We start from the raw sequence: 141747 nt of genomic DNA, 5'->3' as shown, positions 1-141747 counted from the left end.
GACCAAAAATGTCGTTAATCATTTATTCTAAAACCACACCAAATCCTAATATTGATGTATCGTTACGATCATACACACGCTTCTTAACGCTACACAAAACCCCCTCATTACGGGTAAGCATTAGAACTTCTCCCCCAAATTTTACCAGTTAACATTTGAATAATTAATACGCGTTATCATTCAATCGTATTAAGAGTGAACGCTCGTACCATCCACTCCAGGGTATTTTCATCCTTTAAAAAGAACCTCGAACGTTAACGATCCTCCTAACGAGAGCTGATCGCTTATCAGCAACCCAAAACCAGCGCAAAAGCGTGTCACTAGGCAAATCAGCTTCAAGTGTGCGTGTTGCGGCTGCTGCTTCCCATCTACCACACAGCATCCAGGAGGAGGAGGAGGAGAACATTATGTATCAACCGATTTGCCATAAAACCAATAACAATCTAATTTTGGGAAAAACCTCCCTTGCTCTAAAACGCGTATTTTATTCTACAATGAGCACGGATCAAGCAGCAACCCCGCGCGCTACAAGCCACTTTTCGCTGCAGGATTGTGTCCGCGTGCCAGCCTCGAGTTCCCGGGGGCACCCTTCTCAACCGAGATAATGCACCACGGTTTGCTCAAACCGAAGCACGCGAAAGGAGGGAGTGCAATGATCCGCGAAGCATATTGTGACAATCACTTCCACATGCAATTATTCATCTTCAGCAAAGCAGGCTGCGACTACGGGTCGGTCGGCCCACGGCAAGGCACACCCTCAATTTTGGCCTCGCATTATGACACGACAGAGATTCGCTTTTGCCGCCCCAAACCGTTCTACAACCCCCAACATAAAAACGGTGGAGATCTCCATGGTAACAACACCGTTGCCAATGAAGGAAGCAATGCGAAATGCGCTTTAACGGTGGTTTTTAAACAGCTTAGTGAGTTAGAGAGACAGGCTCTATGAGGGAGATAGCAAAACGAATAATACACTTCTTTAAAGAACTAACTCTCTAAAACCATCCTTCTGCAGATATGAATTTGATTGTAGTTTTTTTTTGTGGGCGATGTGCACACTTTTGGCGATTGTAAAGGGGACACAACGTGGCATTGTGCCTGCTGCCACGAAACAAATCACATAATGAACAAGTGAAGAGACGGCGAACCCGGATGCCGGAAGTTACGGAAATATGGGCACCGGAACCGCGTGCGATGCGAATGGTTCTCGATGATCCTGTTGTTTTTTTTTTTCTTACGTTTGATTCCCTTCTACTACGTACACGATGGAAACATTTCCAATGGCTCGCTACACTATTGCATTGCGCACAGGAAAATGAAAGGAAAGAAAGGCCAGCAATAGAGAGAAAGGACGAGTGGACTACCGTGCAAAACAAAAACGGGAAGTACTTTATTTATGGCCAATGTTTTGCGAGGAAGTTTTTCCAAACCAAAAGTTCATTATTTGTCCACACGAAGAAGGAGGTATGGGGGAAAAGCAGGAGTTTTCCGTTAAAGGGTTTTTTTCCTGAAGCTTCTGAGTGCGGAGTTTTGATGGGGTTTCCTCCCTGTCGGCCCTGCAAACAATGGACAACTCAAACTGCACACAGCCGGTGAGTGAGAATGTCAACCGGCGTACCACGGGTGCCTGCTGTCGATGACATTTTTACTGCTAATGGAATTGCGTTGTGTGCGTATTGCGAGGAAGAGGAAGAGGGATGGGAGTAGTTCGATATTTTCGGTACGTAGTTGAGGAGATAATAAATCGAATAATGGACTCCATCGGGCAGCCGCAAACAGTGCTAACGACCAACGATGTGTGGGTTCGAATTTGGATTTCGATCCAGAAGTGTTTCGGTAAAGGGTATCAAACATACATTAAATTAGTGTCAAGCGGTCAAAAAGTCATTGTTAGACACCATAACATCTAACAAGACATCCAATTAGGCTTTCTACAACCATTAAAAGGATGCAACCGGAAAAGGGTGTATGGGAATAGATTAATTCATACTTGATGAAACATTTGGAAGAAATGTTCTATTCGTAATATCTTTAAAAATGGGACGCTGTTAACATCAATTATTAGTTTATAAAACAACTAAAATAAAGAAGTTAAAATAAAGTATGTTGTATTCATTTAAACAAACCAATTAACATCGAACTATTGCATTTGGCTGCAATTGAACATTGGATTACTATTTCGAATCGGTATTTGTATTATCTTGTCTATTTTAGTATTTATCTCACAGTGTGATGCAAAAAGATTGAGCAAACGCATTACAGGTTAATAAATAAATTCAAGCAACAATCCATAGAATAATTGACGATATTTGCTCAATTTGGTACATATTTAAAGTTCAATTTATCGTGAGATCGTTCAAAAAGAATAAGGAAACCGTCAAGGTTATTAAAACAAGTTTCAACTATTCTTCTAACATTTAATGAGACAGTCATTTTTTATAATCCAGCTAAGTATTTTAAAGATCAATACGATTCATCTGAATAACTTGTAATATAAGTTACACCTCAAACATAACACCAACACCATGCACATTGTAAGAGGAAACATGAGAAAAATATTTAAAAAATCAATAAAACAAGTAATCAGTAACACATTTTAGATTTTTTGTGAATTGGAGAATATTTTCCGAAATGTTTTAAATTAGTTTCATTTCGTTTCAAGATTTTTTAACATATTTTTCAAATATTCCCCAATTTATTAGCTTTTCTAAAATAATTTGTTTAAAAATTTATGGGAAACAACTTAACATCAGAAACATAAAAGAGAAACTACAGAAACTAAAGAAAAAATAAATTATAATGTAGGACACAGTCCATAAAACCAATATAAAAAAAACAATAAGAGAACATCTAATTGATCGTGTACCAAATTTTATAATATCCAGAAACATTCAAATATACTTGGAAAACAACAACAAAAACGATCGAATCCCTCTGATTCCAAATACACAAACAAAAACTGTGATGAGTCCTTCGAAACACTAAACAAAACAATACCAAATGCTTTTTTATTGCATTATTTTTCGCCTCAACTGTTCCAATACTGTATCTTTCCTTCAATATCAAGCTGTGATGAATTCAACAACATCATTTTTATATTTTTATTTCAAATAATTTTTATTTCGATTTTTCATTGAGACTTGAGTTTTTTTCTATTTTTTGTATTTTCTTCTTTAGTTTTTTTACACTCTTTTCCCTCCGATCATTTCCTCAATAAACGCCCAAATACTGACAGAGACATTAGATAACAAATAATAGCCTTACCACGACCATCGACGCTTGCACGTCCAACGACATCGACAATGAAACTGTAAATGCTTCGGGGCGCATTGTAAAAACCCTATTTCTTCACTTCTTACACCGCTTCTTCCACTTAGATAGAGCTAATTAGAATTAGACAATCGTCACTTCAAGACAAACCTCCAGAACAAAGAAGGTGACACAATTAGGCATCGAAACCTGTAAGACTTCCACCCACCACGTTGTGGGGCGAGTCAGTGGACTTTTTTCTTTTTTTTGTTTTGGGTACTTTCTTATAAGCTATCTTTTTTAAGACTTTCATACACCGTGTAAGTTATGATTTGGGATGTTTTTTTTAATTCTTTTATTTCCTATACGTTTTGTTCCGTTCGTTGAGGTTGGCGCTCATCGCTTCCAGTAATATATGTACAAAAACAGAAACAAAAACACAGGGAATGTTAGATCAGCCAGTCTCGTTTGCAATTCTGGGGAATAGGGTTTTTAACACTAAAAAAACCTAACCCAAAATAAACAAAAAAAAACAAAACTAATAAATCGAGAGGTATAATGTTCCTACGGTTTGTTGGTTCCCGCTTACGAAACGCTCCAAACAAAAAGCGCTCCAAAACGAACCCTTATTTCTCCTATTTTCCGCTCCACTTTTTGCGTGTGTATGTCTGTTGTTTTGCGTCTTATTAATTAAAAGTGTTAAAATTCTCCTATTACCAAAAAATGGGAAATGCGACTCCTCTAGAGTCTCTGAGCGAGCAGGCCAGCAGAATAAATTAAAACAAATATCTCCCTCCGGATTTTGCCGGAGGAGGCGAAACCAACCCGAAGAGTGTGTGAGGCTGCATCTGCTTTTTACTCTAACTATTTACACATACAAATACACTGATCGACATACACACACACACACACTAGCCTAACTGGGTAAAGAAGGGGGGAATACGGGAGGAACGGGATTTTACGTAAAATTAAAACGTACGCCACATGTTCACAGAACAGTGGCTCCTCTAGATTCTCTAACGCTTCTTCTGCTTCCTATTCTTCCTAGTAGATGACCTGCACCGGTCGCCTCATCGCGTTCTCCAGATCGGGCAGCGTGGACTGGGATGCGCTCGGGCTCGAACCGGGCGACGCGGACGACGTGGACGAGGTGTTGTACAGGCTGTTGGAGTGCGCGGCATAGAGCGGTGCGGCCGCCGCCGATGCCGAGATGCCGGCGTAAATGTTCGAGTAGAACGAGCTGAGCGAGGTAGGTGGAAGCTGCTGTCCGGCCGACTGTTTGCCACTGTCACCGCCCAACCCGCCGACGGGCGAATGGCCCGCCTGGTGGACGCTTTGCTGCTGCGACTGGTGCAGCTTCTGCAGGGTGAGGGGATCGAAGCTGCCAAAGTACGGCACCGGGTAGTGCTGCTCGAGCTGCTGCAGCGGATGGGCCGGGGCAAAATAGGGCGGCAGCTGCGGGAACGGGTAGGAGGATCCGAGCGAACCGGCCTTGCCGCTCTGCTGCATGGCGCCCAGCGCTCCCAGCCCGTTCGCCGCACTGGCCAGCGGGTTCTTGGGCTTGCGGCGTGGCCGATACTTGTAGTCGGGATGCTCCTTCATGTGCGTTGCCCGCAGTCGCTTCGCCTCATCGATGAATGGGCGCTTCTGGGCCTCGGTTAGCAGCTTCCACTCCGAGCCGAGCCGCTTCGAGATCTCCGAGTTGTGCATCTTCGGGTTGTCCTTTGCGATCTGGCGGCGCTGCAGTCGGGACCACACCATGAACGCGTTCATCGGCCGCTTGATGTGTCCTTCCTGGCCGGGGGAGGTCTGTCCATTGACACCACCACCGCCGCCACCACCCATACCTCCACCACCCGCGGCTCCATTCTGTCCGAGTGAGGCGTGATGGTGATGGGCCGCCCCATGCATCGCCCCGTGACCCTGCAGGCTGGCCAGCGAGGATGCCGGGAAGGTGAGACCACGCTTCAGCCCAAGATGGTCGGTCGGTGAGTTGGGGCTGTGGTGTGGCTGGGGGGCAAAGTCCGCCGCCGGCGGTATGTCCATCCCGTTGCTGAGCGCAAACCCGTAGTGCGGATGTCCCAAGCTGGCCATCGTGTGATGATTAATCATGATAATGGTGAGTATTTGTGTTCTCTAGCACTTTCAACACTCGCATGCACTAGTCACAAGTACACAGAATTGGCAAAATAAAACAGCACACAACTGTTTGCTCAACAGGGCAGGTCTCTTTATGAACCGTTTTTGTAAGCAGTAGCACTTTATTGGGTTTTTTGTGTAGATACGTTTTAGTGGTTTTCAAACACTTGTTTTACAATTGTTTCATTGATCTTTTTGCAAATCACTAAATCTCACACACAAACACTGGCTGTCGTCCCAACAGCACCAAATTGATTGACCAAAGCAGCAGCACAAACAATCGCACGAATAATGCACGAATAGCATCCGGAATTGTTTTATTCACACTAACAATTGGCGTGTTGTCCGCGATTGTGGGAAATTGTTCGCTTCAATTCTTCGTTCTTTATACGCGTTTGTTGCACCACCTAATAAAGATCGATTCTTTGCTTTTATTTTACTATTTATCTTGTTCGAACTCAGGCGGATCTCGCGAGACGACGACAAAGACGACGGGGAAAGTGTCCGTTCGGCTCCAGAGCTGGGAACGTATTGAAATGTTTTGCCGCACCACGGCTACGGGTCGGGAGAGATGATCGCTCGGCAAACGACGGCATACGACACGGGTTGTTTTGTTTCCTACAAAGCGTGCGCTCTTTCTGTCTCCCTTGTGTTATTGCCCTTGCGAGTTTTGCGTTTTGTTCTCTCTGTTCACCATTCTTTCCATGCTTAATTCATCGCTTTGTGTGCTTTCTTGCTCGCTTTTAATGGACTCTTTCATACGCGCTCTCTCTTTCTAGTTTAAAACGTCGCCTGCCTTTTCACCTAAAGCGCAAACTCCCATTCTTTCTGCGAAAATGAGATGGCAATCATGTACGCAGCTCAATAGCGAGAGAGAAAGAGAGCGCGCGCGATTTCAGCGTGAGAGCGTTCTCACAAAACTCACGCTCGCTGCTCACTCGCGCCACAATAAAAGGGGGCGTGGTTACGTGAGCTTCCCTGTGGTTGTCTCATCTCGCTCGCACCACCTTTTTGCACCGTTTTGTGCACCACCAACAGTACACACAACAGGAATAAAAGGGGAGCCATTCTTCTCACTATTACGCCTTTATTCTCATTCTCTTCAAATTCCGCCCTTTATTGTACAAATGGTTTGTTGGGGTTGGGAAGGGGCACAGCAACAAAGCTTTTGCTGTTATCCCCCACCCGGCCCTCCCTGTATGTTTACTCTTCTTTTCTTCTGTGTTCTTTCTCGTCTACACCGGAAAACAGCTGCTTTGCCTTTTCTTTCCTTCTCTCTTATGTTGTTAATTGCGGAGCTTTATTTCGATACCATTTCCAGCAATGGCTACGGGTTTTTCTTTTTTTTAGTCTTTGCCGGGAAAATGCAACATATTTTTATGTGCTTTTGACGATGAAATAGGGGGGCTGTAGGTTGTGAGTGGAATTTCTTCGCCAACCGCTGCCAAAAAAGATGTTTTACTTTGCTTTTCTTTTACTCCTTCACATCCGTTTTGTTCGCACTTTTGTTTTGTTTGTACTTCCCCTCCCGGGAAAAGACGGGAGTTCGATCGCCCATCGGCCCACCTCGCGCTTGGCAAGGGTTCACACGGGGCAGCACCAGCAGCTATCTCTTTCCCGCTTTGCCTCGACTGCAAAAGCTTTAATGGCCTCGGCATGCCTCCGCTCCACGCTTCCCCGAATACAATGCCGCACCGGTCGTGGCCTGAACACAAAGGACTGAACACAATAAAAGCTTTTCTTCGCAGTTTGGATGCTTGCTTTTTCCCGCTTTTATTTTCTTTTTCTTTCTTCTTTTCTTGAAGAAAAAGGAAAAAGCTTTTCCCCGAGGTTGCATTGTATGTAGTTTGCTTGTTTCGTACGCTCGTTTTTGTATCCTTTCTTTCCTTCCACTGCAATCTCCCATTTCATTCTTCCGCTTTCCGGTCAGGTCCGGTCGCTCTGTTCGTTCATTCTTTCCTTTCTTTTCGTTACTTTCTTTGCGTTAGTTTGTTATGTTTTTGTCTCTCCCTATATCTTTCTCGTTCTCTCTCTTTAAGCTCTTTCTTATTGGTTTCTGTGGGTTGTTTTTGGCATCGCTGCACTGTATTATTTATTTCTTTAGTCGTATTTTTTTTTAGTTGCTGTGTGCGCTTGTGCTTACTTCCACTCAAAAAACATGATTGCCAATAGGGTGGTGTTTGGGGTTGTGCTAAAGCTCCAAATTAAACTGTTGAAAACGTTACCGAACCGGGGGAGCATACAAAAGTTGAGTAGAGAGAGTATATATTGCTGTTACTAGCATTGATCTAGCTTAATGATTAGTTTTATGAGATACTGGTATCAATATGACCAATTTATTGCCCTTTTATGGTTGTTGCTTTCATCTCGTTCTACTGTAACTTAGGACCCACAGTGTCTGGCAGACTGTTGAACACGTTTTTGCTCAACTTGGAATCCAGCGAATGGGTCAAATGGAAGACAATGTGTTATAATAATTCCAAATAATCCCAATCTTACAAATATTCTCCAATAATTGATCGTAATTTAAAACCTATCACTTTTACGAGCTAATATAAGAGACATCATTGTAAGGACATGCTAAGAATAATCGAGAAAGTGTGCTCACTCTTTCAGATAGCATGAAAACCTGTTTTAAACCCATTGGAAGTTAAAAATTGCAACGTTAAACGATAAAACTATAAAAGTGTTCTCTAATTTTAACCATCAAACTCAACGATGAACTACACCAACTACTAAAGTAAAACAGGGCATGAAGCTCCACGACTTTAACCAAGTTCAAGAAGTAACTGGGGATCAAATCTTCAAAATGCGTGAAATGTACCATCAAACAATCTGTAAAGGTCATCAAATCATAGGTATCTCCCAACTATACCCTGTTACCTTTAACCTCAAAGCTAATGGAGCTTTTCTGTGCCATTTTCTTCGCGCTTCTGTTTTAATGCGAGCTTTTAAGTTGTTTCTTCCTTTTTTTCAAACTTGACATTTAATACGCTATCATCCATGTTATTATCCTTATCATTCTGTTTGCTGAAACATTTTGGGTGAGAATGCAGCAGCTCTTTTACGAAACAAAGTCAAACATCCAATTGACACCTCCAAGGGAACAACAACAAGGACCGTCAGACAGTCAGGGTTTAACGATTGCGGAGTTAATTAAAGCTTGTGTGTATAGTTTTGGGTTCGTTTGATGGGGGAGGGCAGCAAAATTGGAGAAAAAAATGCCGGCGAACTTTATGCACGCTCAGTGCTAGAGTGTAAAGTCACACAAAAAAGCCACTCTCTTTCATACAAACAGAGTTCATTGGATGTATTTTTTACCTTTTTTTTCTTACTAATCTCATCCTACAGGGGTTACCTGTTGTGCCGATTTTATGACCTACGAGTGTGCATGAAATCGATCCTGTTACATTATACTGCCTCCTCGTACTCTCTCTCTTTTCCTTCGTCGTGGACCTCATATGGATGACAATTCATGCACACAAACACACAGCACCATGTTTTTTCGATTAGCCAGGGAACCGTTTTTTATGGCCCAGCCATAATAATGTGAATTGTGGACATTTTTTTTCTTCTGTTCAGTTTGTTTGGCACATGTTTTGCTTTCGCTTTTTTCCTCTCTGTGTTTGCCATTTTATCGCAAGCAAATGAAGAAGCAAAAAACCCACATCACATTCTATTTGGGGAGGTATGTTTCCTTTTTTTTTTTGTTTAATTGTATACTTTTTATAGCAGCTTTTTTGCTGTGTTTGGTTGCCTGAGAGGCCGCACAGTTGTGCTATGCGAAATATAAACACAAAACACGGTGGAAAAACAAACAACGGTGGAAATTGGGAATTCTGTTCTGCTCTGTTCCGATTGTTATACGATCGAGCATCGAGGCGACTATTGGGCCCTAAAGAAAGACAAACACACCGAGCAGACCGAACGCTGATTTACGATTGTTTGCTGAGGCGGCTACCAGAAAACCTTTCTTAAAAACCTTTTGATCGAGAAAACCTATACCGATGAAAGTGCATCCGGGTGAGGGAGCGGTCTATTAACCAATAAAGTGTGTGTGTGTATGTGTGTGTGTGTGTGTGCTCTTTCTGCACTTTACTGTGTGCATTTGCATTCAGAGAACACCTTTTCTAACACCTCCCAATTAACGGCCCTGAGCACAACTCTTTTCCCTTCTGTTTGAGCTGCAGCAGCACAATAAAAGCTACCACAGTGGAAGAGGGAAAGTATGGAAGAAAGAAAGAAGAAAAGGTTACACACCAGCAATCCCGTCATTGCTGCCCAATTAACTGGCACAACACAAAAATGCAACCAAATACTTTTGTGTAGTACACGACGGCAATCTGCCTACCGTCCTGTGCACGGAAACAATGCACGGTTTCGGCTTCTTGAGCAGTTTTGGGGTGCAAATTGCTAGGATTGCTGTTTAGAGAAGAAAAGCATCTTTACAGCGCAAGAGAGAACGGTACATGGTTGGTAGGATAATTGCACATTTGTCCCGAGTGCAGTTTGCTAGATTTAGTACTACGTTTATGTAGATATTTGATGCCACTGTACAGGAATTTAGACCTTTCTTTTATGATTTCAATTTTATGTTTACTGTTCAACAAGCATCGCCCACAAAGCAAAGGGATCTAACCAGGGATCTAAAACCAGGTGAATTATAAACTTTCGGGACAGCTTTTGCAGCTCAGTGGAGAAAAAGTAACTGGAAGTTTTGGTGTTGGTTTGCACACACAATGTGGATGCAATAAATGGAAAATATAACAAACATCCTGAGGCGGGATTTGCTTATGCATTTTAAAGTCAAGTCACATATCTTTAAAAAAAAAAACAAAACTTTAAATGAATACAGAAGCATCAGCACATTATAACAGTGTCTTTTATTAATCTAAGCATAAGCAATGTAAGTTGGAAGTCATTGAAGAGTTGTGAAAAAATAACTCACTTGATGATTATTATTACTAGTTTTGTATTAGTACATTAATACATTCGTACATCCAGTAAACCTTTGACATTTGACAAAGTTTCACAATTAGTAAATTACTACTACTAATGAAAATTAGACAATATCCTCTCTCTTCCATATATTCAAACTACATTAAAAAGGCACATACAGAATAGCTTCTAATTTCTTTCTCAATGACATTTGCATAAATAAAAAAATGGACAAAAAATGTCGATTTTCATGGATTTATTGATTAACCCGTACTAACGAAACATTATTTGCACTTTCAATAATAGTATCTCATAAGTCAGTAGTCGCAATTTCACATGTCTATCAGTGAAACTGTTACTGTGATGGCCACAAAAGTAAAGCAACTTCGTTCAGCAGCGTGCGCGTTCAAAGAACGTCACCTCTTAGCGTCTAACACGGACTTTGTGGGCGTCGTATAAGCTTGTTCTGGCGTCTACAACAACTACCGGATGGCACTACCGGATAACAATCAGAGCATCGAAAGAAAGGCCTGTTCCGAATGACCAATAACCCTGAGTGACTTGAGGCTCCAAAGGAAGGTGAAAATGAAGATCGAGGGACATTGCTGCGTTCGCTTGGCCGGGAGGTAGTACCTACCCAGTGCAATAGTAGTACCTGAGAAACAATACCAAACATATCAGGAAGCAGAAACCGCATCCACTGGCTTTGCAGCGGCAAGCAATGTCGCCAAAATTCAATGCGACTATTTTTGGTTAATTTCATCTGAATTTCGATATTACACCCAAGTACGCAAGCCATTCCAATATCCCCCAGCTGCATCCCATCAAATTTTTATGGATCATTACGATGCAAAAACTCTACTCCAACAATTTTGTTGCGAAACCTGAGGAGGACACGAATGTCTTTATCCTTCATGCCGATAATTTCGGATAACTCACGAAGGGCAGCTCGCAAGGCAGTAGATTTAATATTGCAAGTTAGCTTAAATAATTGCCTTTAAAAGGACTTTCATCTTCCAAATAAATGATCTTTCATAGTTGTTTCTCTATAGCCTTTCGAAAAAAATCCATTTTTCTATTACAAAGATTAGACAGTATTTAAAAAAAAAATAACATAACACATTACTAGAACAAATCAAGGCAAAAAGGGTTTCCCAACAATTCAATAAACCCACACAATTACAAAACCAAACGTCTTTTGGTATAGTACATTGAGACAAACTTTAAACATAAAAAAAATCTGAAAAATCTGAAAAAGGTATCAAATCCAGTCCTGTATAGATATTCACGCTAATTTTCTTCAAAATATATTATATAAACTGAACTCCAAAAGCATTCTTATGCTACACACCGCCTTTAGTATCTTCCCTTAAACTGTAAGTTTAATCAATTCCGGACTATTAAAGCGCATTTTAAAATCAAATTGATCACAACTCCTCCATAAGCCTCTTGTTGGTAGAGGAAAACTAATAACTCCTGAACAGAGGCAGCACTTCTACCGAAAATGAAACCCCCCTCCTCCCAAGAGGACAACAACGAACTCGATACTCGAACGATTGTATATTGATTAAAGAGAGCGAACACACTCCACCTGACAGTCTCTCAGTTTAACGTGTCTTTTTCGACCAACATTGTAGTAGTGCCAATGAACTAACAAAATGCACCCCAAAACAAGTAGTGTAAAAAGAGTTGAACGAAACGAAGGAAGGAAGGAAGAAAACGAAACCTCTCAATAAATTACTGGATTACGCGCGTGATTTATCTCTCCACCTGGGCACACCACACGACAGTGGGGACAGTTTTTTTTCTTCTCTCTCTCGTATCGATGGGTGGTTAATTTATTTGCCATAAATTATGCCCATGATTTGTGGTGGCAATATTTAGTGAATTTATGAGCTCGGCCCGTGTGTGTGTGCCCAGTGGCGCTTTGCGTGGGTGATGGTTATGGCCGAGCTAACGGTGTTCTACTACAATCGAATCGAAAGCATACAATTATTTGAAAAAATGCACGGTTTGGAAATAAAAAACCCCGTTTGGTCGTAACTATACAAGAGCAGATATTGGCCCGGGTAATTGTTTATCTAGGACGATCCTCAAATTATAAGCGTGTTGGAAGACTTTCGCGCAACTGCTTCACGCACTACCCTATCAATCGTTGAGCCGTTAGTATTGATTGAGCTTTCGAAGCATCCGCAAAACCCGCACGCATCACATGGCACACTAGATGTACAAGCAAGCACTCCTCGAGCGAATGGCATACTTCCGTTCCGTTCCGTTCGATATTTTCACGCCTCTTTACACTTTAATAGAGCCCATTTCGGCCTACTTGGATCGAATTAGGCACCGCAGGGAAAAAGGAAAAGCGTAAAGAAAGGCGAAGAAAGCCCATCCAACTGCGGGAGGAATGGAATATGATTTTTTGCAGATGAAGCTGCTTTTTTAGGCTCTATTTTTTACCGAAATATACCAACCAGAAAAAAGGAATCTGTTTGCCAAACCCTCACCTTTAATTGACTCCTGTGTTTGAAGAGCTGCTTTTAGGAAAAAGAAGCAAAAAAAGCAAAGCCGCCAAAGAATGGACGACCTTTCTTCAGGGGGTTTTCCTTCCCCACACAGCACAACAGCACTCTGCTGCAGATGGACGGACGACGATATCTCGATTAAAATCTAATCTTTGCCGATACACACCAACCGGCGAACGGAAGTGAGGGCTTTAAGGTAGCCCGGGAGGGAACAGTGTTGAGGCAAACCACCTCTTGAGCCTAATGCCACTTCACACACGCACACGCGACGGCATGGATGATGGTTCCTCACAGCTAGTTAGCGAATCTGACGAACAATCAACAACGACGTGCCGTATGGCAAATGGAAAAAGCAACCAAAAAAAAAACGGGCAAATTAAGCTTCAAATCAGGGTATGTGAGCGCGTTATTGATCAATTTGCGGATACGCACGGTGGCTGGATGAGATGGGATTTTGATTTGCTTGATATCGAATTTGGCGTGCACTGGCGTGCACCGTGCGGTACACATCCGGTCGGAACTTTTGAATTGAAGGAGCATATGCTGGGCTGGAAGGAGGAAGGTAAGGTAAGGTTAATAGATATTAATTGGTTGTTTGTGTCGGTGTGGGTTTTGTCAGAAGTTACTTGATGGTTTGCTTCTTATTTAGCAAGCAGTCGATTGATCTTCATCAAACTATGATCTCTTCTTCTAGGGTACATTTGCAAAAGTATAAAAGCAAAACCAGCTGGTAGGTTTTAATATTTTTTTTCTTTTTATTTCATTTTTTCATGTACTTTTTTAATCTAGTTTTTTGTCTATGTTCTTTTTTAATCTATTCTGTATCTATTTTTTCATCTATTTTTCATTTAGTTTTATCATGTAATTTTATTCATCTTTTTCGGTTTTTCATGTATTGAAGGAGTTTATTCGTAGCAGATTAAAACAAACTTCAAATATCCTAAATTAGCCAGGAATTTATCAAATAACATATCACTTTGACATTAAATTGTTTGGTTTTAATAGTTAACATTATTTACTAATAATTTATTTAACTGATACATTATTGATCAGAAATACTTAAGCCTTAAGCCTTACTAATTGTTAAGTAGTTCTTCAATAAATATTTGACAGATGTTAGATAGAACAGTATGATGCTGTTGCTAGAACCTTTAGAATAACTAACACTTTCTTTAAAGATAATAAAACATTTAAAAAATAAATCCAATTCTTATTCATGTAACTAGAATATAGATAACGAAAATGTAAATGTTCAAGTTAATATTTAATCATGAATTCTAATCATGAATGACTATTCTCATATCAATAAAACATACGAAGATTCATTAAGAATGAAAAAGTCATTTCCTATCCTATCGTAGTTTTATCTTATTTTTTTCATATTTTAAATTTTTGTCCAAATTAAATGTCACTAGTTTAACTTTACATTATTTTTACCTGTTTTTTGTTACTTGTTCTAAGACAGTTTCGTGCCAAATAACTCTGAAAAAACTATATTGTACTGTTATTCCCCTTCCTTCCACAGTTACTTCCTAACCAGCAAACGTCTCAACTGGTATGTCAAGTTATTTTTTATTTGAAAAGGCCTTACACTCTCAAACGTTTAATATGACATCTCCTAAGCCTTTCGGATGGTCAAACTTCATAACCGCAAAAGCAATTATAAAACACGCTCGTACTAACACACCGCCGCGGGAGGACGACGGCACGATCCACGATCACAATTAATAAGACGTAGCTTTGTTCGCGGCAAAAGCTTATCCTCCTACTTCAGGGAAAAAATACGATACTTGATAGCCCCCATTCGTCCCTCTCTAAATGATTGTGTCAAAAAGCCAATCATATTTAGCCCCTCCGTATCCGCTCCAAACGAGTGTCCATGGTCCTCCATCCATAAACCATGATTCTGATTGATGTCCACAATTAGCAATGCGGGCCGGCCGTGCTGGTTGTCCAGCAAAGAAAGGCAAAATAATCCCTGTTCTGTTCGCTTCTAAAGCTCACAACACACACACCACGCGTGTGAGTACCTGGTTAGCAATAGCAGACACACACTGAACGACCAGAGACACCGCCGGCTAATCCGATTTAACGTCGTCACCTTTTGGGAAAATGGATCCCAAAAGGAAGGCGAAAATAGGAAGAAAACCCCCAATACTTAACCCATTCCAAAAAGGACGCCCAAAATCAGGTGCCAAACATCTCGTCTCGATCACACCACAAACACGCGGCGGGGGTACGGTATGGGTTTCGGCAAAAGCATCATTTAACCCACTGCGGTCAGCTTAAACTGACCACCACCACCACTGCCGCCGTCGCCGCCCGGATCGGACTCATTGAAGCTGATAAGGGAGGCGAAAGGATTTGCGGCGGGGAGCGTTGAATGAATTGCAAATGCAAATGCGGCCAAACAGCCAGGCCAGCAAGAGGATTATGACACTTCCCTTTTCTGCCTCAGGATGCCCCCGCTCTCTAATGCTCGATGCAGATTGGCTCGTGCTCGTTAGCAATTCCTCCTTCATGTGAGGGCGTGAGGGATTAAGGAAAAGGAGATCAATTGCTTACTGTAACAAGAATGTGGACAAGGTGCTGCTGGACCATGGGAGCACGGAATGGGAGAAACCCTATTACGAACCGTAACCATACAGTGCAGCGTTGGTCATTCAAAGGGATATTGAGTAGATTGTCTTGCTGTCTTGGTTCACATTCTGACACCGTGCGTTTAGGCGAAATGCTTTGATATGGACTGTTGTGTGTCCATAGTGTGCTCAACAGAAGCACTGCCAGCGGTCATTGATAGGAGCGGATCAATGCCAACGGAAGGGAGGAACCGATAAGGAAAAAAAAACCCAAGAAGAGTTATAAGTTTTTGAATTCCATGCATTCGATCATCCAATCGTGAGACTTTTTCTATTAACAACAAGTAGACGCCTTATTAGACAATATGAAAAGGTAATATCGGTACCTTTTAGAACAAATCCAAAACATTTCATAAAGCTGGATAGATACAATATGGAATATAGAGTAGAACCTAACCGAGAAGTTCCAATGGTTTATTTGGTATATGTGCAGGCTTCTGTACATGCCAAAAGCGTGATTCGATTCACAATGCATGTGGCATTTCCGCCTGAAGACTGTGACTTACGGAACCAAAGGGAAAGGTTCCAAGTAAGAGCTTGTGCAAGTGTATTAAGAGGTATATAGCAAAGAGTTCGGATCGTCTCCTCGTAGCAAGGATTGACTACCCGGCTGTGTGGTAATGAATTAAGTCTCGAAAGCCTCTAGAGGCCGGCATGTCCGCGTAGGACGTTACGCCAAATAGAAGAAGCAAAAAGAGTGAAACAAAAATAATTTAAAGGGATTTTTTTTTTAATCTTGCGCCTCAATGTTCTACAATTAGGCTTCATCCGACGCAGCCAACCATTCGTACTAGTTCCTATTTAAAAAAAAAAAACAGGTTCTGGTCGTGACGTGGTTACCTATTCTGAACGATGGATATACTTATCAAATCTTTAAAATTGCTCGTCCTGACAGATTATATCCCAAGAAAATGAGCCGCAATCATTGTTTAAGCACTTGTTACATTGATTCGTCAAGAATCGTAAAAATGCTTCGCGATCTTTGGATACATGGCGAAGGCCCCCTAGGTAAATCTTATACAGGATCTAAGCCAGTTTAGCTCAACTTTTACCAGTTATGATCATGTGATATCAGTGCTTTAACAACATGCCTGTCATGGGTTCAAGCCCCGAATGGACCGTGTCCCCATACGTAGGACTTGACTATCCTGCAATGGTAACAATAAGTCACTGAAAGCCAAGCTCACTTTACTAGTGGGTACAGACAGGCCTTGACCGACAGCGGTCGTTGTGCCAAAGAAGAAGAAGAAGAAAAAGAAGATATCAGAGCTAGAATCCTCTTAGTTGGCCGATATTGTGGAGGATTTTTTTTTAAATTCATGCAGAAGGTATCCTTTCCACAGATTTTACGCATTCACGGGGCTGTCAGAACCATACAGCTAGCTGAGGCATCTTTTCTTGAAGGCCATGGACAGCTCATGAAGCTCATTTATTCAATGAATGCCTTATACTAATTATTGTAATAAACATAATTCAACAAACAAACTTTCTTAAAGATCGTTTTAAAATCAGTACATCCCAATTAGATCCACGCCATGCTTTCGTTGCCAATCAAAGCTTGAGGCAAAGTTCGAACATCTACAACTGGTTGTCGATCGCTTTTTCTGTGAGCTTTCCATCTGAATAAATCGTACAAAATAAATTCCATCACATCCAGTTTCTACAGGACCAAGTGCCATCGTATCTTCGCACTAAAGGTTGCACGATCGCGTCAGTTTATAGTTCTCACGATCGTTATCATACAATAAGCTTGACCGCGAACCCCAATGCATGTAAACGAAATCCTCCAATACCACCTCTATTTTCTAGGATTGAAAAATCCACCAAAGTTTCTTAAAAAAACCTCGCATAATCTGGGAAATTCCACCAATTTAGCTAGTAGAAGCCACAGAACATTGCCTCTTACTTTCCGTACCATAGCGCATATCTGTTTGACTTTTCTATTATGTCACCTCTCGAACAATGATCACACACACACAGCCTGTTGGACAGTGGTCAGGTCAGTGGTCAACCTCCTCCTTCTGGGGGAAAACATCCATTCGCCGCATCATTCCGCCGCTCTACGCGGAAGAGGGGCGTTACAGTCAAATTAGAAAGTTAACTTCACACAAAGGTGATGCGCATTGTTTCGTACCGATCGGGGCATCGCCCACAAAAAGGAGTCCCTGGAGGACGTGGACCTGGAGTCTCCCCGCACGTTTCCAACCGAGGCCGAGCATCAGGCTCCAGGCACCAAAAACAAACAAATTCTCGTTCACCGTGTCTCACCGATTCCGATGAGGTAGCAAAGGTTAAGCAAGACCAGTGCGATCGGTTTTTTCGCGGCGTAAAAGGACGTGTACCAGAGGTACACCGGTATATTACCCGTGTTATATGCTGCTACCCAATTCAACCATTCCGACTACCCTGCGTTTGTGGCCTTAATTTATATCCTTATTTGTGTGAGTGTGTACCTTTTGCCGTTTGCCGGTGCCATAATCAGTGGCCTCAGGGCGAGTGTAGTGTTGTGTAGAAGAAGATACTGAAATTACTTTATTACATGCAAAGCCAGCGTACATTCACCGTATTACTCATCCAATGTGGCCTGCTAGCTGTCGTGTCTCCGATGTCCCTTCAGCAGGTCCTTTCGAAGCAACACTAATAAAAGTCAACAACTGCTGCCCCCTTTTTCATCAGAACTAGCGACTGATCACGGTCGATGAAAACAAACACAGAGAAAGAGATAGAAGCTTTATGATAAGCAGCGGCAGCAAAGACTCGCTTCGCCCTGGAAGTGTCCTCGGTCCTGACGGTCCCCTAGGGAGAGAATGAGCCTGATCCCGTGCGAGAGCCTCCAGAAAGGAAGTGCGCAGAACCTTCCGCCCGTCCTCGTGGCCGACGGCCCGCCCGAAAGCTGCGGGGAGTCCGGGAAGCGCGCGTTCCCATTGGACCCCCTCCTAGCCGGGGACGTGGACCCATCCGCAATTTTGCCCACAGCACCAGCACCAGCATATGCAAATTGCAGCTAAAAGGGCTTTTATGCATTTATTTGTGCTTTTTGAGGCTATAAAATATTGTTTTGTTTTATTGGGTTGAAAGACAAATTGCGACCCAAGCGAAATTAGGCTCGGGTCGGTGTGTCTGTGTACACAACAACAATGACCTACACGAAACACACAACACAAAACACGAACCGAGAGCACACAATGCAGCGATGTGGTGAAAAAGCTCCCTCTCTTTTGCTACTACCGCACCATCTTTATATGGTTATGACACAATCACCCAAACAGGGCTCGAACATCGCTCATAAACGCTTTCATATTCGATGGTTCAATTTACGTTGCTCGATGGCTTTGCTTTTTCTGTTTGGCGACAGTTTTAAAAGGTGTGTGTGTGCCGTTTTTGGGATGCGTGTTGGTTAATTGCACCTACTGGCCTAAGCAAATCGGGATGATTTGTCCGACCGATTCGTCTCGGGGGTCCGAGGCCTGGTCGAGAGTCGTGGTGTCGGGGTGTGGTGCTTTCATTAGCAAAAACGAAGTCAACTGTAATTGCTGCCGCTCTCGAAAGGTATCTGTTTGTTTGTTTGTTTGTTTGTTTTTCTCACTTTTGCTGCAATAAAGCTGCGCACTCTGTGTGCAGTCTGTGGCGCAGAGTTTCTAAAGTGTTCTAAAATGACTGACGTACGAATTTAACAAGGAAACTAAATTTGATTGGAAAGAAAACATAGAGTTTATCACTAACTCGTTTAATAGGTAAACAACAATTAAAATATATAAAAAAGGATAGAAATGTTCGATAAATAAGCAAAGAATGAAGAAACAAGTATTCAATTGCTAGAATTTCAAATTCATTAAATCGATATTTATGTTAGTTATATACAGCGGTTGCCACCTAAAGTCGAACATATTTTATTTTAATCTATTTTATGACGTTGCGGCCTCCGAAAACGTTCCTTGCACCACTTATCGAAACACTGTCTTTACCCATCGTAGAGGATATTTAATTATGTTCTTGCAAACAATCAGGCAGATATGTTGAACAATCCAGGAAAATCATACATGAATGTAAGAAAGAGTGTGCAACATATGAGCTCCACTGAAAGTCGGACAGTATTTACTCCTTAACAAAATGACACGGTAGTTTACCAATATGGACTGATATGATGCAAATACTGAATTATGATGGGGCAGTCCCGTGGTACAGTCGTCAGCTCGATCAACATGCTCGTCGGGGGTTCAAGCCTCATATAGACCGTCGCGCCTTAGCCAGGATTGACTATCCGGCTGCGTGGTACTGAACAAGTCTCGAGCCTGTATAAGATGGCATTTCTGCGTAGGACGTTACGCTAAAAAAGAAGATTGAATGATTATGTTTATCAGTCATCAATAGATCAATCGATCGCAATCGGTACTGAGTGTGTGTATTAAATAAGTATAGGTAACATCTTAACATCGAAATTTAATAAAATGCCTATGCTAGGATTTCGAACAGTTTTTTTTTAAGAAACTGGCCTGATCTTTGGCGCCAGCATTGCCAACGGGTATCCTCCGCGATATGTGAAGTAGTGTTGGGAAACACAAATCCTGAGAAGGGATACGAATCTTCGGAAGGGAATCAATGGACACTACTTTGCTGTTGCGATAAATGCATGTAAAATTACTTATAGACCAACGGCTTTTGCTTTTTTTCATGTGATTTACATCGATTCAACATTCTTATAAAGCCCAATTTGTTATATTCTTTTACGGTTTACTTCAACACAAATACTATCATGATGATTGTTCCAAATACTATCATTGGTTGAAATACTATCATGATGATCATGAAATAATTGTTTTGATAGGAACGATTAGCGCGTTTAGCGTGTCTCATTGGGATTCTCCAAACGGGATCCGATCCGATCGAATCATTCTAGGGATTGAATCTCCAAATCTTCCGAATCCCAAAGCTGCCAACTCTAATAGGAAGGCGATATTTCGACACGTGGTTTATCTGGACTGTGTGTTAAATCGCAAAATTAGCACATTGCTGATGTAATGGTATAGAAAAGAGTGGTGTCTGACTTGAGGGTGCCGCCACTATATTACTTATCACAGCAAAAAATTATCACAGTATCACCATACAACATCAAACGTACTTGTATTGTATTGTATTGTTTATTGTGGAAGTAATTGGCCGAGCGAGGTGGTCTTATTACTTAATACTACCCTATAACTTAAATCTAACAATACAAAGCTCATAAGTAACCGAACAAATACATTACATAAAGCACAGTACAGTATACAGCTAGGTTAAAAATGAGTCGCGTCATGCCAGTCAAAATTATCGTAATTAGCGTTAAATTTCAGAGCCATCGCAGTTATGGGATCATTTTCACTATAAGCACAGTTGTGTTTTAAGAAGTCGATAGTTACGAAATGTTCTAGAGGGTACATTTATGTTAATTCTAGCTAGTAGTTCGGGTGCGTCAGTCTCACCTATAATTAGCTTAGACATAAATTTCTGCTGAGCTACATCTCGTATCTTTTCAAGCGTCTCTAACCCAAACAGTAAACACCTAGTTTCATAAGACGGACGAGGAGCTACATTGCGACACGAGGTAAAACGCTGGACAAAACGTATAAACTTTCTCTGTACTAAATTTTTTTTTTGTAATACAATTTTTTGGACCATAAGCTGGATGAAGGAGACCATACTACCGAACTATACTCAAGCAGTGGACGAACAAGAGACTTGTACAACATTAAGAGACAGTGTGGGTCGGAAAATTCTCTCGATTGTCTGCGATGTATCTATGTTTTCTTATTTTCTACAGCATTTTGAGCAGGAAAACTATGAATTATAATATTTTTACTGCATTTGTTGTTATGTTTCAGGAAGCTTAAGACAATCGGGAATGTTAATTTCTTTTCATCTTTACAATCATTCTTGATTGAAATGCTTAACATAACCAGACAGTTTCTCTCTGATTCGATCGAAGCGGGAACGATTGAAGCGATTGTCATTAATTACATAAAATAATGGTTTCCTTTGATATGTTTAGAACATTTTCAAATATTGTTCGCATTACTGAACGATTTCAAGCAATCGTTTTTAGAGTTCAAAGTCAATCAAAGTAAGGAAACTGGCTGATGTTATGATTCTTTTTTTAATCGGTCATATCAATTTGATGTTTATTCTCGTGTTCTTAGTTTTGTCTTTTCTGTAGTTATTAAGCTATTAATCGTGCTTTACGATTGGATTGCTCTAGATTGGAAGTAAATTAGTTTTTTTGTTTTCGTTTATTTTTGAAAGGATTTTCGAACTCAATTTTTTTTCATCTTTTATGGAAAATCGCTGACTAGTTAATAAAATGAGAACGTTAAATAAAAAATCTACCCCTGTTTTGTGATCGTTTTCCGTTATTGATTTGATAATCTTTTTTAATTTATGATAATTACCTATTGATAATATGAACCCAACTCAATTGCCTGATTGATCCTTTCCATGCGGTAAAACTGCACCGCATTGCACAACTTCATACATGCCAAACCATTTTTGAAACATTTCTCTGCTGCATCCAAAACCACCATTAGAAGAGGCAGAAAAAAAACCTCAACATTGAATCAGTCCACACCCATCTTCAGCATGGAATGTTTCATCCCTCAAGCAAGACAAGTTTGCATCACACTTTTCATAATAACAGTACCACCAACCAAAGCACAAAACACCCAACAATCAAATAAAGAAATCCCAATTCCCACCACCGCCTAACAACTGAGACAACGGCCAAACGATTGTGCGCAAACGGTTTTACAAGGGGGGAGTGGGTATAAGGTAGCATAAAAATCAACATATTATTAACCTTTCATAATATTCCCTTTTTTTCTTTCTACCGGGCACACAATATACAATATCTCTCCCGGAGCATCCCTCCCTCCCAAACCGGTCAAACCAATTTCACGTCACCTTTCAACAACAGCCCCAGCAGTGGCCAGCTATTTGGTCCGTTTTGGTGGCTTCGGACGTTTTGGATTCAGCCGTGGATCTTCATTCTCACCCCAACAATTGCACAAATCATACGGTAGCGCATAATTGTAGCTTCTATTATGCGCGCCACTCAAACAGACGCAACAAACAGAACCTGAGGAGTTGCGGGAAGGGAGGAATGGAGGAAACGAATGAAAAACGCCACAAAATTCAGGAAGGTGCTTATTAATCGTTCTCAAACTCGCTTAACAAAACGGAGGCGCTGCTACCGGATTGATTGACTCTGTGTCTGTGTGTGTATGTGTCTCGATCGATCGTGCGCACACACTGTGTGCGCAATCGTTCTTCGGTTGGAAAAGAGGAGAGAACAGAGGGCGTTAACGCCACCATGATTAGTAAACCCCTTTTTTTGGGGTGTGAAAACAGATGCCCCCTTTGGTGTGACGGTTTTCTCTCTGCCCCCTGGGTGTGTGTGTGTGCGTTAGAAAATTTCCCCTCCAAATCTCAGCTCAGCTTCTAACGTCCCGGGGGGTTGGTGGTCCTGTGTGCGTGCGGTGAGGATAATTACATGTTTCGGCATCGCGCTGGCGTATTCTACAGCGTGCGAGGGCAGGACCTTCGCTTGACGTGCAGCCCGCTTCCCTGTCTATATGGTTCTTGAATGGAGTTTGGGAGTGAGTTTTCACATTTGAATGACTTTTCTACTCTGTTTAAGACCGATGATCTATGAGGCTTTCCTTCATAACGTTCTAGATATTTGTGTATTTGTTGAAAAAGCGCATAGTAAAAAACGTAAATCTTGGGATCATTTTTGTCACATTCAACATTTAAAAGCCGATGGCCATTACACACTTAGTTGAAATTCTATTTTCCGCCCCAAAATGTGTCTTTTGATTGGGTAAATCATTTAAATCCTACATGAGTGAGACATGAATCGTTCATAAAGGAATATGGCCCTTAAGATCATTATGTAGATTAATTCTTCATTCTGTTCTAATAATATTCTTTCGGACATTTCGCTTCTGATGTTGCAGTATACAAATCCCTTTGACATCTTAACACCACCTGTTTTCCGTGTGATCTACGGAGAACCTGTTCGACTACTACCTTCTTCTAGCTACATCGACCCCAGTAGTCGATTGGATAAGAGCGTCAGCTTCTGCAAGACCGAACAGATTCGATTCCCATCCAGACCAAAACCTTTCAAATATTAATTGTGCAAGGAGATTTGGTTTCCTCCTGGTTACTTGTTGATACATTTCTTAGCGCTCTAGATCAAAAATAAGAAAACCGTCTAGGTTTTGTACTCCCCAACCTGGTGATACAACCATGTCCACACATGAGCGACTAATGATTTTCGACGAATGAGTTCACCGGTGGTACGGCTGATTAGAAAAGTCTCCGAGTACTACCTATTGCATTTAGAACTGTTATCGTAGTTCGTTATGTATCTTCAAGGGAAAAAATAATACTTTGATACTTAAAATCATTTATTATTAAATTTTCCCAGGTAATACGACTGTTATTTCAATTACGTTTGAATCAATTCGATGGTGTATTATCTTGAAATCTTTAGTGTATAATTTATAAATTCCTAAAAAGCCCTTGTAAATCTGTAGCAACGTTATGTATAAAAAAACGCTAAAATTCTTTCCAAAAAGATTTTGCCAAACATTTAATAAACTTTACACCAAATTGTTGCTCTTAAAATTTAACATCACCGTTCAGTTGCTACGGCTCGTGGTTGTGATCCATACATCATTATCATAAGGAAGATCACTTTAGGGGAAAGACAATAAGAACTATAAGTGGAACCACTCATAACGAGTTTTTTTTTGCATTACGAGCAAATCTTAACGCTCAACAAATACCTCTCATAAAGAGAAAAGTTTCGCATAACGCATTTTTGGTGCCGATGTAAAATTAAAATCATGATTGGTAAACATTGAGCATTTCTTTGATTTTTATTATCGCTCAAACAAAATACTATTGCAAGGAGGAAAAGTATCGCATAACTGTTCGGGGCACAAATGTGCGGCACATTTTGCTGGATCTGCTTGATCGTGGAGGTGAGAGATTTCTCTGCAAATTCGTGCCAATTATAGGAATGTCATGTGACTACTTATGTATGCAAGTGTGTTGTAGATTTGATGCCCATAAAATTTTCGAAATCTGTAATTACTTTATTTGCCCGAAAGAATGCTTACCATAACCAATATCTGTAATCAAACTGGCTTGTTAAAAATAAGTCTAGTTGGAAATGTTTCTAAAATGTTTTCTAAAATGAAAGTCTAACACAATCGTCCATTTTTTCAAGAAAATGAACCAAAAACAAAGAAATAGTGAACTAAAAATATATTCCCAATTAGTAATATAATAAAGACATTATTATTTTTTTCAGGTGCAGGTGTGCCCTTTTTACGGAAACCAATTATTTCATTTTCCATACAAACCATACGGAAAAAAGCCTCCCGCATAACGAATGAGTCACTGGCGCAAGTTAAACATGTTAGGAGGAGTTCTGTATCTGTATAAAAGAATAGAAACAGCTTCTACTGGTTTTCCATTAACTTTTCTTCCTGACAATGATAATTAGCTCTATCAATACTTACATCTTCACCGATTAAGAAACGAAGTTACTTTTGCTTGGTTTTTGGGAGGATTTGTTCCACACTGCCGAAGCGTATGTAACATGACACATTCAGCGTTTTTCAGCATGACTTGCACAACCCCACTAACTTCTTTGGGCCCCCACTTCCATCGTCTGAGCGTGATTGTGAAAAAAGAGACACATAATAACACTTGTGATGAGATGAGCCGTACATATTAGTTGCGCGGGGCAGCAGATATGTAACGAGAAGCTGAACGCATTTGTATAATTTTCACATCACACTTTGGGCTGGAAACGGATGCGAAAATTTGACGAGAAAATTGTTCACTTCCGCCGTTCGAACATACGTTTTCTTGTGTTTTTTTTTCCTCGTTTTTGGTACTAAATATTGCATCTGTTTTGCTTCGTTTTTGGTATGCTTTCAGTAATATTTATTTAGTTTTGTTTACTGTTTCTTTCCCTTTTTAACGTTCATTGAGCATTGATTTTTGAGAATTACTAACTTGTAGTTTCTATTTTGCTTGTTCAACTTCTTTATCAGAGTGTTTTACTGTTTTTTCTTGTTTTACCCTTCTTTTTTGCATTATGATTCCTTTTAGTTCTCATGATTGTACATTTATCTTTATTGTTCATTTATTCCTTTCATCCATTGCATTTTGAGCAGATTAATATATAACTTCATTTACTCTAAGTCAAACAATTTGTGCCTTGCAAATTTGGCCACCATGCATCCATGGAACAAAACTCACTTACAACAATTGCAATGAAAATTAACAGCAGCAAACGTCTCACACCAAAAAAAGTAAAACCCAAATCCTATTTTATTTCAATTGTGTATCGCTTTCGCAGTTGTGTAAAGCAAGAACACTTAGAATGGAACGAAAAACGCACCATTCAACGGAACATTAATCGATCCCATTTTACTTCCTCGTACAGAGAAGGCTGAAGTGCTCCACAAAGTCACCACGAAATCGGTGAACACTTGAGCCTCGAACCTTAAAAAAACATTCACCTTCAGAAATCCCACACCATCTACCAGGCTCCTGCGAACTTCTCTGTGTTTGTGTGTGTGTGTGTGTGCGTGTGTATCATATGCAAATAGCTGGCAAGGTAAAGATCAATTAGTTTCAAGAGCTTCTTAAGAAAAAGTCCCAGCGAGTCGACGGCGACGAACGATTAATCGGCCGAAGGAGCACACTGTAAACGAAGGAAAAACGGTTTTTTTTGTCCGTCTCCTGAAGGACCCACCACAATTTGGTCTCAGAAAAAGCGAAAAAAAAACACTGTCATAGAATTGTAGGATTAAGAGAAGCTTCAAATTCGAAATTCCTCCAGACGGGTTTCGTGAGAAGAAGGTGAGAAAATTAGTGTGTTGTACTGGGGAGAAGAAAAAAAAGAGGAAATCAATCCCGGAAAAGGGTGGCAGGATACGGTGAAAGAATCAACAAATTAACTACCTCACAATGGACGCGGCTAACACCGCGGAAAGGGACGACCGAAGGCCACATTTCAATGCAACACTTGACAAACTTCCTGGTCGCGCACACGGAATCTCGCCGGGCCCGTCTTCATCAATTGCACACGATCCAAGCAAACAAGAGCAAGGAAGTCCCACGGGTTGTGTGTGGCCACAGAAACAGTGGGCCTTCAAAACCCCGTGAAAATCCCTCCCTATCCCCCTAAAAAGGCCTGAAAACGCAACCAGAAACGCAAACAATATTGGGAAAAAACTGGGAAATCCATTCCACTTGCGGGCGAAATGAGGCGGTTTTTTGTTGGTTTGTTCCACGCTTCCGCAAGATCGCTATCCGAGGTTGGGGTGTGGTCGTCGCAAACCCTCCTCTGCCCGTTTTGGTTGAAGGACTCGGGGTGCTCCTCGGTAGTGGTGGTGTTGCGCGAACCGTGAACCCCTTGTCCTCAACGGCGACGTTCGCCACTCGAGAGCCACGGGATCAAGTGCTGTTCAAGCGCTCAATCGATTGCACTATTTTGCATCCGCGGTTTCCTAGTTTCCCTTTTTCCCTTTTTTACCTATTTCGTTCATTGTTGTACGGAAAGGACTGCTGGAGACTCGTTTTATCGGGTGCATAACGAAGCATAACTTCCGGGTTGTCGCATTTGGTATGATTTGGAAGGAAGGGAGGATGTGGATGGGGAGGGAATGGTTTAATCGTTCTAACAATTCCAACTAACTAAGTACTTCAGGAGAACAGCCGCGCTTAGAGTTGCGAGAGAGTAACTGTTATTGTTTGTGTCCTGGTCAATATGCAATCGGAACTTTACACGTTCAATGCAATTTTATGAAATTACAATACAAAGCGAACATGCAAGCGAACTAGTTTTAAACGCTACATAGAAACAAGAAAACACATTTTTAGACCTTAAAAACGTGTATAATGCTTTCCAATTGATGGTAAGGTAAGTTCAATAAAGAATAAAATAAGAAAGAACTACGTATATCAGATTTTAAAAGAAGATAACCATCATAGAATATAAAATAAAACACAGAAACACTAGCGAAACAAAGGAGAAATTCAAACACAAATCAAAAACTGTATAGAAATCAGAAAAAAACAAAAGAAGAAAACGTAAATCACTGTTGAGAAAAAAAAACAGCTCAGACAATATAAGAAACACAAAAACTATAAGAAAACGTTTACGAAATCCATGAACAAAACAACGAAAGTTATCGATAGATTAACGAAAAATAGTATAGAATCGGAAAAGAAGAAAAAACAAAAAATGAGAAATAATACGCATATCACAGCAAAAAACAAATAAAATAAAACATACACAAAACACGGTAAAAAACATAAGAGAAATCCAAAAACAAACTACCGTAACTAATCGATAGATATATGAAACACATTAAAGTAATCAAAAAAGCTGTTTCTAAATTGGAGTTACATAAAAAGTAATATTTTTTTTTATTCAGGAGTAACGGTCCAAAAAGGCCGTATTGCTTAAATAAAAAGTAATATTTCTTCATATGATAAAACAACACATTATAATGCAAAAACTAATATCAAGAAATAGATTTATCCTAACACAGTATAAAATGGAACATTATTTGAGTAATATATTTAAAAACTTTATTTTAAACTAAGAATCCTTTTCTTATGAAATCATTATCATCAAAATAGCTATGTCTATATGCGTTGGAATTATTTCAATGATTTAGTTGGCTACAGAAATGTGTATTCTTTCTTTCTCTATTATTGCACCATTAAAACTGTGTTCGTGTTCAATACTTTTCTTTCTCATTTTTGTGTCTTTTAATACGTATAAACTACCTATAAAAGCCCTCAAAAGTTTGCATTTACCGATCCGTTTTCATTTCCACTCTTATGAGACCAGCGCTGCAGATGAAGCGGGTGGCTGGTGTACCGGTTCAATAATTCCGTAAACAAATGCGTGTTGTAATGTATACTTCAGTGAACAATCACACTTCTCGGTGGTGCGGTTGGTGTGTTTTTTTATTGTCAACGAGTACACGAGTGTTAAAATCGATTCGATACATTATAAATTTCCAGCAACAAAAAACGGAGGAACATACGTTTAGAGGAGTCCTTTTTGTTTCATTTATTCATTTATTTGAACTAAACGGTTTGCAAATGGATAGAAATTATTGGAAAACAATGGATGTTTAACGTACTACAGACGCTTTTTTAACATTTAACAAAAAGGGAAATTACATTTCGTAACAATTTTCATTGAATAATTATGTATACTAATGATGTATGACGTATGATGTATAATAATGATGTAATTTGTAAAAAAGATATAAGAAATCAAATTCGGTTAATGTTCAATGCATGAAAATAACTCAAAAACTAAACGAACAATTCAACATGATAATTGTCAGAAAATTAGAACGCCCTTTCCGATGCTTCCGTGCTGGAATTTGCTCTTCAGCAACACTTTAAGAAACATGTGAAAAAATATATTTCCCAGAGATCACCACCATGTGACCCAGGATCGACGGGTGGCCAGTACCCACCCATTGCTGCAAGCAGGATTCCGTGTTAAAGCCTTTCCCCGGTGATCGTGGTCCACCATTTCGGGATCAAATTCCGTACGGTACTACGGGTCTTGCAAACGGGGTAAAAAGGGCTTAATTTGGGGTCGGTGTGAAAAGGATTGAGGGCAATGTCGTGGCGTGCGTGGCACTGCCCGCCTGCCTGCCTGCCTGCGGTGCACTATTGTGAGGTTTAATTGACCACTTTTATCCTTTTAATATCCTTTATCGGTATGGGGGATTGCCAAAACGCACGCTGCTGTGACATCCGGCAACTGTGTATCGACACAGCACACACAGCCCGGACATTCGGCTATGGCCGGACCTGTAACTCTTGCTGAGCTATAACCTTGAAAGGGAAAATTGGAAACAGAGAACATATTGATTAGGTTGAGTAGGTAGGGAAAGGAAGTAAGAAATGAATAATGAAGTAAAAGAAATATTGCAATACAGTTTTGAAGTATAACATATTCAATGATTTGAGAGTTATTTTCTTTAAGAATTAAAGATTCCTTTTGATAAGGACAATTACAATTATATTACGATAATCCGATTATTAGAAGAAAAAATTATGAAAAATTATGAAATAAAACTAAATGGAATCGAAAAGATATAATTAAATAAAATAACTTATCATAAATATTCTTAAATATTGCCAAACAAAATCGAACCTCCAAATGATAAAAATACAAATGGAAAATATCACATAACATTAGCGATAAAATAAATAAAAAATGTAACGTTATTACGATGTAACGTTAAAAATTCAAATTTCGCTCATAACGCCGTGCGCCGTCACAAATCGTTTCGTCGTCTACGGACGTCACCCCTCGGAAAGTCGGGCGAAAACGAGCTGTCAAAACAAAGCCGAACCGTCAAAGCAAACCGAGCGGCGCCGCGAACACTGTGGTTTGTTTACTGCACCGTTTGTGCAGGAAAATTGTTGAAAAACGCTACTTTTGCTGTGAAAAAAACGGCATTTCATTTGTGAAATAGTTAAAGCACAAAACATTCCACATCGCCACTACCATGGACCGGCACGATCAGACGTTGATGGACAAATCGATGCGGTCGGTGTTTGGTAAGAGCGTTAAACAGGCAACACAACACAGCATCTTCTATCGCTAACAACCGGCGTTTTTTCTCACTCGTTTTAGTCGGAAACATTCCGTACGAAGCAACGGAAGAGAAGCTGAAGGATATTTTCTGTGAAGTTGGACCCGTTCTATCGCTAAAGTAAGTGACCACACTCGATTGTTTGTTTACATCGTGTGCTCTAATTCACAACGCTCTCTCTCTCCTTCTTCCCATTCACAGATTAGTATTCGACCGAGAGAGTGGCAAACCGAAAGGTTACGGATTCTGCGAATACAAAGACCAGGAGACGGCCCTCAGCGCCATGCGCAACCTGAACGGGTACGAGTTCGGTGGACGTGCCCTGCGCGTCGACAACGCCTGTACGGAAAAGTCCCGCATGGAGATGGCCGCCCTGCTGCAGGGCCCACAGGTAGAGAACCCGTACGGTGCCGAGTGCGATCCGGAAGAAACGCCCGACCTCATTGCGAAAACCGTCACCGGCCTGCAGCCGGACCAGATGTACGAGCTGATGCGCCAAGCGAAAGCGTGCATACAGAACGATCCGCTCGAGGCGCGCAACATGCTGCTCGAGAATCCGCAGCTCACGTACGCCCTGCTCCAGTCGGCGGTTGTGATGCGGATTGTCGATTCGCACACCGCCCTGTCCTTCCTGCACGGGCGTAACACGATGCCGCCGGTGCTGACGGACGATCCACTGAGTGCGGTGCCGACGGTGCGGGAGCAGATACATCCTGCGTTCGACGGTCCGGACGGTGGCGGACACGAACCGAGACAGTTTCATCACGACAGTGACGAGCGGCATCTACTGCGCGACCGTATGGCACAAGCGGCGGCGGCTCCGCCCGTCCCAATGGACATGGATCTGCGTATGATGGATCCGTTTATGGCGGGCCATCAGCCCGGCAATATCCTACCGGAACCGGTTGCATTCCCACCGGCGGGTGTCGAGATACGGCCCCGTCCCGTTGATCCACGTCTGCACAAGGATCCAAGGTTGGAGGCTGCGGTCGCACCGTCCGGTCCGATGGGTGGCAGCAAAGCACAAATGGCGACCGCCTCAAGTGCACTGGCAGACCATGCGGCCAAGGCAGCGGCGGCCGAACCGAAATCCAAAGCGGGAGCATCGAACGATGCCTCGGACCAGGAGAAGGCGGCACTGATCATGCAGGTGCTGCAGCTTTCCGACGAGCAGATTGCACTACTGCCGCAGGATCAGCGTGCCAGCATTCTGGTGCTAAAGGAACAGATTTCACGCAATGCACCGAAATGAGCGAGAGGGGAAATGTAATATTAAAATAAAACTGTTTAAGTGTATGAAGAAGCTTCGAACGAATCCTTTCTTTGGCGTTTTTTTTTTTTTGAGAAATACTGCCTCACGAATAAGACAGGACAGAAAAGCAACAAACAACGGTCTTATTTATACATCAAGTGCCCCTCTTCACCTTTAACAAAACCCTCCAAAAACCGTTTAAATGCATAGTTAAATTCAAAATCACAAGCTCCACACCCTCCATTCCCTCCCAAGTTCTATTCATCCTTACAATTGCAAACGGCAATTACTGGGAAACGGGCAGCCAAGAGAGGTTCATTAAAAAATAACAACCGCCTGACAATAATAGACGACATTCGACTTGCTTTATGCACCCGTCAGTAGCACAACAATCGCCAAAACCGATTGATTTTCCACCAAATAAAGCCTGAATCCTGCCATTCAAATCAGATACATGTGTGTGCGCGCGCGACAAGGGTTCGCGGTCCACTTTCCTGGGGAGTGTGAACAGAATTTCAACCGAGAGGAAAAAAAAGAACAGGGAATTCACACCAACCGTAGGTACCTGTGACTGCTGTCGCCTACAAACCCACACAGGCCCCCCGCTCACAATAGTTTCCTTTACATCCGGGTTCGGATCGGATTCCCTCAGCGATTTGCCCTTATTACAATGGTGCAGTTGACACATTTACTTGAATAGGATTCGGTGGAACAGAACAAAAAAGTCCTTCCAAGAGTCCTTCCAGGGATTCAAAAATCGAATAATGTTTCTCATTCTCTCTTGTATGTCCCTTTAAAAACACGGATAAAGGAAACAAGCCCACGCGTGTATAATTGTGGACAAGAAACGCCCACAATGTCACCGGAACCTCTCTCCCCGTGCAAACAATAGCGCGCCCAACACACTCACACAAAAGGTGACGATTATTGAAATCATATCCTTAGCCTGTCTCCCTCCTTTTTGTTGTCCCCGTACGGACAAAAACACTGATTGCGGTTCACGACACGACCAAGAAGGAGCGGGATAATTGTGGGCCGACCGACCGGATCTATTTGGTGTCAAATGCAATGGGCGCGCCAGCCCATTTCCAAACTCGCGTTGAAAAATGGGGAAGAAAGGAACAGCAGCGTATGGGTAAAACGGTTCTGTGTTCGCATAATTTTGAGCGTTTCTTTGTATTACAACCTAGTGGTGGATCAAGATGACAAAAATCTTGAGTCGACTCCGATTCGACTCCAGCCATTTCGGAACCGACTTCGGAAGGTAGGTCCTGCCAGCATTATCCGAAGTCGTTCGAAATCGTCCAGAGTAGTGGCGGGAACTCGGAATCGGACCTACCAGATCAACCGGAGCCGATTCCGATTCCGAGGTCAATTCTGGAGCCGATTCCCGAGTTGGCTCCGGAGTCGTCTCAGAAGCCGATTCCGGGGTCGGCTCCGAAATCTATTTCGTAATCAGATTCGGCTCCGGAATCGGAATCGACCTGGGAATCGCTATTTGCTCCGGTAATGTAATCAGGATTGACTCCAGAAATGGAATTAGCCTTGCAATGAGAATCAATTCTTGAATTGAAATAAAAGGTTTCGGAAGCGAAATCAGTCCATGAATCTCCCTTAATATGGATCGTTTACGAGTAAATTTTGATTCTTTGCGGCTATCAATACGTAGCATCATTGGACCTAAACGCCTATTCTTATGGTGATGCCGAAACTGACTCCGTTTCAAATCTGATTCTGATTTCGGAGCCAATTTCGATTCCGAAAGCAATTCCGATTCCGGAACCAATTCCGGAGCCAATTTCGATTTCGAAGCCGATTCTGAGTTCGAAGCGAATTTCGATTCCGGAACCAATTCCGGAGCTTTATTTTCCAGAAAACTTTGGAGCTAGCCGGAACTGATTTCGACAAAAACTTCATTTTTCCCATCACTAGGCTGGAGCCGTCGTAACTAATCACTAGTCGTCCGGAATTATCCAGAGTCGTCCAGAATCGGAGTGGTCCAGAATCGGAGTCGTTATCGTTCGGAGTCGTCAGGAGTCGTTCAGAATCAGTTGAAGTCGGAGTCGTCCGTAGTCGGCTGGAGTCGACCTTCGCAACAAAGGTCTGTATACGAAGTGCAAAAAGACAAAAAAAATCAACGAAATTAAATGTCTGACAACAAGTACATTGCACCGGATGGCACCAGTTGACTCCGACCGACTCCGATTCCGCCGGTTACGGTTGACTTTGATCGACCCTGGACGACTCCTGCCGACTCCGTACGACTCCAGACGATTGCGGATGACTACAGACAGCCGCCGACTACTACTGACGACTCGTAACGCCAACAATCCAGATGACTCCGACTCCAAACATAACTAATGATTTCCATTTTGCCGAAGTTGTAATCGGACTAACAATAGTCGGAGTTAGACCAGAGTCATGGATGCGCTCCAGAGAGCACATCACTACTAACAATCCCGCATTTAATACACCAATTCTAAATCGCTCATTCTGCGCCGATCAACATTTTCGAGCGCGCGTGGCAATTGCTGCTCCTGCAGGACGAAACAGTAGGTTCATGACCTGTATGTTGGTGTGTTGGGAAATTCCCATATCGCGCATCTAACTTTGCCTTATTCAAAAGCGGGTTCAATTCTACTTCCTAATTCCCTCCCTTTCCCTGCCTTCGGGAATCATATTTGTTTGCTAAATGCTACTGTGAATGTTTTCGCTTTTCATCCCTTCTTTTGTTGCTAGTCGTACGCGCGCTCTGTGACTGTGTGACCATTGCTTCCCACGTTTCAAACACAGCATACCTTTTGTCACCTTTTGACAAAGGGAATTACACGCACACACAACACACTATCCTCGAAGCATTCACACTTTTCGGACCTTCTTTGCTGTTGTTATGGCCCAACCTGCCTAACGGCTAAGGGCACTCACCGAAGACAGGCAATGGTCTTCGGGTGATGTGTGAGTGTAGCAGGTCGGGCCAGAGAGAGAGCCGAGCGGCGAAGTGCATTATTATACGGTAGGCTATCGCACGGGCAACAAGAGGAGATAGATAAAAGGCATATTCCATATACTCAGAAAGACGAAAGTGTACTATATTCGATAGAAGGGTGGCGATATCACAACAGTGGCGACGAGTTTAGTTAAATTGTTTTATTTATTGAACTGTTTTTATCGAACCGAACGCAGAGTTAATTTATTTTGTTTCGTTTTAACGTATTATTTATTCAAAGTGTGTCGGCCGTATACGCGTCAAGTCGTTATTTTATTTTTTTTTATTAATCGTTTGTGAATCGCGCCAAAAGAAATCGGTACAATTTCGCGTAAGCGTAGAAGGATGCTAAACCCGGACGAGATGATGGAGGAGGAAGAGCATCGCCGCTTATCCCAAAATTGGGGTGGAAATGCAGTTTTTGGTAATGGGCAGCAGCAGCCATCGCAGAGCAACGTAGCGTTACCAGCTCAACCACCATTGCAAAATGTAGTCGGGGCGCCATCGCAGCAAGGTGCATCGACCTCGGGGCAAGACGCCGGGATGCTATCGCAAATGCTGAAATTATTGCAACAGCAAATGAACCAGCAACAGCAGCTTATGGCGCAAATGTTGAAATACCAACAGCAATCCGTCCCGCAGCCTTCGCAACCTAGTTTGATACCGACTAATCCTGAGCTTATAATTGATGCGTTGGCGAGCAACATAAGCGAATTTAGATACGAGGCTGAATCTGGAGCAACGTTTAAGGCCTGGTACGAGCGTTACGAGGACTTATTTTTGAGGGACGCTTCCCGACTCGACGATGGGGCGAAAGTACGGCTCCTTGGGCGTAAGTTGGGCACGGCAGAACACGCTCGTTTCACCAGTTTTATACTACCTCGCGCGCCTCGTGAACTAACATTTGACGAAACGGTTGCAAAGCTAACGGCCCTTTTTGGTAGAACGGAATCCTTACTCAGCAAACGTTACAAGTGCATGCAGATAACCAAAGCACCCCGGGAAGATCTGCTCACGTTTTCTTGCCGCGTAAACCGTGCCTGTGTCGACTTTGAGTTTGCCGGAATGAACGAGGAGCAATTCAAGTGCCTTATCCTTGTTTGCGGACTCAAAGAAGAAGTCGATAGTGACATGCGCAACCGGTTATTAGCCCGTATCGAGGAGAAACATGATGTGACGTTGGAGCAGTTATCAGCAGAATGCCAGCGTATCACCAATATAAAAGTGGATAGTGCATTAATTGCCAACGAATCAGGAGAACGGGTCCTTGCAGTTAACAGCGGTGGCTATAGACAAAAACAATTTCAATTTAATCGTCAGCAGTACCAGTCCTACGGTCAACCAACACAGGCGCATGCACGGGCAAATGATAACACCATGTCAGTACAAAAGCCGTTGAATGCGTGTTGGTTGTGCAGTGGCCCGCATTGGAAGCGTGAGTGTCCATATAGGTCCCACGAATGTGCGGATTGTGGAAGGCTTGGGCATCGCGAAGGGCACTGTGAAGTCGTCAATCGATTCCAGCGGCGTGGATACAATAAAAAAGGTACTAATGTGGCAACGCGCGTCGTGAACATAAATGTATGCGATGTAGAAGCAAGGCGAAAGTATGTACATATCTTGATCAACGGAAGACCAACTAAGCTGCAGCTAGACACGGCATCAGATATTACGGTAATCAGCGAGGGATTGTGGAAGGATATCGGACAGCCATCTCTGATAAGGGCTACGGTAAAAGCTAAGGCGGCCTCGCAGGAGTATCTTGAACTAATGGGTGAGTTTGAAGCGTTATTAACCATTGCTTCTAGGACCCAAAAGGCAGTAGTTCGAGTCGCATATGCTAACCTGTTGTTACTAGGAGCAGACGTCGTGGAGTCCTTTTCACTCGGATCTATCCCGATGGACCATTATTGTAGTAGCATCGATGCGGAAAGTGCAACTCAGATGACATGGGAGGAACGTTTTCCAACAGTTTTCCGAGGGATGGGTCTTTGCACCAAATCAAGCATAAAGTTGAAAGTGAAGGAAGGCAGTCGACCCATATTTCGTCCCAAGCGGCCGGTGGCATACGCAATGCTGAAGACTGTTGATGAGGAGCTAGATCGATTAGAAACCTTGAACGTGATCACGCCAGTTGATTATTCTGAGTGGGCTGCCCCCATAGTGGTAGTGCGTAAAGCGAACGGGAAAATTAGGATCTGCGGTGACTATTCTACTGGACTGAACGATCTTCTACAATCACATGAGTATCCACTCCCTTTGCCTGAGGATATCTTCGCTAAATTGTCTAAATGCCGCATATTCAGCAAAATTGACCTTTCTGATGCTTTTCTACAGGTCCAAATCGATAAAGAGTATCGCCCGCTGTTGACGATCAACACCCACCGGGGATTATACCACTACAACCGTTTGCCTCCGGGAATAAAAATTGCCCCAGCAGCATTTCAACAGTTGATCGACACGATGCTGGCAGGACTGTCAGGAGTTTGTGGTTATATGGACGACCTTATAATCGGTGGCTTGACAGATGAAGACCACGATAAGACTTTGGGTCAAGTACTGAAGCGTATAGAAGAATTCGGATTTACACTACGGGCTGATAAATGCGTTTTTAGAATGTGTCAGATAAAATACTTAGGGCATGTAATTGATGGTAGAGGAATACGCCCTGATCCGGAAAAGATAAGCTCCATACAAAACTTACCGCCACCCACTGACATCGCAGGAGTTCGTTCTTTTCTTGGAGCTATAAATTACTATGGGAAGTTCATACCGATGATGCGGGATCTAAGATTTCCACTCGACAGCCTTTTAAAAGATGAGAAGCAATTCAAATGGACAAAGGAGTGTGAAGCGGCATTTATGAAATTTAAGGAAGTACTATCATCAGAACTTTTACTAACACATTACGATCCATCCGCAGAAATAATAGTGGCAGCAGACGCCTCATCCGTTGGAATCGGAGCCACTCTTAGTCACAAGTTCTCCGACGGTAGCATCAAAGTTGTGCAACACGCTTCAAGGGCGCTGACAAAGGCGGAATCCAACTATAGCCAAATAGACCGCGAAGGTCTGGCCCTTGTTTATGCGGTTACAAAATTTCACAAGATGTTGTACGGCCGTCATTTTCGACTCCAAACTGATCATCGTCCTTTACTCCGGATTTTTGGATCGAAGAAGGGCATTCCGATATACACGGCTAGCAGACTACAGCGATTTGCCCTCACCATGCAGTTATATGATTTCACAATAGAATATGTACAATCCGGAATGTTTGGAAATGCAGATATCCTTTCGCGACTCATAAGGAACCACGCAAAGCCCGAAGCCGAATATGTGATTGCCAGCCTAAACCTAGAGGAGGATTTAAGGTCAGTAGCTATCAACGCGATTTCTAATTCCTCTCCTCTTTGTTTTAGAGATGTGGAGAGAAGTACGCAAGCGGACCCATTGCTGCGGAAGGTCTATCTATATATTCAGGAAGGCTGGCCACGGGATGCTACTTTTGGTTCAGAGTTGGCACGTTTTCACGTCAGGAGTGAAGCGCTATCGACCGTCGAAGGGTGCATCCTCTTTGGCGAAAGATTAGTGATACCGGAAGATCTGCGTGCGCATTGTCTAGAACAGCTCCATCGAGGCCACCCAGGCGTTGAACGTATGAAATCTCTCGCACGAAGCTACGTGTACTGGCCAAGATTAGACGACGAAATAGTGCAGTACGTGGCTGCTTGTGAGGCATGTGCTGCAGCAGCAAAGTCACCGCCTCAAGCAAAACCGACGCCGTGGCCGAAACCTTCTGGTCCATGGCAAAGGTTACACGTGGACTATGCGGGGCCAATTTTAGGCGACTACTTTCTTGTGGTTGTGGATGCCTTCTCAAAGTGGCCAGAGATTGTGAAAACCTCCACAACAACTTCACGGGCCACGGTAGCGATATTACGTGGATTATTCGCACGCTTTGGCATGCCCCTGAGTATTGTCAGTGACAACGGGCCACAATTTACGAGTCAGGAATTCAAAAACTTTTGCGAGTGCCATGGGATCCGACAAGTAACAACGGCGCCATTTCACCCGCAATCCAACGGACAGGCGGAGCGTTTCGTCGACACATTGAAGCGGGCTCTAAAGAAAATACAAACGGGAGGCACATCTATGGATGAAGCGTTGGACACATTCTTGCAGGCGTATCGCACCACGCCAAACCCAGCGCTTGAGGGGAATACAACACCGGCGGAAATCATCGTTAAGTACCCCGTAAGGACTCACTTGGAGCTATTACGTCGGCCTCCTGTTGTCGAAGAGGAAACAGAAATCACCGCTGCAGGGCTCCAGCCAGGAGATGTTGTTGCAACCAAGAAGTACTACCAAAATACATGGAAATGGATCTCCGCTGAGGTGCTACGAAGGCTGGGAACGGTGATGTATGAGTTAACCAGCCGAGACGGTCGAATTATGCGGAGACATATAGATCAGATCAGGAAACGATCAGTTAAAGAACCTCATCAGTTGGTGCAGGATAGTGAGACGCCCACACAACTGCCCATCGACATTCTGTTGGGTGAATGGAGTTTAACGGTACCGAACGAGCCTTTGCCGCTAAGCAGTACAACGGAGGAATTGCGCACGGTCCCTTCACCCCAGCCATTCTCCCCGGCACAGGTTGCACCTTCGGAAAGCAATCATCGTAAGATACGCTCACCTCGCCGTTCGTCTAGGAATAGAAAGCTTCCGCGAAGGTTCGATGCGTTCATACTTTAAAGGGGGAGATGTTATGGCCCAACCTGCCTAACGGCTAAGGGCACTCACCGAAGACAGGCAATGGTCTTCGGGTGATGTGTGAGTGTAGCAGGTCGGGCCAGAGAGAGAGCCGAGCGGCGAAGTGCATTATTATACGGTAGGCTATCGCACGGGCAACAAGAGGAGATAGATAAAAGGCATATTCCATATACTCAGAAAGACGAAAGTGTACTATATTCGATAGAAGGGTGGCGATATCACAACAGCTGTGTTCCCGTTTTCCTGCAGGTATGTTTTGGTTTTTCGCTTTTATTAGCGTTGCATACTGTCCCCAGAGGTTTTACCTACCTTTAACCCACCGCGATATGTGATGATGAATGGTGTTGTATAGATGGATCGGTTTTAAGTATAAGAAAAGGCCACTCTTCCTTCCTCTCTCTCTCTCTCTTTTTAGGTACGTTCCTTGTTCCGGCTTCGTTTCTCATCGCTCGCAGCGGTAAACTCGCGGTAGAAATTGTCCCCCACGCTCGGCGGATCGTTGATGTGAAGGTAAGGCCCAGCGTAAGCTGTACAAAACGGAAGAATTGCAGAAAATTACAAACACTCACCCAACGGTATGCTCTCCACACACTCACCTGTCATCGGGTTCCACGGTACGGTCAAGCGGTCCGACTTTGGTACCCCTTCCGCCGCAAACGACGTCCACAGGTCGACCATCAGCTTCGCCATCGCCGTATCGCGTTCGTTCAGCGCGTCCGGCTTGCCCGGTGGGTACGGGAAAAGGTACAGCTTGTCGTCGGAATGGTGCACGCCACCGCCGAACGGATAGTGGGACGTATCGTTCCCATAGCCGAACCGCGAATGCTCGCCGACGTAATCGAACGTGTACAGGTACGTCGCGTTTGGATTGACGCGTGCATTCGCCTGCGCTTCGCGGAGCAGCGGCGCTTTGATCAGTATGGTGCCGGCCAGCTAAACAAAGGAAAAGGAGAGAAATCATAATTAAATACATTACCAAGTAGAGAGAGGAAACCTTTGTTTTTGCTTACATCAATCAATCCATCGGCCATCTCACCGAAGCTGCCACTTTCCAGCTCTTTCGACGTGAACAACGATCGCATCTGATACCCAACGAACGCACCGGTGGGATCATCTCCTGCACCCAGGAACTTGCTCACAGCATCCATCAAGCCGTACTTCATAAAAGTAGGATCATCCAGCTTGCCCGTCCTCTTGAAATGATCGTACACGGTCGTCAGCAGAAAGGTGCCCTCGTGCTTGGTGACGCCCGCCATCATCGGGATGTTGGGCCGCACCTTGCCCTGCTTCATACACTCCAGCGGCGTTTGCGGTAGGTATCGCTCCCAATCGCCGGTCACGAGCCGATTGCCACCGACACGATCTAATCCGCTCTCCAGCGTCGTCTTTACCTTGTACTCGTTGAACACTTGCAGCAGCTTCCAAACGTCTACGTTCTGATAAAACGTGTCGATTTCTTCCTCCGGTGCATCAAATTCCTCGCCAGCTTCAAACGCTAGATCTCGCACACTTTGCAGCGGTTCCCTGTCCCACACCCACGGCGCACTCGAGCCGGCCGACTGCAGTATCACCTTGTGGAACAACCCGTCCGGCACCTGCGGGCTGTACAGCAGGGCGGAAATGGCGGCCGCACCGGCCGACTGCCCGAACAGCGTCACATTGGCCGGATCGCCCCCGAACCGCCCGATATGCTCCTGTACCCATTCGAGCGCCAGCTTCATATCCATCAGCCCCATATTGCCGGGAATGCTGCCGGTGTCGGTCTGCAGAAAACCGAGCGGCCCCAGCCGATACTGGATGGTCACTAGGACGACGTCCCGTTCCATCAGATACTCGCCCGTTTGGTTTTTGGCACAGCCTTCGTAAAAACCGCCCCCGTGGATGAACACCATCACCGGGCGCTTGGCCGCGAGCTTGGGTTGATAAGAAAATTGTGATTAATTTATACCCTTTGGCCCGTTTAGCAAGAATACACTTACATCGGAGCTGTAGATTGACAGCGTCAAACAGTCTTCCGGATCACCGGCAAACGCTTTGCCGGTAAATAGGGACAGCAGCTTCAGCTGCGGACAGGGCATACCGTGCCGGGTGGCATCCTTTATCCCCTGCCAGGGGGCTACTTTTATTGGAGGCTGTTAGGAGGAAGAGAAATGGATGTTATGTTATGGCTATGGTTTTCTCTATTTACACTAGAATTTACACTTTCACTCACCCGGAACCGATTCTTGCCGGACGTAGTTTGGGCGTAGTGAACACCCAGGAATTGATAAAACTTGCGACCCGTCCATGCGCTCGTGCCGGTGCTGCCCCGCAATGCACCCAGCTCAGCCAGATTTACGATCGGCGAACTGGCCTCCACACCTTGGTCGGTCATGACGGTGAGCAGGAGAACTGTGGGGAAAAATAAACACCAACGATAAGTGGACATTGTTGATAGAGCGATCGATTCCGTACCGATGCTGAAACCAAACTAAAATAAAACTTTAAAACCGTTAGGAATGGAGCTTCCCGGCTGCAGATTCTAGAGGATTTCTTTCTTCGCTTTCGACGTCTTTTTATGACGTTTTATCCACTTTGGACTAACAGCTGACAGTGAACCGGTTTTGTTATTGTAGCGATGCTTATCATCAACAGCGGAGGAGGAGGTTGGCATGAGGTGTGATGGGCTCCACCAAAGGGAGAATGGAGCACAGTGGAGCAAACCAGGACAAACGCGTTGATTGCAGAGAGCAGAATTGATTGTAAAATCCTGTAGGTTGAAGGTTCCAATTTCTTACTGGAATTAATATTTATTAGAAGGGCTATTCATATTGGAAACGTTCTTTGAGAATCATTATTTTGAAATAAATGAAAAATAAGTCAACGAAAAACAATTTGTATTTACTATTTAATTACATTCCTTGGAAATTGGAGAAAATAATGAGTTAAAGTTAATGCGATGCCTTGTGTTTTTTATTCGGTTTCAAATAGTCGTTTGGTTCGCTATACCGTACAATTGCATACCTTCAGGCGCTAATGCATATTGCCGTTGGGCTCTCTTGATAGAAGTACCATAGATCCTTAACATTTATAAAGTTGTTTAGAATGTTTTTTTTTTTTTAATCAGCCATATATAGTTTCCAAAACGACCTGGCCGTCATTTCTCCAAAATAATAAAAAAGCAAACATACACAACCCCGGCCAACAAAAACGGTACAAACCGTTGACCCAGCAGCGTGTCCATCATACCGTACGCGGAGGCACCGACCGGGGTGTCAAGTAACATGACTAAAGTAAATAAATTGAAAATAAACCAAACATTTTAGATTAATTTTGTGCAACATCGGGCCGTCCGTACTTCCGACCTGTACTGTACACACACGCACACTTGGCTCAACTATCAAGCGCACAGCAATAAATAAGATACAGCCCCCGACACAAGATAAGATCGCACATTTTCCTCCCATGCCTCGAAGGTGTTTTGGTGCGGCTACAATAAAGCTTATTTTTACATGACGGTATACATTTATAGATAAGGGTTTTGCAAACTAAAGTTGCCATAGGGAAAGCTACAACAACATTACAAATAACCATTAAATTGTGTTTAATAATCGATCACAACTAGAAGCGCTTAAACATTAAAATCGTCTATAGCCGTTACCAAACTTTAAAAAAATATGACACATATTCAAAATGACCGAAAAGCCTGAAAGCTGAATTTGTTGTAAAAAATACTTTTGTGAAATAATGCTTTATAAATAATGAAATGGCTTCTGGTTTATTATAAAAAAGAAAACAAAAGTACAATAAAAAAGATTAAGTATAATAAAGAAAATGAAATCTTCATCTCAAAATACCAACACGAGTTTCGGTATTAAGCATAATGGATAAGAAGAATAATACAGAACGTTATATAACTGTACAAATCCACAACAGTGAAACACAGCATCAGCATCGAGCAAACAAAAAAGAAAAAGATGACCCAAAAACTGTTTGCCATAATTGTAAAAGAGTAGGACCCAATTCAAATGGGGAAAAAACAAAAACAAAACAAACAAAAGGCATGCAACAACAACAATAACAGCGAACGAACAACGTGAACAAACAACAAAAACACACATATAAAACGAATAAATCTTCATCGAAACAGGTTTTCGCCAAAAAAAAAACTTGAAGCGTGTAGTAAAAAAAAAGGCGTTTCGTCGACTCAACACGCGCTCAACATTTTCATTCGAGCAGATTAACGCGCCGGTATCGTTATTAGAGCCTCTGTATGTGTGGTGGATAGTTATATTTGATACATGTTGTGCCCAAAACATGAATGTTTGTTCTACTAGTGCGACGATGTAACACAACTATCTTGGGAATTCAAGGTTAAATTACGTGCAATGACAAATTGAATTCGATCAAAATGGCAATCTGCAATCGTTTACCATCAAATTGATTGATCTGCTCTTATCTTCCAGCTATCGTGACTCGAAGTATACGCGTATCTCATTCGCCGTATAACAGTTACCCCTTCCTTTCGACACACACAGCCACATTTGCACATCGAGAGTGAGGAAGGGCTTGAGGTTCAAACCGCTTTATCCAACACGCTCTTATCATCGCTCTATCGCCCAAAACAGTCACCCTTTAATTGCACTGAGCAACGGTCATCGGCAACAAAGGGAGGGGAGGTTGTTCAACGCCAAGTACGTGAGCTCAACACGGTCGTTTGGGAAGGCCGCCATCGCCGCCACCGCCAGTCATTAGCAAGATGTTGTTCGTGTCGGTTTGCCGTTCGGGCCTGCTCGTCGTGCTGCTGTGCTTTGCCGCAGCTACCTGTGCGATCACGGTGCGCATTCAGGGCCTCGGTGAGGTAGTGGGGTCGGAAACGGTTACCGCCCGTACCCAGCAGCGCGTCCATCAGTTCTTCAATATACCGTATGCGGAGGCACCGACTGGGGCGCGACGCTTCCGTGCGCCGGTCCCGATCGCACCGTGGACTGCCGCGAAGGATGTGTCACTGCCGGGCCGTCCTTGTCCCCAGCCAGGCATTACCGATCAGTTGCCACCGGGCGACATAACACCCGCCATCGAGGACTGCCTCTCGCTATCGGTCTACACGAAAAATGTAAGTCATCCGAAGGAGCGATAAAGCATCTCTCTTCAGTCACGCAATGCTAATGTGCGGTCTTTTCGGCCACAGGTTACGGCGAACCATCCCGTCATGGTGTACATCCACGGTGGCTCGTTCTATCTCGGCAAGGCGGCCGACCATCCGCCCAACTATCTGCTCGAACGGGACGTCACGCTGGTTGCCGTGCAGTATCGACTCGGTGCTCTCGGCTTCCTCTCCACACTGTCCTCCACCATTCCGGGCAATGCGGGCATGCTCGATGTAGTGCTCGCCCTAAAATGGGTACAAGACCACATCGGTGACTTTGGTGGAGATGCGCGGCGTGTTACCGTGTTCGGACAGTCAGCTGGAGCGGCCGCTGTTAGTGCACTGCTGTATAGCCCAGTCGTACCGTCGTCCTACTTCGGGCAGGTCATCTTGCAGTCCGGTGGTTCGACCAGTTCCTGGGCGATCGACCCGAACCCGGTGGAGAATGCGAAAGAGATTGCCAAATTCGCTGGATGTGACGTAGTGCGCCCGCTCGAGGATGTGGAACAGTGTCTGCTGGGGTTGCCGGTACTGAGTTTGCTCAGGGCGCTTGACTTGCATTCGGTAAGATGTTGGGGTCTATTCATTCATGTGAATCTCCTGCGTGGAGTGTTTCGAATCTCGTATCAAATCGCCACGGGTTGATGAATCTCAAAAGTTACACAAGTCTTTAAAAATTAAAAATTAAAGTGCAAAGAGCTATGAATCTTTCAATATTTTCTGAAGATTTGGTTCTACGAATTTATACCCAGTGCTCACCAATCGATTCAAACCACTTTTATACTGAAATGCAATGGAACCATTCGTGGACCTTTAACGATACGTGAATCTGAAGAAATTAATGAATATTTGAAGTTTCATGATATTTTAGAGAAACATTCATTAGAGATGATTCTTTAAGTTTAATATATTCTAAAACTCTAAAGGCAAAAAGAGGGAACGTCATTGGATATTAATTTTGGAATCTAAGAGTAAATATCCAAAAATGTCCTTTATATTTTCATAAATTACTCGAGAATCAATAATATTTAGAGATTCGAGGACCCATCGAGATTAGTGAATCTTTGGAGAATGATTAAGTTTCATGAATCTGAATCAGAGTCGCTACAAAATTGATTTAATAATTCCAACATTCTCAAACGCCATTGCAGCAAGATCGTATGATGAACCAGGGTGTCAACAATATCGGTGGCTGCGGTATGGTGGTTGGCGGTCCGTCCGGTTTTCTCCCCGCTGATCCGATCCACGTGATGCGCTCGGGACAGGTGCGCAAGGACGTGCGCGTGATGGCGGGCGCTACCAAGCACGACGGTACGTTCATGGTGACCGGGCTGTACGATATACTGGCAGCAATGGAACTGATCAACAGCAAGCAGTCGAACCAGTACGATCTGATCGATACGGCGAACCGTATGTTCGGAATCGACGAGCATTCCGGCGCATTGGCAGGGTACGAGATCGAGTCCCTGTTCACCGAGCAGCAGCTCGCGAGTGGCAACTTCACTCAGCTTATGGCGGGTGTGATCGATGTGAGTATCCTTTCAGGGTGACTTCTGATAGCGCACACACAATGTTATCATCTTCGCCCTCTTGTCATCGTTACAGATTGCGGGCACTATCGTCATCAAGGCACCCGTTTTGCGAGATGTGCAAAATAATGCACGATACAGCGAGAAGGAAACGTATCTTTATTCGTTCGACTATCAGGGTGAACATACGCGCTTCGGGTATGGGGCCAACACTTCGCACTATCCGTTCCTGGGTGGGGCACATCATTCGGATGATAATATTTACCTTTTCCCTTACCCTGAGCACGTCACCCGGCTCAATACAGCCGATACGCTGATGTCAGAAATTATGGTAGATCTTTGGACGTCGTTCGCTATCGATGGCGTCCCGAAGTCTTCCAGGGGTGTGCCGGCGTGGCCTAAATTTAATGGTGAGTGGCACATATCATATTTATCGTTTGTTTGTATTTAACAGGTGAAGTTTTTTTTTGTATATCCGTAGGTCCTACTGGTCCGTATCTGCACATCAACAACCCGTTCAGCATTGGAACCAACTATTACGATGAATATGCGGTCAGTGCTCAAGACCGATCGGCAGCTAACCTTATAAAAACAACAACAGCTAGCGTGATAACCATGCTTTCACTGGTTCTAGTCATACTTTCATTTTGTCGAGTGTAAATTACAGTATGAAAGAGTTGAAATTCCACAAATGTTGTATGTCCTGCACTTTGCTACATATAAAAATGTCATTGAATTGGCAGTTGCATTTATAATTTTATTAATTGTCACACAGAATTGTCACAAAGGGTAAAAGTGAAACAAATAATAAAAGTTATGCAGTTATGATCATTGCAGGACCACATGAATAGATTGTGAGTATTATGAATATAATAAAATACATTTCGAACACATTGGATTAGCTTCCACAGTTTTCTGTACTTCGGATAATACAGCTAAATTTTTACGATACCCCTTTCTGTTTTGGAAAAATCTTTTTTTGTGTTAAACTATTTAGAAATTTAAAAAAATATTTGGGCATGAATTGGAGATGTTGCAAAGTGGCGAGGGTATTGATGAGCCACTACAGACAACTCAAACAGGGCGTAACAATCCGCATAGGGTAACAACCACGAAAGAACGTTCCTTCAGAAGGGTCCACTTCGTCAATTGAGCTTATAATAAATCACTCAAAAAACAACCACAAGATACACGATAGATTGTAATAGTTATATAAATACCTAAATTATAAACGATAATCTTTCATACCAATATAGTTTTTTTTATTAAGGTCTGTAATGGAGATGACAATGATTTGTAGTAGCGTATAAAAATAACCCAATACTCTGTTATGAATAAGAAATTACAGGGCTTCGAATCATATAAGGGAATAGTTCAACCACTTAGGGGAATGTTGCAAATCGGTAGGGAAATGTTGCAAGCAAGCTGTGGATGTTTGCAATCACTTAGGGGAGTTGTGCAATCGATTAGGGGAATGTTGCAAGCGTACTGTGGAGCTGTCATCAGACTGTGGGTGCCGCTCTAAATACCTTAAAATATTTTCGTATATTTTCGTGTAAAGACTTTACCCCGTGGCAAAGATATTTTTTATGTGCTATCAATTGTTTATAACAGATGTCATCACACAACCTTAAAAAAGGGTAACTGAAAGTCAAGAACCAACGAGCCACTGGAGAAAGCATACAAATCTGCGAAGAACGGATTTCCTGTTAAACAGCAGCCATGCATTATGCTGTTACTCGCACGACGCTGATGATGCACCTCACGAATAGATACAGGACCATCAGTGCCAGTGTGGGAACCCAGTCACTCGGGCGGAATGAAGGTAGAGGCCCGAAACCAAAATGCAAAATGCCAATGTACAGGCGGTGTATGATTGAGTAACCTTAAAATTGCTAAAGGGGACAAAAATTATCAGTTCTGTTCAAAAATTGAGATCACCCACTAAATCCACCGTTAAATTCGACACGACCGCAACTTCACGAGAGATGAATAACAAAAGACGAGTGCAAGGTAGAACGAATAGGCACACCATACCCGAAATGTGAAAGAACCGATATCGATGAACGTAAGTATTGCACCAGAGCGAATGAGAAGTATAGTACATAGTATATTGCGTACCATATGTGAGAAACGGAAAATGTTGTCCTTACACATTGGTGTGATGTTGATGGCCTGTGGTAAGTTGGGAACAATATACAAAACATCCCATTAATTGAAAATGCACTTCGTACGATGGTAAACAGTAATAGCAAAAGTTTGTGATAATTTCCCGGTTTTTTTTTTGAGAATTTCCCGGTTTTTCCGAAAAATAAAATTCCCGGCTTTCCCGGTTGAGTGGCCACCCTGTGTATATTTAGGGCAAGAAATCATTCGAATTTTCAAAGTTGCCCAACTGTTTGGTTATTTATTTTCATGATTACAAGGTTTCCAATGACTCTAATATAAGTCATTTTATGTACTACTTGACCATTTGTTATCTAAAGCTGCAAACAACTAGCAATCCGTATGCTTTGCAAACCACCTTGTGCTACGTAATCGTCAAACATATACAGTTGATGTCACAAAATAGAAGACGGGATTGCGCTAACAAGTCAATAACACATTGTTAAAATGACGAGATGTATATAACAAGACATTGTCCCATTACAAAAATCCGTAAGACATAAAAAATGGGAAATTCCCAACCACCGTCTACGTTTTGTATTTAAATCCATAAAGATTACATTCACCAACACGGTTGCTTCCGCTCGCGGTCCATGCTGTCCTGTTTAACGCGTGATCAAAGATTAATTTGCTATATCAATGCGAGCGCGAATGTCTGTGTTCTGATAACGGCTTTCTTCGCGAAAATTACCATCCTTCTGATATGCTTGCGTCTTCCTGCAGACTCTTATCTGTCGTCCCCTTGACCGCCGCGAGTCCCCCATCGATCAGCCCCATTTACCGACATTTTCCAAACAATGCTAAATCTCGAAGGAACACTTCCATTCTCCGGATACATAACTCTTATCAACACACCCCTTATGATTGTCTCTGTGTGTTGGTGCATCGAGTATGTTATCTCGTTCCTAGACGAATGCAATTTATTATACAACCCCACCACATAACCCTTATCGCCCCAATACGATATCTAATCCCGTCATCAGGCCACACCGCTGATAGTGAGCTCCCACCTATTCCATGCAGCTCAAAGGTAACTTCTATCGACCCCCAAATTCGTATAAAAGGATGCACTTTCGGCTAGATACTTCAGAAAGTGATTGGCCTGTGCATAGTACAAACTCCTCACTGAACAGCTCGACAATACGTACAGTTTCAAGCATGGGGCGTCTTCAGTATTCCTTCGCTGCTCTACTATCCGTGCTCACGATCGCCTCGATTATTGGCACTTCCCTGTCCCAAGATTATCAGGGACCGGTGGTAGACATCCAAGGACTTGGATCAGTCTTGGGAACCATGGGAGAGACGGCCTGGACTGGACGACCCATCTACCAGTTCTTCAACATCAAGTACGCCGAGGCTCCGGTAGGAGAACAACGCTTCCGTGCTCCTCTCAGTGTACTTCCCTGGTCTGGTGTCATGAATGTCACCGCTCCTGGTCGTGGTTGTCCTCAGCGACGCACTATTTCTCAAGATGACCCCGATGCCGAGGATTGTCTCACGCTTTCCGTCTACTCCAACGATGTAAGTAATTGCTCCTCTACTGTTTGTGGACTCAACTAACCGAAATTCCTCCTTCAGCTTACGGCCAATCGTCCCGTCATGCTCTACGTCCACGGAGGTGCCTTCGTGGTTGGATCCGCGGAGCGATTCGGACCTGAGTATTTGCTCGAGAAGGACATCGTCCTCGTCGTCATACAGTATCGCTTGGGTACGCTCGGATTTCTCTCTACTGGTACCGAGGCTATCCCTGGTAACGCTGCCATGTACGACGTGCTCGAGTCGCTTGAATGGGTATCCCGACACATTCGTAGCTTCGGTGGAAACCCAGAGGACGTTACGATCTTTGGAGAGTCTGCCGGAGGACATGCAGTTTCCGCTATGCTCCATAGCCCCCGTGTTCGCGAGGGACTCTTCAAACGTGCCATCATCCAGTCCGGTACCTTGTTCATGCCCTGGGTCATCTGTCAGGATCCTACCGAGGGCGCATACGAGATCGCTCGTATTATCGGTTGTCCCATGACGACTCCTGCCGAGATCGATAACTGCCTTAAGAGTGCATCGGTCAGTGATTTGGTGTTGGCTCAAGACGAACACAAGGTGAGTATTTTTACTTTTAGTAGTTCTACACTTATTACATATCTATTTCGACACTTTACTTTCCTTCACAGAAAAATGAGTTCAGCTCTCCAGGATATCCCAAAGTTGCTGGAGCTTGTATCACCGTCGGTGGAGCTCTTGGAGATGAAAGCTTCATGCCCGTTCACCCCAGAGAGTCTACCTACTTCCGGGATGTTGAGATCATCTTCGGAATGAACTCCCAGGAGGGTCTCATCTTCTTCAACGAATACTTCCAATATGCTTTAGACTCCCAACCCATCGAGTTCGACTCTCACTGGGACTTCCTGGAGTTTCTCAAGACCGTTAACATCAAGTTTGGATCTGGTGCCTTCGTCGATGCCGTTGTTGGCTATGAGCTGCTATCCAAAGCCACCTGGGAGGAAATGGATCGTGCTAACTTCTCGGAGATAGTTCCTCTGTTCATTGATGTGAGTGATCAGGATCGCTAGATGATCTTGCATTGCTTTTATAACCTTCAATTTCTTTCTTCAGGTTGCTGGAAACTTGGCTCTAAAGTACGGATCCGTCGAGGAAGCTAATCGATTCGCTAGAGCGCTTCCCGGACAAGTCTACCTCTACAACTTTGACTACGTTGGTCCACCGTCTCCAATGACTCCCGGTTTCCCCTACGATTTCCCTAACTCAGTGGGTCATGGCGATGAGCTCAAGTTCCTGTTCCCCATGTCGAACGTACTGAACGAAGAACACACCCAAATGGCTAAGATCATGGTGGATCTTTGGACGTCCTTTGCGATCACTGGCGTACCTCAGGCCGACAACGTCATTCCATGGCCAGCTGTATCGAGTAAGTAATACTCATGTCCCAATGGGCATTCCTTATTTCTCTAACCAATTCTCTTTCAACAATCTTTCATACCTGTTTAGGGCCATTTGGACCATACTTCCGACTCGTGAACCCTCCGGAGCAGAAAGAGTACTTCGTCAATGAGCTTACCAACAGTGTTGAAAAGGCCAGAGGACCCCGAAAGCTTTCCGTTTCGCCGGCAACCTGCCTGGATCTCTTCTTAAATCGGAGCCCCAAGAACTAAGCAATGAGACCCGCAAGCATACTCCTCCACTAAACCTATCCTAATAATTTCGACCTTAATCAGAGGCTCGTCAGTACAATAAACTAATAATCAAGCATCATACTCCTTCCTTTGTTGCACGTGTTCTTTGACTGACTCAGATAACGGTACGCTACGTTACGATACGGCGGACCCCCCAAAGACGAGATACGCTCGGTGAGCTTTGAGCTTTCATTCATGACCACCGACTCCTTATCGGTCCATTGAGCCGGTCGCTTGTGCATGCACAGCTCGAGTGCATTTCATTCATTATCTACAGGTTCGAGGGTTGTTGATAACTAACCGGTTTATGTTTCCTGTTGCCAGATTGATTCTCTTCCGTACAATAAATCTCACGCCATTCTCTATCCGCTGACGATCGCGATAAGCCATAATTCGACTTATCGACTGACCGAAATATTCTTTCGATACAAAATGAAAAAGAGCACATTTTCACGAGATAACAAATTGACACGAGGGTTCCACTGTACCGTATTGTACTGTCCTTAGCTGCCGTCGCGTACACTTACGACTCAGATCGAGAAGTTTACAGAGAGGGATGGTATGTGCATAAAAAAGGATATTACAACACAGGATATCGGATATAATGTGGTGTCCAAGATCAGACAAACTACATCTACATTAGTTAACTAATGATCGCGCACTAATCCTAATAAAAGTATCCTAATATTAGTGTAATATACATTTATAGAAACTTCATAACATATCGCTTGTCGAAACAAACGAAATCAAAATATAATGCATTTTTCCACAAAGTTACATTACAATAAATGTTATGGAATACTGTTGTACATGATCCATAATCACGAACGCTGATGTAAGCAAGGATTAAGCATAAAATACGATTGGTGTGATCATTGAAATAACTCTACACATTTTGTGATTCCCAGGACAACGAGAGACAGACATATATAAACGTGTTTAAAATTATTCTAAAACTCATTTTTATCCCGAATACAGCGATATTTGCTTCCTATGCACCAGATACTGCATCTGCAACATCCTTCCACATCCATCTATTAGTCCTTTGGCATAGTCCTTGGCGCTGTAAGATGCCAAATTATCAAGCAAGATGCTTGTTGCAAGCAATATTTTCATTAGAAGATATGCGTGAAGCATCCCAATTTTCATGCATTTATAGCGAATATTCCATGACGGGCATGTTGTTACGTCGTACGAGTCGTACGAGTAAAGTACCACGAGACCGGCTTCAAGACTCTGCTTCATAGGATCATTTCTATTGGCAAGTTTTCAACTCACTTTGTTCTGAAAGTCGAGCTATTCACTCTAACATACAAAGTGGGAAATTCCCAACCACCGTCTGCCTTTTGTATTTAAATCCATAAAGATTACATCCAAACGGATACTTCCGCTCGCGGTCCATGTTGCCCCAATAAACACGTGATCAAAGATTACTTTGCTACATCAATGCGAGCGCAAATGTCTGTGTTCTGATAACGGCTTTCTTCGCGAAAATTACCATCCCTCTGATATGCTTGCGTCTTCTTGCAGACTCTTATCTGTAGTTCCCTTGACCGCCGCGAGTCCCCCATCGATCAGCCCCATTTACCGACATTTTCCAAACAATGCTAAATCTCGAAGGAACACTTCCATTCTCCGGATACATAACTCTTATCAACACACCCCTTATGATTGTCTCTGTGTGTTGGTGCATCGAGTATGTTATCTCGTTCCTAGACGAATGCAATTTATTATACAACCCCACCACATAACCCTTATCGCCCCAATACGATATCTAATCCCGTCATCAGGCCACACCGCTGATAGTGAGCTCCCACCTATTCCATGCAGCTCAAAGGTAACTTCTATCGACCCCCAAATTCGTATAAAAGGATGCACTTTCGGCTAGATACTTCAGAAAGTGATTGGCCTGTGCATAGTACAAACTCCTCACTGAACAGCTCGACAATACGTACAGTTTCAAGCATGGGGCGTCTTCAGTATTCCTTCGCTGCTCTACTATCCGTGCTCACGATCGCCTCGATTATTGGCACTTCCCTGTCCCAAGATTATCAGGGACCGGTGGTAGACATCCAAGGACTTGGATCAGTCTTGGGAACCATGGGAGAGACGGCCTGGACTGGACGACCCATCTACCAGTTCTTCAACATCAAGTACGCCGAGGCTCCGGTAGGAGAACAACGCTTCCGTGCTCCTCTCAGTGTACTTCCCTGGTCTGGTGTCATGAATGTCACCGCTCCTGGTCGTGGTTGTCCTCAGCGACGCACTATTTCTCAAGATGACCCCGATGCCGAGGATTGTCTCACGCTTTCCGTCTACTCCAACGATGTAAGTAATTGCTCCTCTACTGTTTGTGGACTCAACTAACCGAAATTCCTCCTTCAGCTTACGGCCAATCGTCCCGTCATGCTCTACGTCCACGGAGGTGCCTTCGTGGTTGGATCCGCGGAGCGATTCGGACCTGAGTATTTGCTCGAGAAGGACATCGTCCTCGTCGTCATACAGTATCGCTTGGGTACGCTCGGATTTCTCTCTACTGGTACCGAGGCTATCCCTGGTAACGCTGCCATGTACGACGTGCTCGAGTCGCTTGAATGGGTATCCCGACACATTCGTAGCTTCGGTGGAAACCCAGAGGACGTTACGATCTTTGGAGAGTCTGCCGGAGGACATGCAGTTTCCGCTATGCTCCATAGCCCCCGTGTTCGCGAGGGACTCTTCAAACGTGCCATCATCCAGTCCGGTACCTTGTTCATGCCCTGGGTCATCTGTCAGGATCCTACCGAGGGCGCATACGAGATCGCTCGTATTATCGGTTGTCCCATGACGACTCCTGCCGAGATCGATAACTGCCTTAAGAGTGCATCGGTCAGTGATTTGGTGTTGGCTCAAGACGAACACAAGGTGAGTATTTTTACTTTTAGTAGTTCTACACTTATTACATATCTATTTCGACACTTTACTTTCCTTCACAGAAAAATGAGTTCAGCTCTCCAGGATATCCCAAAGTTGCTGGAGCTTGTATCACCGTCGGTGGAGCTCTTGGAGATGAAAGCTTCATGCCCGTTCACCCCAGAGAGTCTACCTACTTCCGGGATGTTGAGATCATCTTCGGAATGAACTCCCAGGAGGGTCTCATCTTCTTCAACGAATACTTCCAATATGCTTTAGACTCCCAACCCATCGAGTTCGACTCTCACTGGGACTTCCTGGAGTTTCTCAAGACCGTTAACATCAAGTTTGGATCTGGTGCCTTCGTCGATACCGTTGTTGGCTATGAGCTGCTATCCAAAGCCACCTGGGAGGAAATGGATCGTGCTAACTTCTCGGAGATAGTTCCTCTGTTCATTGATGTGAGTGATCAGGATCGCTAGATGATCTTCCATTGCTGTTATAACCTTCAATTTCTTCCTACAGGTTGCTGGAAACTTGGCCCTCAAGTACGGATCCGTCGAGGAGGCTAACCGATTCGCTAGAGCGCTTCCCGGACAAGTCTACCTCTACAACTTTGACTACGTTGGTCCACCATCTCCAATGACTCCCGGTTTCCCGTACGATTTTCCCAACTCAGTCGGTCATGGCGATGAGCTCAAGTTCCTGTTCCCCATGTCGAACGTACTGAACGAAGAACACACCCAAATGGCTAAGATCATGGTGGATCTTTGGACGTCCTTTGCCATTACTGGCGTACCTCAGGCCGACAACGTCATTCCATGGCCAGCTGTATCGAGTAAGTAATACTCATGTCCAAACGGTCATTCCTTATTTCTTTAACCAATTCTCTTTCAACAATCTTTCATATCTCTTTAGGGCCATTTGGACCATACTTCCGACTCGTGAACCCTCCGGAGCAGAAAGAGTACTTCGTCAATGAGCTTACCAACAGTGTTGAAAAGGCCAGAGGACCCCGAAAGCTTTCCGTTTCGCCGGCAACCTGCCTGGATCTCTTCTTAAATCGGAGCCCCAAGAACTAAGCAATGAGACCCGCAAGCATACTCCTCCACTAAACCTATCCTAATAATTTCGACCTTAATCAGAGGCTCGTTAGTACAATAAATTAATAATCAAGCATCATACTCCTTCCTTTGTTGCACGTGTTCTTTGACTGACTGAGATAACGGTACGCTACGTTACGCTACGACGGACCCCCAAAGACGAGATACGCGCGGTGAGCTTTGAGCTTTCATTCATGACCACCGACTCCTTATCAGTTCATTGAGCCGGTCGCTTGTGCATGCACAACTCGAATGCATTTCAATCATTATCTACAGGTTCGAGGGTTGTTGATAACTAACCGGTTTATGTGTCCTGTTACCAGATTGATTCTCTTCCACACAATAAATTCCACCCCCTTTCCTATCCACGAATGATTGCGATAAGCCATTCAGAAATTCACTTATTGACTGACCGAAGTACTCTCCCCCCCCCCTTCGTCAATGGTGCTCCTGTAGGTCAAGTCCCATCAAGTAATTATCGGTCAAACACAAGCTACGAGCTGACGGTTGTGACCGAGATATATAAAAATTAGGGATATTACATAAGATTTTTAATTGAAGGAAAAGTCCCAACAACATGTTTATATTACAATACAACAAATACTGAAACTATGCTGAATTATTTTCTAGCGCATGTTTGTGATTTAAAGCCATTTTATACTCAAAACAGTTGTTTATCTTTGATTCTTTTAAAATTTATTGCATTCCAGACACAAGGTAACCGTAAAGAGAGGTTAAAAATAGCTGAATATATACGAGATGTGTCCAGATAGCAAAAGAGACCAGAGGAATTGCCCTTCTCACATCTGGCCAATGCTGACCCCGTATGTCAAATTGGCTAAGTCTTGACAAGCAATCATTCAAATAACGATAACAGGGATTCCCAAGGTATTTTGGTTGATTTCAATTTTTTTAAAGTTATTTCCCATAGCTTTTTGGATCGTTCCCACGATTTATTGGGCGTTATCCGTATGTTCCAATCCAATTGTATTGATGTCCAATCGGACGAATCGGTAACGGTAATTAAATCGAGAGGCTAACCCAAACAATTACGGAAACCAACATATAAATCATGGGAAACCATGTATTATTTGACATGGATTTCAAAAATGCATGGGATGATTTCAGTGAACTATTCTACTAGCTCAAGAAACAGTAAGTCAAGTATTAGTATTCCAAACTGGTCTGTACTCCTGATCTCCTGTTAAGAACGTCATGGAATACGATAATTGAGGAAGCCCGTCGTCACAACCGACGACGATACGACTGCTGATGTTAGCGCAAGGATGCTTCAAATGTTCCAGCCCTGTTATTGTGATAGTTGCTTAAGCATGAAGCTAAAGATATCATCCAGTCTCACTCGGAGTCTTGAATCTCTTGAAGAGTCTTGATAAATGAATCCCTCCAAGCAGGACGCCCGAGAATGGGTTGAAATTATTTTTGTTGGAAAATAGTCTGCTATTTCGAAAATATGTTGTATTCATATCATGCGTCCAATTTTATATACAATAGCGTGAAATGGTCATCTCGAACTTCATGTTCTCTAGGTCTCTTGCCTATGATCTTAACATAGTGTGCCCTTGCCAACTCTCATCAGCCACACTTCCAAAGTTCAATCGATAACCAATGCTCTTTGATAGAACGATTGCGTGGGAAAACCCCTCCATTGATGCCTTACGATACGAGACCGGAACAACGGCACCAAGATTGCTCGTGTTTTATTATGGGACGAAGATAAGCATTCTCCAAAACCTTACTTCCGCTCGACGAACATGTCGCCAGACACGCATGATCAAAGACCTGTTCTGATAACGAGCGGCATTGCATTTTTTTTTTTCATTTTTCGTTATGTTTGCTGCCCACCGGTCTTATCGATTGAATCCCTGACACAACAAGAGGGTTTAAACAAGCCCCCATCAATCAAAGTGCATAACGAGCACACTCACACACCGCTGTTTGATAGGACATACTAATCCAAAAGCCTCAATAAAATACCCGATATGCATCGTGCATTATCTTATTCAATCCCCTTCAAAATGATTTTACAACACCATAATCATTACCAACGAATTATACCACCCTATTCCCTATAAATCGGGCGATTAACGATATCTCGCTTAACTTTATGATGCAGATCTGGTAGCTTCTATCGGCTCCACATTCGTATAAAAGAATGCACTTTCGGCTAGCTGCTTCAGTAAGTGTTTGGGCCTGCTCAGACCAAATTAAAAATTACAATTCTGTCCCTCGTTGCAAACATGGCTAGTGTTCAATTGTCAACGACAGCTGTATTAATCGTGCTCGCGATCGCCTCGATCGCAGGTACATCGGTTGCTCAAGATGATCAAACTCCTGTAGTAAGAATAGGAAGGTTAGGAGCAGTCATGGGAACCATGGGAGAGACGGCATGGACTGGACGACCCATCTATAAGTTCTTCAACGTCAAGTACGCCGAGGCTCCGGTGGGACGAAACCGTTTCCGACCCCCGCGGAGCGTACGCCCATGGACTGGTGTTATGAATGCTACAGTTCCTGGGCGTGCCTGCCCTCAGCGGCGCACTCTCTCTCAGGATGACCCTGATGCCGAGGATTGTCTCACGCTTTCGATCTATTCTAACAACGTAAGTATTCTCGCTTGTAACGTCTGTGGACATACCTAACCCAACCTTCTATTCTAGCTTACGGGTAATCGTCCCGTCATGCTCTACGTCCACGGAGGTGCCTTCGTGGTCGGATCCGCGGAGCGATTCGGACCTGAGTATTTGCTCGAGAAGGACATCGTCCTCGTCGTCATACAGTATCGCTTGGGTACACTCGGATTCCTGTCAACTGGAACCAAATCTATTCCCGGAAATGCCGCCATGTACGACGTAATGGAGTCGCTTGAGTGGGTATCCCGACACATTCGTAGCTTCGGTGGAAACCCACTAGAAGTAACGATCTTCGGTGAGTCTGCCGGAGGACATGCAGTTTCCGCTATGCTCCATAGCCCCCGGGTTCGTGAGGGACTCTTCAAACGCGCCATCATCCAGTCCGGTACCTTGTTCATGCCCTGGGTCATCTGTCAGGATCCTACCGAGGGTGCATACGAGATCGCTAACATCATCGGTTGTAACATGACGACTCCTGCCGAGATCGACAGATGTCTCAAGAACGCATCGGTCCGCGATTTGGTTTTGGCGCAAGACGAACACAAGGTAATTAATATGCGTTAACATATTTTGGTTCCTATCGCCCTTTGATTCATATAATCTACACTCGCTTATCCTTAACAGAAAAATGAGTTCAGCTCACCAGGATATCCCAAGGTTGCTGGAGCTTGCATCACCGTCGGTGGAGCTTACGGAAACCAGAGCTTCATGCCCGTTCACCCCAGAGAGTCTACCTACTTCCGGGATGTTGAGATCATCTTCGGAATGAACTCCCAGGAGGGTCTTATCTTCTTCAACGAGTACTTCCGCTACGCCCTGGATTCTCAACCCATCGAGTTCGACTCTCACTGGGACTTCCTGGAGTTTCTCAAGACCGTTAACATCAAGTTTGGATCTGGTGCGTTCGTCGATGCCGTTGTTGGCTATGAGCTCCTGTCCAAAGCCACCTGGGAGGAAATGGATCGTGCTAACTTCTCAGAGATAGTTCCTCTGTTCATTGATGTGAGTGATCAGGATCGCTGGACGATCTTCTATTGCTATTCTAAGCTTCAATTTCTCCCTCCAGGTTGCTGGAAACTTGGCCCTCAAATACGGTTCCGTCGAGGAGGCTAACCGATTCGCTAGAGCGCTTCCAGGGCAAGTCTACCTCTACAACTTTGACTATGTTGGGCCGCCGTCTCCTGTTACCCCCGGATTTCCGTACGATTTCCCCAACACAGTCGGTCATGGCGATGAGCTCAAGTTCTTGTTCCCCATGTCAAACGTACTGAACGAAGAGCACACCCAAATGGCTAAGATCATGGTGGGTCTGTGGACGTCCTTTGCGATCACTGGCAAGCCTCAGGCTGATAACGTCATGCCATGGCCAACTGTATCGAGTAAGTATTACAGATGTAATTTAAACATCATTCCTGATTTCTTTAACCATCACTGTTGTCCACCTTTTCAGGACCATTTGGACCGTATTTCCGACTCGTCAACCCGCCAGAACAGAAAGAATATTTTGTCAATGAGTTAACGAACAGTGTGGAGAAAGCCAGAGGACCGCGAAAGCCATCCTCTTCCTCGCAGACTTCTGCGTTGCTAGCGCACTGTAATGATCTTCTCTTAAAACGGAGTAATGTTTACTGACCATAAACACTGACCTGACTTTGCTAATCCTCTTGTAACACAGACGTGATAGCAAAATATACTTATTCGCAAGCATCCTACATGATTGAAGTTACACTTACCAATGATATATCACTAAGGCTCTTTTTTAATTCAAATAAAATTTAAGCGCACTTAATGTCATACAATGCACTGTTGTGTTATTACCACAACAGCCATATCCATCACTTACACACTGAACACGATAACGATAAGAGAGAAGCGCGAGAAGAGAGAACCTTGCTTTCTCAAATCATAGAGCAGAATCACAATGTGAGATACCTTTCTGTTTAACACAATTTGAAGTGTATGTTTTTGGTTTTCTTGTGCATAAGTAGTTCATTTTATAGGGGTTTGTTTTTTCATGAAAACACAAATGAACATAAAAATGAAGAATGATACACCAAGCTAAGGAGCACAAATGACAGAGGGTCGACATAACTCAATTGCCGGAATGAATTTTCATCTTTCCCTAAGCAATCCTGCGAGGACTATAGTGGTGAACTGCACGATGTGCTTACTACAGCTGAAGCAATCCACAACAATGACTAATGTGGAACGCAGGTAATCGTACTGTCGCGAACGACGACAGGCGAACCATAATTATGCTGAAAGATTAGACACGAAAGGGAAAAACAAGCATGGTTGAACAGCGGTGAGTTCAATCAATAAATAATAAATCCGGACAATTGATGCCCTATCATGGAACCAACCGGTTGGATAAAAACGAATGAAGTACACATCAACGATTTAGTTATTAGCGAACCACTTAACAGCTAGGACATTTTCCTACCAAAACAGACAAGACCTTTCGTAAAAAGAACATTAACTCATCTACCGTAAGTGCTGATGATTATTACAACAGGAATTAAAGTCATTTTTTCAGTAAGCTTACACCCTATGTGTAGTGAATTTATTAATCAAAGCAGTAACAACGATGGATAAAATCTGAATCTCATATCCGTAACGAAACGATTAGCGCTTTCTCGATACAACTTCTTCGAGTAAACGATCTGCCGTAATCACAATCACAGACAATTTCAATAGATAAACACGCGTGTGCAACTGATTAATCTACACGCTGCTTGAGTTGTGCTGCACGTAGTGCAACACACTTTCCGTACCAACCCATCAACGTTATCATTCACCTCGTATCAAAAGTCATTCGATATCGCTTTCCATCAAATGAGAATAAACAAAACCTAGATAACTGTTCACCCTTGCTACTATTTGTAACTTTTTTTTTTTTACAAATTTCCAAATAAAAACAGCAGTTTGAGTCACGATCGCGCTCAGTAACCTTACAAGAAGAGCAGCCCGATGGACTTAATGCAGTGCAGAATATGTTAGTAACAAGTGTTTGAAGATGGGATTACCAAAGAAAGTGACGAAACGCAGCGTGTGTAATAGATGTTTTCTATTAGTGGTGACGATTGCCTCGATCATCGGCACATCATTTGCACAAGATGATCCAGTGGTAAACATCCAGGGTCTAGGTTCTGTCATGGGAACCATGGGAAAGACGGCCTGGACTGGACGACCCATCTACCAGTTCTTCAACATCAAGTACGCCGAGGCTCCGGTAGGAGAACAACGCTTCCGTGCTCCTCTCAGTGTTCGTCCATGGACGGGTGTCATGAATGTCACTGCTCCTGGTCGTGGTTGTCCTCAGCGACGCACTATTTCTCAGGATGACCCTGATGCCGAGGATTGCCTCACGCTTTCCGTATACTCCAACGATGTAAGTAATTGGTCCTGTACTGTTTGTGGACTCATCTAACCGAAATTACTCCTTCAGCTTACGGCCAATCGTCCCGTCATGCTCTACGTCCACGGAGGTGCATTCGTGGTTGGATCCGCGGAGCGATTCGGACCTGAGTATTTGCTCGAGAAGGACATCGTCCTCGTCGTCATACAGTATCGCTTGGGTACGCTCGGATTTCTCTCTACTGGTACCGAAGCTATCCCTGGTAACGCTGCAATGTACGATGTGCTCGAGTCGCTTGAATGGGTATCCCGACACATTCGTAGCTTCGGTGGAAACCCACTAGAAGTAACTATCTTCGGTGAGTCTGCCGGAGGACATGCAGTATCCGCTATGCTCCATAGCCCCCGTGTTCGCGAGGGACTCTTCAAACGCGCCATCATCCAGTCCGGTACCTTGTTCATGCCCTGGGTCATCTGTCAGGATCCTACCGAGGGCGCATACGAGATCGCTCGTATTATCGGTTGTCCCATGACGACTCCTGCCGACATCGATAGCTGCCTTAAGGCCGCTTCAGTGCGGGATCTGGTTCAGGCTCAAGACCAACATAAGGTGAGCACTGCATTGACTTTCTATTCTCTTTCTATTACTCTATTGTTACGTTTTATGTATACATATTCCTCACAGAAAAATGAGTTCAGCTCACCAGGATATCCCAAAGTTGCTGGAGCTTGCATCACCGTAGGAGGAGCTCTTGGGGCCCAAAGCTTCATGCCCGTTCACCCCAGAGAGTCTACTTACTTCCGGAATATTGAGGTCATCTTCGGAATGAACTCCCAAGAGGGTCTTATCTTCTTCAACGAATACTTCCAATATGCTTTAGACTCTCAACCTATTCAATTCAACTCTCACTGGGACTTCCTGGAGTTTCTCAAGACCGTTAACATCAAGTTTGGATCTGGTGCCTTCGTCGATGCCGTTGTTGGCTATGAGCTCCTGTCCAAGGCCACCTGGGAGGAGATGGATCGTGCTAACTTCTCGAAGATAGTTCCTCTATTTATTGATGTGAGTGATCAGGATCGCTAGATGATCTTCCATTGCTTTTATAACCTTCAATTTCTTCCTCCAGGTTGCTGGAAACTTGGCCCTTAAGTACGGATCCGTTGAGGAGGCTAACCGATTCGCTAGAGCGCTTCCCGGGCAAGTCTACCTCTACAACTTTGACTACGTTGGTCCACCATCTCCAATGACTCCCGGTTTCCCGTACGATTTTCCCAACTCAGTCGGTCATGGCGATGAGCTCAAGTTCTTGTTCCCCATGTCGAACGTACTAAACGAAGAACACACCCAAATGGCTAAGATCATGGTGGATCTTTGGACGTCCTTTGCGATCACTGGGAAACCTCAAGCCGGCAATGTCATTCCATGGCCACCTGTATCGAGTACGTACTAAATATGTCTAAAAATTTATTCAATTTTTTTAACATGTTTAAACACTTTTAAGGACCATTCGGACCGTACTTACGACTCGTGAACCCTCCGGAGCAGAAAGAGTACTTCGTCCATGAGCTTACAAACAGCGTTGTGAAGGCTAGACAGTCAAATGACAGCGTGCAAATGCAGTTATCTTTTCTAGCATGCCTGCTATCACTACTTACTGCATTGATATTGTAAGATACGATCCATCAATTCAACAAATAAACCTTATACCTATAAGTAGCGGTGTTCCAACTTAGATATAGGGTACGGTAAAACAAAACCATACCTATTAGTAATTCAATTTACGTCATTGAACGTGTGACTATTCGTAAAACCAGACACCATGCCCCTCCCCACCGGTATCCAATTCCACCGGTACCCACCAAAAGAATCATAATAAAACATACATAAAAAGCATGTTCTTTTAGATTGATTGGCAGTTTACTGGTCGCTACCGTTATCGTTCTCGGCACGCGTTTTTTTAAACCTTTACCAGAGCACATTCCCGTCAGGCCGAGATGGATACGCGAGCGAATCAATGTCGCAAGCAGCCGGGTTGAAACACTTTGGCAACACACAACGATTCGAGCTCCCTATCGTTGTTGTTACTGCTATCTATCATTCTGCCGATATGATTCGTCATATACAAGCAACCGTGTTGAAGATTTAGGTGCGAGAAGTCACCGCTGCGTTGAGCTTACAAAAGGGACCACCCTGTCGGGGCCGTCGATTAGTCGTCGATTGCCTGTTGAAAGGTTCGCACACTGTCCTTCTTGGAGGTGTTTGTTGGTGCTGGTGGTGGTTGGAGGCTCACACAAAAAAGAAGAATAACAATCAAAATTTAACAGTGACAATGCATGTGCAGTGGATTTCGGTCAGCTTGGTGGTGTTATCAGTGTGCTTGGTGCCTCTGTTGTACAGTGCCGGTGTTAGCGGTCAACAGAACTCGCCGATCGTAGTGATTGATGGGCTCGGTACGGTACAAGGAACACGGGGCCGTACCGCCTGGACGGATCGGGAAATTTTCAAATTCTACAACATCCGCTACGCGGAAGCTCCGATCGGCCAGCAACGGTTTCGCAATCCAATTCCCGTGAAACCGTGGAGCGGCGTGTACAATGCAGCGCTCCCGGGGAAACCATGCCCCCAGATTGGCATGAACATGAGCACCAGTGATTTAGCGGCCGAAGATTGTCTCACACTGTCGGTGTATACGCAAAATGTAAGGGCCAGTAATGGGAGCACATGGGGTGAAAATGTGAACTAACCTAGGTTTATACATTGAGTGAGCATTATTTACGCGAAAACGCGATAACTGGGACACAATATCAATTTTTGATAATCCCCATTAATAATCTATTGATAAAATGGAACGTGTAAGTGATTATTGAGCTAGCCAGAGTGCCTAAATTCAACACAAACGCGTCCTCTACAAGTCTCCAGAGCTCTTTCCATGGGCAATGTCGAATCTCATGAATAGTTTATGAAACATGTCTCGAGAAAAAAAAAACAGCACATTACTAATGCCATTACCCATTCCTCATCCAACCCAGGTAACTGCCAACCGTCCCGTGATGGTGTTCATACACGGTGGCGCGTTCGTCGTCGGGTCCGCCTCACTCTACGAACCGGACTATCTGCTCGAAAAGGACATTGTGCTGGTGTCAATCCAGTATCGGCTCGGTCCGCTCGGCTTTCTCTCCACCGGTACCGCCAACATCCCGGGCAACATGGCCATGCTCGATATGATCACCGCACTGGATTGGGTTTCGAACAATATTCGCTTCTTCGGCGGCGACCGTACCTCGGTGACGGTGTTCGGTGAGTCGGCCGGCGGAGCAGCCGTATCGGCCCTGCTGTACAGTCCAACGGTGCGGGAAGATCTATTCCACCGTGCCATCATACAGTCCGGGTCCATCTTTTCGCCATGGGCGACTTGTAAATCACCAAAGGAAGGGGCGCTCGACATCGCAAGGCGCGTCAACTGTGATCGACCGGTGGAAACGATGGAAGACTGTTTGCGGAATGTGCCGGCGCTAAGGCTGATGGAGGCGTACGAGGAGCACAAGGTAATACAATGGTTTTATCAAAGAATTTGGAAAGGAAGAACCATCCTCATCTTCATCACGCTCCACAGAACACACAGTTCAACATAACCGGCTATCCGGACGTTTCCGGCGCGTGCATCGTCATCGGCGAAGCTTCACCATTCATGCCTAAGCACCCGAAAACGCTACCGCGCAGTGCATTCCGCAATGTGGAGCTGTTGGCCGGTACTACCGCACAGGAAGGGCTCATGTTTTGGGAAGGCGTGTACCGGTACGGACTGTCCTACCGGCCGGAAACCATTCAATCCTCATGGGAGCTGCTGCAGCTCATCGACACCATCAACGAGCGGTTCGGCGCGAGCTCGAACGATGGTTCGCACACGTGGCATCAACTTTTCAGCACCTTCCTCACGACCGAGATCGATCGGGCCAACTACACTGAGCTGCTTCCCGGCCTCGTGGATGTAAGTGTACAAAGAGTAGAACTTTCGCAGAAATATATCTAAACTCTAAACTAAACACACTCCTCCAAACACAGATCTGCGGAAATCTTGCCATCAAAGCGCCGGTCTTGCAGGACGTGACACGATTCGCTCACGCTAACCCGGGCAAGGTGTATCTGTACAGTTTCGATTACAGCGGCGTACCGTCCATGTACAACTTCTCCTCCACGGACGATGAGTTCAAGTATCCCTACCACAACAATTCGTTCCACGCGGAAGATCTGTTCTATCTGTTCCCGCTCGGGCAGCGTCTCAACCCCCGCGATACTGAGATCGCAAAGGCGATGGTCGATCTGTGGACGTCGTTTGCAGTCAGTGGACGCCCTGCGGCAGCAGCATTAAAACAGAGCTGGAATCCCGTGTCGCGTGAGTAACGCTAATTGCGTGGTTATTTTTATTAGTTTTCTTGATTTATCTTGATACATCTTTTTCATTTATTCAGATTTTAACGGTCCGTATCTAAAAATTAACGAAGCGTACGAGGAACGGCAAAACTATTTCAACGAATTCACCGCCTCCACTGATAAGGCCAGGCAGCAGCGGTCGGCGGCTACTCTTTTGGGGCTTTCGCGGGCAACCATTGCCGTGGTAGCATTGCTTTACAGTGTAATTAGACACTTGATGTAATAAATTAAAAAAAACACTCACATTTCCCCTACAGTACAGACCTTGTGAGAACAATTTCAGAGAGAACTGGCTTAGTTAAGTAAAGTAGGAGCACAAGAATAATGGAGGTTATATTATCCACAATGTTAAATATGTTACGCGATCTGGACATGTCTACTTTCATCTCTCCAAACTTTCAAACCACAACATGGTTCCGTACCTATGAGATCCACTATATGTAGTCTTATATGTTTCATTTCTTCACCCATTTTGAATCATCATATCTGGTTGATTCCATTAACGGAGCATTTTTAATCTGCGTGAAGAACTTAATACATGGCCCAATTCTCAACTCGGCAATCATGTTTCCCTTATTTCTTCGATTCGATTTCTTCGCTCAGGCCTATATAACCGTCTCTATTGGTCTCCCCCATTGTATAGCAGTGTCCTAAGTCCTGTATTATTTACTCTATTTATAAACGATGTCTCTAACCCAAGTATATGTCAAGGACCTAGGAGTTTGAGTTGATGTAGGTCTTACATTCACCATCCATATCGCCTCCCTGTATGTCTATATAGCGTGCAAGCTCGTAAAACGCTTGGAGTGTGGAAACGAGTTTTGCTTGAGATGTCTCCAATCCTCTTCGACTCAAGACACTAATCTACTCCTTGATCCGGTCGCTGTTGGAATATTGCTCGATAGGAATCTGGTCGTCGTCAACCATTACGAAGAACAATATCGATGGTTTAGGTTGTTGTCCATCAAAGCCAGCCGATCCATTACCCAATCTTCCTTCTACGCTGCACTCCTTTTCCACTGTGTCGATGCACATTTGTTGCTCTCGTCGATCCCCTTGTATGTACCATATAGTACCCTTCGTATTAGTGCCCAATTATTCGTTCTCAAACGTCACACTGCAATAGGAGGCAAAGTTCGTTTCCTATGTGCGTATGTTCAACTACACATCCTACCCTAATTGAATTCAAACTATCCTTATCATCCTTTCTCCCCCGTCTACTGTCCCTACACTCCTTGGACAAAAATTATAGGTAGTTATGAGGTTAGGTTTGAATTACTTGGTTGAGCAGTAGATTTTGAACCAAATATGCATGTAGAAAAATTGAGTTTTTTTGCAACAATTTCAACGTTTCTTTGTGTTTATCAATACTGTTGTGTATGCGATGAGATTTTTGTCAAACGCAAGAATTCTTAGAACACTTTTATTTTACCTGCGCACCGTTGCTATTCACGTGGGTAGAGATCAGTTGTGCGTAATGTTTGTTAATGTACTAGCAAAAGATCAATGGCACGTCCCCAGGGTCTACGGAAAAGTCCCTTCATATGAAAACCTGCTTTCGTATGATTGCCTAGCCCCATTCGAAGGATCCTTGCAAACACCCCCAAGAGGAGGAGCCATAATGGATTTAGCACGTCCAAGTAATGGATCCAAATAATGGATTAAACCTTGAAACAGCCCTAGACATTCCTGCACTAGACCGTGTGTGTCCGATTAGTATCTAACAGTTGATGCCGGAAAGGTTTTCCAATTACTAATTCTGCAATAGACATTCCTCCATACTCATCGCACACTACATTACACTTTTTAAGGTTATCCGGTACCTCTCATACACACTTAATACGCAATACAAGAATAATCCTAGGGATATTTGGTAAAAATGTACATTGATGTCCAAAACCAAATGGAATATCTACAACTTACCTTAGCTATTTGCTTCGGAGGGAAACACGCACTAGGTTCACCTATTCTCATTCATAGATTCCGTGGAAAAAGTAGCCACATTGTTCAATGTGTATGCATCCGGTCACATCCACAAGGACGCCGATCAATCCCAGGGAAAACGAAAACAATAAATAAACATTTGAACGATAATTCATTTTGAAAAACAGTTGCTGCATAGTTTACCTACCTCTATTTCTTCACTTCTTTAGTGAAAACCCTAATTTTTCACAAGCTATTCTACTTTCAGCACCACCAAACAGTAAAGACCGCACATAACTCGCCTTCTCCTTTTCGCTGCAAACGAACAAACGTCAAACGTCGCCGTCGGTATGACGTTTGACAGTTTGCGCAGGGCGAAACAAAAAACGTAAACAAACACACCACATCAACATCACCGTCGTCGCTTTTCGGCGACTTTTCCGCACTTTTCCGCGGGCGCATATGTGTGTGTGTAAGTGCGTGTAGTGATAAAAGTACCATTTCCAATATGCAATTTCAATCAATCAAACCAAAAGATCCATCGCTAGTGTCGTACTTCATCCTATCGTTTCTTCGCATCGTGCTGGTGTTTGTGCCGCAGCTCGGCTACATCCATCCGGATGAGTTTTTCCAATCGGTCGAGGTGGTTGCAGGTAGTAAACACTGTCGTCGGTGTAGCTTTTCAAGGACGGTGCATTATCAAACCACCCCCCATTTTCTTTATCTTTCCCAGGCGACGAATATGGGCTGGAGGTGACACGTACGTGGGAGTTCAACACAACCTTCCCGATCCGCTCGATGGCAATCACGTACTTTGGCCTGAAGGTCCCATTCTCCCTACTGCGCTTTGCCTCCATGTACAGCAACTACTATCTCGGCATCAATCTGCGCGGCAGCTACGTCACACTGGTCTTTCCCCGCCTACTAATGGTGGCGCTGTCGTTCGTGAACGACTGGAGCCTGTACCGGATCTGCCGATCGTACGGATTGCAGTACCAGTTCCGGCTGCTGACACTCGCCAGCTCCTACGTTATGCTCGTGTACGCTACGCACACCTTCTCAAACTCGATCGAGATGGCGCTCTGCTCGCTGCTGCTGTACACCGTGAGCGACTGTATGATCCACTCCAACACGGTCATCTATCAGCGCGAGTTTCTGGAGGAAAAGTACCGCAAGGCGCAGCGGACGGTGGAGAAGGTGCGGTTCTACAAGCTGAAAATGTCCCTCCCGTCCCACTCGCTCAACCGGTGCGTGCTGATGGCGACGCTGTGCGTGGCCGGCGTGTTCAATCGACCCACCTTTCTGCTGTTCGGGATGCCGCTCGTCTTTCACTGGCTGTTGCGCGGCATGGGCACGAAAACGGTCTCGTTTGCGGACTTTAATCTGCGCATTATGATCTTCGTGCTGTCGGCCATCCCTTCGTTGGTGCTGTTCATTGTGATTGACTCCATCTACTATGGGTATTTGACGATGGCGGAGATCGAACGGCAGGAGATTGGCATCAACAACTTTGTCGTGACGCCGGTCAACTTCATCCGGTACAATATTATAGCGGAAAATACGGCCCAGCACGGGGTGCATCCGCTGTACACGCACGTGCTGGTGAACGTGCCACTACTGTACAACGTGCTCGGGGTGTTGGCCATCTTTTCGCTGCTCTTCATGATCTACCGGTAAGGTCCGAGCGTCCTTCATAATGACTAATTTTAAACTAATTTTAAACTGCTGTGCCTTCTTTGCAGCTTTGCCACCAACGACTACACCAGCCTCCCGCGAGCCCAATCCTTCGTCGGGCTAATGCTGTCGGCCATATTTTTCCCCATCATTTCCCTGTCGCTCATCAACCACCAGGAGGCACGGTTTCTCATCCCCATCACCGTCCCGTTGGTGCTGCTGCACGCCCCAAAGCTGCAGGTGGGCCTATCCTCCAGCTACCCGTTCAAGGTGCCCTCGCGCTTCAAAGACTTCCTCTACCACAATCTACTCTGCCCGGCCGTTAGCCCCAAGTATTTGCTCAAAATCTGGTACACGGCCAACGTCATCTTGACCCTGTTCTATGGCTTCCTGCACCAGGGCGGTGTGTACCAGCTGGCCGAATACTTTAGCCGCCAGGTCGACGTGCGCTCCTCCAACGTGCACATCCATCTCGTCACCAGCCACATCTACAGCGTGCCGCAGTGCTTTGTCGGGCTGCCCAGCACGGAAACGCTGCTTGTCAACCCGGACAATGGACAGAAGTATCGGCGCACGAAACAGTTCTTCCTGTACGAGTACGGTTCGCTCGAGCTGGAGCAGCTGTACCGCAAGCTGAAGCTGCTAGTCGACGTGTGCGAGATGCGGTCGATCAGTGCCAACCAGCGGTACCGGCTGTATCTGGCCATCCCGTCCAGCCTGTCGGAGCGGCTGAACGATATCTTTCAGAACCGCAGCACGGCGGCCCTGATCAAGCACAGCCAGGTGCGCGTGTTCTATCCGCACCTGTCGATCGAAGCGATGCCGCAGGTGTTCGGGCAGCACCCGTGCGGCATCAACACGGACGTGGACGAGCTGGACGATACCTGCCCGATCTATGCGCTCGAGGACGAGCAGAATCCGTTCAGTGTGGGCCGGCTGCTCAAACAGTTCTCCTCCGTCGCGCACCAGTTCGGGCTGATTCTGTACCGGATCGAGGTGCGGCGCATTAAATAACAGCTACATTACCACCACCAGCCGCCGTACATGGCCGCAACCCGTGACGGGCGAGCGACGGCCTGGGTTTGGAGTGATACCCGAAGCTAGTCATCGCACACACGACGCATGTGTGTGTGTTTGTTTCGTTTTTTTTTGTTCGCCTTTCTTCTTCTTAGACAAGCAGCAGCACACGCGTACCGCGGTACTCTTTTTCCCAGAGCCGCTTTTCCCGAGCCATTCCAACGAAACCAAAAATGAAAAAAGGCACACAATGCACCCTTTTTGTATTGAGCATAATGTACACGTACAAACGATTTTTACAAAATAAAAACACATTATATAAGCTTGCATAAACATACGATAAAACGATTGGGGACATTTGCAATATTCGTATCTTCGAATTCATCTGAAAGAATGTTTAAATTTTAGAGATTTATTTACAGCGACATGAACGAAAAAAATGTAGCTTTTACCAAACAATGTTTATTTATTTACATAAAATTGTCCGCCAAAATGGCTTCACAAAGTGTGTACTTAATGCTAGTTGTCGAGGTAATAAGGTTGACGGGTACAGATACCATGGACTGGAGAGAGGATAAATTACGAAGACGTGTACGAAAACGGGACAGTGAGACATCGAAGTCAAACAAGTGGTAGAAGATGTTGAAAGCCGATACAGCTCGGAGAAAAGGATCGTTCGAACCGTAACGGGCCTGGCGGGATGGAATAGACAGGGGAGGTCTGTCACGAAGACGACGAGAGGGGGCATAGAGAGGAATGACGGATGGAACGGAACAGGAAAGCTGAAGATAAAACTTGCACGGATGTGGGACTGTCTTTCTTCAATGGAGAGTAACCTAAGAAGACGACAACGGACGAAGGAAGGGATTGATCAGAACCGGGAAGAAAGCGTCGAACAGCTACTCGAGTGAACTTACGCTAGACACTCTCCAGCCTGGCCGGCCATCGGTGTCAACGCCTAGAGAAAACCAAACAACAGTGGTGTATTCCAGGATATGTCGGACCCAGCGGCAGTACAGAGACTTCAAGCATAATAGGGGATTGCGGATTTGTGACGTGAGTCTTATATTGAATCCCTAGGACTTATTGGCCTTTTTGATGACATGATCAACATGTGTATTAAAGCTTCTCGTCTAGCCACACACCCAGATCCTTTAGCGACGACGATACTCGACGTATAAGGGTATAGGGTATAGCGACATAGGGAGTAACTGAACGGAATCAACGCGGATCTGATAAACGAAATAACGCAACACTTATTTGGACAAAGGTGAAGGCCATTATTGTTACACCAAACAGAGAAGGAATTCACCACAGTTTCGAGATTACCACAGTCAGTAGACGAGGACACAGGGAGGAAAATCTTGACGTCGTCGGCGTACAGCAGACAGCCATCGGGAGAGGGAGTATAGAGTAGCTCGGAATCCGACCTACCCGATTCCGATTCCGTGTTCGGAATCATTTCCGGAGCCGATTCCGATGCTGAAATCGATTCCGATGCTGGAATCCATTCCGGAGCCGACTTCGGAGTTGACCCCGGAGCCAATTAAAGAGTTGACTCCGGAGCCGATTAAAGAGTTGACTCCCGAGTCGGTTCCGGAATCGATTCCGCGATCAGAATTGGCTCCGGAATCGGAATTGACCTGGAAATTTCCCCGATAACAGAATCATAATTGACTCCAGAATTAAATTTAGCTAGGAATGTGAATTAGTTCTTGAATTGAAAAAAGAAGTTTTAGAAGCGAAATCACTCCGGGAATCTCCATGAGAAAGGATCTTTTACAAGAAAATTTTGATTTTTTGCGGTTATCAATACGTAGTATGATTGGACCCAAACGCCGGTCCAGTGGAGCCAATCCTGATTCGAGAGCCGAATTCGATTCCGGAACCGATTCAGCTTCTAGAGTCGATCCCGGAACCGATTCCGATTCCAATACCGGAACCAATTCCGGAGTCGATTCCGATTCTGGAGCCGATCAGGGAATCGATTCCGGAAACGGATTCCGGACCTACTATCCGGAATCAATTCCAGAAAACTGCAGAGGTAGCCGTAATCGATTCCGACAAAAACTTCATTTTCCCATCACTAGTATAGAGGTTCAGTCATTAACAAATAAAAGAAAAAGAAAGGGGACTAAGAACACTGCCTTGAGGGACTCCGGAGAGACCCATGAAAGAATCTGACAAGCAGGACGAGACTCTTACTCTATATAATGTTATGAGTTTCGTGTTAATCCAGGCCGAAACGAAGACACTAAATAAATAATAAATAAATAATAATAATCGCAAAGCAATAATGCAATAATCAATTAAACTTATTTTTCAACGAAACGTTCCAATTGTTGTAGCTCTGAAAATAGAAGAGTAAGCTTAAGGTAGTATTGTTATATATTATATATAAAATTATCTATTAAAATGTTAACAAAAATTCGAAAAAATTGGGAATAAATATTACAAAAAAGAGATACATTATAGGATTCAAAATAAAATGTTTATTTCTTACATTTTTTTCTTCTTATTTTTGTTTGCTGGTTGCCGTTTTTTTCTCTCTCTCTCTCTCTTTCTCTATTTCTTTATTCATCCATTTTCCATTTTTCTCATTTACCAGAGTTTACCACAATGGGGATGGTTGTGGTGGTGGTGGTGGTGATGGTGGTTGGTGGGAGGAAATTTCCCCACCCATTCACAATTGCCACGTGCGCGGTATTATGCTATTGGGTTACACACACACACACACGCGCGCACATACATCCTCAAATACATAACGTATCTCTCCCGTTCCATCGATTGCCAACATAATTCATAATCTTTCTTATCATGCACGCGGATGCGCCATGTTGGGGAGGGAGGGGGGGTGGGGAGGGCTGAGGACTCTTACTTGTGTGTGTACGTGTTATGAGACGGAGAGGGTTCGCTGCTCTCTGCTCGTTGATATCTCCCAGATGCATTCTTGTGTGTGTTTTTATACTACTACTTCCTACTACTCCTTCCTTTCCTCATCACCATTTGAATAGTCCCGCGTGGTGGTGGTCACACTGCATTATGACGACGACGACGACGACGGTAACACACATAAAAGTTGAATGATTTATGTTACTTCCTCTTCCTCCCTAACTGCCCCTCAACTTAATGTCGCGTGGACCGCCTTCGTCCTTCGTGTGTAGGTGTGTGTGTGTGTGGGTGTTTTTTTTCAACAGGGTGTGTGTGTGTGTGTAATTGATTCTAGCATCATTGTGCCTAGAAACGAAATAAATTAATCTACTTGGGTTGTATCCCTTTTTCCCATTGGTTTTGTTTTGTCTGGGGGTTTGCTTTACTTTCCCTCCCCGTTTCTACTTTGCCGTGTGTCTCCTTCCTTTCCCGTGCGTGATTTTTTATACATCGGGGGATGATTTGTTATTAGATTCAATGTCGTTTTCTTTTACTTATGTACTTTTCCCCTTTTTTGCTTTTTTTCACTAACGACAAATGTGTATATGTGTAGTTTATGTTTTGTTTCTTCATTTAACGAGTTTTTACACATTCTTTTCATGTCCCATTTACCTTTCCTTTTCTCTTTTACGCCACATTTGGACATTCACCTCTCTTTTGTATGCTGCTGCTGCTGCATCATAATTTATATGTTTGATTCGAATAATCTTGAAACGCTGACCTCACTCAATCAATCAATCTGGACTTAAAAACTAACTACATTCCTTCTCCCTACATCTTTCTCTCGCTTCTCTTCCCCCCCTCTTTATCTCTCCCTCTCACTCTCTCTCTCTCTCTAGCGTAAGTTGACGTTGATACCCGGGGCTAAATAATAAGAAATAAAACACTCTATATTCCACCACTCCTTCACATTTTGCTTTGCAACTTGCACACTTTTTGCACAATACTTCTTGTACGCGTCGCCACGTCTAAAGTTGTTTCCCTTCAAAAGTTTTTTTTGTTTCTATTATCAAGAGGAGATACATACACATACACACTATCCAGTGTAGGTATGTTTATCTTTTTTTTTTCTTCTATATGGGATGGTTTTTGCATAGTTTTGAGGTTTAAATTCCTATTCTGTGTTTGTGTCCGCAACACACACACACCACCTCACACTCTTCCAAACACATGCTTCCCGCTCAACGTGTAAGAGGGCCACCTTTTTAAGCCTTTCTTGGCATACAATTTGCATTTTGTCGCTTAAAAGAGCAACTTTTGACACGCGCAATCGATCGGAGATGGATTGGTAACTCGAAAGAAAAAGTTTCGAGTAATGGGCGGTCAAAGCATGGTAAGTTTCCTTCTGTCACGTACACGAATTCGATTCGTTGTGGTACGCTTTCCTGTTCCAAATTGTCGAGATGCTTGTAGCAAACGTCAATCCCTGCACACTCCGCCCGGACTCACGAGATGACCCGACGGCAATGAACGATTACTTGATCTTTTTATGGGTCCTCTTTTCTCTCTCTTCCTTCTTGATTGGGGGTGTAGGAGTGTCCCTCGCTTTCTCTATCAGCTTCGTGCTGTTGCTCCCTTCTCTGTCTTTGTGTAACAATCTAAGAAAACTTAAGAGTGAATTGGTTTCTTTTTTTACCGGTTTTATCATTAGAATACATCGCGTTTTATATATTCAACTTTCAACTCTCTTTCTCCTGCCTTTTTTCCTTTCTGTTTCTGCTATCATCATGCTCTACCACTGTGACGTTTTTCCCTCGTCTCTCTCTTTCTCTCTCTCTCTTGCTTTCGCTCTGTTTTGTCTCTTTCTCTTTTTTTTTGTGTAATATTTTTATAGTTTTGCTTCTTTTTGGTAAAAATGTGTGTATGTGTGTCTATGTCTAGCAGCCACACAACCCAGTCACACCCATAGAGAACCCAGAACCCAGCCATATTATTATCAATCCTCGCCACCCCCAAACGCACGTACACACTCTCCAGAGCAAGTCTTATTTGCAGGCTTTTTTCTTCTTCTTCGTCTAATCCTTCCAATGGTGGTGAGATACAGACTCATCAACGGGGTACATTCACAGACAGCGTGATGATACTCGTTTGGTACTCGTTTTGCATGAACAAATTTACGTATTCACCTACAGTGACGAGACTCGTCAACCGATCGTTGTCGTTGTGCTGCTGCTGCTGGTGAGTGATTAATAAAATCCACTTGGGGGAGGGTACCAGCTGTTACAGAAGCGTGGTTTGCCATTGCACACATTGGTTTGCCACTGATGATCATCGTGCGTCTGTGTTGTTGTTGTTGATGATGCTGCTGCTGCTGGTGGTGGTGATAGTAGTAGTAGTAGTAGTGCCCATTGGTGGTGGTGGTGGTTGTGGTAGCGACGACGATCATAATGATCATGATGGCAAGGCTGCCAATGCTGTCGAAAGTGATAGTGCTGGTAATGGTAAAAGTAGTACTAGTATAGATTGCCTTTACGATATCAGTACTACTAGATTCGATAACAGAAGTAATAGAAGAAGTACTAGTAGCGGCTGTAGTAGCGGTAGGAGAAGGAGGATGTTATTGCATATAGTAGTCGGGCTGGTCCGAGTCTTTCTCGAAACGCTTTGCCTCCTCCTGCATGCTTTCCTTTATTTTCAGTATAGCGGCCGATTCGGTTTGGTCCTGAAAGAAATACACATAACACAAATTGTAGCGAAATACCTATTTTGTATACATATAAATAGTTTAAATAAATTGGATTGGGTTTTAAACGTCGAGAAAAAAAAAACACCTTTCTAGTGGAATGAAAGTTTAAAAATAAAATAAAAAATACTAAAAAAACGGGATGGATGAGGCATTTTGTTAGGGAGATGCAATAAATGGGGAGACACCTCTCTACAACTGGGCGGTATGTGTGTGCGTATGGAAATGATGTGTTTGTTGGTGTGTGTTTCAGCGTTTAATTTAATAAATTTAAAAAAAATCCTTTCCATTCAGTGTTAATTTACATAAAAGGTGCAAAAGTTAAGATTATAACATAAAAAACGATCAGCGTTTGTCTTGGGAAAAATGGAAAAATGCCAAAACATTACAGATAACTCAATCGATACACCGCTTCAGCACCACTGTTGGGTCAAATAATAAATAGAAACTATTGCTATGAGCTCGAAATAATTAAATTAAATATCTTTACAGTACGTGGTATTAACAAAACAAAAGATATAGGACAACATTAAAAAAAAAAACAAAAAAAAATTATAAAATATATGAAGATCATCACTAAAAACGAAACAATGTAAACTCATTTCAAATATCAAACATCAAAGTGTTACATTATGTTGTAAAACCGTTTAACCCCAAAGATTCCAAAGAAATGCAATTACAGTAGTAATAATATTATAAAAAGATAAGCTCTTCTAGGCTATGAGTGATCAACAATTGATGAAGCTTGTGACAGATATATTTATCTCCGCTGTTTTTTGCCGGAGAGATTGCTTTTTACAATTCCTCTACAACACCACTGTCCTTCATTTGTTATATTTTACATGTTTTTATGTTTTTTATTTAATTTTTTTCTTTATAATGACAATGACACTACTCTATGGTGGGAGCGCTCCACATGAGCACTACACACACGACGACACCATCGAACGAGAGAGAGAGAGAGTGAGAAAGAGATAAAGTGAGAGAAAATGAGCAAGAGAAAGAGATGTTTTTTTTTGTTTTGTTTTTGTTTTGTGTATATATATATCTGTGTTTACTACAGTACGGTTTTCATACAAACAGACAAACCATTCAGTTACTAGAGTTAATGTAGTAGTAGTGGTAGCGCAATTCTATTGTAAGTAGCTTTCGTAGGCGCACTTTTGACACAACGTATCGGATTGAGTATCGGCTGATAACTAACACACAACTTTCCTACACAAACACTAACATAGTATTACCACCCCATACACGCCCCCTTCCGTCCTCTCACCCGCCCATAACAAAAAGCCACATAATAATTTTGACCATCAACCACGAAAAAAAGAGACAAAGCTAATATATACTTGCTGCCGGGTTGGCCGGCTTAGTAGCCCCAGGCACATCGGGATGTGTAAGCAGCAAAAACATATTCCACTACCTTTGGGTGTTTTTTTTTTTTTGGTTTTGTTTGGTTCGTACGATAGTGTTGTTATACTTCACTTGGAGGCCTCTTTCAGGCCATTCAGGGGTCTCTTTGCTGCAAGTCTGCTGCAGGCGTCTTACGATCATCGGACGTCGAAGAGTTGGTTGGGAGTAGTCACTTGGCGCCCAATGCCAATGCAAAATGCAGGACGGGGGGTTTGCCGAATCTCTCTGGGTGAGCTCCTCCGCCATACTAGTGTGTCTCCATTCTCTTCTGCTCTGGCTTAGCACCATTAGGAAAAGTAGAACTTGTGAACCGCGCAACAGTCTCGTTTTCGAGAGATGGATGGGCCCAACAGGACGGCCGAGACATATTCTACATTAACTGCGTCAATATAAAGGGAGTGAGGTGTGGTATGCTTTATTTTGAACCGGCTTTTTAAACACAAATGATACGCGGCGTGGCGTTCATATCAACTGTAATAGCTAGTAGTGTATATGCTTACGCTGCGCTGGTTTATTTTATCTGCTAGAATTATATTCTATTCCAAAAACAAAAAGAGCCTTTTTCACAAAAACAAATAGTGCCGATAATTTGACGATTTGTTTTTCTAAAGCTTGACTGATTGTTCCTTTCTAACCCTTTTACAACTACTTTCCCTTGACTTTAATCCCTACGTGTCCCCATATTAACTCCTTATTGTTCAATGCTGATGCCCCAAATTACGCTCTCTATCATCTGCTGCTGCTGCTGCTGTTACACAATGGTTTGTAATTCATATTTCACGCTTGCTAACAATGCTCGGTGCATGTCGTATCTGGCTACCTTTTACAAACACGCTTGAAGAATATGGCGAATGAAAACATCGTTCTCTTTCTCTTTATTTATTTGTCCATGTTTTACAAACACACGCACCCACGTACACGTGTCGTGTTGTAGTAAAACACACATACATACACACACACAAATACATTTATCATGTTTTAATTGCATTCTCTTTCTCTTGCTCGTTTGTCGTGCAGGTTGTTTGTTGTTTTGTTTGTTTGGTTGTTTGTAGTGTTCAAATGGATAGTGCTCCACATAAAATAATATCATCATTGTTGCCCCCGCTTTGTGTTTTTTGTTGTTGTTTAGCTATTTATGTTAAGAAGAAATATCTACATTCCTCTCTGTACATTCAGGTCATTGGTTGATGTTTTTTTTTTTTAGATTGGGATATTAAATGGATAACGATGTCCCGCGTGAAAAGCCAAAACTTCTTCTCTTTGCGTAACTTTTCACAAACGGGGTTTGTGCAGAAACGCTTTTTTTAAAAAAAAAAAAAAAAAAAAAAAAAAAAAACATTTTGAATGGATATAAAAATGGAAAAGAAAGGTGCATACAAGTTGTCATGTACAAAACCAAAAAAGTAACCAAAATGAAACATTAAGATGTAGTAGAAATAACGAAAAATAAGTTCCGCTCAAACTGAAGAGACAATTGAAAAACAAAATAAAGAGAAGAGAAGGAGATTTTCATTTTACAATTCAAAACCAAATCTTCCTCAAAACCTATAAAAAAAGAAAAGGGACGACTGTTGTTGTTGTTTTCTTACAGCAATAATTATAAAGATGCGCGCAGTGTATATAGATATATATTTATAATATTATATTTACACAATTTACTATCAAGAGAGGTGGTGGTGGTGGTGGTGTGTGATCGCGGATCGTAACCATTAAATTCAACATATTAAATGCTACCAACATTTACCCGTGTAGGTGGTGGTGGTGCCCCGGTAAATGTTCATACCATTGTCGATTGAGCAGTCTGTAAATTACTATTATAGAGGCACACACAACAAACTCGCACCACTCTCATTAATATGAATTGGGGAACTTTTCTTTTTGTTTTTCTTGTTGTTGTTGTTGATTCGATATATATATATCGAGGGGACACAAACAGTGAAGGCCTTACAGAGAAATATATTAGTTAACAGATGATTTTCTTTATCATTACAATTATCTAAAATAAACAGAAAACGTTACTTGACAGTGCCGTTACTAAAATGGTATACCACCCCTTCCTTTTCGACTGGCACACTACCAGTCTCCAGGCCAGAATTAAATTAGAATTTCCTTTTTCATTTAATTTCATTCCCTCTTAAAAAAAATTAAAAATTACCAAATACCGAAACACTGAAATGAGTGCGCAAATGCAGCAAACTGAACAGGGAGTTTTGTTTTGCAGTGAACAATTTGTACACTGGAAAATCCAAACTCGACCAAACACACGCTATGCTTTATATTTACATTTAAAAGTCCACTCAATAGCGGACGGTGCAACCAAATTAAAAAAAAAAGATTTATTAATTCATCAAAAGTATTCACCGACTGTGAAACCTTTTGGAAAAGAATCAATCAAGGGCGCTTAGAAAAAAAGATAACTGTGCACGAAATGCTGAGAAATTTAATTTAATAAAAAACAGAAAAATGCCACCTGAATTTCCCGTAAACCGTTTTCAGTAGTAACGTCTGCCCGCCTTCGGTGAACCAAAACATTATGAAGTAAAAGTGTGAGTATGTTAAAATATACATGATGAGTGTTGTTTTTAATCGATTTGTGTGCGTGCACTCGCTTCTCCCCCAAAGTGACGGATCGATCTCAACGCGAAAAGGTGAACCATTTAAAAATGAAAACGTGTTTAACATTCTAGCTTTAAGACACGGCCTTTCTCACGTTTATTGGGAGATAATATTTTAATAGCTCGGTACAGGAACAACACAGTTAGGAAATGTTTTGTGTGATAAAATAATTCGCATTGTGCAGCGCACACAAAATATGCATTTGAGGGAGGTGCGGGACGAAGACCCACTACAAACACACACTTGAGTGGGATGGGGGGAGACGCGGGTAAACTAAATCATATATAATAAAGTCGGTCGCTGTTTTACCCCACACATTCAGCCTTGCGGGTTGTTGTCGATTGGTTGTTTTGTTGTTGTTGTTGTTGTTGCAAAATGTTGTTAAAATGAAGGGTTGTGGTTGTGGGGGCAATGTGAGCGAAGAGGTACATTGGCAGTACACTGGTCACTAGAAATTGTCGAAACTTACGTTCTCGCCGGGACCACCGAAGCCGCCGAGGTTGTAATCGCCCATACCGCTACCGGAGTCTTCCCGTGGCGTGCCCGGACCGTTCGCGGGGCTGTTCTTCATGCCGTCCAAACCATCGTTATTAAGTACCGGGCCGCCCATCGTGTTCGGGCCCATCGGTCCACCCATCGGGCCGCTGCCGTCCGTGCCGCCGACCATAGGGAATTCCTAAAATGAGCAACACGCGCGGGAAAGGATGAGCGGGGATCGTGACAGCACGTTGTGGTGATTTTTTCAACGATATGTTCTTGCCAACTTACAGGTTTCATTGGTGTGTACATGTTTTCGCCGCCGGAGTTGGATGAATCTTGAGGTGATGGCATGATGGGCGTACCCGGTCCAGGGGGCCCGCTCGGTCCCGGCGGTCCGCCGTAGTTGCCGGGCGAGGACGACGAGTAGTTCATCGGCTAGAGCATCAAAAACAATGAAGCACATTAATAACCCGGTTGTTCATATTGAAGAGCGCGATGGCTCAACTCACCGATGACGTGTTCGGTTGCCACTGTGGCCGACCGCCGGCCATACCCATCGGTGGCATACCGCCCGGTCCTAAACTGCTGTTTGGTGGGGGACCGCGCATTCCTGGACCGTACGTGCCCGCTCCCATGGGGCCCATGCCCGGGCCGCGAGGTGGATTCATTCTAGGATTCATGGGACCCATACCTGGAGGGCCTGAACAGTTGTAGTGTGGTTTTTTTGTTTTGGATACATTTGTATTGTTTTTTTTTATTATTGGTTTGTACGATCATATTACAGAGGAAAGGGTGGGAAAAGAGACACAGAAGGATGGTAGCAGCACGGTGGCACACCAAAGGAGGATGGTATATATAATCATGTAATGGAATGACGGGGATGTATGATGATGCCAAAATCACAATCAAACACAATCAATAAATTGCATTTTTGAGACATCAAAACAAATGACATGAACAAAAACAATGGATGATGAAAGGCCACCAACCGACAAAGAAGAGTAGGATGAATGAACATTAGAAAACGACGAGGAATTTCGTAATGAAATATATTACAAAAAAGCACATTTAAATGAAGATCACAACACATATTTCATTAGACGGTATTGCAATAATGCGATTTTTGGCAGATTGCAGAGAGGGGTGTGTGGTAATGATGGAGATGGATGCAATATGATCATAAAGGAAGAAAAGAAAAGAGATGGAAGAGAAAAGAAACACATATATGGATTAACACACCGAACTTTTCGTTCCTGTTTAGGCTAAAAATTGCGCGCTGCAAGCATTAAAATTAGGAACAGACAACGCTAAATATGACTGGAAAGGGCAAAACAAAGCAAAGCAAGAGGAAACTTATGAAACGCAACGAAACACTACGAAACTGGAAAGGTGCGTCAAAGAGGGTGGAGATAACAGGGCAATAGAGGTTGTCTATCTATGTACAGATAATGTAAAAAATAAAACAAAAACCGAATGGATGAAGATGATGATGATGGGAAAAGATGATAATTTTTCTTCTCGTGTTCCACACACTCACACACATATGGACATTTATTTCTTAAACTGATTTTGGGTGCAAAAATTATCACATGATCACTTTCAAAAAGCATAAAAATCTTTCACCATCATAGCACACACCTTTGATATTCCCAAAATAAATAAACAGGAGGAAAAACATAAGCGTACCGAATTCGATTGGAAGAGAAAACACATAAAAATAGAGTGCGCAATAGAGGATAGAGCTCAATGAGACACAACCGTCATACAACACGTCGTTGAATCGAACACCATTAAGATGGACTATTCTCTTTTATCTACACAGTATTTCATTCTGAAATACTATTCCATTACATAGAGGTGAAAGCTTCAACGATTGAGATGACGGCGATAGAGGGGAACAATAGAACAGTGAACAAGAGATGAAGGAGACAGACAACAATTGAATTGAACAGTCCATTGAATGGAGATCGAGCCAAAGTTTACAACATAAATTCTTTCTTCTTCTTTCTTCTTTTTCACGCCTTCATTAAAAACTACACACTTTTAAAACCGAATCGTTTACTTTCAATTTGAATTTTGTTCTCCGATTCAATGTACTTTCCGATAAAAAGTTAAAAATATACCAAGAACAGACTGGGATGAGAAAGAAAGAGTAGAATAAGAAAATTTGGTGCAATAAAAGACAATAAAAGAGCACATACAATCATAGAAAAGAGAATGTCTTTGTAATAAAATCATGAAACACATAGAAAATCACGAAACAAAATAAAAAATATTAAAGAGGAAGTAACAAAGATTAGTACAAGCAGGTGTGTTATTTCAAAGAAAGTAAAGAGTGTACAACAGGATCGGTAACGCAAAGACAAAACAAACAAACAAAAATAAACAAAAGCTTCAAACAAATACCGGGGCAGCGTGAAATAGTTCAAAAGGGGGAGGGGAGACACATCCACTCCGATGTGAGTATTTGTCTAACTCTCACAGGTAACAGATAGGTAAAACAGACATACACAAAACAAGAAAGAACAGCAATGTGTGTAGGAGAATAGTATTTGTTTAACACATAAAAAAACGAAATAAAATACATGAAGTGATTTGTAACAACCAAAACAAGTAATGCACAGATAGTGAAAATGGATAGTGTGAGAAAAAGAAAAGAACAGCGCGCACATACACACAGACCAAAACAGGAAAGGTGAATGAAACAGAAAAGAAAACAGAAAGAAAGGGTGAGAAAAAGAAGAGAGAAAGTGTGTGAGTGTGTAGGAAGAAAAGCAATTGCAAAAGAGAGAGAGAAAGAGATAGAGAGAGAGGGAGGGAGAAAAATAAAGAAGGAAAAATGAAACTAAAACAAACAAACGAAAAAAAAAAACAGAGTGGTTTTAAGTAGCAGACAAGCGCGACATAGATTGCCTACCTTGCCATGCTACAAAGTCTCCAGCTTCACCTGAACAGAGAACAAAGAACAAAAGAAAACATTGATTCGATTTTATTACAGAGGTTTCGCAACACGGTACACTAAATGACGCCAGCATCGTTTACTGGCGAGCGTTTATTGTTGAGCATACTGTTTTTGGTAGATCGCTGTTTGCCCACAGTAGTATATGGCCGATAGAGTGATCGGAGAGATAGAGAGAGAGAGAGAGTGAGAGGATCTTGGAGAGTCAGAAAAGGAGTTTGTTTTTCTCTTTTTAAGTACTCTTTCATCCATTTGATTAGGTATTTGATTTATACACTTGTGAGTTGTTTATATTTTTGCTACGTTTAATGAAACCATTTCAATACTGTAACCGTTTGTTATCTTTTTTTGTTTTGCTTTACCAAACTTTTTACACCTATTCCTAGAGTTCTTTAGTTTATACTTCTTGTTTTTCTTTTCACGCAAATGCCATTAAATAATTGGTTACCATATTATTTTTGCACAGTTTTAATGTAAATTAAATTATTAGTATGAGCGACTAGGGAAGTATACACGCCCATTACTTGGGCCAGGCAAATCAAAGTGAAAGTTGTATAATTTTACTGCAAAACATAAGGATAGGATATAAATTTTGCAAACTAGAGAGAGAGCATGAGAGAGTGATAAGAGAGAAAGAGACAGTAGAGTTTTTGGGAATATCAATGGAATACGAACTTTCATTGATAGCAGCAAATAGATTGATGGTAAAAAAGAAACAGAAAATCTTTCGATAACTTAGAGGGATTGGATGGGGGTAGGGGGTGGTGGATCACAGCTCAAAACCAATATAAGGAGGATGGTTGCAGGTGTTTTGCAATTGGAACTCAACGTATTACACTATGCCAAAGACAAAATCGAAAGAGAACGGTGAGGGTAGAGGGACGACTGGTGACGGCGACTGCATAATTACTGGTGGAACAGAAAAACAAAAAACAACAGAGCAAACGAAAATTTTGTCTGCAAGCAGCTAAACAAAAGGCCTTGGGGTGGTGAGTTTTTTTTTAGGTTACGTATGATGTAGGAAAATGGGGCAAAAAAAGTAAACAAAACTAAAACGCTTTTGGTTCGAATATTTGCTTTTCGATCACTTTTACGCAACAATGAATGTTTGTTTGGAAGTTATAGAGAGAGAAAGAAAGAGAGACTTGATAGGGAAGGAGGCGATAAAGAAAGTAAACACGATCTCCAAAAGCACGATCATTTCTGTATTGTTTTGCAATTAATAATCGGCATCAAAATCGTTACAATTATATTGATGATCTTAGTGTTTCATTTAGACAAATTCTAACTGTATGAAGTAAAGCGCGATACTACGGGGTGTTGTCTCGAGAGACAGGGAGGAAGAATAAAGGGCGGACAGGGCGGACCGGAAAGGATCATATCTAGTCGCTTCGGAGGGGGGTGTAAAATATCACTCTTTTGTAATTGGTGGAGAGAAGAGAGTGTGTGTGTAATGTGGTACACTAAATGATCGTATCCATTTAAAACGCTACCGGACAATGAGGAAGGAATGGAGGCCCAGAATGATCTTACCTTGCCGCGTCGGATCCATACTATTTGGCATCATTGGTTGTCCGGGGGGCTAAAATGAAGAAGCGAATCATTTGTAAGTAAAACTGAAATTTGCATGCTAAGTTGAGCCGTGCGTAACACACGTCTATACTTACACCATTGAAATCGTTTCCAATTCCTTGCGGCATTCTCACTCCCGGCCTGGGTCCTGGTGGATATCGGGGGCCACCCATGAACGGCTGCAATTTAAACAAAACAAATGTTTTATTAAAAAGATTATTTTGCGATCCAGCCGTAGCCCGTAATTGATGGCGATGATGTGATGAATGTTCCGGAAAAGATGGACAGAACCATTAATGCACTTATGAGCAAGACTAACTCCCTCGTAGTCATGTTGTTTAATGAGAAAATGGAGAGAGAAAGTATGACAAATTCGTTTGGATGTAGTTTTTGTTTTACATTCTATTTCCAACGTTTCTGTTTGATTAAATCAAATGAAAACCTGTGTGCGTGTGTTTAATGATTCATAAGAATAGAGACTGGATGATAACAATTATTTTTGAGTAAAAAATACAAACACAAATTTTATTTTATTTAATAATTAAGTTGAAATTTACATTTTATCTTCAAAACTTTGAGCGAAGACGATGAAAAAGGACAATTTTTAACACACACGCGTAACACAACACCCATGAACTATGAGGGTCGATAGAGGAAACAGACGAACAGGGGAACAACTAAAATTACACAACATTTAGGCATAGAAAAGGAGAGACAGAGCACTGGAAACACAAGCAGGCAAGAAAATGGTAAGGAAACAACAACTAATTCTTATAGCGTAACGCAACGTAACGCAATGTAACGCAACGTAACGCAACGTAACGATTGTTTAATTTTTAATGTTTGCTTGGGGTAACTGGAAAAAATGAACTCATATGCATATGTATGAGTGTGTTTGTGAGTGTGCCAATGTAGAAAATACTTAGTTTACTACCAAAGAACAGAGATAGATAGATAGTTTGAACATTTATAGACACAGCACAACACACAACACGGAACACACATACGTTTGTGCATCATTCATTCTCAACAAAGAAACAGTTAAACACATACAGATTAAACACAACACAAAACGAGCGATACACATTGAACAAACAAACGAATGGACGAATTCCAAAACAATGGTTTCAAGACACCAAAACTGTGTACACAGGAAAAAAATAAATGGGATAACCACACCATATGATCAATGCGATGATGAGATGAGGGGGGAAGAGAGGGTGGAGTGAAATGTACAATGTTACACAACAAAATGATTCTTGTGAATTAGTACCAATGCAATAATGATAATCCAAGTGAGGGAGAGAGCAGTATTATGGACGACGAAGCATTGTCTGCAAATTGGCGGTTACATTACTCTCCCGGGCAAAAAGGGATCCTTCCATGAGGCAGCTTCCCCGATGTGCACATGCATGTGTTTTCTTTTGCGGTCATATCTCCCCTGTTCTATGTTTATTTTTTAGTGTCTTATATTAGACAAATTTTAAAAGCGTTTTGATTTTTATTCAAGGTGAATTCTACGATCATCTTCTATTGCCATTTTAAGGTAATTTTTATTCAGAGACACAACGACGATCTCTTTCCACTCTGACACTGATCCTTTTCTGCATGTCAGAAAGGACGGGGAACGATGCGGCGGGGAAGAGGGCTGGTTGGGAGTTGGACATTCGACGTAGTTGTTTGTTTTTGTTTGTTGTTTTGTTTTTAAATACTAACCTGACCGCTCATCAATTGTCCATGCGAGTTTGGAGGCTGTGGATGTGGGGACTGCTGACTACTAGGGTGTGAAGGTTGTGATGGCCTAATGGAGGAGTTCTGCAAAAATAATCAGTAATAACGACACACATTCACGAAAAGAGAAAGAAAAAGACACGAAACACGCAAAAAAGAGGGGGGGAGGAAGTGGGTGGGTGGGTGGTGGTGGGAAGAATTGGGAAAATTAATAAAACACGCATCAATACAAGTAACGGACGTACCAGTGAGCGGGTAGAAAACCACACGCCCAATGGAAAATGCAAACACAACTGCTAAAATAGAACAAACAGAGGCACACAACACACCGAGAGAGGAGACCAACAAAACAAAATGCAACTCTCTACATTAAAATATTATAGGAAAACAAAAAAGAACAACCAAATAGAATAATTTGCATGCGGCTGAATCAAAAGTGACATTCGTATAAAAATAAATCGTTTGAAGGATAAAGTCAATAACGAAGCTTTGCAACTGTTGCAATTGAAACAATATTTACAACAAAATATAACACAAAACAATATCTAATAAGATTCCAACCCATTAAATTTCAAACTCAAATGTTCAATAGGAAAGTGTAAAGCTATACGAGTTTAAGAGATATTTACAATATGATTCTAGTTGAAATCGCATTAAATTTAATATACCTTTCCTTATCTACTATGCAATCTATGAGTAAATACAATCAATTAACCGTTCAAATGAAAACGAAAAGAGGAAAATAGGAAATTTAAACACAACACAACGGGTGTTTCACTACACCATGCATATGAAAAAGGGAGCAATTTCCTTCACTGTACAGCAGCCCAATACAATTGTGCAAAAGACAGACGACCAATCGCCTTCTCACTCTCCCTCTTTCGCTATAGTAGATTCTAATAACAATAATAGTAAATGAAAAGCAGCAATAGGTGCAACCGATAGTGTTATATTGGACCACACCATAAATATGGTTTAGCGAATAAGCAACACACATACACTGCAAAGGGGGATCTACACTACTCTACAGCAGCACACCGTTATCATCCCTTGCCACAAACACACACACACATACACACACACATATGGCACACAACGGGAAAGCCGCGACTCCAGAACAACAAAAAAACACACACATATCGTAACGATATTTAATTTTGACTTTTTCTTCTTCAGTTTTAGTTATTGTAATGTGTGTATGTGTGTGGATGTGGTGCACCTATGTTGCACCCAGGAGTGTGTTGCAACCCTGGTAAGAATGATAGCGGTATTATAGTGTATGTGTGAGTGAGTGAGTCTGTGTATTTTCCATATGTCGTGAAAATGGTTATGGTGAACGGGCGCTCGCAAACGGGCGACGATATAGGGTGGCTGGTGGTTGGCTGGATGTTGGTGGTGGTGGTGGGATGGAGTAGAATGAACCCCCCCGGCCCTCATGAAATGGTGACTGGGGGAGGGGTGGAGAGGGGAGGGTGGCAACTTACCGGAAAGAAGCCTGAAGGTGCCATCGGGCCGCCGGGCATGCCTTCGTTTGGTGGTAACTGTCCCAGTGGGCTCGGTGCCGGGCCGGCATTGTGTGCTATTCCGTTCACTCCGTACCCTGAACTCACGAAACCCTAAAATGCGCCACAAAACACAGAAAATGGTTAGAACGAGCCGGGAAAGAGTGTGGCTGTGGAGAATGGAAGTTTGGAAATTTTCTTTAAAACAATTGCGGAATCCTCAAGGAAGTCGTCAACTACACGCGATCGAAGATCTTCGACAGCACCATACTGTGATGTTAAATTTTGATTTTTTTCCGAAATAAAGAGTAGTTCGCGATTGGACATCTCGGCAGACCACGAAACCCAGGCCGGAGTTATTTCACAATATTTGAACCATCTTGTAACAAAACCTCAGGACTACTCTCAAAACCCCTGGACATCAATTGGAGACCTCTAGAGGTATTTGAAAATTGAAAATTCGCTTGCCTGTCGCCCTCCAAAGGAGATCGTCCAAAAACTTATCGTCATTCTCTTGAACGCTTTCATCCTCAAGTACACCAGTCTTCGTCATCTCTTCAACCCGAATGACCTCAATTGCAGCTCGACATGAACTCTACCGTTCCCGATGTGCAGCAGGGCTCAGAGCACACACTATTCGTGGGCTTTCGAAATCGCTGCACTACCGCATCAACACAATAATAGTTTCCCCCTGTGTGCTTAGTCTCTCCTTCTCTCACACAGACACACACACACAAACACTATCCACTATGTGTGTCTCGTCGCGGGCGGCCGGACGGGCGCGCTCCATTTCCAATCTTTTTCATTTCACACCGCGCCGTTACATCCATCTTTGCATTGGAGAAATTTACAGTTTTTCGTTCGCTTTTCCTAGCTTTCTAACGGTTGACCACCATCATCACCGCCGCTGCCGTACACAGGTAGTAGCACGAATGAACGAGAAAGCACATACAGCCCTGTGTAATATTAATGAATACAACGGGGGCCCGGTCGGGAAAACGTTACTATTGACGAACAACTTCCTAACGGGCCTAAAAAGACGGGAACTTACAACAGATTCCGCCTCCGGCAACAGATTCTAACACCGTGTGCTGTGTGTGTGTGTGCATCAGAACGGTAGATCGTGAAGGTGGCAACTTAACTTCCCCCCCCCCCCCCCCCCAAAATATACTTACGTAGTCATGAAATGCTTTGGCCTCGGATGAATGCTCGCAGGTGTCCCGTCGCTCCGGTGCCGCACAGTAGAGATCCCAGAAGACACACCACCACGAATGCAGGAAGCCCGGTGGTTCGCCTAGTGTGATGTTTTTCTCCCATCGTATCTGATGCGACGACAGAGAGAGAGAGAGAGCGAAAAGAAACATTAAGGATCAAGAGGTAAATGGCAGCAACCGTCGAGATGCGTCGCCATCCGTCACTCTTCTGTGCTTGGATTTGGATCACAATCAAACGCACGAGACTTTCACAAAAATCCAGTGCATAAGTACGACCCGGTCACGACGATCACACATCACAACGTGTCTCATCTCATCTTCTTCGTCGCTGCTTTACTCACCTCCGATAAGAATGTTTGTGCTGCTTTCGATGCTCCTACGTGTAATAAATATTCATATACATAAAGTGCAATTCTGCGAGAGGGAAGAAAGAAAACGGAAAAGAATTAGTCAAACATCGAACGGTTGGAGAGAAATCGGCCGCTTAACTGTCGGTAAAGTAAGATGTAAGTCAACTACGAAAAAGGGTTACGAAAGGGTTGATGTGGCTACGGAGAGCTAGCTACAGCAGATCAACAGAAATCAACGCATTAAAACAATACATAATTATCCTTCGTTATCTCGCAGTTTCACGCATTTCGCGTCAAGTCTCTGAATGAGGAAGGAAGAGTTGCAGCACCACCGCCACCACACCTTCTCGATCGGACATTATCGATGGACGCGCTTTGGTGCCTGCCTGCCTGCGGAGCATCACCATCCAGACACAATCATCGTACTACAGGGGAAGGTGGGATGATCATCAATCCCTTTTCCAGCTCAAAAAATCCCAATTAAAGGAGAAATACCCATCACACGTTGGAAGAGAAGGAGCAGCATCAACCCGCATCCGGAGCAACAGAGTACACTAACCATGGAACGATGGCTTCCTTCGCCGGAACGATTTACTGTCATCGTCTTCTTTGGACAGCACATCTCGAAGGACAATCGCTAAGACAAGCGGTCGTGTGCAGCAACAAAAACACTCTTTTGAAATGAGCGTGATGATCGATCAGAGTGACAAGGGATGTTTTTATAAAAGAAGATTGAGACAATTTCAACAGATCCAGGAAATGATTAAAAACGTTAGATCAAGACTGAACTACAATATAGCGAGAAAAATAACACATTCTAGATAGTTAGTGTCTCCAACTGGTCTGCTCTTCTGAAGGCCGGATGTCTTGGTTCTATTTCAATACCGACCCATTCGTAGGAATAAGTCTTATTAAACCTGTATATGGGCCGTTACGTGACTGCCACTGGTCGTTGACATCAAAAAGCTTAATAATTTAATTGATATCTATTTTAATTGTTTTAATTTTAAATCACTACCACAATGTTAATGATGCTAAAAAGCTTCAATTTCAAAAGGCATTACATACATTAATTAATGTCAAACAGCAGAGCTTAAACAATCGAGAATGCCCTAAAATCCACCCAAAAATAGTAAATACTTTCCATAATTATACACACACATAGACGACACATGCATGTATGCATGGTACGAGAACAATAACAAGCTTGATCGATTGTCTTCTAGGTCTTGTCATTGTTCAACACTTGTAAGCAAGGAAAAAAGCAGATCAAATTTCTCAACTCCCACGGGAATCGATCCGACGACTATCAGTATACAATGCCGAGCTGTCAAAACGCTCGACCATTCCACTAACCGGCAAAGGAAGCGCTAATGGCCTATAATAATGATAATCCACCTTATGCCCATTGATCTGAATGAAGATGAGGCTTGTCACAATTTTTGAAAATGTTGGTTAAATAAAAACAAATTTTGTGAATAAAAATTGGCAAATTCGATAAAAAATGCATTCACAAGTATATGAACAAAATTCAAAAATATTTATTTAAGCTTCTAACCCAACAAAAAATGCTCCAAAAATGTATGATTTTACCATTTTACGTTTATTTCATCAAAAACCGCGATGCTGCTTTAAACAATCTCCACCTCTGCCGCTAGTCTTAAGCTTAAAATGCGCCAGATTTTGAGTTACGTTGTCTACCGCTCACTGTGGCGCGCGTCGTTAAGCCACTTCACTTCTACCATCACATCGCAGTCTACGCGCCTGGATCGCAAATCAGCCCGAGATGATCGGCCCCAGGAAGCCACACAGAGTTTGGTGGTGGATTGGACGTGGCGCGCGATCGTCGTAATGAAAATGACGATCGGTCATCAAGAAAAAGCGGTCATACTCAGGCAGCAGCAGCAGCAGCAGCACCAGCAACAAAAACCATCGCTAAGAAACCAGTCAATCTCCCAACAAAACCCGGAGAAGAACACGCAAGACATCGTGCCGCGCGCGCGCTCAAGACGAAGGGAGCAGCAGCAGCAAAGAGAAAAGTAAAACAGGTTTTTGGGCGATCTACGGAACGATGATACGTGACAGGGCGGCAGCGGCGGACGGGTGGAAGGTTTTTGCTTTTATTTCGATACTCGATGCTGCTGCTGCTGCTGCTGTGCTTGTTTTACGTACCCCATTGGCGATACGTAATATGGGTTTATTTTTGCACACTATCCGAGAAGCTTTCGCGTCTTATTTTTCGCGCCACAGTCTGGGCCCCACCAGAGCGAGTTCTTGTGCGCGTTGTTGGAGGCGGTTGGTACTGCTGCTGCTTCTCACCTGTGCATACACACTGTTATAACCCCCACAAGCGTACATAAAATGCTTCTATGTATGCACAACCACACGTACAGTGGAGAAGAAACTCTCGGCATCCAATGAACCTCCTCCAAAAAAAAAAAACCGCACGATATTTGGAGGAGCCGAGAACTGGGTTTCAACATGTAAGCAGCAAACAAGCAAACTAACTGGAAAAAAATACATCGAAAACCGTATTTCTAGGAAACACAGCTATCTTGCGAACCGATTGCGCAGAACCGATAAAAAATGGGGCATTTTTTTTGCGCTCAAAGTTCGAATTTGCCCTTCAACGGGTTGACTATTGGTGTTGCTCAACCACACAACCCACAAGGCTTTCTCCTATACTGTTGTTTATTTTAGTTATAATATTTAATAATAAAAGAGATCAAAATTTCAAGGATTTTAACAGATTTTCATTGAAAATTGAACGTATTTTAGATATTTTACAGTCAACCAACAGCAACGCAATTGCATTTCCGCAGCTAGAAAAGTTCGTTCATAACATCGTCCACAGCAAATTGTTTATTATTCTTTCCCTCGTCTTTACATCGTCACATATCTTGGGGTTTTACCGGATATGGGGTGACTGAAGGATGTTCCGGGAGGGCGGGAGAGCGGCGCCGCTATTGCTTATCACACCGAAGGCCTTCTCCCTGTTGCTCTCTCGCGCAGCGATGTTGATAAGACCGTCCACGGCTAACCAATAGCAACATCAGCATTATTAAACGCAAGCATAGAAGATATTAAGTACCTTCACTGCCCACCCCCTGCACTTTCATCGCTCGTCATAGCTTCTCACACAAGCGTGCGCGGCTCGCCAAATCACGCGCTCGTCATTACGAACTTTAACGTCAAACGCTGTTGCTGGCGTACTCATTTCGACATGTGCATGTAATTGTGTGTGCGTGTGTGTGTGCTTGGAAAGCAGATAAGACAACTGGCCGCAATTCAGCGCCAGAGACCTTGAGGGGAAAAAAGGTCGGAGACATACACCTAACAGTATGGAGACATCTTGCCAGACAAAACGAACATTTGAACTCTATATTAGATTAGCATGGGGCTAAATAATGCACAATCGTTAATTAAGCTAATGATCGTTTTTAAGCTCTAGACTAAATATTTACAATTGAATCGTATGTGCACACATTACTAAGAAAATCTGTTGACAGAATTAATCAGAGACACTCTCCCGCATATCATCATTGTCCGGGGTAAAGTGACCCATCAACGTGAATAATGAACCTTATTTTGTCCACACGCTGCACTTAATGAATGCAATAATTCTTATTAGCATAATTAATTACACATCCGTTTTGTTGTAGAGAAGTGCACGCTTTCAAAGTGTTTTCCTTCTCTGGGTGTGTGTGTTTGTTCTCAAGAATCTTTCTGGATTATTAATTAAGTGAAGTCATAGATATATGGTGGCATGAAATAGCGTTGTTTCAAATCCATCCTTGTGTGTTTTATCGAGAATTGCAAGATAAAATGTTTCCTGAGAAAAACCACCACCTTCCTATTGGATTAAATTGAGACTTGAACTCGTGACATGTGCCACAACAAGTACCAAGTACCAATGGGTTTAGCACTGCACCACGAGGGCTCCACTGAATTGGAGCGTTATTAATCCGTTTTTAGTGACGAGTAAACATTTGACTAATCTGTTCCAATCGATACATTAAAAATGTCTGAGAATTGTCTAAAGATGAAAATTGCGAAAATTGCAAAATTTTGAAAGCAATCTAAATCACAAAAAAATGCAAGAAGTTTCATCCTTACGCAAATTAATGCATACTAAAGTGATCCAGCGAGCATATGGACCATAAGAGCTCACTTAAACATCAATTCTAGCTAACAAACATTTCTATTTTAGAACGACTGTTTCATCTCGAATGATAAGCTTCCCTGCATTCCTCGCTAATGAATAATTAGAAACCCAGGGCCATCATTACACACATCTTCATCATTAATCCAGCCTATTTCCTTTCTAGTTGCGCCCTCCCGTTGGCCGATTACCGAGAATGATTACCGTAATTTTCGTTCTTTTCGCGCAAAAGCATGATCCAACGGAAGGAATGCTTTGCCGTCTAAACAAATCCACAATTCACCTTCTCCTCACCCACTCACGCCGCACAATCGAATCTCGGACCGGAACACCACCACACCACCGCCACAATAACCAGCTGTGCAAAATAATGTTGGTAATGGGGAGTAGAGGTGAGGGGAGGGGGATCTTATCAGTTGTTTTGACGTTGCAACAACAACAACCACTAACTGGAAATTCCCGCCCTACACTTATCACTCTCTCTCTCTCTCTCTTTCTCGATAGTTGTTTCATTTAATTTTGAAAAGGGGTAGCTCACCACCAGCGATAGCAGTCATGGCAGCGACACATTTTCTATGCGAATTTTTTGTGCCCTTAATTTTCATTTCAAAACTACAAATATTTCTAAAACTGCATGTACCGTCTTTGAGCAAACAGCCACCATCAGAAACAGCGTCAAATAAAATCGGCTCATAAAAACGGGCTCTTCGCGCACCGCCGCCAAAAACGCATCTTCGCAAGCGCGAACTTTAATTGCATTAAAAAGAAAAATTCGCTACCATTCTTATTAAAGCTGCCCCCCTCCCGGCGACGGTGAAATGGCGATGATGATGATGATGATGATGGCGGTGGTGGCGGCGGCTGGCTCTGTCTACTAGCAGCACCACGCACCACCACATCACGTCGACAAAACGATGTTGTCCAAACAGCACATCTCTGTGTCTCTCGCTCTCCTTTTGCAAACTCCACATCCAACAAAACCAGCGAAAGAAATATTTGTCCAGCTCCCCGACTCTTCCTTTAGGGAGTAGGTCTCTCTACTCCTCTTCCAAAACTACCCTACAAGCGCCCCATGTATATCATTCCGTTTCTCTAGGACACCGTGGAGAGCAAGAGCATCACTTCTGAACTCTCAACACAACCTCCTTTTCCTCTGCTGTTCCTTTTCCAACTCCCCACGATCGGTGCCGTTGGTCCTTTGTGCAAGCATTCGTCAGGATGCATCCTCGCTCTATGTGTCTGTGAGCACGGATGCCAGGATGTTTTCTCTCATATCTCGCTCTCTCCACTAAAAAACCACCCAAAAAAAGCTTCAATTTCTCACAAATTCAGAGAGAGAGAGACTCGATGTGTCCTAGAGGAGAGCGGAGCATAGGTCTGTGCTATATACCCGGAGCGTAATATATGTACACCTTGAGAGCTTTGTATATACTCACAGAAGCGCACTAGACCATACCACCCTTCTCGAGGATGGAGGATGAGTCCATTTACGTCCTTTTTTTTTTTGGTACGGCAGAATCAGCCCTCTCCTGCTACGGCGCTGTACATAAAAGGACACTGGCGTGAAGATAGTTACAGCATAATTTATGTATCTTCCAGTCACTCACCGGCAGCACCAGTACACACTCACACCGTTTCGTGTGCGTGTGTGTTGTTTTGGGAGGTTGCCCGCTCCCTTCTCTCATTAACCCCAACACACCCCATGGTTGTCTCGTCGCGAAATGTGAGTTCCACGACATAGTTTTTCCGAGGCCGGTGACGAGCAGATGGGGCAACAATTAACAGAGATGGGGCAGAGCAGGAGCTGGGTGGGTTTTGGTGTGCCGACTGACTCCTGAAATGCTGCTCGCTCGGCTCACCAAACGGTCCCCCCGCCACAGATCTCTCGGCACAGGCTCGCGCGAGTAGGAAAGGTTATTCAATAACGCACAGGCAAATAAACATACACATGTGGTGTGTGCTGTGGGTGGCTTGAGGGTGGATGGTAGAAGGAACACACACACACACCACAGGGCGTCGCGCGCGTACACAATCACAGATTTCTTCTTTGACAGCAGGGGAGGGCACACGCAGGAATACAAAAATATTGTGTGCGCGCTTCGGCTCGGGTGGGAATCGATTCTCAAACAAGGGGGGGGGGGGGGGGCAGAAAGATGAGGATAGCAAGGACCTCCCAAAACCGTTCCCACACACCTCAACAATTCGCTGCAGGTTCTCTCATGCTGCTACTCGTGTCTATTCTCCTCCTCTGTGCGATCAAAATCGGGAAATCGATCCATCAAAAGCTGCTGTTACTACACACACACACGCACACATGCACGCAGGCGGCGGCGGAAAAGTTTCGTTCGGCAGGACTTTTCAGGAGCCAGCAGGTTTTTCTTCTGCGGGCAGGTTGGTTATTACCTTAAAAACCGGGGAACCGTGCAAATAGGGCGTGTAGTAGTCGCTTTAATTTTGTCAACAGAGCGCGATTGCATTAGTTTAGGAAAATTACTAAAAAAATTAAGTAAACTAGTTCACAAGAGGTCTCGAAACAGTGGATGACTTACTGGATATTAGGTCAATTTTAGTATTTTGTAGAGCCCATTAATTCTATGCTAGTTGCCAATTAACCAGTACAAAGCATTGGTGTTTGAACCCAGAAGAAAATTCTCAAAAAAAAAGGAAAACCAAAAAGATCTTTACTCAATTAATGGATTTTTACTCAAAGCTATTCAAACATTGTCTAGCTTTTGGTGAGTCGACAGACGATTATTAGGATGGCCGTTAGGTCTAATGGTGTGGACGTGTCGGTTTTAACAATTCAAAGAGTGGTTGGTTGATTTTTCTTCTAGATCAACCCTCTCCCCCGATGGGAATGACACTTACTCTTTTTATTGTTATATTCGCTCTGCTCTGCTCTGGTCTCTACTTGGGACGTTGGGACATCACTGATGACTGAATGATGTACACTCCCCCACATCAGCAGGGTAGTTACAATTCTGCCTGTGTGGTGGAGGACCTCGGACCATACGAATCTTACCAAAGGATCCTCTATCTAAGGTATTACGTACTATTCCTCGAAACTGGCTCAAAAGAGTAAAGCAGAACATTTCAGTCTGGTATAGCCCTATTTAAGACTAGCATGGCCACTCTAAGGTGTCATTAACAACAACAACAATAATGACTCATTATTTGAAACAAATTCATTGAAATATATTTTTGCATTCAATACGGAACCATAGATAAGAAGTATATGTAAACAACATACTTGGAAAATAGGCCTAATGGTTTCGTAGTACAGTCTCTAGTACCAACTGCACAAAGGTATTCTTCTTGGTTACTCCACACAGCAAGTTTTTATCATCCTGTTTCAGTAAAGTTTTTTTTTGTATTGAAAACGAGTCAGTAATTACTTATTATACTGAAATTCAGTGTTTTTCCATTATGTTAAAGAGTTTCACAAAAAAAAATACTGGATACGTTTATGTTTTAGCATAGTTCACAGAAAATTTAAAAAAATTACATTCCATGGGATTTTAGAAAAAAACAAAAATTACTAATATTTGCTATTTGTTATTTTTATTGAAAATGGAGCAATTAAAAATCCTATCAAATTGTTCTATCTGTCAGAACATCACAACAAATTATAACACGATGTCCACTTGTTGTTCGTAGTGTGCTAAAAAAGAGTCAACTTTTAATCGCTAACAACTTCTGAAAAATTAGTAATATCACCACAATGGCTTTACACCGATTTCAAAAAACGAGCTGCCATTTTGGTGAGGGACCAACTGAACTGAATGACTAAGAAAAAGAAATTTACCCGAGAGGATTACTGCATTTACTGCATACTGCAGCTCAGAAAGTTTCAGCAAAATATATTCTTTATAATTTTGAAAAGTTCAATACACATGTATGATTGATATTTTGTCACTATTTTCAAATAATATCATAAAGACAAAGGGCGAACCATTCACAAGTATGATACACAGTTGTTGCCGGTAAATTTTGGCTCCCACTTCCCTATTTGTGTCTCTAAGGCTTCAATTTAACGCTTTATTTACAAAATTAATAAGTTGATAGATAATAATTGCATTGATGAGACTTCAAAACATAACAATTATAATGCCAGTTTTGGAAGTTTTAAATGGAATGATAAAAGTTGGCATGTATATTTTGAGGTACAAACAATGGCTTTGGAATTTATAAAATTACATTATTTAAAAAAAAGAAAACCAAATTGCACGGTTTTTGTATTGTTTATGTGATTTAAAATTACAATTGTCAAACATCTACTCAAATACCTTGTAAAAATGATCATGTTTCCTACAAGGATAAAAAAATGATGACTTACAGACGATTTGACACTGTTTTGAAAATTGATGTATTAGGAGCAAAAATTTATGCTTTAGAGCCAACATTTGGTGACAACGACTGGAAGCGCAATAATTCAACTCTAAAGCTGTCAGCATTCAATTTGGCGAAACACAACTATCTGTTAGATACTGAAGAGAGATGTACACATCTGACTCAGTGTGCTCAGTCGGTAAGGTTTAATCCTGCAAGTGAGCATATGGTTTCAACTCAACATGAAGTGTTTATACGAATTTTGATTCTTTTTTAGGATATTTTTTCACATTAAGTCAGTAGGCAGCTTACCCTTTGGAGTGATCATAATCCGAAAATAGTGAATCATTAGTCGTCAAAGTGAGATAGAAGTGAGTTGAATCGTAAAAGAGTAGTAGCAAAAGGATTTGGAATCTCTTATTAGTATACGGAACTTTTGTTGCAGTTCATGAATTATAGAATTTGAACTGCTCATTCCATGAGAAATGCCAAATTCCAATGCCTAAAGGAATAATCTATTCCCTTTTACTCTGAACAGTTCTGCAAAATAGAAATAGAATTCTTCTTAACAGATATATTTAAAGCGTTTAAAAAATAAGAAGCCCCTAGAGACCGAGGTGAAGAGAGTTCGACCTCAAGGTAAAGGCGTAAAAACAAAAGCTGCATCACCGTGTTTTTGGCCGTCCGTTCACATCGTGGCCAGTGACGAGTGTGTCTTTGGGGTGGTGGGGATGATACGGGTGGCCAGAAGGGGAAGGCGTTTGTTTATCGATCGAGAATCGGCAAACTCCGGGGCCGCTCTTCGGGGCCAACAACACAGCCCGAGCAGCGCCTAGTGGTGCTGTCCGTGTGTGTTTGACGCCGCGCAGCGAATAGTCGAGAGCACATTCGAACAAGCGCAATATGGTCCGAGGTCGTCGTCGTGGTCGTCATTCGTCCACAGTCCAGGCAACCCAACGGAGACAGACAGAGCTAAAGAGAGAGAGAGAGAGAGAGAGAGAGAGAAAGAGACGTAGAGCACACCCTTGCGTCGTGCGAGGGTGACAGCGAATATGTTGCAATCCATGCCTTTTGCGGGAGAAACTGGGCTGAAGTACGACACGCACTGTTCCAAGCGTCTTCGTCATCGTGCGAGCGGCGACAAGACAAGACACAAGTGCCTTCCACACACTCCCATGTACAACACTATCCGTACACAAGGAGGGATGCCCGGGGAAGGAGGAGTTTCTTTCGCTGCAGTGAATGCCGCGATGTAAACAAAACGCCTTTCTAAGCTGCCCCAAACGCCCCGCCGTTTCCCCACACACACTCGTCCGAGGTCTAAGATCTGCTCGTATGGCCATTCGCCAAGGACCAACCGGAGTGTGTTGGCAAGCGCATTCAACGTGTGTGACTTTTGGGTTGCCAACACGAGGAGATGGTTACAAAACACACGTTTTGGCGAACAAAACGCAAAGGTAGGCTCATGACCGTTACACAACACACCACCCCGCCGCCGCCGTGTGATACGTTTCCTCCCTCTCACCCCACTCCGCCCATTCCATCTTCCATTTTCGCCCTGTCCGAGGGAAATTCCTTTAGTAACAAACACACAAAAAATAACTGAACAGAGCGACCCGCCATCACCCGCCATCGTTGGACGTGTGTGTGCGCGCATTACAGCGCCATATCTCCTACGTCATTACTTTTTTGCGCGACCACAGAGACGAGAGACCGTTGAAGTGAGAGAATGGAAATAATGCGAAATAAAATAAAAGAAAGAAATGAAGGGATATTTTTAGGACGTCCAGGGAGGAGATCCACAAATACAGACAATAAAGCGCACATGAAACTAGCTATGGGAGGGGGTGGTGCCGGCTACCACCAAAACCACTCGCGACACACCTGGGGAAGAAAGGAAGCGTTGCTTCTGAGCGCCAATCAAATAAGCGAAGAAGGTGAAGCGGCGAGGTTGTTCGATGCAGCCCGTCCTGAGCCGAGTAGTTTTATGATCTACAACTAAACCTTATTTTGGAGTGAATCATCAATTGTTGTTTACTAAATCCGGATTCAATTTTGATTGTAAACTATACTCTGATTTATTTACTCGTACTAAAATATATCTATTTAATAATAATCTATTTAAATATTCAATTAAAAATATTGCTATTCATCATACAATATTAAAGCGAGTGGGAACACGGAGCGAAATGGACACCGATTATTCAAGCATTATTGCACAAGATGGGATAAATGGAAAGGCACCAACCAGAAAGCTTTCAACCTGTCATTAGAACAATGTTCATCATCTGTGTTGTGTTTTCCATGCCCAGTGGACAAATGCGCGTTCCGCCATATGAAATCAGTTACAATAATCTTCAAACAGTTTGAAAAATCAAATCAAAAATCAATCATAAATTCAGCCGTTGCCGCCAAATTTCAGTGTTTCATGAGAGTACATCAATTTTTGTCTCTAAGTCAAGATTTTTTTACTCTTGTAAAAATCATGATACATTTACAAGATATTTGAGCAGATTTGTGATAACTGTAATTTTAAATGATGAAAACACTACAAAAATCGAGTAGTTTTATTGTTTTTTTTTTTTTTAAAAAGGGAATTCAATGAATACTAATGCCATTGTTTACACCTGAAAATACATGCCGACTTTTTACACTTCGTTACAATTTTCAACATTGGTATAAAAATGATTACATTTTATATTCTATCAATGAAATTAGTAACTGCTGAGCTTCAAATTCGCTAATTTTGGAACACACAGTTTCAGACATTACGTTAAGTTTTGTAAATAAAGCGATTGACTACAGCCCTTAAAGACAAAAAATAGATGAGATAGAGCCAAAATTTAGTGTGAACCTAACCTCAACGAGCCAGCGACCACCATTCGACGATTTTGAACATTATTTTCAGGCTGATAGAATCTAAATATAAAACCTTAAGTTTGTCGTATGGTTATGTATGACGTGTTGGCATGATTACAGTCGCCAACTGTCAAACTCCGTTAAATGAAACTGGCTAGTATAAAGAGAAAAATAGAGACAGAGATGCTTTCTAATCCAAAAATGTCAGACATCGCTCTGGATATGGAACAACCTTGCATAGGAGCATACAATATGCAGCCTTAGCAAAAGAAGAAGGTTAGTATCGTAAAACCCCCCAAATAGTGCTTCGACCGGAGCAAACCCGGGAGATCGAGTTTAGAGCAGATGCGTCCAAACAATAGAAACACTGACTTGCATTTTATAAGGATTTTGATCATATTCATAGACAAACAGTAAAAGCACAGAATGATGGAAGAATAATTGTGTAAGAATAAACAAAAATCAAAAATAATAATTAAACTGCTTAACATGCCCATATTGCCCGATATTCCCATACAAGCAATTGAAAATAAAATCATAGCTACACCTCAATTTTACAAAAAAAAAATGGGGTAAGATTTTAGATATCCCATTCGATACCAGCCATTTTACTAAATATTAAAATGGACATAAACCAAAAATAACTACAAATATGTTTCAAAAGCTCTTTCTAGTCTTAAACGATACGGCACGTGGTTTGGCAGGCTCAAACCCAATGTCTGGTGCTTTGGCAGACATCATTTAAATTCCTCAATCCATGTGAAAACAAAACCGAACCTTCGTAAGACCTCATTATTGGAAAATGCCTCGCGTACGCCACTAAAATGGACATTAAAACACCTTCCTTCAACATTGTACGGATTTTTTAAAGAGGCTAAAAAGACGACGACATGATATGATCGCGTACACACCCCACCAGAAAGCAGCACAGCACCAGCAGCAACGATCGACGGAACAGATCATTCAAGCATACGTGCACACAGAGAGAGAAAGAGAGAGATAGAGAGAGATCCGCAGAAGAAGTAACGAAAAAGGAAGGCAAGAAAATCAACCAGACGTTCAAGGTTGAGGAATATGCGCGCGCGGTTAATGATAGGAGTGGATCGTGTGTGAGTGTGTGATGGTCGATGAGAAGTTCTTGCACACACATCCCTCTGCAGTGTGTGCTTTTTTATGTGTTTCTGCGTGTCTTCTGTCTCTGCACACACAGGGTGAAGATGGAACGACGATCGAACTAACAAAGGGAATGATTTGCCATAAATCTTGACGCAAACGCGCGCCCTTTCGCTGCATGGAGAGACTGTGAGGGTTTACGAGCTACGACTGGAGCTATTTAAAAACGTGTTTTTCCTTCAGGACGATATCTTGCAGGACATAAAAATATGAAATACATAAATTATAAGTGAAGTGGTGTGTCCTTTTCTGGGTCTTAATTAACGATCATCGAACGATGATCATGTTTTCAAGTGTATTACGAGTAACAGGAACTACACATTTTAGAGGCAAAACGACTAAAAAGATAGAATTAGACTAATCTAATGAAAAATTATTAGATTTCTCAATAATTTTAAAATGGATCTTCTAGGTCCAGATACGTGAAATTGAACTAGGAAATTATACAGAGGTACACATGGTTTTTTTACAGTTTCACGACGATTTTGACGCAGAAAATTGATAAATTATCAATGAATCGTGTGAAAAATACTAAAACCAACAATATATTATGTTACGAATTTATTATAATCAAAATTCTCCAAAAATCTTTTTTAAAGTTTCCAAGAACAGCCCTTAGATATTCTCTCAAGTAGTTTCCAATATGTTGTTGGAGTTAGAGATATGTAAAGTTGGCAATAGTTCGGAGTTCCGAATAACATCCAACTCCGGAAGGCAGTTTCACCCAGTATTATCCCAGCATTCGGGCTTTTCGGAATCGTCTGGAGCCGTTCGGGATCGGCCGGAGTCGCCCGGAGTCGTTCGGAGTGGAAGTCGTCCGAAGTAACCGGTGGTCGGCTTTCGAAAAAAGGCCTGTTCACGAAATGCACACGCAAAGTGAAAGACAAAAAACAACGAAATGAAATGCCTGATCACAAGAACATTGCACCTGACGGATCCAGTTGACTCCGATCGTCTATACGAAACTCCGGACGACTCCGGGCAACTCCAGACGCCTCCGGACGACGCTGGACGCCTCCGGACGACGCTGGACGCCTCCGGACGACGCTGGACGCCTCCGGACGACTCCGATTCCGGGCAGAACTAGTGGTTCAGATTTTGGTTCCGGAGTCGGACTAAAAATAGCCATTAGTGATGGGTAAATACAATTTTTTCCGGAGTGATCCGGAGTGATCCGGAGTAATCCGGAGTGATCCGGAGTAATCCGGAGTGATCCGGAGTAATCCGGAGTGATCCGGACTGATCCGGACTGATCCGGAGTAATCCGGAGTGATCCGGAGTAATCCGGACTGATCCGGACTGATCCGGACTGATCCGGAGTAATCCGGAGTGATCCGGAGTAATCCGGAGTGATCCGGACTGATCCGGACTGATCCGGAGTCGAATTCAGTTATGATCCGGAGCCGGAGTCATATTTTGCGCACCGGAGTCGGAGTTGATCCATGACTCCGCTCCGGATTACCCATCACTATTAGCCATACTGGGATCAGAGTCGTGGCTGAGGCACAAATCACTAGTTGGAGTTATCTGGCGATCTTCCTTAAAGTTACAGACTTTTTGGAAATGTATGTATGAGTGGTTCGTCAGCAAAAGTAAACAAATTTGTGCTATTCATGATCGAACTAACGACATACCAGACATTACAATACAAAATTATTGTTCTTTTTGGGGTACATTGGAGGTCCTAAACTGAGACGAAATTTAGTTTTGACTCCCAACGTTTCACTTATTTCGTGACTTTTTCACGCTTTCAAAAAAGGACAGGAGGATGCATGATATCAGAACATCAGAATCAGGACAACGATTGCTTTTCTTATTTACAATAATTAACATTTCGTTACATAATTCGCGTTTAAAAACAGGTCTTTGTCTTTGCTTCTGAAGAGCAGTTCTTTGATTTTGAACAGATAGAAATAACGTTCAATTTGAATATCAAAGATAGAATTGTCAGCGCCTATTTCGATTACCACTCAAGAAGTGACCATACAAGGTAAATTAAAAGAAAACTACGTAATTTCAAGATATCTAACTGTCAATACAATCAATAAAAAGTTTGAAGAAAAACTAGTAGAATAATAAGAAGAAAAAACACATTAAATACTCACTTTTCCCTAGCTTGTGCATCTGACGGCACCGCCGTCCCTTTGCCTTTCGCGTACATCTTCACCAAAGCGCAATGATGGTGGTGGTGAAGGTGATGGTGGTAAGGGTGATACCCGTACGCTCCGTGCTGCCTGCTTTAAGCGTGGGTGGGATGGATGGGGAGGGGGGGTGGTACGGTTTGGTGTCTTTAAGATATATTAGTAGTTGTTGCTGTTGTTTGCGGTGGTATCCGATTGGTCGCGATCTTCTTCTTCTTTCTCCGTTCAAACGGTGCACCGTCACACACTGCGAGCTGTGTCACCAAACAATCTCACACTAGCACGCGAGCGCACACACACACGCATACACGGAGGTTTTTGGTATCCTCACACTACCAACGATCAGCTGGGTGGCCCCACCGTTGGCACTTTCTTGCCGCCCTCCCGCTCGGTGCTTGACACACAACACAACAACAACACCCAATCCGAAACAATCGCACCTCCCGTGCCTGTGTGTATGAGCTGTGTTACTCTCTTCAGATCGGGGCTGTGGAAGGAGGGGAATTGGCCAGATCCTTTTCCTTACTGTAACAACATGTCAACAAACACACACACACACGCTCACTCTCCGTGGTTGTGTTGTTGGCTTCCGACCCTACTACAATCGCTTCACACAACACACCAGCCCACAACAGGACACACAAACGCGCGTCACAAACACACACACGCACACAGTTGCGTCCTGAGGGACGATTAGGATCGATTTTGACCGATAGCAATCAACGCACACGGCCTGCGATACACACACCGACACACATGCAGACGCTTTTTCCTTCTCACTCTTTTGCTCTCGTGAGATTCGCTCACTCTCACGCACACACACACACTCAGAGGGAAACACCTACATACAATACACCGCTCACTTTCCAGTCGATGATGATGAGGATGGGTGAATGAAACTCTTCCTTCTTCTATTGGTTTGCCGATTGTTTAACCGCACGCACACAAACACACACAGACACAACGGTTACGATAGATTCCACCTTTATTCTGTTTCCTTTCCTTTCCTTTTACAAATAACACTAACACACGCGTACAAACGTCCTGATGGGCTCAACAACATTCAACGGGAAGTAAAATGGCTGCAAAAAAGAGAAAAAATACAATTTGTTCGATTAATGTTAGTTTGATTTTTTTTTAATTATTATTATTTGAAGGGAATAATCCTTGGCAATGATCCGTCCCAACACTTTACACCATGTTGTGTTGCTTTTCGTGAAGTTTTCATTTCTAGGATGAAAATGAGTGCAAACCAAAATTGTGCACTATTTTGGTATTATTTATTCGCCATACACAGACGCGCACACACACACAATCATTCCACATTTGCGTCGTTTGTGTGGAGGATGATATCGTTCACCGATGATGTTGTGCGCCGCACACGAATTCCAATACCTTTTCCCCGAGGCCGCGCGCGCTTCACGTCACACACCAAAAAGAATAACAAACGTCATTCGGAAATAATAGAAAAGCGAAAAAAAAATAAATGCTGCTGCCCGCTGCTTCAACCAGAGCACACATACACACTCACACGCACGCATGCACACACAAACAGTGCGCGATTAGTGTCTCTTTCCACCACACACACACACAGAAAAGAAACAAAAAAAGACGCTTCGCACACACCAACACAGCCTTGCATGCATGTACGCACTGCTGCTTGACGTATCGAAGCTCAATAGAAACAGAGACAAAAAATACACACAAACCCACACACACGCACAATAATGGCTGCGCTTCACACTACCCCACGCACTGTCCCTTCCATCCTTGTGTATGTATATTGGGCCCTGTTTTGTTGTTGCCATGGTGAGCGTTTGTGTTGGTGCATCTCGCAACCTAATTGTTGATAATAATTACCGCTGACACGGCACACACACACAACGAAAGAAGCACAAACACACACACACACGAGCCGCCTAATGTTTCACTTCAAAATAGACACGTATGTGCATCGTTTCCCATTCGTAGTGGAGAGTGTACGTGTATACGTGTGTGTGTGTTTGTGCTTGGCTGAGTGGAAGTGTGCTGAGCAGGAGAGAAAGAGACGGCAGCAATAAATCGCAGCAGTAGAGGTTCAACCAAATGAAAAACCGAAAACGCAGGCGACCGGGGCAGGCCAAGCAGGCTGTTGGCTTCACCTTTTTTTCTTTCTTTCTTTTTCCCCCATTTCGAGTGTGTTCTCCGTCGTACTGTTCTTTTCTGAATTACCAAACAAATAAAAAATTACACACACTCAAAATCGAAAGATTGAAAATATAGACACTGCTTTGCTGCTGAATGCCTCGTTTTTGGAAGGAAAATTTTGACGGCTGTCTTTCATTTTCTGCAAGCGCACATGGAAAAGTATGGATGCAGCGAGAGGTTGTACCCTGCAGCAGACATTGAACTAAACAATTTTATACGACAACCATCTTTCTCTCTCACTTCCTAACACACTTGCTTCATCATTCGCGAATAAACACAACCCGTTTTTCAAACAAACACATCCAAACGCCGAAAAAAGCGGTGCCTAATTGCCTTTTTTTCTTTCCATCCACACAACACTGCCGCTGCTCTGTTCGTTGACTTTTGCACGCAATAAATGTGTACACACACCACACCAGAGGAGCTCCACAGTTCCCTCAGCAGTGTCATCACACCACATACAGCGCTGGCTGTTTTTTTTTTTTGTTTCTTTCCTTTTCGCCGCCACTTCAATTTTACACACACTCGCCATTGTGCTGCTGCCACAACACACACGCCAAACACCACGCGTTAAACTCACTTTGTTCATTTCACGTGGAATACAGAAAAAAAACCAGAAGCAGGAAAATATGGTGGTCTTGCCAAACGGAGTGAACAAAATATCTCACACACAGCAAATAGCACAATCCCGCCGGATAAAAACGCAGCTGGACGTCGCACTTTCACACACACCGTTTTTTTGCGGCTGCTGCTACTGCGGCTGCTGCTGTCGATGCTGCTGCTGCTGTCGCTGCTACTCTGCTGGACGACGACAAGATACCTTCTGCACACTTCCGTCGTTGTGATGCGAGTAAAGCGAAGGCTGCGCGGATTCGGCGCACGAACACTACCTCACGGCTCGGTATTATTCCGCCGCTCTTTGACTGCTTTTTGGCTCCGGAGGGTAGCGGAGGGGAGCGGAGGTTCGCTTCTACCTGTGTCCGGGGCAGCGGCGGACGTGTGGCAGTGTGGCCCCTGGCAGTGCTGTCAAATCGGAGCGCGCCGCATGCTTTGACGAGGGTTACATTTTTTTTTACGTTTTTATTGTGCTATAGTATTTTAAATTGTTTTGTTTATTTGATTAGAGGGTTTTGTAGCCTTTCATAAGAGTAATATATTTTTTTTGTTTCCCTTCTTTAAAAGTTCATCTGGTGCACTATGTCTATCGTCGTAATCTAAAAGGAATTGAATTAGCTAGTTACTTTTCCATTATATCATTCTTAACTTTATCTTACCTAAAAAGAATGTTAATTACATTTTGAAAATACAGTCAGCGAGTAATACCTGTGGAACGACCCAAGCTCTAGCCGAAACCCATCGTTCTCATTATAGTTTATTGATGTTTCGGTTCAAACATTGAAAATAACCTTTTAATTAAATTGTATCTTTTTAAACATCTTCCACAGGATTACACCACCTAAACTCATTTTTATCACAAATTATTAAAGATAAAAACGAAAAATGCATTTCGTCCATTGAATACAACTGAACTACTTCACTGGTTTTGTTGGTAGCGGAATTTGGGGCAAGTGTGCCACCTTAAGCATTTCAAGTTATAACTCACCAAAACGTGTTATTCAAAAGCCGATTTCAATCTCATAACCATTTTACATCTATTTCCTCACTTATAAATGAATCTCGCTTGAAAAAAGTGCAACCAACATAGTTTTTGAAGCGTTTAAAAAGGGTCCAAAAAGACGTTGTTTTTTGGGCTATGGGGCAAGAGTGCCACTCGTATGGGGCAAGACGGCCACCTGGTGAAAATAACCGTATTTCTTAGATAATTGGAAATTATTACGTTTGTACCACTAGTGTATGTATTCCTACATGTCTTGAGTCACCAATGAACCCCTTTTCATCACAAACTGTTTCGCAATATGGGTTGTTGCTGGTCTGTTTTTCCGGAGTAGAATCCGCTCGTAAAAGCACACCATACCGCTGAACGCTACAACAATGTTTACATTTTTGACAGCTCGCGCCTGTGAAAGATGGTGGCACACTTGCCCCAAATAGAGATGGCTATTTTGCCCCAAAAGTTGTTACTTTTTTGAAATTGAATATTTCAGTGACAAAAAGAAAGTTTTTTTCAACTAACCCCACAAAAAAATTTACGTTTTCTCAGCTATACGGTGGTGTAAATATTTTCTCGGTTGATTGTTCGCATGATTATTGAGAGCTTATTTGGTTGGATGAAAAAATTATAATATTCTGCACAATTTTGGAGTTCAATATAAATCAGTTCAAAACAATGCGAAATATCGATTGGTCAATATGAAATTCGGCTCAGTATACCTTGTCATTGGAAAACAACCAACTGTATACACAATTGATCATTAAACTAAAGTTTTTAAGGAAAAATGCTTGGTGGCACTCTTGCCCCGTATGGCACACTTGCCCCAAATTCCCCTATGTTTGAAAATGTTGATGTGTCTAGTTCATGGGATTTTAAAAAGGCCCTCCATAGACATCCATTTGATTATATCGGATATCTGATACGACACATGCTAAAGCCCCTAACGCCCGGGTTACACAGTTCAAATGTAGTACTATTTGAAATTTCAGACTGAATAGATAAATCGTATTGACAAATCACCTGCAGCGGTGACACAGAGAGAAATACGTTATTTATTTATTTTTTTATTCAGAAGGGACGGCTTTGCCGTATTGCTTAAAAGATGCATTATTTGATTTCAAAACAATACAAAATATTCAAATGAAAAATTCACTAAACGCGTGGCTGCCAAATTGAATTAATTAATGAATTCCTTATTTCCCTTTCCATCAACATCAATAACACAATTATAACACTTTTGTGTTAAAAAATAAAAACAACATTGAGCATTACCAAATCAATAGGTGAATGAAGACAATTTGCAAAAAGTAAAATGAAAATAAATAAAAAAAAACAAATGAATTGAAAATCACCCTCCTATAAATTAAATCGAGTTGGACAATCCTGAACCTGGGAACGTTCTGCCATTACGCACACATCCAAAGCAGCCCTCTCCGAAAGACCGGTCTCAATGTGGCAGATCAAAACATTTTATTGGCAATATTTACTCACCCCCCATTTCGCGTCGATATAAGTGTACATTTTCTTGGAAATTTCCCTTTTCCAAAAGCAAAACCACTCCAAAAAGCAACTCCAAAACCAATCGCACACATCCGTCACATTGCCAACAATTAAACCCAATCGCCAGCAGCTTGAGACAGAAGCGCACGGAGCGAGCAAGCGAAAGACAGGGATAGCCAATCGCAAGCGAGCAGTGCGCGATTATATTGAGCACGCGTACGCACACTACCATCCCGCCACTGTCAGCTTCGGTATCGATGTGTGTGTGACATATTTACCTCTTAGCCTCATTACGTCGCTCGCTGGGTGAGTGTGTGTGTGGGTGAATTAATCGAATTTCACTAAAAATTTCAGGCGTCAACACAATCGAACGGACCAAGTAGTAGGGTTGTTTTCCACTACAAAATTACACACCGTACTAACATGCATTAAAAAAATACCTTTTTTGGCTTAAAATTCTAACCACACTTTTGTGGGGTTTTGCTTACGACTCACACACACACACACTCTGTCCTTCTCTAGTTAATAGCGGAGAGAGCGAGAGAGCAGCAACAAAAAAAAGCGACGTCGCTTCCGAGAATGATTTTCTCCCTTACAACTTCTATTGTGTGTTACCAACCTGTGTGTATGGCGTTTGTGGCAGAAGTAGCAGCAGCAGCAGCATCGCACCGTTGTAGTGGTGGTGTTGGTAGTAGTACACACGATTGCATCACGACGACGACGACGACGACGACATTCGCTCTCCTCCACCTACACCAATCATGCGCTTTTTATTGTTCATCAAACCGCGAGTACAGCACTAACCGGTGTGTGTGTGTATAGGAGAGGATTTTTTTTTATATTCATCCAGCCCTTAATCACCAACACACACACATAGAATTCGCTCGAAATGCGCTTTCAGCTACACATTTCGTTGCCAACACCACTTCCAAAAGGGACATTTTTCTTCATTACATCGTTGGGGCTACACAGTGACGATTAATCTCAAAAACTCAATCACGCATACACACACACACACACACACACGGATACAGTGAAACGTAGCCCCGCGTACACCTTGTGTCAAACGAAAAGGCAGCAAAAAGCAGGACAAAAAAAATATGAACGGTACAGCCGATATACACGTCAAACGAGCACGCGACAACAGCAAAAGAAGAAGAAACAAAATCAAAGATGCGGGAAGATACACAATACACACACACACACACACAGTGGTGTTGGAGGGAAATAAAACGTTTATATACGGCTATATATTGCACTCTGCACACACACAGTCTCGCTATATGTATTAGCAATATAAACGCGCTTGTATAGAGAGCGTAAAGCGAAGAACAGCGTAAGGAAAGAAAAAAAGCAACCAAACGAGAGAGGGTAGCCGGCGCGGGACCCAGAATCCCGGATCTGTGTTGTAGCCCCGAACCGGGGGGGTGAAAAAGAGAAAGAAGGAAAAAAACACCCAAAAAGAAAGCAAACGACCCCAGAAGATGGGAAAAATTGATCGGGAGCATCACCGTGTGTGTGTGGCGTTCTGAAATATTTTTCTTACTCTTCTCTCCGGTCCACAAAAGCAACCGCTTTAACACAGTGTGCGAGCGAGCGAGCGAGCGAGATGGGGTGTTAGAGTAGAATGTGTGTTACCTATCGGCTTGGCAGCGAAAAACAGCAGCAGGCGCAGCCAGGGAGGAAAAAATCCACACTTTTCCATACACACGCACGGGTCCGATTTATCTCTCTATACCTCTATCCGCACTAACACAGCCTCGAGTGAGCTATGAAACACTCCTGAGCGCACTTCTGCTCGAATACACAAGCGTAAGGGTTGGTGTGTGCGCGCGGTTTTTGATGCGGTGCTTGTGTGTATGTGTGTGCTTGTGTGAGTGAAACGAAGGAAGAGGGTAAAGAGGAAGATTGAGGCGAGCGCGCGCGCACGCTGGTTTCCGTATTCCTCCTCCCTCTCCCCCCTCGACCCGTTTCCGCAGCAATCGAGCGCGGTGGCAAGCTGCGGGCAACATGAATATATAAAAATTGCTACAAATACGACCGTCATACATACACGCCAATACCAGCGCACACACACCCGGCTAATGACAAACAGTGCGCGCACGGTACAATCATTCCCCCTTCTTGGTACGTAGCAGCAGCGCGGTGTGTGTAGGGCAACATCGGTGGAAGAGAGTGTGATTGAGGGAGGGAGAGAGAGGGAGTAGCAGTGAGTGAGTGAGATGGAAGTAACAATGCGCTGCTGCTGCTGCTGCTACCTTGCGTTTGAGTTGCCATTGCGATGGAACGGGGCAGCATAGCGAAAGGGAGAGGGGGCTAGGTGGGGTGTGGGAGAGTGAATAAGGGAAGAGGAAGCAAACATCACCAACGGCAACCTCGCTGCGTGCGTGCAGCAGCAGCAGCACCATGGGTTTGCTTCGATGCCCACCACCCCCGCCCCCGTAGCTCCCACGAAGCTAGAGGAAGCAATAGAAATGTTTGGCGAATCTGTATGGTCTGTTACTATTTGTTCTATTTTTGTTTTCATTTGTAGCAATTGCTGTCCTTTTGCTGCTCTTGTTTGGTTATTTGTTTATTTCATTTTATTTGTTTGCTTTTTCTATTCTTTTTTCGTTTTTTTCATGTTTTACTATTTTATTTGCAAATTTAACAATCGGTTATACGTTTTACTTTTTTTGTTGCTTTTTTTACTTTATTTAAAGTCTGTTCTGTTTATGTCCTTTATTTTCATTTATTTTTTATCTTTTTTGCATTTTATTTAAACAATTGAGTTTCTACTTTCTCAACTATTTACATGTATTTTGCAAGTAGGAATATGTGCTCGTTTACTTACAATTAAAGTGTTATATTTTCATATTATTTGATTGCAAACTGCATGCAAATTCAGGACCTAATAACTAGTGTCAAAAACTGTACTATATAAAACTGTGCTATAAACAAAATTATACTAAAAAAACACAAAAACATGAAAAAAAAATTAAAAATATTACATCATATAGAAACATGAATTAAAAGGAATAAAAATATGAAAATTGATATAAATATACTTAAATTATACTAGTTTATCATATGAAAAAATAACTATTCACAAAGCAATAAAAACATATTATCAGTTAACACAGGATACGAAATGGAATAAAAAAACATAAAAACATGAAATATGATGAAAAATATTAAAAAAAAAAAACAAATTTTATACTTGAAATACACCAGATTATTTTATGAAAAAAAAAACAAACAACAGAATAATAAGCATCAGTTAACAAAAGATATGCAGGGGAATGAAAGTGAATTTAAATGAAATTGAACATTTAACTATGTTTGTTTAAAGCAAAACAACAATACAGCAAAAAAAAAAAATTACCCAATTTGTAGCAACAAAAAAAGCAAAGATAATGTTAATAGAAAGGATAATGTTGCTAAAATAGAACGCCAAACCCCTTTGGAGCCTTTTGCCACGCTAACCGAACGGACGCAGATTGCAAATCCCATGCTAATCCTACGCCTAATAGCGCTTTTAAGCTACACCGTCTCGAAAATCCCTAACGAAAGAAATTCACTTTGATCATTCGTTCTTTTGTTTTGTATCTAAAGGACACGTCGAGTGAGTGAGAGAACCAACAGCAGCACCACCACCCAACTCCTCGGCAGCATGATCTTCAAAAGAAGAAGTATGACCACCGATCAAAGAATTGTCCTCATCCGCTCGCCGCAGTCGCCAACGCCGTCGCCTCCACCGCTGCGCTCCAAAACTGCAGCCCTAAACTCGTTTGAAGAATAAACATCTGTAAAGGCACGACCACCAAAAACTCGACCGGTGGACACCACCATCCCTTGCACTGAGGCGGGAGACGTGAATTTCTAGGAATGGAGAGAGATAACAGGGGAGGGAGCCTGCAAACCCTAAAACCATAGGGTTTAGGAGTACATAAAACCATACATAAAGCATGCGGGGATGCACACAGCACGTTCGGTTCGATCCTATGTCGACCACCCAGCACCCACCCCCTCCCACCACCCCGCCACCCGCCCTCTTGCTTCCTGGTGGCGCTGTGTGTGCGTAGCCTGTGCGTTCGCGACTGCTGCATTTGTATCCTGCTTATCTACATCTCACCGTGCTGCTCACCACTTCCAGCCGAACAGGTGGATTAGTGGGATAGTTGGGCGAGCGAGATGGAGAAAAAAGAGAGAGCAAAAAATGAGAGAAATAGAACGACAGAGAGACAAAGAGAGAGAGACTTTCAGTAGTAGTCCCTTAGGCCACAGTTTTAAAGGTTATTTCCCAACACAACGTACGATGGCGAGAGCGGGCCTGGCTACTTATCGCAAACTTTCTGGAGTTTTCTAGATCGAAGTTTGTGTATGTAAACATGCAAAACACTCCCCGACATACCTACTCGGGCTCCAGAGGTTTGCTTGCTGCTTCAAAAGGATTGATAAGCGAGAAGTTTATTGCCATGTTTGGCTAGGTTCGTTCCGCGTGTAACCGTTTGCTGTTTGTACAGTTCAACGATCCTGTTTGACTGGTACGAAATTATATTAAGTTGCTGTTTTTTACATTTCTTCTATGTTTTTCTTAGATACGGTCTAGTTTAATTATCATTTAGGCAAGTTTTTCTTTTTTTTTCTTTCATTTCATGACATTTGATCCATATTTTGCTCTAAGCCTATAAATTATCTTGTTTGTTCTGTTCTTTCATTTTTCCTTAACTGATTATGATGCGTATTATGATTTTTTCTACTATTTTTTCATATTTTTCTATATTTCTGTTTTCTATTTTCATGTGTTTTTTCGGTTTGATTTGGCTTTCGTTTTTCATTAGTTTTGTATTTCTATGCATTTTTTTATAGCATCTCCTTCCCAGTTACAAATATTTTGGGGTTTTCATTTCATTATTTTCCCCTTTTAATTACGTTTTTCTCGAACTGTTTGTTGTTTTTTGTTATAAACATTTAGGATTCATTCATGTCGTACTTCTTTTACTGTTTTGATTTCTTTTTAATTGTTCAACCAGCTTATTTGTCTCTTATTTCCTTAATTAGATGAGTTTTTTTTTACAATTTCCAATGTATTTTGTTGTTGTTTTTGCATCATATTTGTCTTCTATTTCTCTCTCTCTCTCTCTCTCTCTCTCTCTCTCTCTCTCTCTCTCTCTCTCTCTCTCTCTCTCTCCCTCTCAATCTCTCTGTTGAAAGCTACTACCTGTTCTTCACTTGTTTTGCTTTTTATGTTTCAAACTTTAGCATTCCTTTACTTCGCATTTAACCTTCGTCTGGTAACTTTCTTCGCCATCAAGCCTGCCCAGTGCCGGTTAAAGTTAGCATCTTCACCTTAGTCCAACGCATTTCATACTCTATTAAGCGCTTTTCCGAGCATTTCTCCCCAAACTGTGTATGTACACCGGTGTGAGTGTCCGTTTTTCTCCATCATTCCTTCATAAAAAGTGTTGAGCAAAAAAAAACCAATAAGATAAAAATAAAATCCACCAACCGACGAAACCAAAAAGAAAAAAAAAGATGGGGAAAACAATAGCACCACCAGGCCAACATTGCACGCATGTTCATTGTGCACAGAATGGAAATACATAAGCCTTCGTCACCTTTTGCCGACGCTGCCTCGACCCCGGTAGCCCCCCCCCCCCTCGAACGCCCAGCATGACCCAGAACTCAGCCGGGCCAGCCAGATTTTCACTTCTGCTTCACTTCGCACTTGTGGGTTGAGCATGGAGCATTTTTCCTGCCACCTTCTGCAGGGAAGGCCTGGGGGAGGTGGCTCCGGTGGGGGGGGGGGGTTATTTTTTCCGTTTTTCTTCCCAGTTTTGCTGCGTGAACAAAACATCAAACTCAACACACACACACACACACACAAACGAGGGCGCGCGTTTATGTCTCGCTCATCCCTTACCCGCAACTCACCCCATGGCTACACCACCCACCCACCCCTGTCAGTCCATTCTGGGGGAGCTGAGCTGTGGAAGGTGATTTAGCGTATGACGGTGTGTGTGTGTGTATCACGCGGGAGAACTTTTTGATCGAAAGAAGCACATTAGAGAGAGAGAGAGAGAGAGAAAGACAGTGAGAGAGAGAAAGAGAGAGAGAAATAAAAGAGAGAAAAAGAAAGAAAGAGAGAGAGCGGCGAAGGTGAGTTTTTGCAGGCTCGGTCGAATGCGAGACTCTCTCTCTCTTTCTCTCTTTCTCTCTTTCTCTCTTTCTCTCTTTCTCTCTCTCTTTTTTTATCTCTTTTATTCTCTCTCTCTCTCTCTCTCTTTCTCTCATACTTCCTCTGTCCGCCACTTACAGTTCTGCCAGATTTTGTAAACTCTCATCCTCCCCACCCACTCAAACCCACCCACACAAACACACAAGGCGAATGATAACGATCGTCATAATTATTATATCAATAATGTCCGAAAGGAAAAGAAAAAAACATCAAAACCACCCACTCCCCCTCCATACCCACTCGCCCCCCAACCCATCCAGCGAGGGGGGAGGGGGAGGGTGTGGGTTTCCGTTTTTTCGCAAAAATATTCATCCGGCCTTCCGGTGGAGCTCGTCGTGAGTGTAAGAGTAAGAGAAAGAGAAAGAGAGAGAGAGAGAGAGCTAGAGCGTTTCCGACCCGCGTAGTACACGAAGGGAAAGGGTATGGGAAGGAAAAAAACACAAGGTGAACACACCACCGATGATGGGGTGAGCCATCGATGGGGGGGTTGGTGGCGCGCAATGGAAAAAGATGAAGAGTAATGATATCTCTCGCCGTCGTCGTTGTCGTTGTCGTCATCGTAGTATGCGTTGGGTGTACATAAGCCAGTGGAGGGTGGTGGTGGACGCTATACACACGCATCTTTATGTACACACGGCTGGTGGTGCTGGTGCTGCTGGGATGCTGTCTCGAGCGAGCGAAGAAGAAGTAGCGAATAAACGTATGGAGGGGGGGGGGGCAGTGTGCAAAAAGAGAAAGGCAGTGTAACTGGGGTTTGAGTCGGGGTTGGGGTTTATGAAGAGTGAGGGTAGAGAAGCAGGCATGATGATGCTAAAAAACGCATAAAAAGTGGTATGCTCACTATTTCCAGCCCAGCCGAATCCCCCTGGAGGTGCTGGTTGTTTGGTTAGTTTTATTTTTCTGCTGAAAATGTTTGTGGTTTAAATTTATTTATTATTAACATAAAATGTTATAAATTAGTATAAAAAATAATTACAAATCAAAGTTTGAGCATTGACGAAGGGAATTAGGTAAATTTAGCACCGGCATGAAATACAGAAGAAACGCAAACAAAGAAAGAAAAGAGAAAAGTAAGCAACCTACTTGAAAAAAAAATCAATGACTAGAATTGTTTCATAATGCCAACAGGAAGTGCTGAATAATTAAACAATTAAACAGGCAAAAACTAATTGCAACAAATAAATGCTTCAGTTTAAATTCAATCTTTAACATTAATTATTAACTTTTCCTGAACTCGATACTGAACGGCGTTTAAAATCTTCGCTTTTATTATTAATATTTTCAAATAATATGAAAACAAACAAGACTTTAAATCTTCAGTTCAAACATCCAACTTTTGAAAATGTTGAAACTGAAAGGCTTTTCCATAAAGAGATGAATTATAATGTGCAAGACATAATCTACAAGACATTAAGAATGTACGATTAGAGGTATTTTGGCATTGAAAAGTACTTATAAACTTGAAAGTGAAATAATTATCCTGTATTGAACCATAAGTTGTTAACGCAAATCTGATAACAAATCTGAAGGGCAACTACGAATAGAAAGTAGCCGAATAAAAATTGCATTTACAGTCGTTTCAAACTAATTTTGGCTCTAAGGCATCAGTTTTTGACAGTGCGCATCCATTTTTGCCTCAAAGGCATCAAATTTTGACTCTAACGCACCTATTTTTGTCTGTAAGTAATCAATGTTGGACTCTTGTAGGAATAATGATAATTTCACAAGGTATTTAAGCACATTTTGAACAATTGTAATTTTAAATCAAAAACAAAAACCGTGTACTTTCATTGTTTTTTGAGAAAAAATAATGAAATTTAATAATTTCTTGAGCCGTTTATATCTACAAATACATGCCTTTTTTCACTTCATTAAAACTCACAAAATAACCGATTGTTATCTTTTAAATTATATCAATGAAATTATTCACTACTGTTAACTTAATTTCAATATTTTCCGTACACACAGTTTCAGAAATTATGTTAAATTTTGTAAATAAAGCGATTGATTCACAGTCAAAAATTGATGCTTTAGAGATGAAAATTGATGCGCATTGTCAAAAATGTATGGCTTCTTGGCAAAAATTGTGACACGCTGTCAAAAATTGGTGCCTTCGAGACAAAAAAAAAAGGTAAGTTAGAGTCAAAATTTAGCGGCAACGACTGTATAGGAATTGGAAGTATGCAGATTTAAGCGGTTTCATTGATTAGAAAATGTTAAAAAATGAAAATGTTGGTAAACTAATGTTAAACTAATGTTAATATATTGGCAAATGTAGAAAGTGGCTTAAATTCTTTGTTCCGTTTGTACCGTTTTTGTGCTTCGTTGACTCGTACCTGCCGGCGGGTTACTCGAACGGGAACGTCAGTTCTAAACCGGTACCAACATTAACATCATGCACGTGGGAGTGAATTTCCGAAGGCAATATAATGGGCCTGAATAGACCTGTATGTTTCCCATATTCATCGAGTTTTGTTTCAGCCCTTCACAACCGGTAGTTCACATTAATATTTGTATATTTTTAAATGAATTAAATGAAAGCATTTTAAGCTTAAATAGCATGAAACGCTTAAAACACAGGGCGATGTACTGGTGCTGGGTTTAGAAAAGTTTGTTATGAAATAATTAGTTTTTTTTTTTAAATTCTATTCTTAACATACATCCTATATACCTTTTAAGATTGTATAATTATTACAATTGTAAATTTAAATAAATAAATTGGATTTTTCTTAGTAAAATATGAGTAAAATATTGTTATTTTAATAATCAAACTAAACCTATTGGAATTACTCAGCAATTAAGTCAAATTGTTTGGTTCTAAGAAGCATCCCTCTTAATCTAACAATATTTTAAATTAATAATGTTATAAAACTATCAAATTTAGGATCTTTTCGCGCTTACTTGTACTAAAATATTATAGTTTTTTGCTTATCTATACTTTTACTTATCATTTCTTAGACTAAGAAACATTAGAACTTCCTATTTTCCCACCTCCCTTTGCAAATAAGAAACGTACCGAGCACGGACGAAGCTCGACCAAATGTGTATATAAAAAAATCGCACACTCATACCCACAACCAACCGAACGAAACGATCAAACGTCCTCGCGCTCGCGTCGTTGCGCGGAAGTGCACCGAGGACCAGTGTGCAGGGTTGCGGTGGTCCGAGGCCCCCCCGGCAGCAGCAGCAGCAGAAACCGACGGTAAAGTTTCTTTTCATTTGGGGGTCATTCTTTTTTTGCTAACTCCCTCTCGCTCTCTCACTCGCGTTCGCGTTCCGCATGGCCAACGGGGAAAGACCCCGAGCGGGCGGGAAGGCGAACGGCGGCAAAGGTTGCGGTGGCACCCGCCGAATGCCGAATGCCGAGGCCGCGTCTGGCCCATTTCCTTCGCACGATTTTGCGTCACCACGATGTTGTGGCGGTGTGTGTGTGTGTGTGTGGTGTGCGTTTTTTGCATTTGTTTTTTTTTTTGGACTGCTACACATCTTACCCACCGGTTGTCCGGCTGTCCGACCCAGGGCGCTCGCGTGGAGCTGGAGTACGAACGACCAGACGGAAAAAAGCGAGCGAAAAAACACAAAAAAAACGGAAGCAAACAAAAAACCTTCTCACCACCCACCCACAACAACAACAACAGCAGCCATAGAAGGAAGCAAAAAAGAAAAGAACATCTCTTGTACATAGAGAATACACGGGAGAGGGGTGTGGAGGTTGTGAAATGGGGACTGTGGATGAGTGCGCCACCCGCCTGATGAGACTCGGGGGACAGATCGTGAGGATCGTTGTGGGGGGGGGGGGGGGGGTGGAGGTCTATGTATGTACCCCGGGCCACTCGAAAGCTCACAAACGGCACACGATAGAACACACCGAAGCAAATGGCTTCTCTTTTCCCCCAACCCATCCACATCCACCACCCGTTCCATCCGACCCAGCGAGCTCAAACGTTACGCGTCTTAGGTACTACAAATAGGCCCCACGTTGCTAAGAACGCCCCGTTGATGCAAGGGCAAAACGTAGGGAGCTTGAGTCACACCCGCTCCCGAACCCGCGGCCACCATCAAGCAATAGCGTCCGATAACACGAAAGGTTTCATATAGTGGAATAGAGAAATGTTTTTAAAAAATACTAACGATAACAATGTTTGCACCATTGTTCGTTGTTTTTGTAGCAAATGTTGCACTCCCCTTCTGGAGCGAACTATAATCTTTCGGTTCGAAATGCTTGTGAAGAAATAGTTGATAGCAGTTGGCTAAGACCTAAGAAAAATGTGTTTTTAAAGAACTTTTACTTGGTTAATGTTAGTCGGTTTGACTGGCGATTGCTGTAAATCTTCAAGTTTGTTCTGAGCCTCGGCTTGAAACAAGCTTTTATCCAGTTCTTATCAGCCCACATAGGTACGGGTCTCGTGGTAAAGCTCACAAAGGCGGCGACGTTAACAACAAGGAAAGCGCCGGATCGAGTCTCGCATCATCCGTCGTACAGTTCAGGTTAATTTGACTGTCGAAATTCTTGTCTTCTTCAGTTCGGTAAAGATACTAAGGGATATGTCGTCATGGCTAAAATCTAATCCTAAATTCACTTGCTTAGACATTTACCAAACGTTATCGTGTGATTTTAACGGATTTGGTGATTCATAGAGTATGTGCTACATCCATTCCACAAACTGATTGTTCGACAACAATCTATTTGGAGCCAATTCATTATTAATCAGAGTTTCACAGGGTTGCTCCATTCATCTTAAGACTAAGACTGCGAGACATTTTTATGATATGTCTGAAAGTTTTGGGTATTATCAATATTTTGAAGCATCGTGCCACAGTAACTGCATTGACTTAAGACGATTCGTAAAAGTGATCAGAGTCCTTGGGATGTATCTTTACAAAATCACAGTTCCGTTATCCGTTAAATATCACCAATCGCAACGGTGCAACGACGAATAGATCAATTTGAAATGATATTGTACAGGGTTTCCCAAGGTTTTTGGTTGCTCCTAAAAAATGTTTGAATGCTTCCCACATTTTGTTGTATCGTTCCCACAAATTATTAGACTCAGATTTTTTTGGATCTTATGTATTAATTTGCAATGGGACGATTCTAATAAATCGTAGGGATAAAAAACCCGCATACCTTACTAACAAACCTATAATAGATCTTAAGTCTTAAGTTATAAAGTAATATTTTGGAGTTAATTTGTGGACTAAAACTTGAGAGAAAAAAACATACAAAAATAATTGTTTCAAAGACATCGTGTTATCCTGATAAGCTAAATTAAGTACCAGAAACCCTGTACCACTTTGGCGCGAAAACGAAACATTTGAATTTTTAGCAAATGTGACCTGACAACAGGAAAAACTTGAAAAGCTTGTAAGAACAACTGATTTGGTTTTATTTTCAGCGTGTTCTGTTCTATTTTGACTTCTTCTTCTTCTTCTTTGGCTCAACAACCGTTGTCGGTCAAGGCCTGCCTTTACCTCTTGTGGGTTTGGCTTTCAGTGACTAATTGATTCTCCCCCATAGCAGGATAGTCAATCCTACGTATGGCGGCACGGTTTATTTGGTGCTTGAACCCATGACGGGCATGTTGTTAAGTCGTACGAGTTGACGACTGTACTAGGAGACCGGCTTATTTTGACTTAGTTTTTTCCTTTTTACTTTCTTACTTTCTCACTGAATCCTGAACATTCGTTTGTGCTAGTTTACAAGGTTTTATTTTCTTACGTTTCATCGTTTATTGTTATTCATTTTGTCTCGCTAATGGATTAGTTTCTCTTGTATCTTTTTTTTTAAATATATCAATGGATGGTTTTCAAACATTTACTTCTAAATAACATCCAATAAATTGAGATAAATGCCTCTAAAAACAAAAATAAATTATCTAAAAATAGAAAACTATGATCAGAGCTCTCTATTTTATGCAAAAATATGTTAAAACAGCAAAAAAGTGTGAGCTAGCCGTTTACATGTCGCCCTGACCTGACCTTTCTCAACTATTACGCAAAGATGAAAATAAAACTCGTTGAAGGAAATAAATTATTGATATATGTAAAAACTGTAATGTAAACAATTAATAAAAGTATTATGTTATGTTCTTATTATGATAGCAAATTATTTTTTATTTTTATTTTCCTACATTCCACTCAATTGCTGTCCCAAAAACAAAGAAGCTTAAATCGTCCCCATCTTTACTAAATCGAACAAATAACCATTTGTCTCGACAACACAAGAGAAAAGAAAGTGAATTGTTACCTTGTAGCATAAGGTGCGTTCTACTGCGCCGTCATGGGAGCGAAGGGATAGCAAACAGACAAACGAAAAAAAAAAGACTGTCGCACCTGAAACCGACCAGAAGGGATGGATTAACAGCGCTGCCAACGAAACTCCCCAGCACGGTCTCGGATGTGTTCTGCCCCTGTTCGCTTGTTCTGCCCCAAAGAAGCAGCAGCAGCAGCAGCAAAATCTTCAGCTTATGCTATCGAACGAGAATGCATGAGTGGGAAATAGGGGGGGCAAGGTCCCGCTCGATCTTTTGAACCGTCGTCCCTGGTCCCCTGTGCGCTGGTCGTCGAAACGCCTGGCAGCAGCAGCACTGGGGTGGTGGTGAATGTTGTGCGGCGGCCCAAAACCTGTTCCGACCGATGGACACATCCGGCCACCGGCGGACAACGGTTCGGAAGAAGCCAGTTGGTGGCGGTGGTGACGGTGGTGGCCATCCAGAGATTCGAACTATAAGGCCGCTTTTCTTTTTTTTTCGCAGTCGTCGTTGTGCGCCTCGTCGTTGCGCGCTTTTGTTCTTTCGCTTTTGGTTTTCCCTTCGCATCGCGATGCTTAAAATATAAAGCAAGCAGGAGAATGGCCAAGAGACGGTGAGGCGAAGCAAAAGTCCAAAGAATAGATCCCGAAAGCGAGCAGCGGAGTGGTGAAGAATGTCTGATACGCCGCCACCGCCGCCGCCACCACTGCCGGGGTCGTCTGGTATTTATCTGAAGACGCACTGAACGCGTCCAATCGCCCTCGGGGCTGCACGATATACGCACGGCCCCGGTTGTTGAGAAGCCGGGTGATCTTCCAAACCGATCATGTGTGTGTGTGTGTATGTGTGTGTGCCCCTGCTGTACTTGTTGCTTGGGCGTTCGCGCCCGCAGAAGCGCTGTTTTGGTGAGTTTTTTGATGGTTTTTGAGCGCGTTTTCAAATGAAAACATGCACCCGGTAAAAACGACCGAACCAGTTTTCTGGCAAACATACTTACACACACACACACACACACACATAGACGTGAAGGTGCGGAAGGTTGACAGGAGACAGGATGGATAATCGGCCGGTGTCTCGAATGTTTCCATTCTGGACGGGTTTCCTCCTCAAACCGAGGAGGCTCGCGCGCGCGCGCGATAATCACGCCGAACGAGTTCTTGTTTTGGTCTTGGCTTGGACGCTGCAGCTGCTTTACGAGGGTATTCTTCTCCAAAAATAAGAGTATTTATTTCCTCATTTGAAATGTAACGCTTTCAGCGAGTTTAAATAAAAATCTTGATAAGCAAAAATTACAATTCAGAAGCTAATTTGCCTTCCCAATTTTTCTTTACACTCCCCAATCGCTTTTATATTTAATGAGACCGATTAAGATAAAATCTTGCAGAAATCACCCAAACGACCATGCAAACACACTAATACACACGTCTTTTACATAATAATTGCCACCGGTTGCGTGGCGTGTTGTACAAGATAGTTGACAACTTCTAGCGTGTTAACAACAACACGCGGTCGAAAACGCCAGCCGAGGCCGAAGCATTTTCATAGGCTCAGGCCGACCACCGCACCCCCCGCTCACAAGGGAGAGCGACGGCATTGCCAGCATCATATTCCTAGCCCCGACGAAGCCGGCGAGAACGCATCCTTCCCTTTTTTGAATGCAATGCTTGAGGACGTCACACTCTCTCTCTCTCTCGCTCTCAGTCACATACAAACAAGAGAGAAAGAGTGAAAGAGCGACCAGTGCACATATTTGGCTATTATTACTTCACCCCTATTTCGCGATTATGTTACAAAATAAGGGCGCAAAATGTCTTCCTCTTCTTCGTGCGTATATTCCCTCTCGAACTTGTGTTGCATTTAATGGATGATTCATTTTTTTCGTGTACGTGTGTGTATTTGTGCGTATTGGTGCGAAGTATGCAAGTAGTGGAACCCTTCCAACCCCTTACATCTAGTCGAATATTCTTGGGTGGTGGGTGGGTCGGTGTGCTCGGTAAGGGAACATGTGCCGGGAGGGCAGGGTTATGGTCGATTAGGTTGACATCATTTTTTTTTGTATTATTGTGATTGAGGGGTTTGAGCATACGGATTAGCACGGTAATGTATTGGTGCAGTTGCACTTCAGAAAAAATGCATATTTTTGAGTTTAGTATGAAAAAAATTAAACATGTTTGATGGAGTTATTATGATGAGAAGATACACATTTGCATAACTTTTTTGTATTGTGTTCTAGAAGCTAAGGAAAATATTGGTTTTCTTAATTTGATTCTTATTGCTTTGTTGTGCGAAATATAACTTTTCCATGAACTAAATGTTTACGTGTAAATAACTCACATTAAATTGATTTAAAAATATTGCAAAAATGTTATATAAAAAACATAAATAAATAAAAATAAAAATAAAAAATAAAAATAAAATAAAACGTTGTAGTAAAAAATAAATAAATAAACCTCTCTCATGCCCTTCCGCAGAGCTTTGAATGCAGCCATAGTGAAAATCTCACGTAATCTTAGTTTACCATAACTGTATGCTATAAAATGCTTGCCTGTTTGGCAGATTATGGTAAGTTTTCTAGTGACGCCGCTAGATGACACTATCAGAGCAAAAGGGAATTGTTTGTATGCAGGGTTTTGCATGTTTTAAAATTTTGATTTTTATTCAAGATTACTTAGCATTTTTTATAACAAAAAAACTATTACGTTCAATAATAACAATAGATGGTGAAGCGAAATGTTGTCTTTGAGTGGTAAAATGTGGTATCTAACTCTTTTCAGTACATGAGTAAAATATATTGCTCATAAGTTTTTGAACGGATTATTAAATAAAATAAATAAATAAAATTGATTTCATTAAAAAAAACGGCAAGGGATTTACACATATGATTCCCGCATTGCTACATTTTACGAAAAACAATGTTTTATATGCAAGTAAAACAAGTTATAATAACACAATTTAAAGGGATTTTCAGCGGTACTGGTACTTGTGAAATTTCTAAGCTTTTTGTCACGTTATGTCTAAACGTTAGCATCAGCTAACAAATCACCAAAAAAGGCATCAATTTATCACTTACAGTGTTTTTCACGATTTATTGGTCAGGTCCCACGATTTTTCGATCGTATTCCATTGATTTTTGTTTCGTTCCCATAATTTATTGGTATTTTCCGATTGGATATCAATACAAGTGGACCAAAAAATTCTGGGAAACGGCCAAAAAATCGTGGGAACGCACCAAAAAAATATGAGAACCCACCAAAAATCGATGGGAATCAACCAATAAATCGTGGGAAACCCTGTAACATCACACAATATTCAAAAAGGCAAAACCGCTGAAAAGGATCATATTGGCCATGAAAGGGATCTCATTTAGTGTATGTCCCAAGATATTCTTTTCTTTCACTCAATTTCACTGCAGTAACGTTTTAATTTAAACCCAATCAAACAATCAATTTATTCACAAACGGTTGGAAGAGTACAAAATCAATACACGTGTCCGTAATAGCCAGCACCGTACGCACCGTTCGGCACACCATGGTACGCATGTTCGGGGTACGCCAGGGGTGCTACAGCGCCGATCACATTCTTGCCGTACGCGTAAACAGGCGCCGCGACCGGCTTCACCGGTTCGTCCGTGTGCACTCGCTCCGACACATGGCTAGTGACGTACGTGGGAGTGGAGACGAACGTTTTGGTAAGCGTAGTTTTACCGCCAGGCACCGCCAGGTGGGACGCCGGATGGATAAAGTTATTCAGTGCGGGCGTTTGCACGTGCAGATGGGATGCTTGAGCTAGCGGCACGACAGCGTGCGGTGCAGACAGTACCGAACCGTACGGCAGGGGTGATCCGTAACCGAGCGGCAATCCAGCGTGCGGAAGGCCGGCGGAATAGCCTGGGATGTAGCTGGCTGTGGCGCAGGCAAGGAGTGCCAGGAGTGCAATGAACTGGGGATAAATTACAGGATATTTAGGGATGAATGTGACACAATAGAAGACTGTTACTTACTTTGAAAGCCATAGTGGATTGAAAGTAGAACTTTTGCTTCTTCAACCTATCGAAACAATCGTGTGTTTGATGATGGATAGTGCACCGTTACCAGTGTTTATATACTCAATTGAGCTGGGTAACAAGGATAAGAAGTAAACGAAACAATCGTAACTATATCGATTTTCTAATCGTCACCTCGAAAAGTTGGGGACAGGAAGAGCAATTATTATTTCCTCACTTCACTAGTACTGATCACCTTGCGCATCATTTCCTATCATTTAAACCAGTGGTCGGCAACTGGGGACGTTGGAGAACAGTCTGAATGGGAATTGATTTAATTAATGCTTTTCCAGAAAATTCATCAATTGATTGATTAATTTGTTTTCTACTGGTCGGCTTACTTACTAGATGGTGAATATATTTTTAGCCTATTTTTTACTAAACGATTTTTGTTTTTGTTTATTTGTTAATTGATGGACAGTAATGCTCTCTCCAACCATTTTAACATTGTTTACCATCCATCGTTAGCAGAACTAGCTAACTAACATAGAACATAAAAAACGCACTATGAAACAGAATTTAGAACTTGAACAGAATTTCGAATGTTTAACCTCAGTCTGCGAAATCCTCGGCCCAAAAGTGTCGATGACGGCGTTGAAAGCACATGAGTAGGAACTGGTCAGAGAAGCCAAATTGAGTTCTACGATAATCGAGAGCCAATATTGGCCGAATCCGGAGCGGCCTGGCAGTAACGTACAGGTTGATGGCAGAATTTGGCAGAAAAGAATGATTCACTATATATTTTTTAAACATTTTAAACAAATATATTTGGTAAATTATCCTTATAAACTTCATAAAAATCTAAAAACCAAGTTATTAAAACACTAAAACACTAAAATAGTTCAAAAAAAATTATATTCAACCATTCTAAAATATGTTATTTGTATTTTTAAACGATTTAATTAAATTTAAAATTAATTCAATATGCGTTAGTTAGTACAAAAAACCTGTAAAATGTTAGTATCTTTCTTTAAAGAAGTGTCATTAAAGTAATGGTACGATCTTAAATTCGTTTTTTGTAATAAGTCATGTAGTAATAGTGAATTTTTGAAAAAAAATATACAAAATGTGAAATAAAAAGCGCAAAAATAAGTTAGTTTAGTGAATATTATCAAAATACATGGATGACGACTTGAAACTCCGAGCAATTGTTGAAATAAATGAAATTGTCTTTGAATTTCCCATCAAATCTCTTTAATTCAATTCAACATTTCTCCATTATGAATTTCTGTTATGCTTTAGTTGGAAAGTGTACTACAACTAAGAATAAGATATATTTATTCACAAAAATAATACTTTTAAATTGCGCACTTCGCTTAACAAATTCTTTGACTAAATTTATATTAAATTGAATTGTGTAGAAAGAAAACGGTGGAGACATTGTTAATTAAATAAATTTCCTTCATCATACAATAACATGAGTGGGATAATATTTTTTCTGTTTCAACGAGCCTTTAACAAATTATCAAAACGCTTCTTAGCGAGTAAACGTTGCCGATCACTGCCGCAAAGCTACATCTCGGTACGAAAGACTTCAATGACCTCGCAGCCAGCCAAAGTGACGAACCTCGCTTTGTCACTCCCGCGCAAAAGGAGGAAACTGCAACACAGGCCATGAACAAAATAGTGCACACCTCGTTTGACACCGATCGATAGACCAATCGGACATAATAAAAAAAAAACCATAGCCCATCCGCCATCAAAACGGTGCACCGGACAGCAACGTGCGTACAACGCCAGTAAGTGAAACTTGAATTTGTCGGCTTTTTTTTTGGCAGCTGGTCGAACGTTACGCAATCGACAATGTAGAGCGCAACGAACGAGAAGAGACAAAAAAAAAAACGCAGACGAACAAGCATGTGCGATTTTCTGTCCCGTGCCGGGTAAAATGACGGTGGTATTTTTTTTTTTACACAACTCATTTCTGCAATTCGTTTCACTTCCATCGTTCCCTCCGCTCGCAAAACGGCTGGTCTAAGGCCAGGCGCGTACACCGTGCTGCTGTCACAACAAGGGCCCGTCCGAAACGACGACGACCACGCGACACACACGCAGGCTACCTTGAACTTTTGTCGGTTGGACACGGACTCTTTCGCGGCGGTGGTACAACAGGTATTATTTAGCCATTTCCTTACTTTTTCCCAAGCTCCGCGGACATTTGGAGCGGGAATGTGTGGTCTGGCCAATGCGTTCGATCGTATACGATTGTGGTTGTACTCGTTTGAAACGATGCTCTCGCACACCGAATTGTGGCTCAGTGTCACCCTCGCTCGGTCACCCGGTTCAATTAAGATTAAGCGAGCCAGACACCGATTCCGACCGACGATCCACAACGCCACAACAATCCTTCACAGCGTCTTGTCCCTGTGAATGTGAAGTCGAATTGGATTTGGCGGATTATTTTCGGTGGTAGCGGATCCGTTTTTATCCACCTGGGAGGAGCCACCGAGGGTAGGAGTGGAGTCTCTTAATTGATAATCCATACGCACACCTGCATACTAATCGCAAGGGGGCTTGTGTTGTATGTCGCGTTGTGGCGACCTATACCCAATCTATATTTGGACGGATGGATGGGAGCATTAAACCAAAAAAAGGGTCGCTCTTAAAAGTCGCTCCACAGTCGCCCTAAGCGATGGGAAAATAGCAGCAATCGCACCAAAGTGATTTTCGATCTTGTACGCATAAGTGCACTGCTATAATGGATAAAACAGAAGCACTTTACTGCTCTTAATGGGGGGAGAGGGCCTACATTTAACGCCCCAAAGCTCTGGTGATCGGTCCTTGGCATGTATCCTTAAGGGTTTGGGATTAATGGGATGGTATTAAAACATGATGGTGATCGTTATTGTAGACGAAACAGAGCTTTTGGCTGTACATTAATCGCCCTTATCGAGGTTACTGTTGGGTGTGAACTGACTCTTGGCTTTAAGATGATATTCTGTACTAGTTCTGGGTTAATCTATGTTATAAAAATATTTTTTTCATGTCATGCTAGAAACCATAACATATCAATACTATTGAAAAGCTTAGTGGCTACAATTACAAATTTCGCCTGAAGCTGTTTGAATCTTTCAACCTAAATCATTGAATTGACAGCATACAGCAACAGAAACATCCGCTTTGTTGCGGTGCCTAACCTTGCTCCGAGATGGATATTTATCATTTCAAGGCATTGTAATTCGATGGTCTTTGTTTTCGGTGATTGTTTCCCACAGCGTTTGACAAGTAATTTGTTGATGAAAATAATTACAAACGGGGTTTTTACTTAATTTGGCAATAGCAAGAAAAGCATTATGAACTTCTTCTCAGGAGATAAAGCTATGTTAAGTTTGTTAAAAATTTAAGAGTTGTTTTTTAATATTAGTATTTTGACTTTATTAGTTTTATCACATTCACAAGGTATCGTTTTTCATAACATTTACCAGCCATGGGCACCATAGCCTCCGTAGGCGACCTGTGGGCCATAAGACAGGACCTTTCCACCGTAGATCGGAGCTGGCTGAGCGAGAATGCTCTTGCCGTACACCGGCTCAGCGATCAGCGTCTTGGCCGGGTAGATCGGCTCAGCGAACACGTTCTTGGTGTAGATGGGCTCCGACACGATGGTCTTGGCGTAGGTTGGCTCAGCAGCGATCACAGTCTTGGCGTATGCTGGCTCAGCAGCGATCACAGTCTTGGTATATGGGCCATAAGACAGAGGCTTCGTGTACTCGAGAGCCGGAGCCTGGTACAGAGAGTGAGGGGCAGCATAGGACACGGGCAGAGTGTTGGTAAGAGCCAGAGGCTTGCTGACCACAACCGACGGGGCAGTCTGGGCGTATCCGTGGTACAGCTGAGGCTCCGGAAGGATGGTCTTGCTCAGCACTAGCACTGGGGCAACGTTCTTGATGACGTTGGAGTAGCTCACAGCCGGGGCCACACCGTAGGACAGATGGGAGTGGTCGCTCGGGATGTATCCAGCGCTCACGCAAGCCAGGGAAGCGACGATCAGAACGAACTGGAAAAGTTGGAACTCTTGTTAATAGCTCAGGAAGAGATTTGTACCGTTAGTTCGACTTACTTTGGAAGCCATGGTTGGAGAGATGATTGCAGTGGGAGGATGTGCTTTACTGAAGACTGCTGATCGCTGAGTGATGTCGTTGTGATCAGCTGATAGAGCTTTTATACGGATTGACGGTGTGCGAAAATCCGCAACAACAGGATGTGAGAGGGGCGTCGTTTGATGGTCATCAAATCAAACGGCATTGCGTCTTTGTTGTCATTGTCATAACTATCGCTTATTGCTTTATCGCATGGTTTAAAAATGACAGAAGCATTCTTAATGTTGGCTGTTAATATGGTTAATTACTCAATCGGAGACATGTACACACGCATAAATTCACTTTTAAATTAACATGTTTGATGCTTCATTTGTCAACCCTATTGTCCATTTCAATCAATTTCGAGTTTAGTTATTTTACTGTATTAGTCTATTTTATTTGTATCTGTAATGAATATGACAATAATATGCGTAAGATGTTTAACAATTTGTTCTGTTACGTGTGTTGTTACTCTTTCCAGGTTGTTTTTGTCTGTAGCAGGTCTCAGATCATCTGATCAAATGTTTAATTTGCTATAAACCGTGCATTCAAGAGGAAGCAGACGAATTATTCTGTGGGGTTAGTGTTTGGGTTATATTTTTAGCTTTATTCGTTTAATCCATCACATTATCTCCAACAAAATAATAAATTATGGTGACATCAAAAATAAAGCACCTACAGTAAAATGAAACACCTTCAACCAATGATTTGTCAAAACAAAATATTTTTTTAACACAAATATCCGCCACAAGGGCTTAACAATGTGTCTTAATTGCTAAGCAAAGGATAAGGATGAGGAAGAACGAAGGCGAGAACGGAAGAGGGATAAAGGTGTGTGAAAATCGAAAAAAATGATAGAATGAATAAATGCAATCTGATCGTTAAGGAATGGATCATTTTGCCCATATCCGAGATGTGGCCTATCGTTATATAGATGGCGGGAAGGGTCATAATAGGAAATGGCAGATGAGAGGAAAGGAGCAGCAAGCTCATTAAGTATAACGCTGGCGATGAAGCAAGCTTGCAAGTGTAAGTAGCGAGTTTTTATCGAAGCAAGACCCAAGAATCGATAGGTGGATAAGAAGGGATAACCGCATTCTCATGACCCGAAAGAAAACGCCCCGTGGCAAGTCGATTAAGTTTACGTTGGACACCTTCCAATCCAAATAGAACATGGCTATAATAATTCTTAGCTGATCTTAGTTTATCCATGCATTTACTTCGCGATTATTGTGCAGCTTCGCAGGCAACACAGGCCAAATGTTCTTACATATAATTCATTTACAGTCTGCAGTTATCTCTCAATCTACATTTTTAATCACACAAGATTATAACTTATGTCTTTGGTTGTGCCTTCTAGCTTACTTCTTGACACATAACTCATCAGGAAATGTTAATCGTTAAGTGTATCATAAACACGTTGATTTGGGGATATCATACTCAAGGCACTGTCAGCAGTCAGAATGTGAAAATAAATTAAACAGAAAGGTCCTGCAAGAACCTTCTTTTTGTCATGCATGTAGCGCTTATTATAATCAATTCACGTTGTTTTAGTCGTCTATTTTCTATAGCATCATTTCAATAAATTAGTATGTTTACTATGTTTTTCTTACTGGCGCCGGAGAGCCAGGCTGTTGAAAGGCGTAAGGATGGTTCCAGTAAAAGTCTCCAAGGATTGGAACATTTTGGTACGTCGATGCTCCCTGTCGTGATACGTGGCATAAAATAACTTATTCTTCTTCTTCTTTATCACAACAACCGTTACCGGTCAAAACTTGCGAGAGCCACTAGTGGGGCTGACTTTCATTGATTTATTGAATATTCATAGCGGGATGGTCAGTCCTACGTATGAGGGTGAGGGCACGGTTCATTTGGGACTTGAACCCATGACAGGTAATAACCGCTTTAGTTTATTAAATCGCTCTGCTTGAAATAAGAGTGACTTTTATCAACGACTTTTTTTTCGTTTGGTGAATATTGTACCATATTGTCTAATTCATAAAATATAACTTTTCAGAACATAAAAATCGTTATAGCATCGTATAACACGTTAATTTGCATAAATCACGCGTCTATAAAGAGAGGTTATGAGTAGATATTTTGACATAAATTCTGAAAAATTTGGTCCAAAATCCATGTTATTCTTAAAAGGTTAATCCAATTCGATTGGATAAAATATTATTCGTATACAAACCAAACTGTAGTCCCTATCTAGATAAACATGATCCATGTGTTTTTTAAACAGTTAGTACCGTTATTGCCCAACCCCCTTATCATTTGTACCAGTTTTGTAAATAAATGATCAAGTAATAAGAATCGTCAAATATGTCTGCATAGCGTAAAAATTATAATCATGCAGTATCAAGGTCAATATCAATAAATCAATCATAAGAAATTTCCCCTTTTTAGAACTAAACGAATCCAGAACCATGCATAAGGTTACATAAATAAACGTTTATTTTTGCACATATCACAAATATCTCTTAGCACGCATCCAACCCATATATTATCACAGTCAAAACATTTACCAGCCATGGGCACCATAGCCTCCGTAGGCGACCTGTGGGCCGTAAGACAGGACCTTTCCACCGTAGATCGGAGCTGGCTGAGCGAGAATGCTCTTGCCGTACACCGGCTCAGCGATCAGCGTCTTGGCCGGGTAGATCGGCTCAGCGAACACGTTCTTGGTGTAGATGGGCTCCGACACGATGGTCTTGGCGTAGGTTGGCTCAGCAGTGATCACAGTCTTGGCATATGGGCCATAAGACAGAGGCTTCGTGTACTCGAGAGCCGGAGCCTGGTACAGAGAGTGAGGGGCAGCATAGGACACGGGCAGAGTGTTGGTAAGAGCCAGAGGCTTGCTGACCACAACCGACGGGGCAGTCTGGGCGTATCCGTGGTACAGCTGAGGCTCCGGAAGGATGGTCTTGCTCAGCACTGGCACTGGGGCAACGTTCTTGATGACTAGTTGCATATTGTCTAGTTGTTTATATTGTATTCTTATGGATCATAGAAGAGTAATCGCACATAATTTAAATTTTAGGCTAAAAATAATTCTTTTAAATATCCTCTTCATTTGAATTATGTGCAATTTTAATAGCTTTTTCATCTTCATTTTGACTTCTGTATTCGTCTGAGTCATGCATTTAATAAAAGTTTTTCAATAAATTTGAAACAATTCGTTTAGTTGTGTGCATAGTCGCTTAACCCAGTTCAAAGCTTAATCAAATCATCAAATATTTAATGTAATAAAAGCTGTGCTTTTAGTATAAGGAATTACAATTATTCGGTGCGATCGTTTTTTATTGTATTTAGAACTCTATGTGTTATTTATAAAAGTTCAAAATGCGTGGAATGATGAATGTTCTACATTGTATTATTGATCGAAGACTTTAAGACCAACAGCAAGTCAAGAAGCATAAAATTAAATAGTGAAATAGTTGTTCCAACTGACAATTGTTTCAATAAGACGAAATACATTGAATCAGTGATTTGTCTGTGTAAAGTTTAAAAAAAAACTGGATAATGTAGCTAGTATTATTAGTTATTGGCCGATGTTTGTTCATGATTTTATTTCCTGAATATTGTGTACCTTGAAAGATCACAATCGAACATTTTTCAGAGCGTAACACATGCAAAATTCGTTGTTAGTGAACAGATCGCTCTTAACTTGCATTTTCATCTACACAAAATTGCAAATTCTGATGTCTTTAGTAAACACAAAGAGTTTTTTGTTTATTGTAATATCATATACATATACAACATACCATAATATCATAAACGACTACAATTTCACATGACGGGAACTATAAAACGAAGAATACTATATCACGATAATTAGGAGGTATCAGGCTCAAGAACAAGGTATAAGTCATTCGTGTGTAAGTAATGATTCCTACAAAACTTTAAGTTTAACTTGATTATGTTCTTCTATGTAGATTAATCAATATCTTAGTTTTCAATAAACACGCAAATCAATTTTTATTTAGCTTGATAAGAACGCCTTTACAAATGCATTTTTCAGGCTGAATTATTGTCAGCCAAATAAGTTTCAAAACAAAATTACTACCCAGGCAGTTCTAGAATTTGAAAAGGTTGTTTGCTTAAAATAAATCAGTGATATCTAACAAAAAATATTTCGACACAGGATATGATAATAGATTAAATATCTCGACTGATCTATTGTATTACTATTGTCCATTTCAATTGGTGAATTACTAAAAAAAATCTCGAATTCATGCTTTATATTACATAAATAAACGTTTATTCTTGCACATATCACATATATCTCTTAGCACGCATTAAGCCGGTACATTATCACAGTCAAAACATTTACCAGCCATGGGCACCATAGCCTCCGTAGGCGACCTGCGGGCCATAAGACAGGACCTTTCCACCGTAGATCGGAGCTGGCTGAGCGAGAATGCTCTTGCCGTACACCGGCTCAGCGATCAGCGTCTTGGCCGGGTAGATCGGCTCAGCGAACACGTTCTTGGTGTAGATGGGCTCCGACACGATGGTCTTGGCGTAGGTTGGCTCAGCAGCGATCACAGTCTTGGCGTAGGTTGGCTCAGCAGCGATCACAGTCTTGGCGTAGGTTGGCTCAGCAGCGATCACAGTCTTGGCGTAGGTTGGCTCAGCAGCGATCACAGTCTTGGCATATGGGCCATAAGACAGAGGCTTCGTGTACTCGAGAGCCGGAGCCTGGTACAGAGAGTGAGGGACAGCATAGGACACGGGCAGAGGGTTGGTAAGAGCCAGAGGCTTGCTGACCACAACCGACGGGGCAGTCTGGGCGTATCCGTGGTACAGCTGAGGCTCCGGAAGGATGGTCTTGCTCAGCACTGGCACTGGGGCAACGTTCTTGATGACGTTGGAGTAGCTCACAGCCGGGGCCACACCGTAGGACAGATGGGAGTGGTCGCTCGGGATGTATCCAGCGCTGACGCAAGCCAGGGAAGCGACGATCAGAACGAACTGGAATGGTTGGGACTCTTGTTAGTATCTCAGGAAGAGATTTGTACCGTTAGTTTGACTTACTTTGGAAGCCATGGTTGGAGAGATGATTGCAGTGGGAGGATGTGCTTTACTGAAGACTGCTGATCGCTGAGTGATGTCATTGTGATCAGCTGATAGAGCTTTTATACGGATTGGCGGTGTGCGAAAATCCGCAACAACAGGATGTGAGAGGGGCGTCGTTTGATGGTCATCAAATCAAACGGCATTGCGTCTTTGTTGTCATTGTCATAACTCGCTTATTATTTCATTGCATGGTTTAAAATGGCTTAAAGAAGCATTCTGTCAAGCTGTTGTAGCCGTGAAGGAATTGATAAGAGAAATGTTATCACATATTTGATTATTCTCAGCTCATAGAATTTATTGGTTCTTGTTTGAACTTACTGTTACAATAGATTCAATTTATGTTTCAATTTGTTAACTTCTTTAAAGTTTTTCAATGAAATTTGTCACACATTCACATTGTTTTGCTATTAGACTATTACAAACTGTATATTTGGGTGTACTGTTGCTAAAACTACTTTATTTGTTTGTGTGCAGCAGGCATCTGATTGGCAAATGTTTAATTGAATAGGAGTTATTGAACTAACAGGAAGAAGTATAACTGTTTAGTGTGAACATTTTTAGGAATTTTCCTTGAGCTTTATTTAATTGTTCTCATATATGAACGATTATAAAGCCTAGGATTATGTTTGTAACTTAAATTAAGTGTTTAATCATTAGACATCTTTGGGAATTAGACTCTACTGTCTAGCGAATAAAGAATAAATACATGAAAAAATAAATGAATTTATAATGCACCGCGTAGAATGAAATCCAAAAAATAAAATTTCAAACAGAACTCAAAGTTGTACAGCTTTTAGTTTCTATAGCCGCACCCCCAATTTTCGTATTTTTGATATATTTTAAATAGATAAGATATCGGTCAGAAAAAGGCGTTTGTTGGTGGTTCTAGAAAATGAATGTTGTACATTATTAATTATTTTTGTCATGCATGTAGCGCTTATAGTAATCAATTAACGTTGTTTTGGTCGTCTATTTTCTATAGCGTCATTTGAATAGATTACGCTGTTTACTATATTTCTCTTACTGACGCTGGCTCTTAAAAGGCGTAAGGATGGTTCCAGTAAAAGTCTCGAAGGACTGGAACATTTTGGTACGTCGATGCTCCCTGTCGTGATACGTGGCATAAAATAACTTATTCTTCTTCTTCTTTATCACAACAACCGTTACCGGTCAAAACTTGCGAGAGCCACTAGTGGGGCTGACTTTCATTGATTTATTGAATATTCATAGCGGGATGGTCAGTCCTACGTATGAGGGTGAGGGCACGGTTCATTTGGGACTTGAACCCATGACAGGTAATAACCGCTTTAGTTTATTAAATCGCTCTGCTTGAAATAAGAGTGACTTTTATCAACGACTTTTTTTTCGTTTGGTGAATATTGTACCATATTGTCTAATTCATAAAATATAACTTTTCAGAACATAAAAATCGTTATAGCATCGTATAACACGTTAATTTGCATAAATCACGCGTCTATAAAGAGAGGTTATGAGTAGATATTTTGACATAAATTCTGAAAAATTTGGTCCAAAATCCATGTTATTCTTAAAAGGTTGGATAAAATATTATTCGTATACAAACCAAACTTTAGTCCCTATCTAGATAAACATGATCCATGTGTTTTTTAAACAGTTAGTACCGTTATTGCCCAACCCCCTTATCATTTGTACCAGTTTTGTAAATAAATGATCAAGTAATAAGAATCGTCAAATATGTCTGCATAGCGTAAAAATTATAATCATGCAGTATCAAGGTCAATATCAATAAATCAATCATAAGAAATTTCCCCTTTTTAGAACTAAACGAATCCAGAACCATGCATAAGGTTATATAAATAAACGTTTATTTTTGCACATATCACAAATATCTCTTAGCACGCATCCAACCCATATATTATCACAGTCAAAACATTTACCAGCCATGGGCACCATAGCCTCCGTAGGCGACCTGTGGGCCATAAGACAGGACCTTTCCACCGTAGATCGGAGCTGGCTGAGCGAGAATGCTCTTGCCGTACACCGGCTCAGCGATCAGCGTCTTGGCCGGGTAGATCGGCTCAGCGAACACGTTCTTGGTGTAGATGGGCTCCGACACGATGGTCTTGGCGTAGGTTGGCTCAGCAGTGATCACAGTCTTGGCGTAGGTTGGCTCAGCAGCGATCACAGTCTTGGCATATGGGCCATAAGACAGAGGCTTCGTGTACTCGAGAGCCGGAGCCTGGTACAGAGAGTGAGGGGCAGCATAGGACACGGGCAGAGGGTTGGTAAGAGCCAGAGGCTTGCTGACCACAACCGACGGGGCAGTCTGGGCGTATCCGTGGTACAGCTGAGGCTCCGGAAGGATGGTCTTGCTCAGCACTGGCACTGGGGCAACGTTCTTGATGACGTTGGAGTAGCTCACAGCCGGGGCCACACCGTAGGACAGATGGGAGTGGTCGCTCGGGATGTATCCAGCGCTGACGCAAGCCAGGGAAGCGACGATCAGAACGAACTGGAATGGTTGGGACTCTTGTTAGTATCTCAGGAAGAGATTTGTACCGTTAGTTTGACTTACTTTGGAAGCCATGGTTGGAGAGATGATTGCAGTGGGAGGATGTGCTTTACTGAAGACTGCTGATCGCTGAGTGATGTCGTTTTGATCAGCTGATAGAGCTTTTATACGGATTGGCGGTGTGCGAAAATCCGCAACAACAGGATGTGAGAGGGGCGTCGTTTGATGGTCATCAAATCAATCGGCATTGCGTCTTTGTTGTCATTGTCATAACTATTGTCCATTTCATATTGGCATGGTTAAAAAATGGCTTGAATGAGCATATCTTCTAGTTGTAGCTGTTGTGAATGACTTGATAAAAGACATGTAATAGGTTGATTATTGATTTTGATCAATTCAATTTCAATTCAATCAATTAAGTTTGATAGTGATAATTCTTAGTTCATAGTATTTATTGGTACTTGTATGAACTCACTATTACAACGGATTCAATTTCTGTTTTAATTTGAACTGAAAATATTTAATTCAATAAGAGTTATCAACCTTATAGGAAGAAGTAAAACTGTTTTGTGTGATCATTCTTAGGATATTTCCTTTAACTTTATTAGATCGTTCTCATATATGAATGCTTGTAAAGCCTAGAAGTAAGTATGTAACTTTAATTTAGTATTTAACTAAAACAAAATCGGGACTTCACTATGCCGTACTAACAATGAATAAATATGTAAAAAAGTAAATTGATAAATATAGCTCCGCGTAGAATAAATTCTAAAAAATAAAATCACAAACAAAATCTCAAGTGGTATAGCATTATTTGGCCTGATGGTGCATCATCCAAAGAAAACACTAATACTACCATGTTCTCAGTGGTCACATGTGGTTCTTATTAAACGATATTTTGTAATTAATTTTGCAGATTATAACTGCTTCAGTTTATTTATTCGCTCTGCTTTAAATAAATGTAGCATCTTTAGTATATTCAACGAGTTTTTTTATTCGCTGGATGCATATGTCCCATAATTCTTTAAAAAAAACACTTCAGGATATAAAAATCGTTATAGCATCGTACAACCCGTTGATTCGCGGATACCAGACTCAAGGTAGTTTGCTGGCAGTAAAAAGCGTGCATTTGTATAGATAAACGATTTTTCAAAAATTGATAAAAATCTCATGACCTGTTAAAAATTGTATGAAAAAACGTGTCAAATAAAAAGCACATATTCAATAGATGACAGTCAATTGAAGTTAAACTGGCGATTTCAGACAGTATATACATTTATGCGTAATTTTTAGCAATTTTTCCATATATCGGCCTAATTATTGCCCCAAGCATTGCTCTACGGCTCATAAGAATGTCATATACGACGTGAGTGGCAAGTTTTCCAATAAGTAGTTTAAGGAACTGTCGAGGAAGCCTTAATGCCAGAAAATATGTGTCTTACTTTAGGTGGCCACCACTCTAGGTCCGGATGTATAAAAATATCGCGGCAACATTTCTATAAAAAAAAATTCAGCAGCAAATAATTTTCTTTTAGATGTAATATACCATGATGGACTATACAAGCTTTCGAGACTTTTTAAAATACCACGCAGCCGAATAGTCAATCTTTGCTCAAGACGATGGTACTTGCGAAACCACTAGACTGGATAGTTCCTTGACTGAGACTGCTTCTGAAACTAAGTCACTTAAGAATGTGCACATAATTATTCACTGCATCCAAGATGTTTTTCAACAACTGTGATATGGTTTATTTGCTTCAAAATAAAATTTCATTTTCAACACATGATTTTCAACACACAACAAAGAACTGTTAAACTCAATCCAGCTTGAGGCGTGTTGAAAGTCATGCTGATGAAATTAAAAATGATTATGATGGAAATGACAAGTCTAATTGTTGTGGAATAACATATTGCACGCGGTGAATAACAATGTTTACATTTGAGTGACTTGGAAAACCCTGTAAACAGTTCAAGGACTGGTATTTGTCTGGGATCAGTCCCAGTAGCGGTAGGTATATGCTACAATATTTGAATGGGTCCAGTACCAGTAATAGGACCAGAATGGGTTCAGTGGAAGTTCTGGGTTGATAGTCAATTCCAGAGCCGGTACGGCTTTGGGAGCAGTGCCAGGACGGGTATAGGGTCAAGATCAATTCCACACCCGTTATGGGATCGGGATCAATTCCACGAACGGTATGGTATCAGGATCAATTCCAGGGCCAGAGTACGTTCATTTGGTTAAGGTTCAGAACAGACATGGGTTCTCAGGATCAGTATGGGTTATGATTCGGTTTCTCTTAATGTGTCCATTGAAATTAAAAATCACATGGCACTTGCGTTGTGTTTTAAGAAATTTGTTGCACGCATTCTAATAATAACTGTAGGTATCCTGTATCCTAATATTACTCCAGAAATTATCTTGCATAATCTTGTAACCGAGCCTTATTAACTAGTAGAATAAAAATTGCAGTAACAGAGTCGATAAATCATAATATTACTCCCCTTTTTTCTAGAGTGAAACAAATCTAAAACAAAGCATAAGATTTCATAAATAAACGTTTATTCTTGCACATATCACAAACATTTCTAAGGCTGCATTTAACCCATACATTATCACAGTCAAAACATTTACCAGCCATGGGCACCATAGCCTCCGTAGGCGAACTGCGGGCCATAGGACAGAACCTTTCCACCGTAGATCGGAGCTGGCTGAGCGAGAATGCTCTTGCCGTACACCGGCTCAGCGATCAGCGTCTTGGCTGGGTAGATCGGCTCAGCGAACACGTTCTTGGTGTAGATGGGCTCCGACACGATGGTCTTGGCGTAGGTTGGCTCAGCAGTGATCACAGTCTTGGCGTAGGTTGGCTCAGCAGCGATCACAGTCTTGGCATATGGGCCATAAGACAGAGGCTTCGTGTACTCGAGAGCCGGAGCCTGGTACAGAGAGTGAGGGGCAGCATAGGACACGGGCAGAGGGTTGGTAAGAGCCAGAGGCTTGCTGACCACAACCGACGGGGCAGTCTGGGCGTATCCGTGGTACAGCTGGGGCTCCGGAAGGATGGTCTTGCTCAGCACTGGCACTGGGGCAACGTTCTTGATGACGTTGGAGTAGCTCACAGCCGGGGCCACACCGTAGGACAGATGGGAGTGGTCGCTCGGGATGTATCCAGCGCTGACGCAAGCCAGAGAAACGACGATCAGAACGAACTGGAAAAGCTGGATCTCTTGTTAGTATCTCAGGGAGAGATTTGTATCGTTAGTTTGACTTACTTTGGAAGCCATGGTTGGAGAGATGATTGCAGTAGGAGGATGTGCTTTGCTGAAGACTACTGATCGCTGAGTGATGTCGTTGTGATCAGCTGATAGAGCTTTTATACGGATTGGCGGTGTGCGAAAATCCGCAACAACAGGATGTGAGAGGGGCGTCGTTTGATGGCCATCGCAGCGTTTGTTATGTTGTTATTCGTTTGATGAATCAATGTTACTGGCATTATTTTGCACTGATAATTTGTTATGACATTTAACTCCGAATGAGTATGTCTTTTGGATATCAGTAGATTATTTTTGATTATTTTTGAATTATTCTTGAACGATTTTAAAAGCATCAAATAAAGTAAACTTAATTAATTTATTTTTATGGAAGCAAGTTTTGTTCATTGATAAATGCATTGATTTTTTCTAACAGTTTATAAATTGCATGATACGAAAAACAATATTAGAATTAAAAACAATACCTGACTTTAGTGGCCATGGTCCCCATCTAAATGCTAAATGATTGTGTTTTAATACAGCATTTAAACTCCTTTATAGATGTTATGTCATTTCAATACACAAAACATTAAGTTTTAAAATCAGTAGCAAAAAATAACAACTGTCATTCAATCATCAAACGAACAACAACATAACAAACGCTG

The 141747-nt window shown here is 42.4% G+C and overlaps 14 protein-coding genes across 35 annotated transcripts in view; 8 read left to right on the top strand and 6 right to left on the bottom strand.

Annotated features, from left to right (window-relative positions):
* Positions 1 to 3748: 3748 nt before the first annotated feature.
* LOC120958660 (SOX domain-containing protein dichaete) lies at positions 3749 to 5460 on the bottom strand. The gene has a single exon (XM_040381613.2). The coding sequence runs from the start codon at positions 5359 to 5361 to the stop codon at positions 4294 to 4296; it is 1068 nt and encodes a 355-aa protein (XP_040237547.2). The 5' UTR covers positions 5362 to 5460; the 3' UTR covers positions 3749 to 4293.
* A 23142-nt stretch (positions 5461 to 28602) lies between these two features.
* LOC120957781 (glutactin-like) lies at positions 28603 to 41794 on the bottom strand. Of its 3 annotated transcripts, XR_007452725.1 has the most exons (7): positions 41771 to 41794; positions 41410 to 41588; positions 41177 to 41329; positions 40208 to 41110; positions 39794 to 40130; positions 39507 to 39724; positions 28603 to 29416 (listed from the first exon to the last, which is right to left on the bottom strand). XR_007452725.1 is itself a non-coding variant. In XM_040380138.2 (6 exons), exons 2-6 carry the CDS (start codon positions 41569 to 41571, stop codon positions 39609 to 39611), a joined length of 1671 nt encoding a protein of 556 aa, XP_040236072.2. In that variant the 5' UTR covers positions 41572 to 41588; positions 41771 to 41794; the 3' UTR covers positions 39448 to 39608. The 3 variants fall into 3 exon arrangements, 2 of the variants coding, with proteins under 2 accessions (XP_040236072.2, XP_040236071.2); XM_040380138.2 differs by lacking the exon at positions 28603 to 29416 and having other exon boundaries at positions 39448 to 39724; XM_040380137.2 differs by lacking the exons at positions 28603 to 29416; positions 41771 to 41794 and adding an exon at positions 41652 to 41764 and having other exon boundaries at positions 39448 to 39724.
* LOC120957782 (cleavage stimulation factor subunit 2 tau variant-like) lies at positions 29934 to 31498 on the top strand. Its single transcript, XM_040380140.2, has 3 exons — positions 29934 to 30148; positions 30225 to 30303; positions 30385 to 31498. The coding sequence occupies exons 1-3, from the start codon at positions 30097 to 30099 to the stop codon at positions 31433 to 31435; spliced, it is 1182 nt and encodes a 393-aa protein (XP_040236074.2). The 5' UTR covers positions 29934 to 30096; the 3' UTR covers positions 31436 to 31498.
* LOC125907503 (uncharacterized protein K02A2.6-like) lies at positions 34328 to 39353 on the top strand. The gene has a single exon (XM_049610139.1). The coding sequence runs from the start codon at positions 34767 to 34769 to the stop codon at positions 39177 to 39179; it is 4413 nt and encodes a 1470-aa protein (XP_049466096.1). The 5' UTR covers positions 34328 to 34766; the 3' UTR covers positions 39180 to 39353.
* A 1603-nt stretch (positions 41795 to 43397) lies between the features above and the next one.
* On the top strand, positions 43398 to 46805 carry LOC120958154 (glutactin-like). Its single transcript, XM_040380739.2, has 6 exons — positions 43398 to 43549; positions 43643 to 44292; positions 44368 to 44889; positions 45477 to 45854; positions 45931 to 46264; positions 46336 to 46805. The coding sequence occupies exons 2-6, from the start codon at positions 43936 to 43938 to the stop codon at positions 46512 to 46514; spliced, it is 1770 nt and encodes a 589-aa protein (XP_040236673.2). The 5' UTR covers positions 43398 to 43549; positions 43643 to 43935; the 3' UTR covers positions 46515 to 46805.
* A 1836-nt stretch (positions 46806 to 48641) lies between these two features.
* Positions 48642 to 59765, top strand: LOC120957491 (esterase E4-like). Of its 10 annotated transcripts, none has more exons than XM_049610144.1 (6): positions 48642 to 49541; positions 53594 to 53633; positions 57922 to 58400; positions 58479 to 58856; positions 58921 to 59233; positions 59305 to 59757. In XM_049610144.1, the coding sequence occupies exons 1-6, from the start codon at positions 49038 to 49040 to the stop codon at positions 59484 to 59486; spliced, it is 1896 nt and encodes a 631-aa protein (XP_049466101.1). In that variant the 5' UTR covers positions 48642 to 49037; the 3' UTR covers positions 59487 to 59757. The 10 variants fall into 10 exon arrangements, with proteins under 10 accessions (XP_049466101.1, XP_049466100.1, XP_049466103.1 ...); XM_049610141.1 differs by lacking the exons at positions 48642 to 49541; positions 57922 to 58400 and adding exons at positions 52693 to 53536; positions 54184 to 54216 and having other exon boundaries at positions 53594 to 54112; positions 58512 to 58856; positions 59305 to 59575; XM_049610143.1 differs by lacking the exon at positions 53594 to 53633 and having other exon boundaries at positions 48643 to 49541; positions 57882 to 58400; positions 59305 to 59756.
* A 628-nt stretch (positions 59766 to 60393) lies between these two features.
* On the top strand, positions 60394 to 63105 carry LOC120957490 (esterase E4-like). Its single transcript, XM_049610147.1, has 5 exons — positions 60394 to 61245; positions 61303 to 61821; positions 61897 to 62274; positions 62339 to 62651; positions 62714 to 63105. Exons 1-5 carry the CDS (start codon positions 60871 to 60873, stop codon positions 62881 to 62883), a joined length of 1755 nt encoding a protein of 584 aa, XP_049466104.1. The 5' UTR covers positions 60394 to 60870; the 3' UTR covers positions 62884 to 63105.
* Positions 63106 to 63378: 273 nt separating this feature from the next.
* On the top strand, positions 63379 to 66205 carry LOC120957489 (esterase E4-like). The gene is made up of 5 exons (XM_040379711.2): positions 63379 to 63910; positions 64242 to 64757; positions 64826 to 65200; positions 65275 to 65605; positions 65682 to 66205. Exons 1-5 carry the CDS (start codon positions 63542 to 63544, stop codon positions 65864 to 65866), a joined length of 1776 nt encoding a protein of 591 aa, XP_040235645.2. The 5' UTR covers positions 63379 to 63541; the 3' UTR covers positions 65867 to 66205.
* Positions 66206 to 67900: 1695 nt separating this feature from the next.
* On the top strand, positions 67901 to 70602 carry LOC120958259 (GPI mannosyltransferase 4). Its single transcript, XM_040380922.2, has 3 exons — positions 67901 to 68219; positions 68300 to 69239; positions 69309 to 70602. The coding sequence occupies exons 1-3, from the start codon at positions 68075 to 68077 to the stop codon at positions 70252 to 70254; spliced, it is 2031 nt and encodes a 676-aa protein (XP_040236856.1). The 5' UTR covers positions 67901 to 68074; the 3' UTR covers positions 70255 to 70602.
* Positions 70603 to 73459: 2857 nt separating this feature from the next.
* On the bottom strand, positions 73460 to 110679 carry LOC120959823 (single-stranded DNA-binding protein 3). 10 transcript variants are annotated; one of them, XM_040383493.2, is made up of 13 exons: positions 110288 to 110679; positions 104334 to 105451; positions 89697 to 89769; positions 89317 to 89463; positions 88124 to 88255; positions 86625 to 86723; positions 85004 to 85087; positions 84870 to 84918; positions 83295 to 83324; positions 80887 to 81077; positions 80666 to 80812; positions 80367 to 80573; positions 73460 to 75850 (listed from the first exon to the last, which is right to left on the bottom strand). In XM_040383493.2, the coding sequence occupies exons 2-13, from the start codon at positions 104387 to 104389 to the stop codon at positions 75746 to 75748; spliced, it is 1320 nt and encodes a 439-aa protein (XP_040239427.1). In that variant the 5' UTR covers positions 104390 to 105451; positions 110288 to 110679; the 3' UTR covers positions 73460 to 75745. The 10 variants fall into 10 exon arrangements, with proteins under 10 accessions (XP_040239427.1, XP_040239429.1, XP_040239423.1 ...); XM_040383495.2 differs by lacking the exon at positions 110288 to 110679 and adding an exon at positions 109947 to 110054; XM_040383489.2 differs by lacking the exon at positions 110288 to 110679 and adding an exon at positions 107137 to 107553.
* An 18858-nt stretch (positions 110680 to 129537) lies between these two features.
* LOC125907246 (uncharacterized) lies at positions 129538 to 135527 on the bottom strand. Of its 2 annotated transcripts, none has more exons than XM_049608402.1 (2): positions 135301 to 135527; positions 129538 to 130178 (listed from the first exon to the last, which is right to left on the bottom strand). In XM_049608402.1, exons 1-2 carry the CDS (start codon positions 135310 to 135312, stop codon positions 129600 to 129602), a joined length of 591 nt encoding a protein of 196 aa, XP_049464359.1. In that variant the 5' UTR covers positions 135313 to 135527; the 3' UTR covers positions 129538 to 129599. The 2 variants fall into 2 exon arrangements, with proteins under 2 accessions (XP_049464359.1, XP_049464358.1); XM_049608401.1 differs by lacking the exon at positions 135301 to 135527 and adding an exon at positions 130242 to 130557.
* Positions 134499 to 138134, bottom strand: LOC120959708 (adhesive plaque matrix protein-like). Its single transcript, XM_049608400.1, has 2 exons — positions 137897 to 138134; positions 134499 to 135237 (listed from the first exon to the last, which is right to left on the bottom strand). The coding sequence occupies exons 1-2, from the start codon at positions 137906 to 137908 to the stop codon at positions 134593 to 134595; spliced, it is 657 nt and encodes a 218-aa protein (XP_049464357.1). The 5' UTR covers positions 137909 to 138134; the 3' UTR covers positions 134499 to 134592.
* An 809-nt stretch (positions 138135 to 138943) lies between these two features.
* On the bottom strand, positions 138944 to 141258 carry LOC120956235 (cuticle protein-like). The gene is made up of 2 exons (XM_049608978.1): positions 141104 to 141258; positions 138944 to 141040 (listed from the first exon to the last, which is right to left on the bottom strand). Exons 1-2 carry the CDS (start codon positions 141113 to 141115, stop codon positions 140462 to 140464), a joined length of 591 nt encoding a protein of 196 aa, XP_049464935.1. The 5' UTR covers positions 141116 to 141258; the 3' UTR covers positions 138944 to 140461.
* A 485-nt stretch (positions 141259 to 141743) lies between these two features.
* The window catches only part of LOC125907247 (cuticle protein-like), a 3103-nt gene continuing 3099 nt past the window's right edge, over positions 141744 to 141747 (top strand). The window contains exon 1 of the mRNA XM_049608403.1: positions 141744 to 141747. This exon is cut by the window's right edge and continues 172 nt beyond it. The gene's annotated coding sequence lies outside the window, so the exon portion shown is untranslated.

This window comes from Anopheles coluzzii, chromosome 3 (assembly GCF_943734685.1).
Source record: "Anopheles coluzzii chromosome 3, AcolN3, whole genome shotgun sequence".
Lineage (NCBI taxonomy): Eukaryota > Metazoa > Arthropoda > Insecta > Diptera > Culicidae > Anopheles > Anopheles coluzzii.
Note: the sequence above shows the minus strand (reverse complement) of the source record. Positions and strands in the feature narration are given on the sequence as shown.

Excerpts from the sequence above, each read along its gene's own strand:
- LOC125907503 (XM_049610139.1), top strand. The coding sequence starts at position 34,767 with ATGCTAAACCCGGACGAGATGATGGAGGAGGAAGAGCATCGCCGCTTA.
- LOC120958259 (XM_040380922.2), top strand. The coding sequence starts at position 68,075 with ATGCAATTTCAATCAATCAAACCAAAAGATCCATCGCTAGTGTCGTAC. Across the intron at positions 68,220-68,299 it reads ATCGGTCGAGGTGGTTGCAG|GCGACGAATATGGGCTGGAG; the intron begins GTAGTAAACACT and ends TATCTTTCCCAG. Across the intron at positions 69,240-69,308 it reads CTGCTCTTCATGATCTACCG|CTTTGCCACCAACGACTACA; the intron begins GTAAGGTCCGAG and ends CCTTCTTTGCAG.
- LOC120957491 (XM_049610142.1), top strand. The coding sequence starts at position 53,033 with ATGCAGCTCAAAGGTAACTTCTATCGACCCCCAAATTCGTATAAAAGG. Across the intron at positions 53,537-57,881 it reads TTTCCGTCTACTCCAACGAT|CTTACGGGTAATCGTCCCGT; the intron begins GTAAGTAATTGC and ends CTTCTATTCTAG. Across the intron at positions 58,401-58,478 it reads TGGCGCAAGACGAACACAAG|AAAAATGAGTTCAGCTCACC; the intron begins GTAATTAATATG and ends TATCCTTAACAG.
- LOC120957782 (XM_040380140.2), top strand. The coding sequence starts at position 30,097 with ATGGACCGGCACGATCAGACGTTGATGGACAAATCGATGCGGTCGGTG. Across the intron at positions 30,149-30,224 it reads ATCGATGCGGTCGGTGTTTG|TCGGAAACATTCCGTACGAA; the intron begins GTAAGAGCGTTA and ends CACTCGTTTTAG. Across the intron at positions 30,304-30,384 it reads GGACCCGTTCTATCGCTAAA|ATTAGTATTCGACCGAGAGA; the intron begins GTAAGTGACCAC and ends TCCCATTCACAG.
- LOC120958660 (XM_040381613.2), bottom strand. The coding sequence starts at position 5,361 with ATGATTAATCATCACACGATGGCCAGCTTGGGACATCCGCACTACGGG.
- LOC120957489 (XM_040379711.2), top strand. The coding sequence starts at position 63,542 with ATGCATGTGCAGTGGATTTCGGTCAGCTTGGTGGTGTTATCAGTGTGC. Across the intron at positions 65,201-65,274 it reads TGCTTCCCGGCCTCGTGGAT|ATCTGCGGAAATCTTGCCAT; the intron begins GTAAGTGTACAA and ends CTCCAAACACAG. Across the intron at positions 65,606-65,681 it reads GAGCTGGAATCCCGTGTCGC|ATTTTAACGGTCCGTATCTA; the intron begins GTGAGTAACGCT and ends TCATTTATTCAG.
- LOC120958154 (XM_040380739.2), top strand. The coding sequence starts at position 43,936 with ATGTTGTTCGTGTCGGTTTGCCGTTCGGGCCTGCTCGTCGTGCTGCTG. Across the intron at positions 44,890-45,476 it reads GGGCGCTTGACTTGCATTCG|CAAGATCGTATGATGAACCA; the intron begins GTAAGATGTTGG and ends ACGCCATTGCAG. Across the intron at positions 46,265-46,335 it reads GGCGTGGCCTAAATTTAATG|GTCCTACTGGTCCGTATCTG; the intron begins GTGAGTGGCACA and ends GTATATCCGTAG.
- LOC120959823 (XM_040383493.2), bottom strand. The coding sequence starts at position 104,389 with ATGTACGCGAAAGGCAAAGGGACGGCGGTGCCGTCAGATGCACAAGCT. Across the intron at positions 89,770-104,333 it reads GATGCACAAGCTAGGGAAAA|AATTGCACTTTATGTATATG; the intron begins GTGAGTATTTAA and ends TCCCTCTCGCAG. Across the intron at positions 83,325-84,869 it reads TATGGATCCGACGCGGCAAG|GTGAAGCTGGAGACTTTGTA; the intron begins GTAAGATCATTC and ends TTCTCTGTTCAG.
- LOC120957781 (XM_040380138.2), bottom strand. The coding sequence starts at position 41,571 with ATGACCGACCAAGGTGTGGAGGCCAGTTCGCCGATCGTAAATCTGGCT. Across the intron at positions 40,131-40,207 it reads TGGCCGATGGATTGATTGAT|CTGGCCGGCACCATACTGAT; the intron begins GTAAGCAAAAAC and ends TCCTTTGTTTAG. Across the intron at positions 39,725-39,793 it reads ACCGTGGAACCCGATGACAG|CTTACGCTGGGCCTTACCTT; the intron begins GTGAGTGTGTGG and ends CGTTTTGTACAG.
- LOC120957490 (XM_049610147.1), top strand. The coding sequence starts at position 60,871 with ATGGGATTACCAAAGAAAGTGACGAAACGCAGCGTGTGTAATAGATGT. Across the intron at positions 61,246-61,302 it reads TTTCCGTATACTCCAACGAT|CTTACGGCCAATCGTCCCGT; the intron begins GTAAGTAATTGG and ends TTACTCCTTCAG. Across the intron at positions 62,275-62,338 it reads TAGTTCCTCTATTTATTGAT|GTTGCTGGAAACTTGGCCCT; the intron begins GTGAGTGATCAG and ends TTCTTCCTCCAG.